Raw genomic sequence first — 138,733 nt, 5'->3', positions numbered from 1 at the left:
GTGAAGAGATTGTACTCAGTAAAGAGAGAGAACTTCGGTCTGCAATACTTAAAGATGGTCTCAGACCTCAACAAGGTTGTTTGCTTGCTCGCTACAATGATCCTGGCAGTACAAACAGCTTCATAATGGTATGTTGTCTCTTGTTATGCTCCATGCATATACTCCAAAGGAAATATCAAAAGGCACTAAGAACTGACTAATTTAGTGAACATATTTTTCCTATGTTGTGAGGTTCTTTTAAAAAAGATTATTCCAACCTTTTTAATGATAGTTGTCTTTTTTTACTCCACTTATTCTTCACTTTTTTTCATGTCTAGTGTGCTTCTTTACAGTCCTATGAGAACAATATTAGAACTACAGACCACAAGTTTGTTTCATTGTGCCGTCCATTCTGAAGTTTTGTCTTTGGTACCGTATTGATCATGTTTTATGATAAACAGTAAAAATAGCAAGACTGCTTTATTGTTGTATTTTTTTAGCTGCTCTGTCTTCTTACTGTTCCTGATGCTTGCTTTGTTTTACTGTCATGTCACTACAACATTGGATCAAAGCGAAATGAGGTGCTGATATGGCTTAATGACTTCACATTAGAATAACCTGCAAGCATGTTGCAGACAGTTCCGCCGGAGCAGGGATCAACTGTGTCATCTTTGTTAAGCTCATTCCTAAGTGCAACTTTTCGATCGTTCTTTCAATATACATTGTGTAGATCAATGATTTCTTTGATCTCCTGTAATAGCTGTGACGTTCTTACCTGTATATTTGCACTCAGTCTGTAAAAAAGATTGGTGGATACTGAAAATTGATACATTAAAATGCAAAGAATAGACACAAGAAATTTTCTCTGTTCTTTGTCAATGTCTATCACATAATTGCAAATCAGTTTCATCCTATTATTATGTTCTTGTTCTCAACCTTTATAAGTGAATGGTTATTTGACTGGAATCAAGAAAAGGATCAAGGAAGCCTTGTTTTTTTCACTAGAAAAAATGGGGATGTAACTTTTGATTACAAGCCCTCTCATCCTTAAGTTTATGCACTTGATTATATATTATCCTTTGTAATTAGTTATCTTTAGTATTTTAATTTTTATATTTTTAAAAATTATATTAAGATTTTTATATTTATAAAAATAAAATATTTCATTCCATTGTTTCAATAAAATCTTTCTCTTGATTTTTAATCTTATAAAATTATTTTTTTAATCTATATAGGGATCTAAATATTTTACTTTTAAAAATATAAGAATTGATATTCTAAAATAACTAATTACAAGAGATAACTTATAATATTACGAATTTGCATTCGGGCAATGCATGTTCGAGAAGATTCCGTTGTTTTCGGGGGTTTATATGCAAATAAACAAAGTCGAAAGGTTGCTTGTGTCGCAAGGGGCGGAGGCAACTCACGATAAAAGAGAGGCGCATGATCGGTAGATTCGTAACTTTGTTGTTGCTAAGGGCGAGGGAGGACGATGGCGACGGTGGCAGTGGAGAAGAAGCATCCGGCGGAGGCGGAGGGGGAGATGTGCGCTCCGGCGGCGAGGGTCAGGGGAGGCGGAGGCGAGGGGCTGCGGCAGTACTATCTGCAGCACATCCATGATCACCAGCTCCAGATCCGGCAGAAGTCCAACAACCTCCAGCGCCTCGAGGCCCAGCGGAACGACCTCAACTCGCGAGGTTCGGAAACCCTAATTCTAGCCCTTTGTTCTTGCACCGTTTCTTCTTGATGCGCTTTTAATACGGTGAACCCTAGTCTTGCCGTTGATCGTCAAGATAATCGAGAGGAGAGGATTCTCGATGTTTCTTTCTTGGCAAATTCTTTTGGTCGGAATAGTTCTTGCAGAAATGGTTGGATCTTGCTGCGTTTTGTGCTATTAGAGCGATCCCTTTTTAGTTTCCGATTCGATCTGATGCATGTGGTCTGTGGTTGCAGTAAGAATGCTCCGTGAGGAGTTGCAGCTACTTCAGGAGCCTGGTTCTTATGTGGGCGAGGTGGTGAAAGTGATGGGCAAATCGAAGGTCTTGGTCAAGGTAAATCTTGGTACTATTTTATGTTTGTCATGTATCAACTAACGGATTTGTTTTAGCACTTCTTATTTATTTTTGTCATATAAAATAGGGATTCTTGATTCTAGCAAATGTTTGCAGTTTTTTCCCTTAAATTTGTCTGGTGAAGGCATCTATTTGGAACATTTTATCATCTTATTGTATTACTACACTTTTGGAAACTGCTGTCATGATCATCGACCGTCGATGATGAGGTTCCCACCAATGCGGGCTATGTACATTGGTAGATCATCCACAGCCGATGATGAGCATGCATCTATTGCAACTAATGTGCATGGAACAACGAATTTACTAGGTTATTGGATTGATGATGGGCTGCACTTGTTGTCTCTTCCTAGAAACTTGAAAGCTTGACCTTCTTGTGTAAGTCTTCTCTATTTTGTGATGCACGTGACCTCTTGATCAAAGCCAGACGTGCATGAGGATGGCATCGTTAGGTATCATTAGGGCCATTGATCCAATTGTACTATCTGGGTTTTTTTCTCTTCCCATTAGCAGTTATGTGGGCCATTGATCCAAGTGAAAACTGCACAATTGTCTTTCCTGTGCAGTAAACAAAGGTTGTATTTTTTTTGTTTGGGACTATACATGCATTTATCTTGGTTTCCTAAGAGTAAATGTTATTGTGCTTTCGTTTAAAAGTGTTTATTCACATGTAAAGTCTAGTTATTTATACCCTTTTATACAGTGAACCCTTCTGTTAGGGGTTGTGGACCATATTCTTTTGTTTTGTCTACAAGATGTTTTTTATCCCTTTTTTCTTCAACAGATGTGTATGATTCATTGATCTTTCTTCAGCATTTGTGATTTTACTTCAACAATCTTTATCTTACCTTCCATGCTTGTCAAGATGTTCTTGATGATTTGGTTAGTGGTTACTTTTGATGGGATTGGTCGCAAATAGTGGAGAAACAATGGGCCAAGACTCCACCCCTGCTCTCTCTCTCTCTCTCTCTCTGTGTTATGAATCCTCTCTCCTCAAATCTCGAAAATAGCCTTCCTAAATATTGAGGGAATACTATATGCATTGATCCTTCCCAATTCCCACAAATCCTGCATTGATGGAAGTCACTTTTACTAGATTCACCCTTTTATTCTCTCTCCTCAAAGTCCCCATTTAAATAATTAATCCAACTGCTTAATTATTTAATTGTTCTTTGATGATGACCTAGCTTAAGGATGATTATTTTCTACTATATCTCTTCTTCTTGGGTCACCATGAACATTGCACTTAATCCTTATCCATGTCATTCAAGCTATATATAATCTTTATCCATCTTTATTACTGATTGCCGGTTAGATTGGCATTATAATGATGCATTACTCTCTACATCAAAAGTTGGCTGTATATTGTTTTTCTAAGGTTTTTGAAAATTTAGTGGTTACTATTCATTTGCTTGTTCTTTATCCTTTTCCAGGTTCATCCAGAAGGAAAATATGTTGTTGATCTTGATAAGAGCATAGATATAACAAAGTTAACACCATCAACCAGAGTTGCCCTTCGCAATGATAGTTATGTTCTTCACCTAATCCTGCCTAGCAAAGTAGATCCTCTGGTCAATCTTATGAAAGTTGAAAAGGTTCCAGATTCCACCTATGACATGATCGGTGGTCTTGATCAGCAAATCAAAGAAATAAAGGAGGTCAATGAATTGCCAACAGTCTTTTTCTATTTGATTATAGCTTTTCAACTTATGATACTTCCTTTGACTTGTTGAATTACATGAGATCCATGTAATAAATGTCAGACACTCAATTTTTCAGGTTATTGAGCTTCCAATTAAGCATCCTGAATTGTTTGAGAGCCTTGGAATAGCGCAACCAAAGGTATTGCCACCATAGACAGCATATTATTTATGCTTTCAGGTTGTCAAATGCTAATCTCTCCTAAAAAGAAACACACACGTTGCATATACAATTGGATTTTGGATTATTTGCAGGGTGTCTTGCTCTATGGGCCTCCTGGCACAGGGAAAACTCTTTTGGCAAGGGCAGTTGCTCATCATACTGATTGCACATTCATAAGGGTTTCTGGCTCTGAGTTGGTTCAGAAATACATAGGAGAGGGCTCTAGAATGGTTCGTGAACTATTTGTTATGGCCAGGTATATTAAGTTGCAATGTCAACACATTACCTCTGTAAGACCTTTTTTTGATAAATTCTTTTGGTTTTCTATATTATGTCCTTTGTCGTCTCCTTCATTGCATTACTCTTATCCATAGCCTAGGAGGTTGGCAATTTACACGTTCGTTTCGTTGACTCTATATTCCCCTTGCTGTTAGAAAAAAGTTTATAGCTTTGATCCCTCATATACATTAATGTGATTGGTGCAAATATTTTTCTTTGCAGGGAACATGCTCCATCAATAATATTCATGGATGAAATAGACAGTATTGGATCTGCTAGAATGGAGTCTGGCACTGGTAATGGTGACAGTGAAGTGCAACGAACGATGCTCGAGCTTCTTAACCAGCTTGATGGCTTTGAAGCATCAAACAAAATTAAAGTATGTCAATATCTTGCTTGTGAATGAATTTCATCAGAAGTATAAAATTTATTGTTGCATTCTTTAATAGTGTGCTAAAGTAAATTATGTTGTTTTATTCAGGTTCTGATGGCGACGAATCGGATAGATATTCTGGACCAAGCACTCCTCCGGCCTGGTCGGATTGACAGAAAAATTGAATTCCCTAATCCCAATGAAGAGGTAAACAATAGATGTTCAACGCATGATTAGTTTTTGTACCTTTTAATCTTTAGCAACTTAATTAACTTCACGAATATGATCTGATATAAACCTCCCATTGTATTTCAGTCTCGCTTTGATATCTTAAAGATTCACTCGAGGAAGATGAACTTGATGCGTGGCATAGATCTTAAAAAAATCGCAGAAAAGATGAATGGAGCATCTGGAGCAGAACTTAAGGTACTCGTTTCTCACTGTTCAAATGGCTTGTGTATTTTCTTCCCCACGTCTCTTTAATTCATGATTGTAGTTATTTTATCTTGTAAATCCTTTTTACAACAACAATAACTGCATGTGTATGCCATTACATATGGAATCACCTTATTTCAGTTTTAGGCAGGTAGTGGTATTGTCCCCCTTGAGATATTAGATGAGCATGTGTGTGTGTTTTTTTATAGATGAACATGTTGGACAGCCAAAAAAATGGCTACCATCAGTCCATATCTTTATCTTGGCTATCTTTTTCACAACAATAATTATATCATGTGTGTATTTAGATGAACACGTAATTGTACAGCCAATAAACGACTAATAATCTTCCGATTTATGCTCTTTTGATTCAAATATAAACTTCATTTTGACTACGGTTTGCTTAGGAGTGCATATCATGGATTGATGCCTTGTTTGCAGGCGGTGTGCACTGAAGCTGGGATGTTTGCTCTCAGGGAAAGAAGAGTCCATGTGACCCAAGAGGATTTCGAGATGGCGGTGGCCAAAGTCATGAAGAAAGAGACAGAGAAGAACATGTCCCTGCGCAAACTGTGGAAGTAGTAGTTCCATTGCTCGTCCAATTGCAGTGACAAACTACTGCTCGTGTGTTGTTTTGAAACTCCTCAACACAACAAGTAGCCAATTTATAGGTCGATCCGTTTAAACTACGCCAAGTGAAATTGCTTGATGGTTAAAGATCTGTATTCGTGATTAAAATATCTGTACTCAAAAGTCTTGAATGTTACCGTCTAATTATTTATTACTTTAATGTTATATGTATACTATATATAAATTTACACAAAGAAATTTTTGTGCATGATTTATGGTAACCACATGATTTATTAAGTCTTAATCGATTTATAACGTAAATGAAGGAAAAAAATTGTATGCACATAACCGTAATTAAAATTTATAATGTTTTTGCCTGCGCAATCTGCAAATTGAAGCTTATATTTCAGCGTGCCGTCACAAAAGAATCATCTATACATTACTTGCCTCGTGGAGTGGCTTCCGCATTGCTGTAGTTGATTCACCAAAGAGGATATGTAACATTGGAGTCATTTACATAAGAGGATATGTGACATTGGAGTCATTTACATAAGAGGATATGTAACATTTCTCGTAGGCAATTACTACTTCTCAATTGGGAACAAAATCACCACCTCTTCGATCACTAAAACATTATTGTGCCATCCTTTTACACATTATGTACATTTTACTCAACTCCTCAAACTGGGACTGCAACCTCATGCCACTTATCCATCAACCTCACTGGTTGAGACATCTACTAGCAACGAAATTTGACAAAGAGAGAGGGAGAAGAAAAATAAAAAAAAGAGGATGTACAAAGATTCCCGATGCATGCATACACATCCGGGGGGTGGATATGACACCGGCCGACAACAACGATCACAACCTTCTTGTTGTCATTTCTTTTGTGGAGATACATCTAAGACTAGAACAGCTACAATGACCTGTCAACAAAGAAACTTGATCAGACATTCAGATTGCAGTTTACTCTTCTTGAAATGACTAACCAACACAAACTCAAGAATTTTTATGCTTCTGGGTTTTCTGGTTGCTTAAAACAAGAAAATAAACGTCAACAAGATTGCGTGCCAACAAAAAGTACACATTTTGGTTTAATAATATGGAATTTTATTGAACTCGCAGTTAGTGATCTGTAGAATACCAAAGGCATTTCTTTCTAGAACACTCTGATAGAACGGATTGCAAAGACCAGCCAAAAAATTTCTCAAATAAAGCAATAATTTAAATGGGCAATTACCCAGCTAAGTATACTTCTAGACCATGACAACAACAGATTATTACAGGAGCCCATTACAGCATTTGACGAGGAGCATATACAAGCATGAAAACCCATGCATCCAATATGAGTTCCAACTGCCTTTCCACATATAAAGGCTGCATTTGCAATAACTAAAAGTAAACAGTGGGAAAACCTTCACTTTGTTTTGGATTAAAGAGATGTTTGTTGAAACATACCTTGAGATTGGATGCATATGCTCTCATATTCCATTAACAAAAGTGGGAGCCTGGATGAAAGAAGATCCTTAAGTTCTTGCTAGCAATTTACAAAAGGTCCCAATAGAAACTTTTGTATTTAAAGAAATAAATACAGATCTTTTGAATCACTAGCAATTTTCATATTTAATCTTGCTAATCAGACTTAACCAAGAGGATAATTTCTTATAAGGACAAGATATCAAGAACAATTTTCAGAGAATAGGACAAAATAGACAGTTTCTAGCAATGTTATATGCATTAATCATACCAGAAAAGACAGTTTCAGGATCAATATGCCAGATCTTTTGGTACCAATTTTTTTGAAAAAGATGACTTTTTTTACCTTTAAAATATAGAAAGCGAGAATTTCTTTTTCAAATGTTCTATCGCATAAAATATTCAAGAATTTCAAATCTGAAAATGTAGATGCAGCATTTCTCAAATGAAACAGAAACTTTGAAATTTAGATATGGGTAAAAGAAATATGTTAATACCTTTCTTAGTGACCTTCATCTTAAATGCTCCATCATTGACAAGCATAAGCAAGAACCCAGCTTCTGGTTAAATAGTACAAGCAAAGCATACAAGATGGTCTATATGATAGTATTCATTAGGTTCACATCTCATATCGGTCTGACGCCCCCTAACTCAATGGACATATAGGCTGGGAGATTTTAACAAGGATTAAAAGACATAAAATCCTTTAGAAAAGTTAAATAGTTAATTTCATGTTCATAACAATATCAAAGGGCTCTAGATAAATTATTTTGTCCGAATGTGAAACTCTTTTTGCACAAGTCCATCAATTCATAAAATTACCTACTTACAAATTAGCAAGGTTCTATAGGACTTTAAATAAAACATGATATTTTTCAAGCTTGATCCATTAATTTCATAGGCTATATATTTAATTCTTCGATGCTATTTTCACATCTTATGCCAATATTCAAGATATCACAGAGACAGATTTATCTGCTTTCAGCATTTGACACATTAAGTTAGTGTACAGACATTATTAAATCAAAGATAGGTAACCATAGAAAAAATCTCTACTAGAAACAACAGATTCAAAAAATAACAGCAGCCTAGAAGGACTTTCTTCTCACAAATAGTCATGTAACAGCTAAGAGATTCTTGATCTTTCATAATAATCATTTATTTCGTTTAACGAGAAGTTTTCTGTATCAAGTATCAACATTTTAGTTTAGCAGCAATTATGCGAAAGGATTACCAATTATATTTAACAATCTTGTACTCTAGTTCTCTCTTAAAAAGTGGAGGCAAAATTTTGGTTCTTAAGGATGCTTTAAAAACACAAATGAAAGGCATAAAATAAATTGTTTTATGCAAAATATATCATCTATAGAACTATGGAACAACTATGTTTATTCTATAGAGAAAAAGTCAATACAAAATATGAATAAACTACTTGGTTCATCTTCCATCAAGCAACCAATACAAGTGATGCAAGATTATCAAAATCATCAAGAAACGATACTGTGTCTATATCGATGGCATTTATGACAGCCAAAAAAAAACCACCATATGGATATCTTAACCAATCAGAGAGAAAAACATGTACCAATAAGACATAAGCGTTCATGCTAGAAACACTCGGAGAATCTAAAAAGCATTGCTACCAAAAACATTGGAACAAAAGTTCATGTGTAGCAATTACTTCTTCACCGAGAGATACTGCCAATATTTCTCCTCAATTCCTGACCCTGTTGTGACAGCAGATCTGAATCAGTTTTTTTCCCATCCACATGGTTTACTTCCTAAAAGTGGGTAAGCCTTGGTGTCATGTATAAGTTGTTCATTCGTAACAAGGGCGGCCAGAGTTCAAATCAAAATCTCTGCTTGCAGAAGCATGGTTGTGTATATTGATGATCCCGCATTGGTGGGAATTTAATGCACTGGGCTGCCATTTTGTATTGGTTTACTTCCTAAAGTAAGATTTCGATTTTATTGATCTTAGAATCTGATAGGCAATAATAACTACATTATTCATCCACATTAAGCAAAAACAAAAACTTAATGAGAAATATAAACACTCCATTCATTCTAAAAATATCATGCAAATCTCTGAATATTTCTACGTATTTCACGTTCTTCAAGTAGAAAATATCATGAAGGCATTTTGTGTTGCAGCCAACTACTCTGTCAAAGACTTTCAGCCATCTCATAGGTAGAGAGATGAAGCATTCGAATGATGTCCAATACACAGTAGAATATTTTGAGCATTAGGATCTTAAAAAGTTTCAAGCCAATAAGTTCCAACACTATGTACCTGACCCAGAGCAACAAGTGTTTGTTTGCCCATTCATTATGAGTAACAGTGAGTAAACAGATCATAGTAATGACCATCTTGTTTGAGCATAACGGTGGCTCTCGATCATCGGTAATGTACATACATATTACTAGTAGTTAGTGTTTCCAACATGAAATGTCCAAGACATTCAAAAGCAATGTTTCTGGTAAACTTCCATGCAAAAAGCCTCATATTTCGAAGCGAGTATGAAGTAGGAGCTAGTAAATATATATATACTAATCAACCAACTTTAGATCTGAATTAAAAGCTAACAGAATAAAAAATAACAATCAATCGATAATACAGAAGTTGTCATGAGAATTAGATGGAACTGTTGCCACACTGTTGATGGTGCAAAACACATGACAACTCCACCTTTTGTCACAGACCAATGGAAGCATACTTTTGGACCCTCCCAACTTTGGTCCTGGAAGAGGCATAAGAAGCAACCATTGTGTTAACAAAATGGTACAGTTAAAGAAAGACAAACAAAATAGATTTCTAATACATTACCAGGACAGCCAGCACATAAAAGTTTTATATGCTCAAGATATTCAGAAAAAAAAAAAAAAAAGAAAGGATGGGGCAGGTCACACTTTGAAGTTTCACGGTGCCCAATCAATAATATCTATGGTAAACAAGGAGCAGGCAGAATCTTCATGCATGAATTCTTCCATCATACAGACATGAAAAATTATCAATTGAAACATGTAAACTTATTGATATATATTGAAACCATAATATGCTTTTTATTGTAAATAAGCTAAAACATCCATAATATTTTTTAAAAAATTCTTTAAGGATCAATATATGAAAGTTAGAATGCTTTCAGAAAACTGATCTAAAACAAGCTATCCGCAAAATAAACCTGTCAATTTATCTTATTAATAAATTTTATAATCTCAAAAAGACTTACAATTAAGCTGGACTTATGTAAAATGATGTTGATTTTGGGGATATTACATTGACACTTTTAGTGATGCCGATTAAGCTGGACTTATGTAACAACACCGTTGATTGCCTGTCTTAAAGCTGCTTATGGAGTTTAAAGCAGGTGGTCAACACCACTACGTCTCTTTTAGAAAGCAGACTAAATGTAACACACACAACAAATTCTTCCAAAACATAACTTCCCATTAATTATTTGATCACCTTGAGAACAAAAGTATACCTGTATAGCTTACTCAACATCTTCCATCCACATTTACATGAGACACAACAGAAAAACTAAGGAATGATGCCAGGAAAATAAAAATAAAAACTAAACCCAAGAAAAGCCAACAATGGCTTCCAGAGAGAAAAAGCAATTACACTAAAAGGTTTATAATACATTTTGGAACAGTAAGAAACTGTCTCAAAACTTCAAAATATATCCTGAATATTCAATGAATAGCTACAATCTCAATTTCCCACCTTATGTAAAATTGAACAGTTCAATAAATATGCTGAGGTTAGCATTAACAATCCTGAAAAAGAAACTACACATGGTTTCCAGAGGTGGCAGCTACTTAGACATTAAATTTCTTAGCTCCGATAGATATTCATCATTGGATATGTTTAACATAAGGCGGAGGTTTGTCAACAATGATTCCTGCTCCCAGCTTATTGCGCCAGAAGCATAAAATGCTGTCATCATGGAACGGAATGCATGCAACTCAAGTTGATGAATTTCTGCTCCTAATTCTTCTTTGGAAGGAAGAGATAATTCTCTTCCCAGACCATAAAGCACTTCTTCATGACCAGGATGAGTATATGAGTCTTGGGAAGAAAAGGATACACAATGGTTTGGTGATCCATAAGCATTCTCACTGATACTACAACTACCAACAGAGGATGAAGTACTTTCTGCATCACTACAGTCTAGACTCATTATAGCATGGTTATCTAGATTTGGTATTCCCCTCTTCAACTCTGTGATAGAAGTTATTCTGTTGTTTAAGGAAGAACGCATGTATTTTTCATCCACCACTGTTCGTGCAGAGGCGACAACACCTACCTTTTCAAGCAAATGTGGCAAATTCCCAGCAACAATCTCTTGATGCCTCCCATCTTTCTCAATTTTCCCCATCTTTCTACTAGCATTCGTGCATGACTCTTCGGTAGGAAATGCCTCAAGTTTCCGTTTCTTCGTGGCTCTTGATGAAACTCGAATAAATTCCTCAAGCGCATCATGATTTTGAATGGAAAAATGGTTTCTCACAACAGAAATATCCGGTTGTATGCATGATTGTGTCAACCGAAAATCAGACTTTCCTCCTTTGGACAAACCTCTTTGGGGCCGAACACTTTGTTCTCCAGAATTCTGAAACAAATGGAAAAGATATTAGATATAATATATCAAAGTATCTGATATGATAGGAGCCATACATAAAAAACCAGTTGTTCAACAGGACTTAAGCAATGAAGGAGAAACAGCTTTAAAGAAACAGTTAGACAAAGTTAAACTAGATAAATCAAGAAATATAGGATGCTAATCAAGCGACTGTTATGCACATGAACTCGAAACCAAACGATTGGGAACACGATCAGATGATCCTACCTTCTGAACCACCACCCACTTGTTGTTTTGCCAAGACTGTCGCATCCTGATAAGAGACTTATCAGCTGTGAACCTCCTTGAGCAGCCGGAAAGCTTTACAGAATAATAATTTCCACCAGCTACACTTGATACTTGAGCAATCTTCCATGAGTTATTGTCGAAAACCTCAACAAAATCACCGGGCATCCAATCATTCGGGGCCTCCACTGGTGGAGGACAGGGTCTAATTGCCTTTCTTGGCACTCTTTCCACCCCCATGCTGCTGTCCGACGGACATCGAGCGTACCTAACAAAATAGTTATGCCCGTTACCCGAGATGATCTCGGCAATCCGCCAAGAGCCCGAGGGCACATCCTTCGTATTCGACACCTCCACCTTACTCCCCTTCGTAAGTCTCATGATGCCAGTGATTTATCTCTTTGATCCAACCCTAATTAAGATGCAAACACAGAAGAAAAGATCAACTACAGGCATAGGAATAAGATCACTCTTAAGGGGGCAAAAGGACAATAACAATACAAGGAAAATAAACTGCAAATGGAATTTCAACCAAGATAAATAGCACTTTGATACTCCGAGAATCCAACAAGAACTCGATGATTCGATTTACATCTTTTACGGCTGCGCTCCGAACAACAAATTTCCTCAGAATTCTATAGGCGATCGACTAAGAAGAACTCGAAAAACAAATCAACGAAATCACAAGAATCTCCGAGAATAGACAAAAATAACGCAGTAGAAATAGAAAAGAACCGACGATCGTCGAATGCACGAAGGATTAAAGAAACTCAACTAACTTTGTTCATTGAAAGCTAACGATCTACATATCTATTAGAATCGGAAAAACGACAAGGCAAGATGACCGCTAACCTTTCAATGAAAATCGCAGAAGAGATCGATCGATTCCTCCTACTTTTTCCCTGTGTTCGTCGCTGGCCGTCTCTTTTGCTGTGGCTTTCGGGGCAGAGGGAGAGAGGGAGAGAGAACAGTAGAAATTATTATATTGTGGATCTCGGAGGAAAAATAGGAAAGGTTTAATTAAATAGGGGGATCGAAATGGCGTCGTTCACCGCGACTCGACACAACCACGGCCGTTCGATGGAGCCACTGACGCTGATCTGCGGCTCGGATCGGCACGAGGCGGTCCGGTTCAGTGACCCGGGTGGCGCTCGAGGTGCAGCACCTGTCACCGCCGAGACACCGAACGTGAAACGGCACATTTTTCACTGGCTATAGGAGCGGGTCCCGCGGGACCGGGAGGTGTTGGCCAATCGGAGGCGCTCCCACGGAGACGATCTTTTCTTCGTTGTTCGTTAGAGCTTGCGGTCACATTGGACCTCGTCAACTGGATATTTAGGGTCAGCGACACGCTTCCCCTCGGATCGCAGAGTACAACCGTCTACAACTTGGCTTTAGTGGCAGTTTTGAGTATACGTATAGCTAATGCCACTTGGGGCTGAGAGTTTCTCTACACAACTCCTCGATCCAACTCTATTGTTTTGATTATTTTGTTGTCATCAGAATTTATTCTATCCAAATCCAATTCGAGTATCTGTTTTTAATTCGTATAGTATTCTTATCATATTTGATGATTTCGTATGTGGGTAGTACTATGAGACATTGCTGACATCAATTTTGCTCGCTATACCAAAATGTCCTGTGTGGCTTGATGTCTTGGAGAGTGGGTAGAGAGAATAACTTGGTTCATGTTGGCTTGGAGATGTTGGTCGTATAATGTTCTTTCCAGCTAGATAGGGAAGGTGAGAGCAGAACACAAACCTGTGGAGTGTATTTTACTCACCACAAGCAAGGCATGATTGAGGGCTCTTAAGAGGTGGTGGGATGATGGTTAGAGGATTACAGGAGTAGTTGAGGACAGATGCGTCTTTGGATCTCAAAGCTACGCATCGGTTCCATGTTTCCAAGCAAAGGCTTAAAATAAGTAATCTTAATCATACATGAGTTACTAATATCCAAAAATTTCACATACAAGCCTTTGTCTCTTAAATAAATATGAAACTGAAAACGAGAGCAGCACCAGAGAAGTCATGATGATTGCTGGGTTTTCCAGGTTAAGATCTCACACACAACAAGATCCCAAGCAAGGATAGGCAGAGCTTCTTAGTCTTACATATGGCATACCTTGAAAAATATCGTTCTGGAAGAATAACCCTGCAATGCACAAAAAAGGTTGATAACATTCACCTTCAACTGAATGGTGGGGTGTGAATAGTCTGAATAGAAACACAGATGAATGCATGAACATACAATAGAGATTATGGTAAATGGCTGCGTTCGTAAGCTCAAGCATGAAAACTGGCCAGAGCAAAAAAAGGAACACTTCCATGAGGATCTAAAAGCTTGGCAATTTGTTTTTAATGGATTTCCAATTCAAGATTCAAGGATGTGTTTCTTTGGGTCAAAAATAACATGCTTATGCTTGTCCTTGAAAAGATGAAATACCTGTGTTCCTATGGTTCCATGGACCATCATTCTATATAGAACTTTGAATTGACTGCTGGAAGTCGCTTCCCAGATGGCTGCTGCAATTCATAGGTTAAATCCACATTCATAAGCCGATGGTTCTCTTTGGAGCGGCACATCAAAAAGGAGATCAATAATTCATCGCCTTCATTAACTCTAAGAGCAGGATGTAGCAGGAATAGCTGCACAAGCATACAAAGAAAAAAATTGTGATTATGCAGCTAATATACAATGGCTACAAGTACACCAAAGAAATATCTTCAAAATGCTTTGTTAAAGTCATTCATTAAATATAAAAAAAGTTAAAAAGCATAATAATCTCATCAAAGACTGATTGCAATTTATAGAATAAGAACTGCAATTATTTGATCCAACTTGCTCGAAAAGCTGGCATGCATGTACCAAAGGATCCTGTTTGTGAATATTATTTTTACATGACCAGTATTCACATAGCAAAAAAGAAAAAAGATGGGATCCCACCACATAAGAAAGTTTTCTTAGTTCAATTGTCAGAAATTAAACCCGACAGTCAAATATTAGTTTGTGTCTCACACTAACGAATATATGGCCACTTTTAAACCATATTCTGTTATCTAAAGTTGCAATATCCGTATTTTGGCATAAAATGAACCAGATAATTAATACGACTTCAAACTTTGTTACTATCATGTTTTATTTTGAACAGTATGATCCTTGGCAGGTAACAACAGTTCATAAATATTCCTTCCTCTAAGCCATAGATGAAAAGATTTATCATAAAACAGAAATACTAACACTACAAACTCATGCAAAGGTGTGAAGGAATTACCTAGAAGTACATAATAATTAACATTCTGATGAAATATCTTCTTCTCAAAAGCCATGATTCTTTTTAAATCAGTATGGTTTGAAACATTGCATAAGTTGTAGCTATGGAAAATCTTTCTTGGTTTCAAACAGGATATGGATAACTTGTATCTTCTTTTTAAAGGGCCAATCAAGTCTGAGTAAAGCATCAGCTCAACTTGATGTACAAATCATTTAATTCAAACCAAGCCACCCAATTCCAAACCCATCAAAACCTCCAATCTAGAATCCAATCTAAAACTTTCAGATACTCTGTGTATCTGTGTACTCTGTGTATTCCACATACTCTATTTAAGCCCATAGCAAAGTTTCAGATAGCACAAACCAATGCACCGATAATCCCACATTCAGAATTCACATGTCTACATAACATAAAATTCAAGCTCAAATACTAAACATAATTGATAAATATAAGTTGAGTTCAACCTTTATCATGGATTTGTCCTCTCATATTTACAAAAAAAATTGTGTTATATATATATATATATATATATATATATATATATATATATATATATATATATATATATATATATTCCACCAAACTGAAGTCCTCAGTTAAGTGTATAATGTATGACCACAAAAACCTTCAATTACAATTTTCATCCATCATATCAGGAACTCTCATCCATGTTCCCAAAAGACTAAATATCCGCAACGTCAGAATACGACAACACCTCATTTGGACACTATTTAAGTCTATAAATACTCATCCATGCTCACTGGTCCAAAGTGGCTGAGAAAAACATGAAGTTCTCTTGTGCCAAGAGGAAAAGTTTAGTCAGACACCTCTCACCATGGATACAGATACATAGTAGCCATCTAACCTTATAGTAAATCATTCCAAAGCCAACAACAATCTGTAGGTCCTTTCAAAGTTTACCTCCACTAGAGCATTCAACACCACAATTTCTACCAGTCAGGGGGCCACCAATACACGCTGCAAATTTTTTTAAGCAAAATAATTGGCAAGTGCTGAATGCATAAGTGTCAATCGGCAATTGTCAACTAAGAAATATATCACCAAGCCTTAATTACCCATAGATTTTTTGGACAGATGATTATACAGGGATACGATAGACATGTGAATAACAGAACATTCTAACATGGATGTCAACATGAATAGAACATCAAAATCACAACCAAGACAATGAGCCCAGTTTGAACAGAAATGAAAAAACCTGTTGACCCCAATGGGTGGTGTTTTCGACACTGGGAGCAGTAGTCAACTCAATTTCACATGTTACCGGATTCTGCTTGCTACCCTGGAACAGTTTATTCAGCACAGAGATTTAGATATTCATTGCAATACAAGATAAAATGCCCAAAAAAGGTTAAGGCAGCATACTCGAAAATGCACATCGAACCACCCAGCTAATGCAGATAAACGTGTCCTGTCGATATTAATAGGTAATGAGAACGTTGAGTTAACTATACGGATTTCATCTACTGTAGCAGTCAAACAATCAATCTCCTTCATGACAATGGGAGCACCTACAACTTGATCAGGATGAAGATTGCTCCACAAGGATGTCTGGAAAGAAATTAGAAAGAAACTTGAACAAAATTAACATTTTAATCAAACAACATTAGTCATAGCTATAGTTCTAAATGAAGTTAAAGTTCTTAAACTGCTCTAAGAGGCAGCAAAGAATTAAAAGAACATATTCCTAAGTATAGCACCAATGGAGGCAATCTGACAATACACAGTCTAAAACCTTTTGGCAAAGTCTAAAAAAACCTCATAATTTCCAAATTTTCTTAAATAATATCATAATTTCCATCTTTAAGTGGTATCCATCTAGATACTAGAAGACTATAGATATGTACCTATTATTAGGTTACTATCATTGCTACATCTATCTTCATACATCCTTGCACTGGATATGACTTCCTAGTGAAAATAAGATAACATTCTAATTTTTCAACCAAAAGTTAGGATGCAGTAATTATGTTTGGCCATCTAAAAGCAAATATTTTAGCATTTAAATCTAGGTGGACATTTCACATAATCAGACCACCACATGATAAGAATTTGGTAGTGAATCCACCATTTTTAGAATATTAATATTGCACAAAAAAGTAGATAAACCAAAAATCACAAACAGAGGCCAAAATAAAACATTAATTATTTTCTACTTAAGTGCATAAAGCAAACTGAGAGGAATTAACATATGTACATAAAGCAATCTTGGTCTAAAACTTTATTGGTAAAATGTACCTTTAAATAATATTTTTCATGCTCTTCACGGAAAGGTTTTGTAAGAATATTCATGTTAACCCCATAATAATTTTCAGTCTCCTCAACAAAGCCATGCCAATCGCTCATTGCAGATTCAAGATCATTCATTTTTTGGTCCCCCAAACCAGATCTGATAGGTGCCATCCACATGCGAGCATGACTAGGATACCTGCAAAAATTAGATCTATTGAATCAAAACCAGCTTTTAACTTCAGTGATTTGACTGGCAATATATCAAATAAAAAAAGAAAAATGCACAAGCTAAGAACACAACATTTGAACCTAAATATAAGGGGCTAATTTTTTTGTGCAAGCATCATGAAGGATGTAAAAACATATTTGAGTTTGTTCAAATTAGTCTTCTACTTCATTTAAGTGATTTTGCAAGTAAAGGCAGTCATGAGGATGTCAATTCCATATCACAACTAAGAATCAAAATGTTGTACAACTTCTTTTTTTTATTTAACGAAGTCTTGTCACACCATCAGCTTTTAGTTGCACATGTGATGAATACACCTTGCTAGGGGTCATATAAGTGTAGAAAACTAACTGGGATACATTCTGGGTTCTACCTAAACCACTGCATGTATAATCCATCCAACAAAACTTTTAATGTCTAATGTCACTCCCAGCAAGAAGGGCAAGCCCATCAGCCACAATGAGGATTAGTTTGGGGGACATATATGACAACAGTTTCCACCGATGTTTTTCAGCTGGTAAAATTTAATTGTAATATTCATATCAATCAGGTCAGAATCTATAGGAATTAACTATATCGGAATGATACTCCGGTTTGCATGCTGAAATTCCATGATTCCAACCAAAAGTTAACAGACCTTTTTCCAGGCAAACCAAATTTTGCAGCAATTATTTTGAGAAAGCAGCATTTTTAGTTTCACAAGAAATGGCTTGAGGAAAACTGATTTAATATCTAAAAGAAGATATATCATGAAATCACAGGCTTGGCATTCATGTTCGTGCATAACATAAATGGTAAAATTCTTATTAAAGATTGGCATTTGAGGCCATATTATGCAATCACAAGCTTGGCATCATAATTTTGTTGAATCTTCCTCAAAGCCTTCCAATTATGTGATGTGCTTTTGCAGGCCCATGTTTATGGGAAAGGCATAAACGATGATGAAGTTGATGCTCCTAAGCTTTGTTTCATGAACTATGACTATCTTTTAGATTAAGGTACTTGCGGAATCTTGAGCTTTCTTCATTAACTAGCCCAATCAAATATTTTTCATATAGAGTAATTCATAGACCTCAATTTGTCAGACCTTGATAGTTCTCCACCAAATTTTGCAATGTCACTCACCCGAGCCATCAGTGAGATACCACTCTAGAAGAGCCAGAATTCTAACCTTGTGTCAAGATCTATGGGCCAAGGGACAATCTCAAGTAGACTTTCTATCGAGCGTAGGCCTCCCAAAAGGTAACGGAGGCGTGCAAAGGTTTCCTCGGGCCAGATGGAAATTGGCCCTCAAGTGCAAAGGCAAAAGGGAGCTTGACTGCAAGGTCCACCCGTCGAGCAAGGATAAAAGTCGCCCTTAGTGATTCAACAGAGCCGAGTAGAAGGGTCGTCACTCAACGGATAAAAGTTAATCTAGTGATAACAGGCTAATTTTCCCCAAGAGTTCACTATCGACGAGAAGGTTTGGCACCTCTAAGTCAGCTCTTCGCCACTTAGGGTTGTAGTATGTTCCAAGTGTTGGGCTGTTTGCCCACTAAAGTGGTACATAAGCATGCGATCTCACCTTGACAAGCATAAATAGAATAAAAGAAATATCGTATAAACTAGGTGCCCGGAATAAGCATCGTCAAGGGATAAACATGCCACTCCATGTAATCCTACTGCTTCATAGGACAATAACCAAGAGGGGCATTGAGTATGAAAGCAATACTGATGTCTAGCTACCTATAAATAGTAAGCATAACTACTGCTAGCTAAAAAAATGAGTTATAGGTATCCAGGCAGCTACATTGGGAACTGAAACTCAACATCAGATTTATACACTCTTTTTAATTTGGGAGAATCAAGTTTTGTCGCCTAATGGTGAAAGCCCTAGTGATAACTGATTTGGAAAGTTAACAACCAAGTCATCCTTCTTTTATATGTTTTTTTCCCTTTTGCTTCTACATGTGACACCCATTTCCTCGTCTCACAAGAAAATGCAGGTAAAAATATAACATACTTGAACTTTGAGTATGCCAATAATTCTTCGGAAAATGTAGATGGATCCTAAACATACTTATGAAGATTGCAAGAGCAACGAAAATAATAAATTAAAGAAGATTTCAAGCTTTACATTACTCCATCTGGTTTCAACCAACGGTCACGAGCGCATATCACAGAATCAAACATCGACTCCCGGAGAAGAAAATACCCCATCCACTCCGAGATGATAACATCCACTGTGAACATAACCAAAGAAATGTCAGTCACTAATCACACCATAAAGAACTTAATCACGCATGTTAAAACATTATATAGTGCCGAATCCTAATGCTCGGCTAAGACCAACCTTTCTCAGGCAAGGTAACCTCCTCCATCGACCCCTCGATCACTTCGACAATGTCTTCCACGTTATTCCCTTTAACAAGCAGACGCGCATGATCCGCCATCTTCGTAGCTTCAACCGCATACACCTTCCTTGCACCGGCTTGTGCACACCAAATAGCGAGGATGCCGCTTCCCGTGCCGACGTCCAACACGACCTTTTCCCACCACCAAATCACCAAATGAGACCAAACAACGACGTTTACACAAGAACTCAACAAAGAAGCAAATCTGCTACTGTTTCGGACGATGAGAACAGGGGAGAAAGAGGAGGAGGAGGAAGGCTTGGACCTTTCCCTGGAAATGGTGCTTGTTCTGGAAGACGGCATTGAAGTAGGCGTCCATGCGGACACGGTCGGCGAGCATCTCCTTCTGGTGGTACAGGTACGAGTACGTGCAGAAGTAGTTGGCGAAGTCGACGTCCTTGTCCACAACGGCGCCGGCACCGGCCCTGCTCGCCGATGGCTCGCAAGATCCGTTCGCCGTACTCCCCATCATGATTCCTCGGATGTAGAGGAGGCGACGACGGCGGCGGGCGCGAGAGCAAACGGAACGGGAGGGCTGCCTCCTTTTTGACTCTAGGGCTTGTTTTCGGGAGGCGGGGCGGGAACAAGACGCGTCTCACTAGTCGGTGGACGAGCACCGTGTGATATCCATCTCACGGTTGACAAGTCACTTTATATATCGTGTCCTAAAGAAAGTTACATTCAATAGTGTTTTTACATAATTATATTGTTAATAAATAATGTATTTGTCCCTAGAAATTTCAAATAATACGTATATCCAAATATTTGCTGCGCTGGAAATATTACTCGTGTTTATATCCGTTTAATAAACTCTCATTATAAATTACAATTATCAGTTGTTAAATTTATGTATAATAATACTTTTATTATCAACCAATTATTTAAGTTTTTATTTCATTTCCTTTTTGTTCACCCTATTCTTTTTATCTTGAAGATAATTAAATATTTTACAAATGCTATTGTATATTACATAAGAGTTCGAGTATAAAATTTAAAATAATCATCGAATCTAATAAACTTCCAAGTTAATTAAGGTTTTAATATTGTTATTGTTCATGATTAAATAGATGTTAAATATTATTTTTTATTCTATAAAAATACATTAATAATTGATAGAGATAATCCTGAGACTCTCCAAATCTCCTCGTCACGTAAGTAACATATAAGCAAAAACTCTGGAACCACCTATTCTCTATGGTCGTTGGCAGGAGGTCATGTCGTCTGCCCTGGCTTTCATGAATGGGCCCACACAATTCATTCCTAACTGATATATCAACAAAAATCATGCCTCCACGTTAAACCTTATATGTGATTATTGGGTCTTGATCAATGGACCACTCCCTACCTAACACAAAGCGGTAAGCAAGTCAGCCCAGAAACGTCCTCCCCCCACGATCTGCCCCAAGCACCAGAGGTCACACGCCAACAAGTTGCCCTCATTAATGTCTTTATCGTACAGGGTAAGGGGGGCATTGGCGAACACACGTCTAGGTCGTTCAACACCCAGGTATAAAAACCAAGCCCTGAACTAAGTTGGAGCAAGTGGGCAAGAGCTCTTTACTCTTTCACTTACATTGTTAAATTTCCTCTCCGTCTCTCTAACTTAAGCATCAGATAAATTGAGTCAGGATGCCCCTAGTGCCATCCGGAGACACAACTAGGAGGAGGCCCAGTAGTAAAGATGACCCGGCTCTCTACACTGATTCACCACACCAACTCTCTGCATTGAAAATGAGTCATCAGGAAGGACCTGCATCTTTTGTAGTGAATCAATCAGGCTGATTCATAAGTCAACGGTCTTTATGTGTTAATATTTTGACACTAAAAGGAGGGTCGAATGTCATAGAAATATCCTTCTACCAATCCTTTCAACAAGCGCTCCAAAGAGGGGGCATACTCATGGCCCCTAGCCCCTTTGAGTAAAGAAGGCACACGCCTCCTGTCAAACGGAATGACGTCTCTACCTCAACCCAAACACCAGGTCACTATTAGCGCTTGCTTAATGACCTAGGACTTTTCCCCAAGGCTGAGTATAGGCTCCTTGCTTGTCCCATCAAAGGCATTCCTATGCCTCACTTAACAGATCGAGGCCCTCACCGACATGATGTAAGCTATCGCCTCACTCCTCCCCCAATTGGCACAACTAACAACCCCGATGCAACAGCTCGCCCTTCAGCCACCAATCATGCATAGTCTCCTTGAAGCTCATCTAATAAGTCCTCACTCGACCCCCCAAGGATCATCTCGATCAAGGGTACTCTATCGAGCCGCACTCAAACCCTACCGAAATTCGAGGCCTAATCAGTTGACTCTTGGGAAGACTCGATGAAGGCACAACTCTAAGCCATGAATCGATGATTACACGAGGTTCAGTGGGAGTTCTAGCATTCCCACGGTGAACCTGATACACCCCACATTTTCCCCTTTATTTAAAACATCTAGGAGGAGCCCAACCCAGCCAACTTTCTCCTCCTTAATCTAGAAACCTTTAATGGCGGCTCTAACCCCACAGAGAACACTACCATGTTATGGGCTTAGATGTCTTTGTTTGGCACTTTAGAAACTCTACTGTGTCGAACGTTCCCAACGATGTTGAGAGGGTCAGCCAGGAATGGTATAGTCGCCTTAAGCTCATTTTAATTTATCTTTTGTTTCATAACTTACCAAAGAGTTAGAGCTCCACTTCCTCACTAACATGTGACCAAAGCCCTTGGTTGTTGTCTTGCTAGGGTTGAGACAAAGGGAAGACGAGCCCCTATCCAAGGGATTCAAGATGTCCATCCCTCACTAATAATCCTGGCCTTCACGATGGGCCTAAGACTTACCCGCTTTTTCTGGTTGTCAGTCGAAAGACCTCTAACGATCATCTTAGAGATCCTCCAAAGGGTTAATCAGTACACAGCAACCAAAGTCATGGTCTCAATACACATGGAAGAGGCTAGCAGGAGGGCGTACCATAAACCTCGGGTCCTAATCTCGGAGTCGCCCAGGAGAAGACATTCCCGAATAAATGATCAGTGGGAGAGAACAGGGCTACTCCCCCAAAATATCACTAGGACGAAAGAATATACATATAAAGCCAAAAAGAAAAAAAGCTAATAAATTTTATTACTACACAGAAATAAGCCAGCAATCTGAGCCAAAGGTTCATACAAAAAAGAAAACAAAAGCATCAACTCGAGGAGGAAGAAAAGCCAGAGTTGGAGCCATCGTTAAAGGAGATCCACCCCCAAGACCCTTCCATATCCTCAACCCACTATGCAAAGTGGTCCTCCTCTATAGCCAACCCAGTATACAAAGTCTGGAAGTTTTGAAGGGCTACAAGGTACCTATAATAGTTAAGAGTCCCTCTTCGCCTTTCGTAGCCCTCGACGAAATCCCTTCGACTCCTTGTACATGGCGATCGCCTCCTACTCCCGAGCGACACCACTTCTCCGCCAAAATATCCTTCGCCTCCCGAGCCCCCATTCTGAAGGCCATCAACTCATTAGAGCTAATTTGCACTGGCCCTCCAATCGGCGACCCCGCTCTAGGGCCTCCTCCATGTGATAATACGGGCATCCCAAGCATCGCTCAACCTTCATTAGGCACCACTTGGACTCTTCCAATTGTTGTTGGGCTTGTTCCAACAAGACGATTGTCTTCATGGCTTAAGCCTCAATAGTCGCAAGGCCCCTCTCTAACTCTACCACCCTCACCATGAGGCTTGCGTTTGCTTGGGATAACTGGCTCACCAACATCCTCGCATTGTGCGTATGGTTGACTAAGCCTATGACGTAGTAATGGTGCTACCTAGAAAAACAAAATCAATTTCGAGAAGACAAGAGTACCAGGAAACCTGGGCCCTTGCCAATACCTCGTTGTAGTAGCACTAATTGACCAAAGACATTGTGGAGGCCTGGTATATCAGCTTACCCAAAACTGAGATAAGCAACCCGTAGTAATACTTGCTCGCGGTTGCGTTGCTTTTCCATAGCCTCACGTCTTGCATCAACCCCTCCCACCTAGCTTGGAGGGGAGCCCCGAGGGTTGCTGGAGGACGGTTAGTCATCTCAAAGGCCATGTAATCCCTAGGGGGATAGAAACATGGTTGGTAGAGGGGCTCAAGTCCCAATCATCACAATGGGCCACGATGTGTTAGGAGTTCCTGGCCTACCTCCATCGGGAAGGTACAACTCTCCATGCCCTCCTCTAACAATGAAGGGCCCCTAGTCTCGGAACATTTTTCATAGCATACTTAGGCCTTTGATGGACCCATGATGAAATATCCCCACCTACAAAAAGAGTCGATCCCCGATAGCAGGGTTGGTCCGGTGAAAGATTCCACATATGGCTTTGGGTCAACCCTCACCAGGGTTCTCCGAACCACCTATCACGAGCTCAACACTTTCAAGAACGGAGGGACACCCTCCTACTGACTATAAGGATCTATATCAGCCAACAAAGAAGGTGTGGAGAGTTTTGACGGATAGCGACAAAGCAAAGCTCTGAAAGCTGATGATACCAAGATGAAATCCTACCATATAAAGACCTCAGAATAAGCTCGGCGGACGTCAAAAGTAGCTCATCTTCCATAAGGTAACGCTCATACAAATTCATCTAGGGACAATGTGAAATCTAGCACAAGAAATGCCCGCCATGAATGTCGCACCTTCAATCATTGCATGACAGTAGAGCCTCAAAAAGGGGCATGACTCCCTAAGTAGATTAAGCCTTAGAGTAGTAGAAGATCCCCTCCATAATTAAAAATCATAGGCGATACAAATCCCAAGGATGAGAAGGTGTGTCGCAACCTAACGTGCACAATGGGCAAAGCACCCCGACAGTAATAACACCACCCGTCATAGAATCAACTATAGCCACTAGCCAGGCACCATAGTGGGTCCATCCTCCCGCTTACGCGGTCGAGCCAAAACCCACCATAGTGGGTCTATCCTCCCACTCACGATGGTTGAATCAAAACTCACTATGGTGGAAGCCGCTATGAAGGACTGATACCGATACTCTTAGCCACGATGGTCAAATCATGACTCGCTATAGCGAACTGATACCGATACTCCTGCTCACGACGGTCGAATCAAGACCTACTACTGTCACGCCCCCCCTGAATTATCACATTCAGGAAGTGTGACCCTGTCTAAAAATCAATAATATTATAATTCATCAATCAATTCAATCCAGGATCCAATCTAACAATTTGAGGATACTAAGAATCATTCAAAAATCTCTATTCACAATTCATAAACCTGTACATTACATAATCATAATCCACTTCACTCAGAGATTTACAAAATCCAAAGACAACTCAACTAAACATCAACCACACCACAAATCCATAATCATAGAAGTATATACAATCACAAAAAGATAATTATTTACCATGAGTTCTTATCCTTACACATATTAAACTTATCATTCCATACACATGAGCGGTCCTTTGACATTTTACAACACATAAGTATCAATAGATCCTTAACATTACATCAGAAGTAAAGTTTACTATACAACAAAAACCATCATCCAACAAAGATTAGCTCAAAAATCTTCTAGCCTTTCATTGCTTTAACCCAATTTTAGCTTTTCAGTGCGTGACAAGCTACCCTGAAAAATTTATATAGCAACGGGGTGAGCATAAAGAGCTCAGCAAGCGTCTAACATATCCATGGCGATAGGAGAAGTTCAAGCAAGCTTAGTATCAAGATACAAAAGTAGAAATACAAGTCTTCATTTGAAGTCATCTCATTTGATATAAAATCGCAAAGGTTTACCTCGTTCAAAAACAGGCATTAGACATAACAATAGGAGAAAGGAAATTGGAGCATATCATTGGCATAAGGAGCATATCGATGACATATGGTAATTTCAAGGCATAACAAGGACGTAAAGAGCATTTTAGATATCAATGGCATATGAAAATATTCGGAACATATCAATGGTGAATGAAATGCTTCAGAACGTATCAATGGCATATGGAAATATTTCGGAAGCATAAGAAGCATTTTAGAATATATCAAAGAACAAATATGAAATAGAAGCTCAAACGTCGTACTCTAGCATACTGCATGTGAGGATTAACTCAGTGGTGGCTCCACGCCGTGATGAGTTCTCGACTCCATCCACGGGTAGCCCTTTCCTACTCGAGCCCTCTCACCCTGCCCAAGTGCTAGGTCGGCTCTGAATTTTATATCAAACAGGTAGAAGGTGAAGTGGGATCATAACATAATATGGTCCATCCATTTCTGGATGACCACGCATAAGTCTCCCACGTCTGGGAGCTCCATCCACCCACGTCTGAGTGAAGTCAATGGGGCCGGCAGAGCAATCGCGGGCTCTAAGCATAACTCCCTTTACCATTTCTGGCAAAGGTTCACAATATCCCACAAGACACCAGAGTACAAAAAGGTAGTACGAACAATAACATTGACACGTATCAGAAGCACATGCGGAACAACGAAATGTACATATGCCTTTCGAGTCAATACGATACAAACAGAATCTTTCACAAATGTATTCAGATTTAAAAGGAAACAAAAGCAGGAGTATACAAGGATTTCAAGAAATCACATATGGCTCAATTGAAATAAGAAAGTTAGATGAATTCAATATCCAAAGAAATGAAACTGGAAGAGGCACATATCGAAAGCAAATGCGGAACAATGGGATGCATGTGCCGAATCATTACACTGAAAACATGAACTTTAGATGATAGCTGCAGACAAATAAATAAAGGACAAAAGTATACAGGAATTTAAGGTAATAATGTAAAGCTTAACTGAAGAGTGTTTGCCGAAATCGATTTCCAAAGAGAAGAAACAAGGAGAGCCGAAATCGACCAAAGCTCGATTCTGGCAGAATTTGATAGGGACATTGTATGAACTATTTAGATAACCAATTATGCTCCAATTTATGAAAAATATATGTCATTAGAAAGCTTTATCAATCTAATTTTAGGAAAATTAAGTTTGACAAGAATTGGAATTTACAACAGGGAGTTACAGATAATTTCATAGCCAAAGGTCTGAAAATATTTGCTCTGTTTTACTAAATCCATTGGGTCGATGAAAGCAGATGTTTTAGTTAGCAATTATACTCCGAAAATTTCAATTCAGGTATATAAAGAAAGCATTTTGAGTCTAGCTTCGAATAAATCATACTTTGTATGAATCTGAGTTCACATCAGAAAGTTATAAGTAGTTAAGCAACAAGAGGTCAGAAATTTCAGTCTCTATTTTGTAGAATCTGTAGGGTTGATTGAAACAGAAGTCTTAGTAGGCATTTAAACTCCAAATCATTCAATCTTAGTGTCAAAATAAAGATATTTGAGTCTACTTTCAAATGGAATAGGTTTTACCTAAATCAGAGTTTAGTGCTAAAAGTTAGATCGAAAACAATGTACAGAAGTCAGATTACCGAAAAATTTCAGATTCATGGCTTTGTATCAAAAGGAAAGAACGGTTTGGTACTAAGCTGAAATCTTTTGCATTATGAAGAATTAAAAGGAAAACAAAGATTAGGAATTCTGTAGGAAGAGGTTAGAACACTTGCCTTAAACAAATTTGATTCCCAAATGGGGGGAGTTGATGCAAAACCTCAATCAAATCTTCTTCTTCAATTCCTCTTCTTCTTCTTCTTCCCTTCTCTTCTCTTCTTAAACTCACGTTGGATGCAGCATCTGAAAGTTACATTTAGTTTCTCCTTTAATCTCTTACTTAATTACTTTTTGTTAACACAAGAGTTGCAAAGTTTCAAGGTGGCAAGCATGCATGAAAAGTGCTAGGTGTCATCCTTAGAGCAAACTTAGGTGGCACCATTAGGCTAGCTAGTGACACATGTCCACTAATTTTTATTTTATTTACTCAATTCTGAATATTCTATAAATCATATCAAAATTTTAATATTTACTCTTAGGTCCTTAGCCATAAACTTTAATATAATATTATTTAATATAAAATAATTATTAAATAATCCTTATTTTTACAAACAAATATTTTACTAAATTTTCAAAAATGGGGGATGTTACAACTACGGTAGACTATTACCAATACTGTTGCCCACAGCAGTCGAATTAAGACCCACTACGATGGATTGATATCAATACTCCCGCATACGATAATCGAATCAAGACCCATTATGGTGAAAACTGCTACGGTGGTATGATACTGATCCTCCCACTCACGTGGTCGAGCGAACACCTGCTATTGCGGACCTACACTCTCGCCTAGGTGGTTGAGTACCTGTCCCTAGAAGTGGAAGAAGGAGTAGGCCTAAAAGATGACTCAATCTCTCGTGTGGAATGGAGAGACAAAAAACGGAGAAGGAAACCTCCCAAAGCATAACGGGGAACTCAAAAAATATGAGAGAATGAACTCCCGTGCGGAAGGGAGAGAATGAAGATAAAGAGAGGAAAAAAGAGAGAGGTATCTTAGATTGCCCCACCAAGAAAGTACAACCCACCCCAAATGAGCCTCGCACTAACCACAATGGTGCCAACAACGAACCCAAAGCTATATAATGATGACATCACCATGCAAGAATGTAGAAAAAATGACGTCTTTTGAGACCTTCATTCGAAACTCCAAAGAATACCTTTCCAGAGGGATGAATTATAGGGATAATCCTAGCACTCCCCGGCACCTCTCACCACGTAAGCAACACTTAAGCAAAAGTCCAAGAACCACCTACTCCATGCGTCTACCAGCTAAAAGTCACGTCGCCACCTTGACTTCCATAAATTGGCCCACATGACCCACTCTTGACTTTATATCGACAGAAGTCATGCATATGCATTAATGACTAACTGTATGATTCGGCTTCACTAGTCTTTGGGACCATTCCCTGCCTAACCCAACGCGACAAGGAAATCAACCTAGAAGCGTCCCCCCAAGTACTATAGGACACATGCTAGCAAATCACTCTCATTAATGCCTCTGTCGTACAAGGTAAGGGGGGCCTTGGCGAATGCATGTTGAGGCCTCTTAGTGCCCAATTATAAAAGTTAAGCCATGGAGTAAGCTGGGGCAAGCAAACAAGAGCACTTTACTCTCTCACTTACATTGTTAACCTTTCTCTCCGTCTCTCTAACTTAATGATAAGAGGAGCCTAACCGAGACACCCCCAATGCAGACCTATAGTGCAGGCCCCTGGCACCATCTAGAGACACAATTAGAAAGTGACCCAACAACAAAGATGATCTAGCTCTCCACATTGACTCACCATGCCAGCTCTCTACATCAGCAAAGAGGAGTCATCAGGAAGGACCTACATATTCGACAGTAAACTAACCAAGTTGACTCACGAGTCGACGATTTCTATATGTTAATAATAATAATAGTGTTACAATTTATCACCAATTCATAGTACGAAGTTGAGCTCATTTAAATTTCACTTATGAATGTTATTATTCTTAAATAAGTGGATCTTCGAGTATTACATGGAAAACTATAATCAAATCCCTATTTTAGGTATATTATTTTATTTCTTGCTAATAAAATTTTAAAAATAATTATTCAACACAATAGTGGTGTTATTTTTGTTAGTAAATAAAATAAAAAATATTAAAACTATTTTTAATTGTTTTTTATATTGAGGTCTCACATCCTCCTATTTAAGGGAGAGATTCATCTCAATCTTTTATCACAAAACCAAGTTTAGCAACAATAATAACGAAAAATGAGCATCATAAGGCAGGTTCTTACCCTTTTTTTTAATATTTCTTTAAATATCTATAAATTTTCATTTATATTTAAATATGTTATAATTATTCATATTATATGTAATTTTTAAAATCTTTTAAATTCTTTAAATGTCTAAGATTTTATTTTTGGATTAAAATTTGTTACAATTATTCATGTTATATGCAGTTTCTAAATGTTGTTAAAATTAAAATTATATTTTTAGGATTAAAAAATATTATAAGTATTCATGCTATATGTAGATTTTAAAACTTTTATCTTTTATGCATGGTGCTAGTTATAATATATGATTTTCATTATATTTATATAATAGTTGATTAAAAATATTATTTTCTCTCTTATGTAATTTTATCATTTTAGTCTGTTATTATTTATTATGTTTTAATAGTATATTATTAATGATTAAATGCTTGATTATAATTTCATGATGAGATAATTCATAATTAAAGGAATTGGTTAAGATTTGGATTGATATCAACCAACAAGTTAGGCCCAGCCCCATTGCGCAGGCCATAGCCGACAAACTAGGCTCGTACAACAAGCATAGGCCCAACTAGTAGGCCAGAACTAACTCATAAGTCAAGCTCCAACTTGCATGCTAGCTCGACCCAACCCAACATAGGTAGTTGTGTAATGCACGTAACTAGTCCATGGGTTATGCACTGGCCCAGCCTGGTATAGTACATGTATAATCAAGTGGAGTGCACGTGAAATCAATCTCTATCTAAGGTCCTATTTTATCAATAGCATCGTGGAGGAGCCAATTTTGCAATGATTCAGGGTGAAGATGTTAAAATTATTTGAATGGAGCTTCAATCCCACCGAGCACATAGTTGCTTTTGCCTCATATATGATACTGTTCGAGACCACAAACCCCCTCGTGTACATTTTGAGCAACTCTTAAAGGGGTGACAAGGGAATTGTTTGTCAAACTCCCCCTTTACTCAATCGCCTCTTTTAGATAATTAGCTAAAGAATTTGAACTCAGCTTTATAAATTATAAATTTTCGAAAATACTGACCATCTCTTTATTAACTATAAGGTAGATGAACAAGTAGTCCCTAGCTTGCTACACCAAGCATTTTAATGATAAGGTCAGTCATGGATTAAAGTTCATCCATCTTGATCAATGCTTATATTAATGGCCTTCAGCCATTAAAGTTTTTTTATTCGATCATCACATGACCTCCTGTCACTTTTCTTGAGTTGCTGCAAGAGACCAATCGACATATAGTGGTAGAGCCAATTGACATATAGTGGCAAAGTCGATAGTTACTTGGAAGAAAATTATTAAGCCCAGAAAAGAGACTAAGGAGGAAATAAACTCGTAATTGGGTAACTCAAAGTGACCCCACAATGACATGTCTCGTGGTGGCTGAGCTCCCCTCCCCGCATGAGTTCACCCCTTTGAACACTTCCCATATTGAGGTATTTACGTAAATTATGAAGAAAGACTTACTTCGCACACCTCATCCTCTTCAAAGTCCTCTCACCAGATGGAATTGTGTAAAGTTCTATCACTTCCATTAAGACCACGAGCATAACACAAAGGATTGCCACAACTTAAAGCTATAAATATAAGAGCTCATTCAAAGAGGACATCTTAATCGCTAAGGTTCATGAGACATCTTCAAGATCGTGTGAGTCCATGAAGCACCAATTGGATATAATTGTCTGTAGGCTTGCATCGGGAGGTTGCAATTCGTCCTCCTACAAAAGCTATACACAAGAACTTTATGTTAAGAGGTTTCGACTGGTGCGGGACCCCTCAATCGTATTTAAAGAAGAGGAAGTCAAGCAATTATATTTGGACCATGATGATACTCTCATCGTGTCACTTAAAATTATCAATGCACTAGTAAAGAGAATCTTGATCGATACAAGGAGCTCTACTAACATCGTAGCCCAAACTAACGTCTCATAGGATTTATTGTGTGTTGTTTCCCGACTGGATATCCCTGTAACCTATAACCAATAATTCATATGAATGATTATTATCGACATGCTTTAGGAGCCGATGGCTCTGTGACTTAACTACACCGAAATGAGAAAGAATATGATAAGAAAAAATGACATGACAAACACATAAGTTAAAACATGATAATATATGATCAGCGATTCGATCATTTAACTAAACAGATGGTTGATATGTGATATTCAACTTTTATTTTTTTTATTTGCTCCCCCATCTCTAGCTCATTATTACCATTTTTTTCACTTGATTTTTTCTTTCATATCAAGCATTTTGATGTTAACAAATAATTAAAAAAATGTAAAATCATGTTGTGAAAAATGTATGGACTATATTGAAAATAAAAAGAGATTATATTATAAATTATTATATTAAGACAACAAGAAGTCATTATGTAATATAAATTATTATATTAAATTTGATGCTGGTATACATTATCTTAATAAGATCTGATATAGTTTTTATCTTAATAATATAAATTATTATATTAAATTAGATGCTGGTATACATTATCTTTACATTATCTTAATAATTTCTATCAAGAAGTTACATTCGGATCAATTAAGAGAATCACAACTTTGCAATAACGATATAAATGGACCAAATAAAATTATCCATATATATATATATTTTATGCTTAAGAAGGGCCAAACTTAATTTATTATTATTAATATAGATTTTGATAGTACCCTCCATACAACGAAACTAACATGACCGAAATAAGTGCCGCACGTGACTAAAGCAGGCGAGACTCTCCAGTGAATAAATCACCCCACAAAGGAGCATTATGGTATTTTGCTCTTGGTTTAAGAAATAAGCAATGTTTACGTGTTTACATATGATCGATTAGGTTCGATCTAATCCGATCGAGTCCGACTCAAGTCAAGCTCGGATCGAGATCAATTTCGAGGCAAATAGTAAGGCGCGGTCCCTTCCCTATCATGACAGGAAGGACTGTGATGCGCACGTGAGCTGAGTGGGCAAGACCACGGGCGGGTGCGACCTTTTTGTAAATAAATCATCAAAGTCGGGGTGTTATAGTAATCTGGAATTTGTTGAAGAAATAAAGCGGATGTCGTCTCGCGAAGCCTTTTAGGTTACGGTCGCCTCTCATCAGTCCTGGCGGTGCTGCACCGGCTGCTCTCAGATTCCCTCTGCTTCACGCCACAGGTAAGAAATTTGGGTTTCAGGTCGTCAAATCGGTATCATCTCTTTCTTATTGTTTGAATATGGTACCAGTCGTTTCTCGTTTGCGTCTTAGTCTTTCCCTTTTGGTGGGTCGCCGTCTTGTTGCCGTGTTCTTTATCCTTTTCTTTTAGGTTGGAATGGGTATCTGTTTTAGTTTGCATGTCATGCTGATTTTTTTATTCTCTGTGGGATTTCTTTCTAAAATTGCGTTGCTTTTTGTTTTCGCGCTAGGGTTTTTTTGCAGCTCAGATAGGGTTTAGGGTTTCAAGGGCGCCTCATGATTTTGTTGGAGGTCTTAGATTCGCGCATTATATGTTGCGTCTCTATCTGTCTGAATTGGTTGTTTTCCTTTTGCATCTTGGCCTTTACATTTCTTGGAGTTGATTTGTGGATTTGTTGCCTGGCTTCGCGTCATGTTTTTCTCTCGTCTATATTTGATTGGACTACATATCGATGTTGATAAGATCCTGTTGTGGCTCTGTGGAAGCGTTTGTCATCGTTGTTCTATCTGATGATCCATTGATACTGTGGCATCGGACTTTTGTACTATGGATGTCTGCTAGGCTAGACCAGAAGTTGTACTGTTCCCGTAGCTTATAATTATATCTCAATTCTTTCCGTTCAGATTTTTTGGTTAAATCATTTTCCTTCTGTTTACATGTTAGTAGAAGAAATTCTAATTTGCCTTCTGAAATGATGCAGGCGAAGTTTCTCTTCTGTTGGGTCCTTGAATAGTCCAGCTGGAAAAAATGGCAAAAAAGAATAATCCTATTGTCTTCCTTGATGTAGCAATTGATGGGAAAGCTGCAGGACGGATGGTGTTCGAGGTATTCGATCTAATTATACAGTTACTACATGACATTTTGTTGAGCTTCACATTCCTTCATACAACTCATCTGCCTTTTTCATCATTTTGGCATATATTGTTAAAGTGCTGAAAAATTACATTTTTGCAGCTTTTTGCTGATATTGTTCCCAAGACTGTTGAAAATTTTCGAGCACTCTGCACAGGTAACTAGATCCTCTAAGATCTTGTAACTTAATCCATCTTGCTTTTTGTAATGGTTGCTCATGTATTCGCTCTTCTTTGTTTTTGGATTAGATAAGACACTATGTAATTCTTTTGTTCCTTCTTTATAAGGACTCTGGGTGTCATTTTAGTGACGGACCTTTCATGTATAAAGGGCTATTGCTCTTGAAAGCTCTTCTATCCTCGGTGCACTTGGGTTTTGTTTAGTTGACGTTTGGACCTTACCTATGATGCTTGATATTCTATTGCATCACTTTTTATCTTCCTTCACTGCATCCTCCGTTTTGTTCTATTCATCCTCATTTCAAAGCTCACTTGACATTGGAGATCCTTTTGTTTGATGCTAAGTACTTATGGGCTTGTTGGTATGGTTGTGCAATGTGTCATGCTTCTCATGATTTGATTTCCTCTCCGAATCATGTCACTATCTTTATGCTTTACACTTTGACACATAACATTCGGGCATACACATAGCAAATCTTGAGTTGTCTTGAAGTGGATAAGAGTTCAAAAATGTGAAACCAATGGTCTTTTAACATGCATGCACCACTGCGAAATGCGTATGATGTGATGTGTGGTTTAAGCTTATGGGATTTGCCAAAACCCCATTTTTTATTCCGAAACCCTTGATTTATTTTTTTTGTGATTATCACTTATACTGGAAATCAATATATTTAGCAGATGTTAAGTTGATATGGCTAATTCTTGATTGAGGTTCCTATTTGGTGATGTTTTTAACCTGTCAATTACTTATGATCTAGCCTAGTTTCTCGCTAGGCCTACTTTGGTCTACCTTGTGCATTCTGGTTGATGTTGGTCAATGTCACATGGTCTACAGCTCATTCAAAAAATATGGTCCCCACAATCTGATCCTGCTCAATTAAAGATCCTAATCCTAAACTGTACAACTGCTTTGGAACTTGATCACTATCTTAAAAACCTTGTTCCTTTAAAATGGGGTTTACTAAAAAATGGTAGAGCTTTGGCATCTGTGGTAGGCAAGATAAGAATCTTTAGATGCAGGTTTTTTGTTGTGTGTTAAATCTTGACATAAATTCTGTAGGAAATTCTTAATTACCTTCATAAAAGATACTAACTAATGAAACAGCATGCATCTTTTGCTTGGCATCTATGATGGATCCGGATTTGTCGGAACTCATGAACATTTGTACCTCAAAGTGGGTTTTATTTGTGCACATTAGGAAGGAGACGTGAAGACATTGTTTTTTTGTTATCTACAAGGCCTTTATCTTATAAGAAATACATGCTTGCTATTACAAAAACCACCTAATGGAGTGGCTTGCCAGCATCTCAAACTTAATATCAAAATGTCACTTTTTCTCAATATAATTTTGCAAATGTGTGTGGAAGGTGACATTATAGTGAAAGAAGTAGATATCATCTCTTGTTTTTTTTTTTTGTTTTTCTTTCTGTATACAAAAATTATCAGACTAATGCACTGAAGCCAATTTCCATCTTATCCATCATCCAGAGGCCAATGATGGAAAAAAAAAATGGTATTAAGAGTTCAAGGACACCAGGTACTCTTTTAAATGATTGTTTTGAGAATTCAGGTAGTACTAGGCATATATTTACAAGATGTAGATTGAATACCAGAATTGCCAAAAATTAGATAGGTTTCACAAGAAGCATTATTTTACCATATAACATTTGTTTAAGGCCATCTATATTGGCTTCACAAATCAGACTAATTGCAGCATGCATGCAGTTCTGTTGGGGGGCACTAATTATCTGGACTTAATATTCTATATTATAGTATGTAGTGCAAGTCGAAGTGAGCATTATTTTTGTAGTAGTCTTTTCTTGTTGTTGTAGAGAATCCATATGATATTTTTAAAAAGGATTGCCTGACATTGTGATGTATAGAAGTTCTCATGGGTTTTACTAATTAAAGATTTCTATTGGGGCTCTTGGAGTTGAGAATTTCAAAATTGGTCATCAATATTAGGGTGGGTGGAGAATTCAGGAGTTTTAACAAATGGGTGTTAGCTGGATCAGATTTGCTGTCTCAGAATTAAATAGATGGATTAAAATTTCAGTTTCGGCAGTTAGCCCGAAGCATTTAAAATATATGAATTTTTTTGGGAATAATTTAATATTATAATATTATACATTGTTTTGTGTGCATGATATCTATGTGATTTGCTCTTGTGTATTGATGTCAGGGCATCAAAATTTTGGTCAACTAAGTGGAGCTCCTAATGTGTGTGACCAATTTGTGGAAGATATATTGCTAACTTTGGATGAGGACCCTTGTAAACTGAGCATTTTTTTATTTTTGACCAATCCTAATTTGTATCAGCTTCCTTGATTGGATTAGACCTTTTCTTTCTATGAAAAAATCTTTTTCTCAATGTATTTATCAAATCAGGTGGACTCAATAAAAGACTTGCCAAAACTTATCAGAATCAGCTGATTCTGACAACAAAGCAAATTCTGGCTGGTTAATCTTTTGAATCTATTTCCATCATGGTATGGCCGTAAGAAAAAAAAATGATAAAAGATAAGGAAGGAAAGAAGAAGAGAAACAATCAGAGGAGATGGACTGACGGAGTAGGGGAGGAGTGGATGAAGGGAGAAAGGGATGAAAGCATTCTGTTCAACTGCCAATTCCTCCTAGCTTAACTGTTCAATAGCGTCTTACCAATTGCACCTCAGTCTGCTTGGCTGCCTGGTGCTGCTCTTGGGCTTTGAATATGAAGCTCTCATAATTGGGCTGTCAAGATTTGTATTATCTCATACAATAAACTTACATTATGTATATTATTAATATAATATGATATATCAATGTATGTTCCCTGTTAAACAAAGATACCAGTTACAACATCTGGCCCCACAATGGATACGCCAGCGTCCAAGCTGGTGAGGCATAATAAACCATGGATGCTCCCATTGCCTGCCAATGTATGGATGCCACAAGTTTCTATCTCATCGATAAGGAATAAAGCTGTGGTGGTTTACAATAAACTAATTTGAATATAGTTATTTACATATATGTATACATTTATAGAGTTATATATATACACATAAAATATGTAATTTAAACTATAAGAACATAACAATGTCAGAAAATATTAAAATATGATAAAAAATATTTATTTTTATTTTTATGATTGTTGTTCCTTTTGTGAAGTATAATATCTCATTGATTCCATACTGGTTGATAACAATTATATTATCTTCGGTGGATCTGGATCTTGATTTTGTTTATATGACCAATGTAATGATGACTTGAAATCTGCAGAAGAAAAACTCAAGGGGAAGGGTTTCTCATTTATGGAGGACACAAAGGTTATAGAGCCCATTATTGATAAGCCATACCTGTATGGCATTGAACCTTTTTGACATGCCACCTTTGAATTTCACTGTTGCAACTTCCATGATGTGCAACACCAGCAAATCTTTCAAAGTTTTTTTCCTGCTGGTTCGTCAACATGGATGGATAACAGTTTCTTGCTTTTTGGAGTCATGATGTGTTGTTCAATTATGACTGTATATGTGTGTGTGTACACTACAAAAACAGAACCAAGAAAGTAACATGATGCTCTATTTGATGTCAATGTTTCTGTCCTTTTTTTCCTTTTTTCTGCATGTCTACATGTCCATGGTAGTTAAGCTGCATTGATACTTTTTATTAGGTTCTTCTATTGAAGTTTGAGGCTGTGTATCCATGGATATTTAAATGGGAAAAGTTTTCTGCCACTGTTTTCAACAGTCCCTTTTTTTCATCTATTTGATATTTTCGCTCTGTTGGGAAGGGAGCTACTGACATTATTTTGTGCTGAGGTGGGTATGCCTTCACACCATGTGATAATATATTTGGTCAAGAGACCCTTGATTAATCAGCTGTCATAGTAGTTGTTAGTAGTGGAAGAAGTCATATACTTTCACATTGGCTGGTTAAGACAGTTGTTTCTTGTAATTACCTTGTCATTGGTGGCATATGCATAGATTATTTGTAGAAAAAGGTCTTTCCTTGTTTTTTTCTAATGGGAGTCATTTCTTCTTGTTATTACATGATTGGTGATTGTTAGCTAAACATGATTATTTCTTAATTCGAAAGATGGTTGAACTTGAACCAACTCCATTAATTATGGACCGCTGATGAGTTCAGCTTTACAGGTGAAATGGGAATTGGACCTACAACTAAGAAGCCCCTGCATTACAAGGGTTCGGTCTTTCATCGAATTATTAAGGGCTTTATGGCACAGGTATGTTCTTTATTTACATTGCAGTCCTCCATTATCGTGAGACTGTATGCCTTGCTTTTCTTGTTTTTTAAATTAGATGTGATAGCTTTTGCCCTTTGTCGTTTGTGCTTGTTTAAGCTGTAGGATACAGGGCAGATGGTCACGACTGCTTTTCTTGTCATATAGTTTATAAGGTTGTATTTTGTTGTGTCCTAAAAACATTTTTTTTTATATCTTAGCCTGTTGAGCCCAACCTTTTGTGATTTGTGTTATATGCTAAAATGGTGCTTGATGTAATTGTTATTTTGGCAGGGTGGTGACTTTTCAAGACGTGATGGTATGCTTTCTACATCTCCATTATCCTGTTTTTACTATATTATTTTGTGATTTTTTGTTGCAAGTGTAGTATATTGTTGTTATACAGCATATACACTTGCCTAAGTTGATTACCTCATATACACTTGCCTCAGTTTAATTACCAGATATATGAAAGGTCTTTGAAGTTTGAGAGTCTGGCAATGTGTGTATTAATTCCTTACATAAGCTCCAGATGTTCTATTGATTTGCACACGTGTAGAAATGCATGTTGCATATGTACAAACACTAGCAATAATCTTTGTTCTTTTTCTTGCCAATTTGCTAACTTGTGCACATCATGGAAATTTTATTTGATCATCTATGGAGTATTATGTCATGTGGTGGCAATTGCTATGTTAAGACATCATCATACCTATTTAGTATTAGCATATGATGCTGAAGGTCACGATATCATAGTAGTTTCACAATACAAGCAAATGGTGAAATGTTTGACTCATTATTAATTTAGAATGTACAGATAGAAAGTCTTGGTACAGCATTTCCTTTTGAACATATGCCAATTGAGAATCTTGTGAGTTGAACCTACATTCCTAACTTATACTCTGCCAGTTTGCCCCTGCTTATTTCTCATGCATGCTTCTTTATTTTACTCTTGACATTGGATATATAACTGAAAACTGGAAGTTTCTTTAGTATCTTTAACTTGCTGTTTCATTTAATTTCTTGCTCATTGATAAATCCTCCCTTTTTCAGGGACCGGTGGTGAAAGCATATATGGTGGGAAATTTTCAGGTAAATTTAGAATTAAGTAGGATTGCTATAAATGCCTTAGGTAAATAAGCTTCAGTATCATGACGAGACATTTCTTTATAATTGTGTGCAACCTACATATGCTGCCCTAGGAAAAAAACTATTTGTTTCATTATAAATCTTGCTAGTGTTGTGTGATTAAAGGTCACAACGTAATTCCCTAGTATTTTCTTTTATAGAACTTTGGCTTAATTGGTAAATTAACTAGCAATTAAAATCTATTGTCCAATATGTGCAGATAAACTAGGAATAAAATAAAATTCAATTAATTAATAATTTAAAAAAATAAAAGAATTTTGTCTTTGAAGGGAATCAATATCTTGGAGAAGTATTTACCAAGGTTCGTCTTACCGGTCTGTTCGATGTACTGATTAGCTATCGGTATGGTACGTATCGAGCATATCGACACATGATACATGGAGGTATATTGATATCCTGTCCATATCGGTCTCTTGTCGAACTGGTATGTACCACCCATACCGAACGGTACGGTACGGTATGGTGAACCTTTGTATTTACTCTTAGTTATCTAATTATTAGGATGAGAATTTGACATACATTTAATTTAGTCAATATGATTGAGGTGGTAATGTGGTCATCTGGTTTATCGAATATTTGGTGCCTACCTCTTTTTTGATTAAAAATCTGGCTATGTGCATGTATATTGGTGTTAGTGTTTTTCCTTTATCCAAACCATCTATCATATTGCTCTGTACATCATGTGCATGTAATTTATTCCAGATGAAAATTTTGTGCTAAACCATGATGGTCGTGGTCTTCTGTCAATGGCAAATGCTGGCCGCGATGCTAATGGCTCTCAGTTTTTCATCACTTTCAACTCCGCTCCTCATCTCAACGGGTTAGTTCCAAGTTTGTCTATTGAGGTTTCTTATTTGACTGTTTTTGATACTTCAATCATACAGATGAGGAAATTTTCAGATCTTGCAATTCTCATGCATCACACTCTGATGTCCCAAGCGGCATGATGCTCTTGTTATAAAATTTGCTTCATACTGTGTATTTGTGGAAAAGCATATGGACATTTGCATCTTGTAATTCAACTGAGCTTGTGATTCATGGAACATAACAAAGTGAATCACCAACAGATGTTAAACAGATCACTGGGTGTTCACAATTGTTTCCTCTTCTGCATGCATTTGATTTGCTTGTATATGTATAGCAAACTGCATTGTTTATTTAGATATTATTCTAGGCACATGTTCCTCTCAACATATGCCATCCCATTTTGTTATGCTGGCAGTATTTGCCAGCTCATGTCATAGCATGTGATTCAGTTCTAATATGTAGGTCATTGTCCCTTCTGTCAGGAAGCATGTTATTTTTGGGAAGCTCATTCTAGGACATGAAACCTTGAGGAACATAGAGAATGTTGATGTGGATGGTGACAGACCTGTTGCTCTAGTGAAGATTGTTAACTGTGGAGAGCTTTGCGAAAATGTAGCAGTGGTACATGAAAATGGTACTACGTGTCATAAAGAAAATAAATTTGTTTTTCTAATAGGCTTCTACTTACTTTGAGATTAAAAAGTTCACCCTTTTCTGCCTTCTGGCTGCTAATCAGGTTGCTGTAGATACCTTTTTTTCTTTAGTTGTCCAACTGACAATGTGGTTTTCATATATTCAGACAAGAAGAAAGATTCCAAATCAAAGCAAGTTAAGGATGCTTCTGATGATAGTCGACGGCGGGGACGACATAAAAAGTCTTCTAAAGGAAGAAGGAAGTGGAAAAGAAAAAGATATTATTCATCAGAATCGGATAGCTCGTCAGATGCAGAAACAGAAACTTCAGATACTGACAGTGATTCTGACTCGGACACATCATCTATGTCTGATGTAAGCAGCTCAAGTGATGACCGGCGACACAAGAGGAGGAAGTATTCTAAGCGAGACAAGTACAAGCATGGCAAAAGGAAAAGGGATAGAGGGCAGGAGAAAAGGCGCAGAAAGCGTGAAAGGAAATTAAGGCACAAACTCAGAAGGTTTTTATCTAACCCGTTCCACAAGTTGATATATGTTTCATGCACATTTGGGCTGACTTTTCAAAGTGCATTTCAAAATTTTTGTTTGTCTCTTAATTCATCAAATGAATAAATACTTTTATACTCTGCTACAAGGATAATGGAGAGTGAATCTGAAACAGAGAGTACCGATGGTAGCAGTTCTCATGATGATGGATATCACAAACGACGAGTACGAAAGTCTAAGGTCTCATCTCATGTTTCTGGTATGTCTAATTTCTTCTTCTTCAGAATTTTGGCAGTGCTTCTAATTAATCTTTTTGTAAAATATTGCTAATGCCATTAATAATGAAGAAAATAACTTGAGAATGTAATGCATCACAACGTTAATATTTTTTATTCTAGGGACTTTCTGCCTTGGAAGATGTTACCTTTCTCCCAGTTCCTAGAAATAATTCTGAGTCACTACTTTGATATAGTTTGAACTTTCTTTATTACATAATGAGATTCTTCCCTGCTAACCGTATTATTATTTTTTCAGATGAAAAACAGTCACTGCTGCCTGTGGAGAGAGAAATCATTACCGATTTACCTGATGAGGGAACTATACCTGAGAAGCCTGTTGGTGAAGAGGCCAAGTCCCAAAGAGAAAATGGAGAGCTCCAGAGCAATGGCATTACCGAACCAACGTCTTGCAGGGATATGGATCAGCTACCAGGTTCAGAAGGCCATAAATCAAGGTCTTTTGTTTTTCCTTGCACATGAATCAACCTTTCTTCTTCCCCCTTCCTGGTGAACTTAGACTTCATTCGACATTCGTAAACAGGAGCCAAAGCATGAGCCCGAACCAGTCCATGAGTAAGAGTATGAGTATCAGTCCAAGGAGGAGTCCTAATGGCAGCCAAAGTCCCAGAAGGTCAGCGAGCAGGAGCCCCGGTACAAGAGATCTTGATGGAAGCCCTGACCATGTATCCCGAAAGAGCAGCATGAGTAGAAGCCCACCTCGGAGAAGTACCAGCAGGAGCCCATTTAGAAGAACTATTAGTAGAAGTCCTATAAGAATAGTCATAAACAAAAATCCAGTTGGCCTGACTGGGAAGAGCAAGAGCAGAAGTCCAGTTAAAGTTCATAGCAGAAGTGCAAGCAAAAGCCCAGCAAAGTCCCTGCAGCAGAGAAATCTTAGTGGAAGCCAAGACAAGACTCCTATTAGAAGAAGCTTGAATAGAAGTCCGGTCAATGAAAAACGGAGGAGCATTAGCCGAAGCTCAGGAAGGTCTCTGCAGCAGAGAAGCCCTAGCAGAAGCCCAGTGAAGGCTAGGAGAAGTGTAAGCCGAAGCCCTGAAAGGTCTAGAAGCAGAAGTAAAAGCCATAGCCCTGTACAGGCTCGGTCACGACCAAGCATCAGCAGGAACCAGGGGAGTCCTGTTCACAGGGCCGCATCACCTCCATCCAATCGTCGAAGGAGCTTATCAAGAAGTGTTTCTCCGGATGGATCTCCTAAGCGTATAAGGAGGGGTAGAGGCTTCAGTCAGCAATACTCCTTTGCTAGAAGATACCGAACTCCATCCCCTGATCGTTCTCCTGTTAGATTGCATCGTTATGGTGGAAGAAATGATCGTGATAGGTAGTGTGGCTTTATGTTGAATGATTGTGAATGGTACTCTAATGCGTGATGTTCTTTATAGTTATGAATTTCCTTGTTATGTATGACCCTGTTTATTGCTTTTTTAGGTACTCAAGCTATAGAAGCTACCACAATCGCTCTCCTCCTAGACGATATAGGAGCCCTCCAAGAGGAAGAACCCCACCAAGGTAATCTTTCCTTCCTGGAATGTTTACTATGCTGCAAAGTATACAATTTTAAATCATGGATTCGAGTGAAACATTATGCTATATTACTATGCAAAGTAATGACTATTTGCTTTCAAGCTATTAGTCTTGAGGTAGCTTTTTAATCGGGCAGTTCTCAGTTAGGTTTAGCTTGATTTCAGCAAAATGAATAACTGGTCTTGCAATATTGGATCTTAAATGGAACCGACATAAAAGGTGATGTGAACTAAACTAAACTGAATCTTTCAACTTGGAGAGGTCTGGTCCAATGTCTTGGGTTTCCTCCTGAGTTTTTTCAACTATTTTTAAGTGTTTTATTCAGTTTGTTTTGGTCTTTTATAGCCTGAATATCATAAAAAACTTGCAATGCTTTATTCTCTCATATATGTCTTGGTTTTGCAATGCTGATCTCTACCTTCAACGTCTATTGCCTTGTTGTTTTATTTGTGTCATTCCTTAATCATGTATGTAGGTACCGAAGTCGGAGGAGCCCTACTCGAAGCGTATCTCGCAGCCCTGTTGGCTATCGTGGCCGGGCAAGAGGTGGCTACAGCATCAGCCCAGCTCGCAGTCCTTCGCAAGCTTCAGAAAAACCAAGGTCACGCGGTGCAAGAGATAGCATTCGCCCTGAAAAGCGTGTGTCAGTTTCTAAAAGCAGAAGCCCATCTGGATCCAGATCCAGATCCAGGTCGAGGTCCAGTTCCAGGTCTGGTTCTAGTTCGAGGTCCAAATCCAGGTCTCGTTCTTCCCAGGATACTCCCTCTCCAAAACGTGCTAGCAAGGAGCAGTCGAGGTCTCCCTCCAGCAGTTCTCATGGAAAGAAAGGGTTGGTTTCGTATGGAGATGGCTCCCCTGATTCCGGTGGGAGATAGAAAATAATATTATATTAACTCTTAAGGCTCTTTATCTGTGAGCAGCTGAGCGTCAAGAGAGATTGTCTTCAGAGACCACCGGATGCCTGTACGGGGAATAACTGGATTGTACTTTAAAAGTATCATATGCGATATAAACACGTGCTCTATGTTCTAATTTTTGGAATTTGGACTTTGGAGCGATTGTTCTTGAATTTATATGTTTAATTTGGATGCTAGTTGAACATGGCATGATTTTGATGGTAGTGCTATCTTTCTGGTGTCTGCCGAGTCCTATAAGGGCTGCTTCTATGGTTTCCGGATGTTGTGTAATAACTGCCAGCTTTTTTTCTCGTTTGGCTGTGGAGAAAGCAGATGACAAATGCTATGCGATTAATTCTTGAACGTACTTTGGATCCACCAAGAAAGGGATTTGTGGAGGGTAGTGAGTTTGCTGCAGCGTTGATTTCAGGTTTGGGAATGCTTAAATCTTGATAGTTGCTCGTGGCGTCGAGTCTCTCTCGAAAACCGCGTTGGTGAAAACCAAGGACCATAATCTTCTCCTCTTATAATCACAATCGCTATAATTTCTATTATAACGTTGTCATTATCATTAATAGTATCATTGTTGTCGTCATTATTACAACTATTTTTATAATAACACTAAAATTAATACTACCAAGGCCAACTGGGCCAAAGGGAAACACGATATGAGCCCAAAACCCACTTCCCCTTTGCGGTGTCAACTAGCCGTGACAAGGGTGTATATTATTCTTTTATTAACACCGAAAGGGAAACGAGTGAGGAAAGGGGCGGCCGTCGACCTGAGAACACACTGGCCGAACAGGGAGGGAGAGAGAGTGAGAGAGACGATGTGGAGAAGGGTTTGCGTCGCCCCTCGGCGATCCGCTCTCGCGAAACCTCATCCTTCGGCCGCCGACCTTCGTGGCCGCGCCCTCTCCCCCTTCCCGCCCTCCCCGAAGCCGGCAGTGTTCTTCTCCTCCGTTTCAGGTAGGACCTTTCTTCTCCTTAGGGGTTCTCTTCGTTTGTTTCCGAGATCTTGGATCGGGAGTTCGTAGAAGCTGATCCGGATTTGGTCGATCTCTTCCTCCTCTCCTTCTTTCTTCAGGTGATGGATCGTTGAAGAAGAGGGTGGAGGACGTGATGCCGATTGCCACCGGGCTCGAGCGCGAGGAGATCCAGGCAGAACTGGAGGTTTCTTTTTTTCCTTTTCCGATCTCAAAATCGTATGCTTTGAGTTGTCAGGAAACTGACCGTATTTTGATGTTTCCTTATTCCGGTATTTAGGGAAAGAAGCGGTTCGATATGGATGCCCCCGTAGGCCCCTTCGGCACCAAGGTAGGGGTTCTTGTTCCTTCTCTTTTCTCATAGGGATTCTAATTCTTGATACCCTAGGCGCAGTATTTGGTTTGTCTTCCTCTTTAATATGGTTGTGGATATATTCCCCGTGTTACCGAAATAGATTCGGATGTGTGACCGAGAGGACCACTATATATGGATATGCATCTTTCACACTTCTTTTTGTTCTTTTGGACTGTTTTGAGGCCCTTCGGGAGCCTTAAATTTACAGTTACCTGTCTAACTTATTTTTACATCTAATTGATCTCAGAAACCAGGATTAATTTGATTCGACTTCTTTACATGGGTTTCATTAATAACATCTGACGCAAAAACTTAAGCTGTATCTTTGAAAGTATCATGTGAATTTTAAGCCAAATCACATTGTTTCATATAGAGCACAAATGCAACTGTGTTGAGGTATAAAAATTGGATCCCTAGTTAATTATTTCTTCCTTTGTTAGTAGAGACATAGCTCTAAAGCAATAAGCATCTATATATATGTCAACAAATGTATTTAGAGTTCTTTCTGATGGAAGTCTATGTTCTCATGGATAACTCTTTATAGGTATAATTCATATTTTATTAATATACAAGTTTGTCATTGGTTTACAGGAATGTTACTGGTTAACTTATGTTTACCTGCACAGAATATTAGATTTATGTAAATAATTTTCAGAAACTTGATCATGGTTTCCTGTACAGTAACCATATTTAAGTTTTCGCAGAAACTTGTCATTGGTTTACAAAAATATTACTGGTTAAATGATGTTTAGCTGCACGGAATATTAGATTTATGTAAATGATTTGCAGAAACTTAATCATGGTTTCCATCCTTGCATTTTGATGACCAGATTTGATGGAGCTGTAGAAACTAGTGCTTGTAAATACATAATATTCTTTTCTCTTTGAAGTGAAAAATGAATTCTTGAGATGTCAATACTTTGGGGCAATGCTAGAATGATTGGATTAGTTGAAACTAAAAGAGGGAAGTGTTTTTCATTGAGTATCCAGGTAGAAATCATGATGTGTATCTAGGCATGACAGTAAATTGATAAATGGTAATAATATGTTGATATTATAAAAAATTAGCTACTACCTTGTAAATTTAGGCAAGCCCTTGTTTCCTTTTTTTTGTTATTTTTAATCCTAAAAGCTGCCTCTCTGGTGATCCCCCACATGTGCCTCTCAAAGCTTGATGACACCCACTGTTGCAAGCCACATGCTGCCTTCCAGCCCTCTCCTCCTCATTGTCATCCCCTCCACCACCCCACCCCCACACCCCCCCCCCCCCCCCGTCTCTGTCTTTTTCCCCTAAAACATTTTGGTTGTGGAGGATCTTTTAATATTCATTTCATACAACTCAGAAGTTGACTTTGTCGGCCTCCTTTGCAAATCAAAATTGGCTCTCTCTTTGGGACTCATCTTACTAGTTCTACAGCAGAAATGGTCACTTCTGTAAGAACTTTACTTTTTGTGGTCCACTTCCTTGCAACCACTGATGCTCTTAACACAATGAAGCTTGAGATATGGTGAAGATGAAGATTTAAAAAGATCTCAAATGCGTAGATGAGCTTTGTTCTATTTTTTTTTTTTAAAGAAGGATCCATCAATAAGAGTTGTCATTGTTTGGCAATAAACACCTCCCTGATAAAAAAAAATCTAGAGAAAATCTCACCAGTCTTCTACCGCAGTCACCTCCTTTAAGAATGAGCTTGCCCCAGAACAAGTATATAGATTCCATGGTAAATTCATGTCAATTTTGTCCATCACCACAGGAAAATTTGATGTTAAAAGTATTTTTTTGCATTGAAAAACAACCTTAATTGAACTGTAGTGATGTTAATTTGGAGCATATAAAATCCCTGCGATGAAAGAATCACTATCTATCTAATCCAAAGCGATAATGAAAATCAACTTAGGAGCATCCCCCGATGATTTGCCCTAGGCATCAGGGGATACACACCAGGAAGCCATCTTCATTAATGCCATCATTGTACATGATAAGGGAGGTCTCGGCGAACGCACGTCCTGATCGCTCAACGTCCAAGTATAAAAATCAAGACTCGAACCAAGTTGGGGCAAGTAGGAAAAAGATTCTCTGCTCTCTTAATTATATTGCTAATACTATTATCGATCTCCCTTTTTGTTTTCTTGACTTAAGCATTAGATAGATCGAGTCGGGATACCTCATATACATGCATATTGTGTAGGGTCATCAGTGTTGCTCGGAGGCGCAATTAGGAGGGGATTGCCTAGCTCTCAAACCTAGCTTCATTGCTCGAAGACTAAGTAGCTCTTGACAAACTACTACCTTTCCATACATATTCTTTCATCCTACCCACAACAATTGCTCTCCATATTAGTTGGGATGAGTCATCATAAAAGACCTATATTTTTAACAGAGAACCAATCGAACCGACTCACTAATCGACAATTTCTATGTGTTAACATTCTCCAATTCTTGTGATCCAATCCATATCTAATATCTCATTCATCCAAATGGATGGATATGTTCTTAGCACTTGTCATTGAATAATTGACACATTGTATATTTCCCCGTAAACTCAAAATATTTTTGGTTGCTTACGAAGAGATTGTGATTTTAATTAATTTTATTTTTTAAATTTTAAGTCTTGAAATGTAATATTATATATTCGAAGAGGATACTCCACAAAAGAATTAATAGAAGGCTCTAAAAAACTGTTAATTATCATTTAAATCCTTTTTATCTATTTGATCGCCTAAATTAGTCTGACTCCCACTCGTTCACTAATTCAATTGATGGGTTGGGGATAAAACGGCAAGCCGTTTATATGTTTTTTATACAACCAATCCTAATTAATAATAGTTATATCTTTTCATTTTCAATTTACATGATCTTATACATCAAATTACTAAGATCAAAATTATTCAAAAATATCATATCCAATTAAGTATGTGATATTTGTAATGATCGGATCAACTTAATTTAGTTCAAGCCCGTGTACGTAAGAAGTGTTCAAAGGTGATCAAGGGGGTCTCAAACACATGATATAAAGCTTACATGTAAGAAGATCAAGGTTGAGTATTTTCTTGACGCGATCACTCCAACACTCAAATTAGCGATAAAAGGGAGCGGAGGCGAGTAAAACAGTAACAATCCTGTTAAACATAAAATAATATTTTATAAAATATTATTTTAATATTTTTATATTGGATTGATGTTCATGTGACAGATCAAGATCTTGACCATCTTGGTCTAGTCCTAATTGGATGAATATTTTTCGTATTAGTATATAATTTGGTATAATACTTTGGATGTATATAAAAGGAAAAATGAATTATCTTGATATTATATATTTGGTGAAAATTCTAGCTGAATGACAGGTATATATCATCATTATTCTAAAATAGAGTTATGTGATCTAAGAGACTCAGAAAACCCACATGCTCTATGAGTAAGGAACAAAGACTTACAGCAACGCAGCCATGTTTGTAGAAGACGATCAAAACTTTGCTACAACTATCCCAAACGAAGTGGCCATAAAGAGGCTGAGAAGCTCCACTAGCGGCAGAGAGAAAGCAAAGCAGCGTCAAATGTCACTGTGACGCGCTCATGCTGATCCGAAGATGGAGTTCAACGAATGGCGAGCGGTCGGCCAAAAGGATGTGACGTTAGTGCTCGAAGTCTCTCCAGCTGCTAATCCGCGGTTCCATTTTGAGCTGCGAGTGACCCCTCCATCAAAGGCATAATCCTCATCTATAGCTAATGAGATAAATATTTATTCTGATGACATATGACAGCACCATCAATAAGAAAAGGATCGATCTCCTTAGCTAATCATCCCCATGTCGACCTCATTTGTATATACCGTAGATAAAGCCTCGGTTCCGTAAAGGAACGATGTATCCCATAGGGAATGGAAATGACGGAAAGCTTGGGTAAGCCAGCCACCAACACGATTTCCACTATTGAATCTTATCGTGTGCAGCAGTGGATGAGGAAGAACAGATGGTAGTATTAGTTTTAGCAATGGAGGTGCCGCCCACTCCCAAGTATAAATTTAGCCTGCAAGCGACTCAGCTGAAGGCAAAACGTGCTCGGTGATGGAGAGAGAGCGGTGGATGGCAGTGGCGATGCTCTTCGGTTTGATCTGCGACGTTTATCTCGTCACAGTTTCAGCAGATGTAGGCACAGCTACGTCATACGATCCTCCATATCTTCGTAAGACCTTCTTCTTCTTCTTCTTCGTCTTCACTGTTCATCTCACATGGCTTGGTTTACACTGGTGCAGCGACGAAATGCCCGGGCTACACCGAGGATCAACTGCCGGAGAATGGGCTTTTCGTGGCAGCAGGCAATGGCATGTGGGACAACGGCGCTGCCTGCGGCAGAAAGTACCAGCTCCGGTGCCTCAGCGGCCTCAGGCGGCCATGCAAGGACGGCTCCATCGTCGTCCAAGTGGTGGATTTCTGCAGAGTCAGCCCGTGTCCTTCGACCCTCGTCTTGTCGAACAGAGCCTTCGACGCTGTTTCCAAGATTCCAAACACAAAAATCAATGTCGAATACGCACAGTACGAATCCTCTCTTCCTCTCTCCTTTCTGCCAAATGGTGAGATGAAATCACGTCTCATTGTCACCGACTGCCGTGCGTCTGTTCTTTTCTTTGCAGAATATGATCTGGTGGTCAACGTAAGCAGTTCGGCGAAGCAGCAGCAGAATGCATGGCAGAAACGTAGAAGGAAGCATTGTCGAACACAGCTCTATCTAAACTTAACGAAAGTACCATAAGATTATTTTGACATTAATGATAACGAATATAAATAATCTAAGATGGTTGCAGCAATAATTATATACAACACTGTGCAAAATGATCCATCAGAGCAGATCAATTGTTAATCGAACGGCGGATGTTGCATCCGGATACGTAGCGTTCCCGTTCCCGTTCCCGCCCATCTCACGAAAAGTTCCTCCGTCGTTTGGACGGCTAAGATGAGCCGACTTACGCGCCTCCTGATGGCCGTTGAGTTCGGCCGCTTCCTGCGATGAATCGGACGTCTTCCTCTCGCTGCTTCGAACGCGAACCCTAATATGTCGATCCAAGGTAGGAGCAGATAGGTTCTTCCTCGAGGCGACAACTCGAAATCGATTTCCGTTCGCGTTTTGAGGTGGAAATCGATGTGGCGTGATATTTGGAGGAATCGGAAAGGAATGATCGCATTTCTTTCCCTCTCTTTGCAGAGGAATTAGGGTTCCAACTGAAATGCTGGTTGGTCACCAGTCATGGATGGGAACACGGACGCGGCTTTGAAGTGTCTTAGGATGGGAATGGAAGCCCTAGGTACAGGGGACCGGTCGCGTGCCCTCAAACTCCTCTCCGAGGCCTGCCGTCTCGACCCCTCTTTCCCACTCGATGATCTCCTTTCCGCTACCGGTGGAATAGAATCTTCAAGATCCTACACAGAGGAGCAGGTGGCAATCGTTCATCAGATTAGGGAACAGAGAGATTACCACGAGATCCTGGGTTTCGAGCACGATTGGGGATGTTCGCAGAGCATACCGGAAACTGTCGTTGAAGGTAAGGAGGCCTTCAAAGGTACGATCTTTGTGGATCTGAAGAGCCTGCTCTTGGTACGGCCTCATCACGGCATGGCTTTGATGATGATGATGATGATGATGATGATGATTTCGACGCCGGTGAGATGCTTAGGAGCTGAACCATTCTTTCTCGTTCGCATCCTTACGAGCACAAAGTGGTGACTCGCAAACAAAGTGATGACATGCTTCGCAAGTACGAAGAAAGAGTTGGCTGATATTATCTGACAGAGGTTCGTTTTCCTTTGTGCATTTTAAGGTTGATTTGTATTCTCAGTCAGTAATGTAGTCTCTTTTTGTCTGTTTGGCCTGCAAACAAAATGCAAGTTGGTTCAGTGAGATATATCAAGAAGTGATCCAACTGTGATTGTTAATAATTTGCCTTACATTAAAGTATAGTTTGGAAGACAGCACAATAATTTCTTGTTTAAGACAGGAGAGTTCATAGTGATTGCTTCACAGTTATAATACAATGCAACTGAAAGGGTTGATACTGAAATAGGTTGGTTAACTGTCTCTAGCAATTTGCAAGCATGAGATACCTCAAGTATAAATATGCCATGGGGCATATGTTGAAATGTCTCTCAATGATCAAACAAATAGCACATAAATTAGACATTGAATGAATCTCTGCAGAACGAAGCCGCCGAATTATGCTGATACATTAGGGCGTATAGTGACTTCTGAACACCAGATTTGATGTACTCGATATCGGCATTGATGGATAGTTCATGCCCACATGCAGATTGTAATCCACCAAGGCCAGGGAGTTTGAGATTAGCTGCTTTACATACTAACTCTATCACCAACGAGAAGCAAAACAAGTCATTATTTGCATAGATTCCTACCCTTTCCAGGTTATGACCTTCCGGGCAAGTAACAGATCTCCTGCACCTATTCACTGCTTTTGAGTTGACGAGGCTCAAGACAGCTCAAAGCATCATAGCTCAAGAAATTTACAACTCATATGATCAAATGCAATGCTTCTTCTCAAAACCATCTGCTGAAAGCAGACCCGTTATTAGGGCTTTGACCCTCTGGGAACCTGCCCCAGGCCTCAGCTCAGTGACATTCCTCACTGCAAATGGTAGATTATTGCCAGTATCCATCTTCAGATTGTCACACCATGCACTAGGCACAAAACCATCAGGATCACGGCCCAAGAGCTCCTTGTCGATCTTGTCGAGTACTGGATCATCTCTGCCAAACTTCCTTGCGAATGGAGCATTACTGCTGACCATCCTTGAGAAGTCATTTAGTGTGAGAAGGTGAGGATGCTGCTTCGGAGGGTTATCCCAAGATATGAAGTGAAGGTCATGGTTGACTGTGGTGTTGCGGAAATCACGCGCATTGCAGATTACAGTGTGGAAATACCCCTCAGGAGATGACAGAAAGTTTGCATAATACATCAGAACTGTTCTTGGGAGGTTGTCCCACCCCCATAACAAGAACTCGATGAACTGATGAGAAAGCATCATCCAAGCAGAGCCTGCCAAGAAATCAATCATTAATGATCCAATTATTACTTTATAATTATGTTAACAATAGAACTACACCATCAACAACATGTTCTCTGCTATTTGAACATTTATCTTGTACAATAATAAAAAATAAGCATTCATTACATACTGCTAAAACCCACACAAGTCACCAAACATTTCTATGTGATAATAAAAGAATCAACATATCAAGATAAAGAATGAATTCTGTGCTATATTCAGATCCTCACCACTGCATAACAGGTATAACTAGCACAATAATCCCATAATATAATTTCACAACGAGTTATATGAATATAAAAACCATTCAATGTGTTAAATGGCATGTTCAACTTCTTTAGGCCATCAAATAAGTAGCAATTGTATATTGGCAAAATCTACTTATTTTTTTACAATGAGAGGAGCTGGATTTTGAGCATCACGGAATAGCTAAGTTAATAGATTAACAAAAGATTGCAATGTACCAAAGCAAGTAGAAGTGAAAAGAAGGGAGAAAGGAAGATAACCAGAATTCAATAAATTGCAAATATCTTAGAGATCATGGTTCCATTTAAATCATATTTTGTAAACATATGAGAAACATTTCTCCTTTTGTGTATATCATCCATCTTTGATATAAAATTTCTATGCACCCAGAACATGATATTCAATATTGCTGATGACCTACAAGACATGGGATAATTAGTGTGATAATTATGATAACAAAGGCGAGATGAGAATAGGCTAGCCACATGTATGATGAACATGTAGATAGATTTAGCATCGTTTGATGCTAAAATATGAGGTTTCAACATTTGGGTTAAACTGGAGGTTTAATTTGCTCCGTAATTTTTCACACTTTCTGTAGCATGTACAAATGAAAAATATTGCTCACAGCTATGAGAATTTGTGAAACCCCTATGCAAATTCTGATTATGAGACTTGTCACACAATATATTATGATGTGGGGAAATCTTGGAGAATCAAATCATTCTCCTGCTAATGGAAGCATGTGCAGCACCACATGTAAATGGCAAAAGCAAAAAATAATTTCTAATGACAAGCAGCATGATATCTACATAGTTAGGTTCAAACAAAGAATTATAAAGAGAGCAGACACAAGAGTCCACTGTTATCCAAGTTATTACTGTAACAAGTTGGTACATAATTTGTCCTGGAGAAATAAATAAACTAAAAACGATCTGTTCTATGCATCATTTGAGAAAGCAGCCAAATGATAGCCTATTGAAGAAAATTATAGAAAATTACACTCAGAAATCATGGCCCAAAGGGGAAATTGTGAAGCCAAACACAAGGTGAATGTAAATCAAAGGCTTTGACATGCACCTATATCACCCTTCTCTCTTCATCTCTTGTTCTTCTCTCCCTCCTCTCTCATATTCAGAGCATCATGAACAAGGGCAGATCCCGTGAACCACCCCCATTTTCTCCAAAGATGATAAAATATCCATAATTAGTAATGAGTGTAGCTTAGTACACTTCTGTCCTGCAGTAAGCTCTTCTTCAACCTTGACCAGTTTTCTAATTTTTACCACATATTTACCTTGATGAGATTAAAGGCAAATAATTTAGCTTTTCACTGCATCATAAGGTAATTTTATGAACTAATAGGTCAGATAATCAGAGAAATTGAACCCAGATGGTTTCCAAATACCTCTTTCAGCAACCTCTGTATTGTTTGCAGTGGCTGCGTACACATTTGAGCCCCAGGATTTCTTTAATAAAGCACCTAGGTCCTACCCTTGTTTTAAAGGATTCACCAATCTTAATCCAGATCCGCTGGATCAATTTAGAATTCCCAAAAAAAAAGAAATCATTCAGCTGGAGCCAAACAATCCAAAAGTAGTTCAGAAGTCCCTACCAATTCCAGACTAACCTTGAGTAATGTCAGGTCAGGTCGCTTCCTTCCATTCCAACCCAAGTCATTGCAACCCAATCTAGGTAGTTGTAGACGGTTCTATCATAACCCATGCTAATTCCTCTTGACCTAGAAAACCATACTGTAGCCCATTTAAATTATGATCCTAGACTCTAGTATCAATCCTGATTCTAATCCTTGAAACTTTCCCTCACCTTTGGTAAACCTAAGGAGAAAAAGAATATACAAACACTTTAAAAACTAGCAAATAACTTCTCTTGCTTTAGATCAAATACTTGGTAAAATTTTTAAATCCGGATTATTGGGATACTGAAATGCAACTCATATGTATATCCATGCAATATGTATGGAACTCATATGCATTTAACCATATCATATGCATATCTGTATGCTGACAAATCTTGTAATTGTATTATTCAAACCAAAAGCCAGACCTGTCACACAACTTCTGCACAAAAAGTTGTTAATCATATTAGGTGCCATTTGTGTACAAATATTGATTCACACAGATATGAATAGACCAACAAATATTATGTGCACTGTTCAATCATCTGTAGCATAAAGTAGATGGTAACAAATTGCCAATCTCTATATCATGGCAGCAGAAGGATCAATCTACCACAACTTTCTAGCTGCAACAGCCCATGACAGTAAATGGCCAATTAAATAACTGTCATAATTCCAAGTTTAAGCGGACAGTTGACAGTTGCCCACCATACAGGATTGTTTAAACAATCTCCAACATACATGCAACCTACTGCGAAATGCAGGATTTGCACAAGCGTATGCAAGATAGATATTACTATGAGTAATCTTATACACATGAACTATTGGGTTAGAATTAGATTTTGTACCTGTGAAGAGCTTGAATGCAGTGGGTACACTCCTTTTCTCAGAAACCCAAAACACATCTGTTTTTTGCGAGCTATAAAGCCCAGGGTCTATAATAACAGGCTTAGCCCTGTGATACCTGCACCACAGACCATACAATGACTTCTCAAGAGTGAATTACTGAAACCAACTTTTTTTCAGAAAAGAACATCTAAATAGAAGTACCACACAAAGATCCCAATCTAAGAATTAACATGTCTTACGTACTCCTTCCATCCAATGTCGCTAGTGTGCTCTATAAAGTTCAAGTCCCTCGGAAAACTTGATAGTGTGTACAATAGATCTGCCAAACAAAAGAACTGTTACTTCATGCTATCAGAATTGAATGGTACAAAAAATTAATAGTTACAAAGATAACTTCCATGAACTAAAAGTGTTTCCTAATTTATGAAGAACTACATTAGAAGCAAAGAAAGCTTATCTATCTAGAGCCAAACGTAGCACTTGATTTATATATTCTATAAATAATTAGAAGCATATGGAACAGGGGCGAGCTTGGTTCTCACAAGGATCTGCATACAAAATCCAGGCAAGGCTTATGTAACAAAATGAGAGCCATCCAGAGATCTAATTGTAAATACAACTTGTGTAAACATGCAGATGAGTGCTACACCGAGGTAGCATCTCTCAGAGGAATGTGGAGAAACAAATACACCAAGTAAATGTCTTGAGCAACGCCTAACCAACACACGATGATGCACGAATTTGGAGAAAATACCCATTTAGAATTCCAATTAAAGCCCGGAAAGCAAGCAGAACAAGATCAAATTTCAGGAACAAATGTGTAGCGCCAAATTAGGAGACACCTATCGCTAATGCCCACACCAAATAATTGGGCAACGAATCATACCGTCTTGGGTGACAAGAGGGTAATCGGAGGCGCTGAGGTTGATAAACCAGTCCCAGTCGCCGGCCTCTTTGAGGAGGATGGCGGCGGCGTGGAGAGTGTTGGAGACCATGGTCGGACCACGGTAGGTGACCAGGTTGGCGCGGGAGACGACCCTAACGTTGCGGAAGCGGGTATAGACCGGGTCTTCCCGGACGATGGCGGTTAGCTCGAGGCGCTCCGCCGCGGAGGCCTCGAGATCGAGGTGGAGCACGTACTGGTTGGCCGGGTGGTAGAGCGCGCGAAGGGTCCGCCGGAGGCTGGCGCCGTCACCGGCCGAGCCGGAGATTAGATAAGCGAGACGGGGGACCGGCCGAGCAGGGGCAGCGGCGGACAGCGGCCGGCTGCGGAGCTTGGACTCCACGAAAAGGGGATCGTCGCCGATAGGGATCGGGATCTGGGAGAACGAGAGGAGGAGGAGGGCCTGGCGGGACAAGGAGGCGGCAGCGGAGGAGGAGAAGGACGAGGACGAGGAGAAGATGGAGGCGGAGATGAAGAGGGACGAGAGAAAGAAAGATGCGAGCAGGGGCACCACCCACTTTCCCCGTCGCTGTAGCTGCGGTGGTGGAAGCGGAGGAGGTGGCGGCTTCGTCTCCATGGCCCGGCGGCAGGGGGAGGGTGGCGAGGGGGTTGAATCGGAGCCGAAGTGGTCCCTCGGTCCTCCACTGCCTCCTTCCTCACCGCTGAACGGAGACCCGAATCCGTTACATTGGCGAGAAGGAGAGGGCGGAGGAGCCGGCAACGGTGTTGGGATTACGTGTGGAGTTGGGCGAGCGGGGGTGATTCGACTAATAGATGTCACTTGTCTTTGGGGTTGGTGAAACGAGAACTGGTCGTATGTGGGGACGTGACAGACGGCGTGGGACGCGAGCCATGGATGTGACCGATGTCAAGCAGGACCGGGTGGTACGGCTACCGACATGCGCCAGCTCATTCTCTCGTCAGTTAAGTCACGAGTAATCAAGGCACGACGAGAAGGTGCGCTTACCGTCCCAGCGGTCGTTCAGGAATTGGGAGGTGTCCACAACAAGAAGGTGAGAGAAAATACCGGAGGCGGCCATAAAGATCACCGTCACTTTTCCACCCATCGACCGCTACACGATATCATACCCTCCTTGTCATTAAAGAAAACGACGGAACCCAACATAACCAGTTATGTGGGGCCCATGTTTTATCCGCATCCAATCACGTGCACGCGATCATAGACGGGGCCCCACCCGAGATTGTTTCGGGGTGTGACGTGCCATATATATATATATATATATATATATATATATATATATATATATATGAACGTGCATGCATGACATTGGAGTGAATAATTCAAATCTATTATCAAAAAATGGTACAATATATTTCCCAGTCTTAACACGCGTAAGTATATAGCTACTCTATGAATCTGCAGATGCAATATCAGGAATCATTTAGAACCTCATTGTAACAGCGAGGAGGGAATCGGCGGCCTAGTCGAGATGCTTCAATTTCCGATATGCCACCTTTTTGTTCGATTTCAGGGGATCGTAGAGTTTGGCCACCAGATATGAACATATGGCCGTGACAGCAACTATGATGACGATGATAGCCGCGTATGCCTCTGGCTGAATCATCTGTAGGATTAGGAGGAGACTAAGATTAGCTCGATGTCTCACCTTATCTGCTAATTTTGATTGGCAAGTAAGTGTTTGGTACCCGTGAATACAAGGAGTCGACGTAGATTAGAAGTTGCATTAGGCCGGTAAAGTTCAGCATCAGCCCCAACAGAGCAGCCTTCCTAACTGGCATGTTGTAGTAGACGGCGGGCGCCATGGCCGCGAAGAACTTGATCACGTACCCCGCCAACATGAACAGCTGTAGGCCCAGGAACACCTTGGGGTGTTCGACTGTGGAGAAGTCTGTCAGCATCCCTGCATTCAAGAACGCCAGCGGCAGCATCAGCCCCGTGGCGATCACTTCCACCTTCTCGGCGATGGCCACCGCGAGCGGGGACGCAGTGGGCACGAGGAGCCCCATGATGATCGGCCCGTCCGTGACCCTCGCTCCGAAGGTCTCACTGACGGCACCCATGGCCATTACAACCAGCAGGACCATCAGGACTTGCCCCTCCGCGATGCGGCCGTCCTTCGGGGTCCGCCGCACGATCCATCGCACCCACGGCCGGAACACAAATAGGAGGAAGACGATCATGGCGACGATGCCCAGCGCCGAGTACACCAATGGCGCCGCCTGGTCGTACATGGTTCGCATCACCACGTTGGCGATCGTGATGGTCAAAGACCACCCGTAATCGATGATCATGGACACCGACAAAGCGAGGCGGCCGAGTTCGGTGTTGAGCAGCCGGAGCTCCGCGAGGATCTCCGCGACCACGGGGAACATGGTGTCGCTCACCAACGAAGCGATGGTGACGAGGGCGTTCGGGTCCCCGACGCCTGCCACAGCGGCGACGGTTCGGCCGCCGTCGTCAGGAACGTATCGGACCTCGAAGAACCAGGAAAGCAAGTTGAGGACGGCGAAGGGCATGACCATGCACGAGACGCCGATGGCGAAGGCCTTCTTCCCGCACCGCCAAATGTTGCTGGGGTCTGTCTTGACGGAGATCAAGAAGAGCTGAAGCATGAATCCGTAGGAGGCCACAGAACGCATCAAGGATACATTGTCCGTCCGAAACATAGCGTCCATGTACCGCTGTTTTATGTGGCTGTAATCCGGCGCCCCTTCCACGTCGAACACATGGTGGAAGAAGCTAAGAAGCCGAGAAAGGAGGCTCGGCAGGGTCGGTCCCAAAAGGACGCCGCCCTACGTAACAACGACATAAGTCAAATACGCACGAACAAACAGACAGAAAAGAATTAGAGAATAGCATTACGATGATGTCGCAGACGAGACGAGGCTGCTTGAGAGGGCGGAGAAGGAAGTAGACGGCACGAGAGGTGAAGACGATGACGACGATGTGCAACATGAAGAGGGGCATGACGTGTCCGAAGGGGTCATCACCGTAGAAGACACCGCCATCGGAGAACAGGTTATCGTTGGCCGGCGCGTTACAGACTGCAGCGTGGAAGGCGCCATTGCCGGCCATGGAAACGCTGCTTATTCCTGCGCCCTCGTCCCGTACCTTCTCCGTCGCCTCCTCCACCCCCGAAGAGAGGCTGACCTTATATAACCAGCAGAACTGAGGAGGCAAAGAGCCAGCAGAGGAGACAGGCAAGGATGCTCAACGAGGCCATGGGTGATGGGGAACAACAGTTTGTGTGGCTCACATCCACGTACCATAACGAGACTGACAGGAATAAGGCATCTATCTGGGTGATGGGCAAGTGACGGATGGTCTTCTCCGAGGAAGAACTTTTCTTATTGCCTTGCTTGTGGCACACACGCAAGCTAAGCTCCCACAATGGATGGTAGAGAGGAACTTAATTAGCTGTTAATCTAATAATATTTCTTCCATATGTTATCAGATATTTACTTCTCCCTCAGATTTCCAATATACTAAATTATGTATTCGACAACTCTCGTCGGCGTCCACCGTGGAAATATCCTCTCAATAGAGAATGGGAAACAGGGAAGAAAACGCTATTGCTTTTGGGAAATCATTTTTTGTGGACTCTCGTAAAAAGCTGGCCGAGTTCTGTTTCAAGAAACAGTTTTTTTAAAAAACATAAAACTGTTTCTTGAAACACAACTCGGCCAGCCTTTTAAAGGCGGTCGCCCCGTACCCCGGCCCGGCTTCAAATCAGGAGAAGCCACTAACGGCTTCCTCTGCCTCCTGCTCCCCCCCCCCCCCCCCCCTCTTTTCTTGTTACTAGAGGAAGGAAGCGGTGGTCTCTCCGCACGAGATCCCGTCGACCATCGAGGCGGCTCTCCCCGGCCCCTTTTTCTTGTTACAGGTCATGCACTCCATGGGCTCATCCATCCCGGCCGTCGGGTCCCTGAGTTTCGAATCGCTCCCTTCGACCGCCTCGCCCTTCAAGAATCAAAGAAGAGTTTCCTCCTGTTCCTCCTCCTCCTCCTCCTGCCCCTCTTACTTGTGGGGGTTTCCTAAGGAACCCGAGAAGAAGGAATAGGTGGTGTCTCCGCACGAGCTCGCATCGCTGATCGAGGCGGCTCTCCCCGGCCCCTCAACTTCCACCTCGACCCAGCGGATCGAGCTCATGCACGCCATGCGTGTCGAGTCCATGGGTTTCAAATCGCCCCCTTCGACCGCCTCGCTCCCAAGAAGTGTTTCCTCCTACTCCTCTTCCTGCCCCTCTTTCTTGTGAGGATTTTCGACGACGGAACCCCAGAAGAAGGAAGCGATGGTCTCGCCTTACGAGCTCCTGTCGACGATCGAGGTGGCTCTCCCCGGCTCCTCTTCTTCCACCTCCCCCCAGCGGATCGAGCTCGTCCTCGCCATGGGCTCCTCCATCCCGGCCGTTTGCTCGACGACACCGATGTGCGGATCGTGAGTCATCGATTCCATGTCCGTCAATTTTGCCTCTTGTTTGTTCGGAGTCGTTTGTGATTTTATCTCATCTGCGGTCATCATCTTTCTGTCCTCCTATTTTGTTTGCATCACTATTTGTTTGTTTGTAGCTACATCAACTGCCTTTTTCCATTTTTAATATAAAAGTTGGTCAGACATTTCTCATTTATTCTGTCAAAAGTACACCGTGCAAAATATTAGTTTGAGGTATTTTGTTTAATCATCCTTCCGTGAGAAACGTAATTGCCCAACTATATATGGTTTCATGCTTGGATACGATTTTGATTTAACCGGTCGATGCCATTTGATATCATTTCATAATTAAAATATTATCATTAAATAATCGAATTACATTCTTTTAAGCATCAAGAAAGTCTTAACCCAAATCTGATAAGGAAAATAACACATCAAAATTAGAAACAACGCAATTCCAAATGCGATAAATTTAGTAATAAACTTAATGTATAAATTATTATTAAAAAGAATTAACTATTATAGTATTATTAACAAGAATTGACATAGTTCTAAAAGGGATGAGGCTGAGAATAAGTGAAGAGTCGGATAGGAGCTTATGACGGTTGAGAGAGATCGCTATCGGGATAGCTCATCCCGACACTAGGATCGGGTCAATGAGTTGGATTATAAGATCGAAGTAGAGAGAGACTCGATCTCGATGCTTCGAGCTTAAGAGGTCGATCGAGGAAGCGATGATCGAAAGATGAGAAATGTGTCAAGTCCATGAAATGTTTGACCCACCACCCAAATCTGATTAGACTTCCTTTAAGCCCCAATATGGTCCTTTTTCAATTTGGCACTAACTTAATTTGGAGTGAGCCGAATCATATATAATTTCATACTCTAATTTGGAAACAATTCATCTCATACCTACGCTTATCTGGCATTCAGAATTTATTGATTCTCATTAGGTTTTATGTAACTCATAAAAATGTATTCATTGATAAATTTTCACCCTTTTTTTTTCCCAAGAACGAATTTTTAACTTTTTAAAAGTTAACAAAGACTTGACTCTATGTCTATTAATGTCTGAACAGAAGGGACCATCCAAGAATAGATACGCTACCAGGATCAGAGCTCATAAAACAATTAACTCGAGAGAGCAAACCTGGGTTAGAAGGGATGAAAGATGGAAGATAACCGAACCCACCAGCCAGCCATGGATTTTGCATCCATCACAGAATAAATACCGCAAGGAACTTATGTAAATATCAATAGTCTCTACTCCGCATCAAGACACAGTTGCCTTGAGCATGGAGATCATTGTCTGCAACATAAATAGGGAACAAAACATGCTGACCGAGTTTTTTCCCCCAATGAACCAGCTGAGCAGAAGGGGTTATTATACAGCTTATCTTCACCCCATCTAGGAGGAATAAATGAGACTAATTATGTCTTCTGAATACTGGAATGACTTCCTAGTCTCCTCTAAGCAACGATCCTTCTCTTCTCTAGACCAGCTCTGCAAAACACATATAAACAAACATCTCAACCCCATGTGAACGTTCTTATACCAACTAGGAAAGGAAGCAATCAACGGACAGACGTCCAAGATACATATATGCATGTCTCATCGTCTTACGCAAGTAACTCTGTTCAGCTTATCTCGCACATTCTGCAACACTTGGGAGAGATCACCATCCCACTTGTAGAATTCCAGTTCTTTGTTGTCTAAGATTTTCTCAGCTACCTAGGAGAGGAACAGACATGTAAACCATTTCTTGAAACATAATTTAAAAAAAAAAAAAGAAAGATAGGAACTTGTAACTGAACAGATATTGTAATAGTACAATATCTGAGCAATAATAATGCGCAAAATAAAGCTTCTGTAGAAATGCATCTATTTTGTCAGCTCTATAAAGAATTCAACTTAAAGAACAAGAAACAGTAAAATAAACAAATAGGACAAATTGAATAACCCAATGTAGCCAAGGAAAAAAAAAAATCAAAACAGGGAACATAGTTCCTGGAAGGAAAAGAAGAGTATTGTAGAACCGAAGTACCCTAGTCCACCAACAAAAACTCAAAACCAATGACCATATATAATTTCCAAAACTATTTAAGTTCATCCATGACCCAATAAAGAAAAAAAAAAAAAGTTACTGTAGCATACTATTATTCATGATAAAGTGCCACTAATAGTAAGTTCCTCGTAACCAAATGGATAAAGCAATAAAATCTAGTTTTCCAAGATTCTCTTAAGTAACTAAACTCGGTCTCTACAATAAAGTCATCCCAGATGTCTTGTCCAACCAAGAGAGCAAATTAAGTGTTAAATATATTTAATTACATTCAAATTATACAACTAAAAAACCAGGAGGTATTAATAGTCTTACATAAACCCTAGCATGCTGAACCTTGATTTAAGCTCTAACATCACAACTATGTGGGACAGAAAAGCCAGATGACTCATATGGGCGCAAAAAAAGGCTTTGTGTCTCACGTAAGGTTTTAATGAATTCTACTAATTATCCTGCCATAAGTTTGCTCTACGTAAAAGGTAAACTGATTTAGTTTGGCATTTGTATCTGCTCTGACCATTTTAGAAATAATGCAAAATCTATAATAAATCCCACTAAGCATATAATTTAGATCTAAACAGTGTTTTTAAAACCGTTAGGCGCCAAGGTCCTAAAACGCCCGAGGCGCTGGGCACTCGATCGAGCGAAATGAGATGCTCTAGAATATTAAAATATAAAAAATATATAATGCAATTGATAAATATGATTAACAGTGCTATATAAGGATTGGTAGTTCTAAATAAGAATTAGTTCTAAATAGGAAGCTGCGGACAATAATGTCGAGGGCAACAGAAGCTTTTGATGTGTCTATTGATGGCGGAGGAAGCTGCGGTCTTGTCCCTCGACGGCTAAAAGAGTTGCATACGAAGGTAGTGGCGGCAGAGGGAACTGCACATGAAAGCTGCAGCAACAGGAGCTTCGGACCTATCTGTCAGCGACAGAGGAAGCGTTCGACCTTTCCGTCGGTGACAGAGGGAGCTGCGCATGGAAGCGACGACTAGAGGTGGATCGAGGCAATGAGAGTAATTAGGATTTACCATTAGTCGATCGAGGGGCGGTGGTTTCTTTTAGTGTTTACTATGGTTAGTTGATTCGATCGAACCAAGTTACTGTTCAATCGAACCAAAGTTGACAATCTAGTTCGATTGATTGCTTTCAATCGAGCGCTCGCTCTAGGTGCCCAACGCTTGGGCTCAGACGTGCGCCCAGGCGATGCTTCATTGAAGCACATCACCCGACCACTGTGCGAGGTGCTCGGGCCTCGCCTCGCCCGAGCGCCTTTTCAAAACACTGATCTAAACATGCATCTAGTTTCCCAATTTATATATAGTGACTTTTATCCGATCTCTAGCACAAGGTTCTTGCATTCTCACTACCCTATAGAATGTTCCAATCCCCGCACAAGGAAAAGAAAAAAGCTACTTTAGTCACTCAAGTTAATACGTCTGTAACATAAGTTTAATATACTTCACTGCTAATCTGTTTTCAAAGTAGACAGTTTGTTACAAACTAAAATGATTCATAATATCATCATGCTGAAATAGCTTAAGCATTTGATGTCCACAAGATAAATAGACAATATATTCAGCTTAATAACAATGTGATATTGTGAGCAAAAACAAATGCAGTTCTCTCCCATAAGAATCATCTTAAAAAACAGGTACAATTCCAAAATAAAATTAGTCTTAGTCCAACAATGCTAATAAAAGAGACATCTAGACTGAAAAATATTCTTGTACTAGAAAGGACAGTAGTTTCGAATAGATATTAAAAGGAATAACAAAAGTTCATTAATGGAAAATTATATATATTGCTTTGACACTGTACCTTGCTACCAATCATTCGACCACCAGCAGTATGGCCAAAATATATATTGTAGAAGTGGCAGATGAAAGCTTGAGGATCTTTTTTTGAGAGCTCTTCCAGATAACTAGAATAAGAAACACCAGGAGAAGAGGGTTCAGGAATGGTATGCCCCTGATCCCTGAACCATTCTAAATCTTTTGCTAACTTCTCAGACCTTTCCAAGCCAGTATTCCTTAACTCAGCATCTGCAACAAATGACTAAATATAATGGCAGACTAAATTCCAATTGCATTATCAGCTCAATTTCAATCACTCGCCGACTAGTATAATCTTAACCAAGCACCCAAGTCATTCCATTACAATGATTCAAAAAGCAGTTGTCTCTATGTAAGACTATATGGCCTCGAGCAAGCATTAAACTAGAAAACAAACGAAACAGGTCTAATGGTTACGTTACCAGTTCCTCCCAACAGAAAGGGTAATCCCAGAGAGGCGTCAATGTTGACATGCAGTTTGATATTGTTTTCACAGCATTATAATATACTCACACATTTAGTTCCATATAGATTTGCTCATGCTTCACCACAGTAACTCAAATCTCCGATTCCATTTAACCTCTACTTATGCAATCCAAATAATTGGTACTCAAGTGACACAATAATTTACTTCAGTTGACAGCAGATGCATAGCTTGCCAACACATACCCTGCATATTCAACAGAAAGTACTTGCTATTTACTACTTACTCCAATAAATTACCATTTCTCTCATCAATGTTTACCACATCAAGCACATTTCGTGATTATCAGTGTTCAAGTATTTAGTGAAGTGCATTCATCTGTTCTTTTTCTTTCCAAAAGCAACTCTGAGGAACAAAAGATGTATCTTTAATTTAACTTGTTATTTGATATAATATTAAAACCATTTGGAATATTGATATAAAAAATAAATTGATATCTGTGAATCATTAAATGGTATGACTTCTCATCATTCTAAGCCAACAAAAAAGGCAAGTTGCCCTGATATGACAAAGAAGAACATATATTTCTTTTTTTAGAACATATATTTCTTAAACAATCAATATGATGTTAGAAAGAATCTTTTAACCTTTTGAGAAAGTCATTTTTGCCTATTTATCATCTTGCTGATTCAAAGTAACACATAAACCAGGATACAACAAAATTTTCCGGCCTCATTGCCACAACTGGGAAAGAGAAAAAAAATGATAACATACTAATCTAATGGAAACAAAAAAATCTACTGCAAACCAGTCCTAGATACACAATTTAGTATAAGCTAGCAATTCTTTTAAATGATCTGATTTTCAAAGGAGTCATTATTAGAAAATGTTGGACTTGGTAGCACATCATAATTAGAACGATGAAACAAAGACAGGGGCTAGCAGCTAATGGATAAACCTTGAAAATCATTATATACGAAAACTGTGTTTCAACCAAGGTTCGTCGTACCGTACTGACACGGACTTAGCTGGTTTTGCCTAAGTCGTGCGGCACCCTTGCGTGTCCGTCCGCAAAGGTCAGCCTCCCCGAAGCCTCCCATTGTCCCTTAGGACCAACAAAAGAGAGAACGGGTTAAAGAGAACGCCTCAATCGGGATCCACAAGCAAACATGTCCGAAAAACACTTCATAGACAAAGCAAATTACAAACAGACTTTACAAGCTATGAACAGTGGCACAACAAAGGGTAAAATGGTCCATTACAGACCGAAAATCTCTCTCACGTGTCCACATGACACAACCTTTATTTACAAGCCTAAAGAGGCCACCAACCCAACTAAAATAGGACTATTAAGCCTTTGGCCGCCCCTCTACATGCTGTACAAGGCATGAACATGCCAAAAGACACGGACATACATAAGCATTACATCAAACACCCTGTTTAGAAGTTTGTCCGTGACATTCTCCCCCACTTATCCCTTCGACGTCCTCGTCGAAGCCTTTATGAACACTGCAACTCTTCGCCTTTGCTGAGTCTTCAATCTTCTGCTCCAGCTGCAATGCGCCTCCTGGCTCCCAGCTGCTCTCCGCTGCTGTTTTTGAGTAGTCGAACCTTTGATCCGCCATGCTGCTTCAACTCGCCAATGACTCTGACTCTGGTGTGGGGTTGGCTGAGTTGTGTTGATCCTCGTTGATTCCTGCGGATCCACCAAAATGAAGGAAAAGACCATCCTTACTGCGCCAGTCTCTCAAAAATTCCACATGCTGCTTGAACTGGGTGGATGCTTGTTGGAGCTTTAACGAGCATCGCCTCGCAAACTTCTGAAGTTTTGGGTCCTTCCTCCACAACGTCTGCTCATTGACTCTTCTTTCAGTTAGTTGTCACATCCAAGTAGGTTCGCATCACTTCCGCTTTCGATTGACAATTCGTTGGGAAATGAAGCGGACAATCTACTCTCAGTAGCACTGATCACCATTGGTGAGGATTTGACAACTGTTGTCTTCCATTCTCTTCGAAGGGTCTTTGAACTTGTGCAGAGCTCCTCTGCTGGATAGATAAGAGAATTGGGGTACTCGGTTTCGCCCATTCTCCTAAGAGTTGAGAAGGCAAAGGTTACTTGACTTCGCCCGCCTCCTCGAGGTTGTACTTCATGCATCGAGCTGGTTACTGGCCTTCGCCTGCTCTTTGCTCACACTTCTGAAGCACTTGAAGTGTTTGCACTCCTTGCGTTGAGTTAGCTACTGTGATTCACCTTCTCAATGCCATTGAACTTCTGGAATGCAGGAAGTTTTCCCCCAACTTGGAGTAATTCTCTGATAGATGAGGTCGCCTCTGGGATTGTACCGTCTTCTCCATCAACCCTGCCGCCTACTCCACTGAGTAGCAAAGGTACAGCACCGCGTACTGCCTGCTTCGTTCCTTGGTCGTGCACTCTTGCATGACCCGAAGTCCTTCACTTACGGTTATCTTGATGAGAAACTTGTTGACACCGGTCTTACGAAGTTTCTTGGCCTCTGCCCTTCAGCCTTGTCTCGGTACTTGGATATTGCCTCTGCATTCTCCACCTCCTCGGCCCCTTTCACGACCAAGCGCTCTCCCTCCATGAGAGCAAGGGATCAATGACTTGACAGAAGTCCCACCTCTGCGGTACCATGGCGCTGCCATGCCCATGGCCCTACTATCCGTCGCCTCGCATCTGCATCCCTTTTCTTCACGATCAGTAGATATGTCTCTGTGGCACTCCTTTGAGTCCACCTCCATTCTAACTGATGCTTGATTTTGGGTAGCTAAGTCCCTCTGGACTCGTCGTCGCTTCCTCGCCCCTTTCGACCCCCTGCTTCAACACCTCTGTGTTCTCCAAGCAGACTGTTTGGTCGATGGAAAGACAGATTGCAACTCTCATGCATGGCCTCTGCCATCACGTTGTAGGGTTTGCACCGATTCTGTTCTCCTTAGCTTCCTTGGTGGCAACGTTCGCTTACTCGGCCTTGTCCTCTGACTTGCTGGGCTCCCTTAAGCGAATATGAACTCTGGAGCAGTCCAACTCTCCAGCTGCTTCGATCATACCTCTGCATGATCAAGTCCCTCCCATGGAACTCACTGGTACTTGCATTCGAACTTTTCCCTTAGTGGAACACAACCCCCATATGCTGGTGACCAAGGTTTTCATCCGATGCAAAATTCGATGCACGCCCGGAAGACCCGCCTCTGCGGTACCATGGCCTTCACTCCCTGAATCCATAGCCCTTCTTGCCGTCGTGTTGTTCACCGAAGTGGAGCTTCCAGTAACTCCCGATCATACCTCCATATGATCTAGTCCCTCCCGGGACTATGTCGTGTGTGTCGCATTGCCACGAACTGTTCCACCACGATCCGCTGCACCATGTCGCCTCCTGGTGACATCTCCATTGCATTCTGAACCTTGTGGAATAAACTCGAATTGTGAACCCTCCATGTGTGGCCTCTGCCAATACATCGCAGGGTCTCCTCCACCTTCGATTTTGTTCGCTCCTTTGGCAATCGACCTTCATCCACCCACTCTTGGGTCACACCTAGATGAAGCACCGCTCTAGGACAGTCCGTCGCCTAGTAGCTCCCGAAGTCCATCGACTTCGCTGTAATTTGTGCACCATTGCCTGGATCCTGGGCCTCTGCCCCTACCAGCACAATCTCCGCTGCGCACTGCTTCCTTCATGGCAACTTGAATGGCAACACTGTGGCATATTCTTCAAGAGTACCCGCCTCTGCATCCTCTTGCCCCGTGCTAAGGCCTTCTGAACCCAACTTCGCCTCCGCAAATTGAGTCGCCTTAGTTCCTCCATCAAATGCTCCTCCGAGATAAGGTGCATGTGCCCAAAAGCTCCCTTCGTCTTTGGCACCATGCAAGATGAGTCCACTCCGTCAGAATGGAGGACCCATGGAACAACATGATCCTGCTCTTGCCTCTACAAGAGTTCATGTCCTTGACCTCTGTCTAAGGAAAGCACTGTGCCTCTGCTCCATGTTCCAACTTCTCTGCTGGCTCCCTTCATGCGGCTTGGGTACTTCGCCAAGTTACACCCAAGTTGCTCCGCTCCTCGTTTTTGCATTGAGTCGATGGTGGCCCTCGCGCCCACCATTCCACGGGTCAGCCCTCCCTTGAGTCCGATCTCCATATCGACTCTAAGTGTGCCTTCATTTAAGTTGCTTCAGGTCGCTCCCCCACTTGATCTCGCAATGCATCCACCCATGCATTCTCTCGAGCGAGATCATGTGACAACTCCTCGCTGCTTGCTCGGTCCATTGAGCTTCGTGGAGTTGTTGTTTGTGAGGTACTCCTCCTCAACATGTGAAGTATGTCTCACATGATTCTCCCTCTGGAGAGCCGAGACTTATCCCTCCTAGATAACTGTCCCGTTGGAGCAACATCTCTCTTCGTTTCAGAGACCACCATCCCCTTGGACTACTCCGATCTGCTGAACAAACTGTGCATTGTTCTGCCTCTTGCAAACGCACTTGCTAGATTGCGCCTTCACGTCAATACAGCCACCGCTGCACCCCTCAAGGCTTAGCAACATGCTGAACTCGTTGCACACTTCAGCCTCCTCCGGACGTATCCTTCGCATGCCGAAGAGAAAGTTTCAATGCTCTATGGCGCCGAGTCTCGACCGCCTTGGGATGGCCACGAACAATCCATCGTCCGCATACAAGCCCATGCATGAGTACCGAATTCTTCGAGTTAGCAATTCCCCTCACCTCTGTGAGCTTTGCACAACTCTTTCGTTCGCTGAGCAACTCATTCCACTTTGCATGGTCTCGTCCTTTTGCCAAGCGCCTCGCTTGCCTTGAGCACCATCAAGTAAAGTTGTCAACGTTGAGCCGAAGCTCAAACTCAGCCATCCCAACCTTTGTGCACTCCACATTCTTCCAAGCTTGCCTGTTCTCGTGGTGCCTCTTGCGCGAAGGGTTGGCCATTCCTCTGAATGTGAATGTTAGATGCCCGCTCCTCTGAGCGACTCTTTTCCCTACATCTCCATGTCCGTTTTCCCTCAAACGGTCGCGCGTTGCTGACTGCCCTCAACGCAGCCCCGCTAGGTCCCCCACGTTTGCATGTCAAGTGTTTCTATGAGTGCTTGTCCCGCTCTGATACCATATGACACGGACTTAGCTGGTTTTGCCTAAGTCGTGCGGCACCCTTGCGTGTCCGTCCGCAAAGGTCAGCCTCCCCGAAGCCTCCCATTGTCCCTTAGGACCAACAAAAGAGAGAACGGGTTAAAGAGAACGCCTCAATCGGGATCCACAAGCAAACATGTCCGAAAAACACTTCATAGACAAAGCAAATTACAAACAGACTTTACAAGCTATGAACAGTGACACAACAAAGGGTAAAATGGTCCATTACAGACCGAAAATCTCTCTCACGTGTCCACATGACACAACCTTTATTTACAAGCCTAAAGAGGCCACCAACCCAACTAAAATGGGACTATTAAGCCTTTGGCCGCCCCTCTACATGCTGTACAAGGCATGAACATGCCAAAAGACACGGACATACATAAGCATTACATCAAACACCATGTTTAGAAGTTTGTCCGTGACAGTACCGTACCGGCGTTTTCGACCCGGGCTCGGTACCGATACGGTACGGTATACCGCTCGGTACACCCAGGTGTACCGAGCGGTACACTCAGGTGCACCGAGCACTGTAGCAGTGCTACAGTGCTACAGTGCACTGCTACAGTGCTCGGTACGGGCGGACCGGTACAGGGCGGTCCGCGTACCGTTAGCCTGTCGGACCGGTACGTACCGGGAGGTACAGTCCGGTACGGCAAACCTTGGTTTCAACAACCCCTTTGCATCCATGTTTTTAATATTCGGTATCCTAAAGCAAATCTTGTAACTTTAGACTGTCTCCAGTATTATACCCATATCTAACAAACAGGTTCCTCCTTGGCAGAAATAACCAATCTTACTGGAGAGAAGAAAGTATATATTCCTACTATGAACTAAACTACCAAGTTTAAAGACAAGTCATCTTTCCTTATTTTTGGATCCAATAAGAACATAATATAACTTCAATGCTAAAGCTGTATTAACAAAATACTATTAAATGTCAACATCAAACATTAGTAAACAAATTTGAATCCAAAATTAGTAAGCAAGAAGAGTCACTGAAATTCTGTATATGAGCCATTTGCCATATTCATTGAATTCAAATTTCATGCATGAGTATACCTTCCTACACACATTACTTGATGAGATGATGTCGATTATTTTTCCAAAAGATAACATGGGAGCTTCAAATTATTTCTTGATTACAATCTTTTCAAAAGTCGACTGGGAACTCTGAACTTTTCTTACTCAACTCTGTATATTCTACAAGCATTATCCAAATACCCAATTTTCACTACATAGATCAATGATCCTTTGGGCTTTGTGGAGAGAACACTGCCTGCAATCATAGTATGGAGTGGTACAGCTTTTGGATCAGTTACATAGATACTTTATCATCTTTTTTGTTTAAGACAATATCACTAGTCAAATAAAGAGCAAACAAATGCTTTATTATAGTTTCTAATAAAGTTTTCTTAGGTCTAACCCAAATCTGGGTTAATTACAGATTACCCCCTGTAGTTAGACATTTTTAGCATCCCGGTCCCTAGACTCAAAAACCTTACATTAGAATCCCTAAAGTTATGAAAGTGAAATATATATCTTCATTCACTCTAATATCGTTGATTTTACCGATGGAAGCATGAAACAATAGACAAAAAGATTATTTCAACGTCTTAGTTATGTTTTTGGTGGTGGCGAATAGTAGCACCGCTGGAAGCCATGGATGGTTGTTGTGGATGAGGGAGAGCAGCGTCGCTCGACAACTACGTCAGTATCGATGCAAATGCCAAGCGACGCTTTGCATCTGCATCTGTGTCGACACCAATGCAGTTGCCGAGCCGCTCTTTCGTCGCTCTGCATCTGCATCGACGTAGTTGTCGAGCGACGTCACCACCCGTCACTCTCCACATCCACAATAGTTACGCGCGGCCGCCAATGGTGTCGTCGTCTATCACCATCGAAAACATGACTAAGATATTGAAATTATCTCTTTGTCCATCATTTTTGTGCTTCCGTCGGTAAAACCAATGGCATTAAGATAAATAGAGTTAGATGTTTCACTTTCATGATTATAGGATTCAAATATAAATTTTTTATGTCTAGGGAGCGGGATTTTAAAAAGGTTTAACTACAAGGGGTAAGGGGTAATATGTAATTAGCCTCCCAAATCTACTCATAAAAAAATCATTAATCTTTATTGAATCTCCACATCTGACCAAATCATGCATAGGTCTCCCTAGGCGCATCCCAAAGTCCAAACATACAAGAAATCACTAAGTCCGCAAAGTGTTCAAACATTTTGACAGAATAGTCCATACAATATTGAATTATTTTATGATGAATGAATTCCACATAGTGTTTATTTAATTAATATTCAAGTGGAGTCTCCCTTTCTTATTCAGAACCACGGATCAACAACGACGGACACTTGATAAGCCTGTGAATCTCTATTGGCCAGCTGCATTGAACAACCAACACGTACTTGGGTGAATAACAATGTTCAAAGATTCTTCTCCCCATTTCTCTTACAAGAAGAATTACTAATCATAAACTACTCGATCATTCCAAAAAACCAAGAAAAGAACGACAACCTATGTTATCTGACAGGTTCATCGAATATTGGAAGGGGACTTACAGCAAGGGTAGGCGGCCTCCTGCACGATGGTCTCGAGGGTATCATAGACGAGCTTGCTGTCTACCAAGAACCGGAGATAGCGCTCGACGGAGGGTTCCCACTTGGCGACAGGCGGCGCGTTGGCCTCCTTCTCCCCCTCCTTGGCCTGATCCCTAGTGTGCAGACTCATCGCGACGGCCCTCATTTCGTCCACGAACCCTCGGTCCCGTGCCCCAGGCGCCTGCCGCTTCTTGTGAACATCGGTGGTGGTGGCGTAGACGACCACACGCCGGAGAGGCAGACCAATGCGGGAACACCCCCGGGTACCGAGGCGGAGGCAGTGAAGTTGGCCGCCGAGGGAGGAGGCGTAGACGACGGGAAGGGAAGGACGAGAGGCAGCGCGATGACGGGCTGAAACGAAGGATCGCGGTGATTGAGAGATGGGCAGCGCAGACGACGCCATCTTCTTCTACCGCTGCTTCTCGAAGACGGAACGGTTTCTCGAGTGGCAAAGAAAGCGATGGAGGGAGGGAGACGGGCGGTGGGAAGAAGAATTTATGAGCAAACGAGTCGGGGCGACACAACTCTCCGTCTAACCGCCTTCGTGTTTCACACTTGTCTTAATTAATTACTTTATATATATATATATATATATATATATATATATACTTTATTTGGAACGTGGCAATCGAGACCGGTCGAGAGGGATCGCTCGTATCACGGGACCAATAGTTTCTTTACTCGCACGCGTGGGCTCCACCGGTCCAGTCAATCAGAAAGCGGGTGGCTTACCACGTGTAACTTTATTTTTCTGTTGGAGAACACGGGAGGCTCTGGGGGTACCCGGATTTCCTACCTGGTTGGGAATGGCGAGTCAACATTGGGTCCACTTTAATGTCATTGCAATCACAACGGAGTGAGTGGCTGAGTAGGGGAACGGTAGGAACCCACGTTTTGATTTGATGGAAGGGACGGGTTAACACCATCGGGGAATGGAATCTCGTTGTCCCCCTTATCAACAAGGAGAAAATATTGACCCAATAGTTTACCTGAATATACGCCTGACGTTTTATTGGACGAGGACGTTTAATATGTGGGCCCATTTGGAGAATCACAGCATCGCCCTTACGCTTGCTGGTTAAACTGTACCCACACAGGTACCAGACCTTTTATTGCATGAATGACGAACGAGCGGTGGGCCCCTTTACCTTCAGAATGCCAACCAAAGGAGAAACCCTTCTTCACTTCACCTTTTTGTTTTCAAGAACTATTTATGTTGACCATTAAAGGATGATAAAAGTGATACGATGATGACATTGATTTGACATATAATTATCCACCTCATTCATAAGTATCACTGAACCGAACCCCCCCCCCCCCAAAAAACATAAATAGTTATTGGATAACTACCAAATAAAACCCTTAGAATATTAGAGCTGTATGTCGCTCCAGTATTTTAATCCTTCTGCAACTTCAGATCGTCTCTAAGAAAATGTTTAAGTAGCTGTTCGAATTCCTTGTGAGCTGTCGGCTCCATTATTTTAATCCTTCTGCAACGTCAGATTGTCTCTAAGAAAATGTTATACTATTTATAAAGTGATCTTGATGTCAGGATCCACTGATCCTGATGTCAGGATCCACTGATCTATCGTCCAGATTTGTCAACTAATAATAATAATGGTTCGATTCAATATGATTGAACTTTAAGAAAGATAAATAAACTATTCATGGACCATACCCTTCTGTCAGTAGGTCCTGTTCATGCTGGCAACTCGAAAGGTTTTAAGCAAATGAGTCGGGCATGGATTTATGGCTCAAAAAAAGGTTGAAACAGCATTTCATGGTTATGGAAAGACATACAGAGCAGAGATCATAAACTTATAACATCGTAACCAGTCAAGCTGAATTCCTCTGATTCAACCTCTGCATGTTCAAATTTACACATAATACCGTTATTGCATGTATGGATTCTAAAAACTAATGTAGGTAAGCTTATAAGATACAAAAAAGGGGGAGGGGGAGGGGGAGGGGGAGGGGGAGGGAGGACTTGAGAATGGAGATGGATAACCTTCTCAAAGCAAACTCAAAGATTCACTTTCTTTTATGATCACTTGGCTGCTTGTTCTAATACAGGAACATTGTTCCACCTTTCTTCCAATCCATTGCTCTTCAAGGGAGGCAATGAGAAAAAGCTCACGGTGGAACTTCCACCCCTGATCTCTTTCATGGCCCGCAAGGCCGCAATGGTACTCTTCATGTACGAGCTCTCCATGTATTCAATCTCCTCCGACTCTGGAACTCCTCCAACCAATGAGGATCTCGGTTTTGCCGGCTTCTGCTCCCTGTTCTGCCCGTCACAGTCTTCCACGGATGTCGATGTTTCGATCTTGGGGAAGAGTCGGTCTAGCATGGCCTCACACTCCTTCACAAGTTTGTATAACACATCAGTGGTGAAGAAGGGCTGCTGCAGCACCTTTTGGATAAATGGCTGACGAATAAGTGCTCCTGTTCTCTTGTCATACTTCTTCAGTATTTTCGCTAGCCCTGCATGTACAACACAAAGAAACACAATTAGCCCTTTTGCAGAATTGGGGTTTGTTAACATAACTTTTTTATTCTTTGTAATATTTCATACTATTTCTTTAAATTTATCATCCTATTTTGGACAGGTCACCGGCAATGACCTATAGCGGTTCTACAGAAGTTTAGCTGTTCCTACAGAATGACATCCTACACAAAGTTGTAACTCTAGATTCCTGCTGTGGTGCTTCAAAATTTTTTGCATCATTGATATATCTATGGTGCAAACAGCAAGCAATTGAGCAGTATAACTCCGGAAAATATTTGTGTTTGATATTAAATATAAAATTTTCAGCATGAGTAAATAAATAATAACGTAGCTTCACAGGGATACGTGAAAATGATAAAACCTCACATACATAAAAAAAGTGCCTAAGAATATAGATACAAAACTACCAAATTGGAAGTGCAATCCTTGTGTTTAGGAAAGTATGTTATGGAAACATAATGAGACCATATCAATTTATGTCAAATATTCATGCATCCAAACTCAAGTGCAAATGCAAGTCATATACCAAGTCGTACGAGACAACTTAAAATTCAACATGAATTAATGTTTTCTTTTTCCATGTATATATTACGAATAGGATATTTCTTGCATACTACTTATGTGTTCAATTTTGCATGCAATTCCAGAGGATACATATATAAGAACCTAATATCTAAATTCTAAAATGCTATTATGCATTCTCAAAGAGGCTTACATGTAGCATATATCGAGTTCTGCCAGAATATATAGACAAAAACCTTTCAGCAAGTTACAATAATGGGGTGATGTGTTACATTTCAAAGGGCGTAAAATATTGGGATACACAACTTTTACCTATTTAATTTCTGCACCTCGTATGGTATAACCAGTTAAAATTCGGCAAAAGATATTACAAGACAAATTTGAACTATAAAAGTCCATGGCCTATACTGAGATACACAACTTTTACACATGGAACTCTCTGCAGTTGACTTCGTTTAACCAATTGAACAAAGCAAAAAACTTGTACAGCATAATTCTTAACTCGGAAACTCCTGCAATTTTTTGCAGCACAAGTTACCCAGCTAGTTTCTACAATATCCATGGCAAATTACAAGGAAAACCAAAGCTATCTTCTGTTAGGAATCTATCAAAATTCAGTTTTAAAGCATGAAATGGTTAGTTGGATATCTGAAAAGTAAAGTTGGTCTCCTGAGTTTGGCAATCCAGAGATAGTCATTCTAAAGTTTAAGATTCAACATGAAATAGATATGACATATTTTGACTCACCCAGCTGATGGGAACAATATTTACCGTTTCTTTAGCTTTAATGGATTTCGCCACATTGGGTTAACAAGAGTAATCCAATGACTAAATGTGTTGGGTTATTGTGTTAACAATGTGGTGTTGGGGCTTGAGTGTTTTATTCTAGAATATGGACGTCCATCCAACACAAATTAATGCCACTGTTACAATGTAACATGAGTCGAATTATTTAAATAAATATTCAATTAATTTACTATCACCTATTAGTATATCTGAAATGTAGTATAGGTTGTTTACTTGCAAGTGAAAAAATATATATATAATTCATACTGGACTAATTACAATAAGTGGCACTAAGCAGATTGTTTCCACACAACAGAGATGGAAGTTGTTCTATCCATGTCCAGTGACAAAGTTTAATGGAAAAAAAACAAAACAAAAATGATCCAAAGTTTTGCGAGGATTTCGAATAAAAACTATCAAATTGAGTCTAAAAAGAGTTGCTTTAGTGTTGAAGAGAGTAAAATTATAGCAAGCTAAATGACAAATACTTTGACATGGATGGGATTTGGGCAATGTACCAGTATAGTTGAGGGCACTGTAGTTCTCGAGGAGGACAATCTCTCCATGGAGGTCTACAATTTCCTTTCTCACTTTCATCAACTCCTCCTTGGAATCCTTCGAGATGGCTTCCACAACTCGATCCTGTAGGTCCTGCAAACCGACATTGATGAAGATAGGATTTAACAAGCTGCACCGCAATTCCCAGCAGCGACTTCTAATGAAATACTCTTAATTTATTATGATAAACAGCAAGTTAAGTAGGCTTTCTCATTCGATAAATAAAATTACTTTTCCTTCGAAGAAAGCTTGCATTGCAATAATTGTTTGTTCATCAAATTTTTTTAGGAATTCATGGAATTCTTTTTCTATTTGAATCGGTTGATCGATCGACAGAAAGATTCCCTTTGAGCTCTGTTTGATGGAATTATGAGAACAAGCAAATAGAACCATCGATCTGATCACCCACACCAACTTTGAGACGAGATCGAGTTTTCCCACCTCTATCGTGACAAAAGATGCGTTTCCCATGCTTGAAACCAGGGAAAAAGGCAAAACATGTAGAAAGGGAAGAGAGAGGAGACCTTCTGGCGTATGATGTACTCTTCCTCCTTCTCAACGAAGAAGGTATTGAACTTGTCGAGCTCGGCCTCAAGGAGCCTCATGAAATCCTCCTCCTCCTCGACCACCGGCATCGCCGCGCTTTCCGGCGCCGAGGAAGGATCGCGATCCCCAGGCCCCACATCGTCGGCCACCTTGGGCCGTTTGGCTAGCCTCTCTCCGCCGCCACCGGAGATGAGCTTGAGGCGCTTCTTGAGGTCCTTGTATGATAGGAACTTGTCCCGCCACTCCGGCAGCGCGTCCTCGATCTGGTTACCAAGACTCTTCCCGAATTTCATCTCCAAGTACCAAACTTTTCTGCGATCGAAATCCAATGTAGGAAACAAACAGGCAGTAATGTAAGAAGAGGAGGAGGGGCGAAGGGATGATATAGCGGAGGAAGGAGCGAAGGGGAAGGGGGGAATCGGAATATGCCGGGGACGGAGAGAGGGAATATTCGAGGGAGGAACAGCATATCTCGGGTTTTATTCCCTCGACTTCGATGCCTTCTTTTCGTGTTGCTTTCAATAATATATCGGGATTGGGGAGGACGCCACGACGGCTGTGGCAGGCTGGACCGAAACCGTTATAATGTTCCGTTACGATATTTTGATATGAAATCGTCATCTTTAGCGAGGAGAGTAATATGAATTCCAAATATTAGTGTACATTGTCATGTTTTATTACTATTATAAATTAGTTAAATAAAACTTGATTTGCTTGGTGATACGGGAAATGTCCATGATATCATGATTAGTCTAACTTGGATGTGCAAGGAGGTTTAGTGGAGTCAAGAAAATCTCTAACGCTCGATTGAATATTAATCTATATAAAATCAAAGTCTAATAGGTTTTTGACATATGCTCAAATCGATAATAAAATGAAGTGAAAGATTTTAATAATGCTTTATTATATCATCCGAAAAGAAATGAAAAATCATGTGGTACTAATGTGTTAAAGAAATTGTCATCAACGTCTAATTCACATGATCCATATCCGAATGCGCATGAGTGTATGAGATAATTCTAATGTGACTTTGGAGTGACTCGAAAATGATTTTGAGATGGAGTGTCTTACTTCCAAAATGTTAGTATTAAGATTGATGTCGGGAGAAATTCCTCGATTCATTGTTATCGACGGTCAAGTTAATCCAAGATTCCTTTTAGGTATAGATTTTTCTCGAAAGAAGCATCCCCTGTTATACCAGTGGGGCATAACTTGTAACTATCCAAATATCTTCTTTTGATGTTTTGTCCGCATGAGCGATATGAGAGAGACAAGCTCGAACCGATTTCCCTTAGACTATTATCCATTCAGACAGATAAACGAATAATGACTTAGGCCACTTCCGCCCATGCTAACCTCGATATGATGATTATATATTCTCTACGTGCTGATTAGCTATCGAATTCCTTATATGTGTCGAATATTTTTTGACATTTTACATTGGGCATAAATCATGCAGCTCAATCATTGATCGAGTCTTTTACGGCACGATTGGAATCAATTGTATTCATATTAGCAAAGGAAATTATATATAAATAATTCAATATCTTTTTCAGTAAATAAAATATCATGAGGCATGGGCCTGATTAGAAGCCTTGTGAACTAAATCAAGCAGGGCCCTATATGGTTGAGCCATATAGATGGGCCTTCACTTGTAAATAATATAAATATAAAAGAAAAATAAGATATACTAAGTGCATTTACCATATGTTATACTTTACATATGATCACAAACTTTATTCCTTTTTGTTTTCTGTTAATTAAAAATCTGTTTGTTTCTGGTTTTTACAGTAGTATTTGGGTGAAGCTTTTTAAAGAGAAGGCTAATAATGTTGCAGATTTAGTATTAACTGCAGCTATTTGTTCTTTCTAACATAATAATAATAATAATAATAATAATAATAATAATAATAAAACACTTCTCTTTGCTTTAGATGGTCACAAGGCAAGAATTCCAATGAAAACACTTTCTCATGAGAGTCAAAGCTTCACAGCACAAGTAGATATTCGCTTTAGATTTCAAAGCTACAATTAGGATCTACACAATACTTTGCCTCGTGTTTAAACGACATGGTAAGTTTCTACTACAACTCCATCTCTCCATCTTGAGAGCTGTGAGTTCTTTGTTGGTACTGTTGTGTTCTTCATGCATGTTCTATTGGTCAATCATTCTCACCCTTTTCTTACCAAGTAGAGCGATCAGTGATCTTCCAATGCTTACCTAATTTACAGGCTGGTGCAGAGAGACATCAAGAGCATTGCAAGAACAACAGTGCCAACACCCAAAGCTACAATAGCTGCTTTTGAATCCTGTAATGTACATCATTCCATTCCACATGTTGAATTTTAGGTCGTAAAAGTACTTGTTTTCACCAAAAAGCAAAAGACCCATTATTGCACAAAATATGCGGTAGAAGCATTGATTGCGAGGACGAGAGGCCTCAGTTCCTTCTTGCCTACTCTTCTTAACCTAAACTTACAGCTAAACAGCTGCAAGTAACTCCATTCACTCACAACAAAAGCCTCAAAGCATCCGACCTGACTTTATTCCTTTTCCCTTATTCCTCAATAGTGTGGCGCATTCATTGAGCCCATCTGCCCGTGGAGTCCTTCTCGTCGTCACTCATCTGCCCTAGCTTTTATTGATGTACCCGGAGTTGGGGACCTTGCACCACAACCTTCCTTCTCTCTGACCCTCGCGTGAATCAAATGGCTGATCCTTTACGGTGCTTTCCTTGCGCTACCTTCCCATGTTGGGATCTGTTGATAATTCATGGTGCTTCACTTAAGGTTTCATTGGCTCGTTCATGCCCAAAGAAAAATCACAAGCAACAGCTGTAGCTTCCTGTAGTTTTCGGCGTCTTATGATCGATGTATTCGGAGAGATAAAAGGCGTCAAATGTGTTTGCTAGCCATTGATTGTGCATTGATGGTGGTCCTCGTTGGAGTGTTGGTTGTTCATATAATTTCCTAAGATTGTTTCTGCTGTCATGATCGATTTTGATGGTAGAATACACTGCAGCTGCTCATGTATAATGGCGAGAATTATACTGTCACAAGTCTGGTGCACCGTGACGATGTAAAAGATTTCCAACCCCACGTCTCCTGGGTTTTGTTTCTTCTTCTTCTTCTCTCCGATGCATTAAGTAGTCGAGTAGTAGTATCGGAGAGAGGCTTGAGCGAGCATGCATGTGGTTTGGAAGTGACATTTGATGTGTAAGTTTCTGCCTCAGTCAGCACCCATCCTTCCGACTAATCTGAATCCCATTCCTCCGATTCTTTCAGTCTTTTCGTATGAGTTTAGTAATTTGGAATGATCTAACTTTGAATTCTCTCCACATCATTGGCGAGATCAAGAAGCTTTTCCTTGTGACAAGGACTCGATACGCTTGCATGCAGCAGAGGCCCAATCTTCAACATCAGACTACTTTATCCTTATTCTTATGCTATTTCCGATCTCTTCTTCGCACAACACAAGTACACAAAACTTGCAAGGGTATCTCTTCCATTCTTGGGACTGTGATGCATGATTGCCAGTTCTTGATTCTATTCTTAGATAAAACAAAACAAGAATGAAGGAAGCTGTGGTTAAATATCTCTTTCTCTTTTTTCGTGATCTTCTCCACTGTTCAGCCATTATTGTAGATAGATGCAGCCGTTGGAAAAGGATATGTGTATGTTGCAGAAAAGGATCTCATTCCACCACAGAACAAGAGGTCAAGCATCTGAGCTTTATCATATCTATTAACGGTAAGTTGGAGTAGACTATAGCTTTCTTGTTTCATCTGCATCACTCTCATGTAACATGACATAATTATATGCTTTCAGATGAGGAAACAGAGACACATATAGGTCCGATGGGTGCTTGCAGTGGTTGACGTGTTGAGGGAGACTGATTAAGGGGCTAATGGCGGGGTGGATCTACTGATCCATATATGGTTGTATTCACAAACAAAGCATCCAACCAAACTGAGTCGGCTTCAGCTGCCATGGCCACTAGAGGAAAAAGCTGTCTTCACCTTCTATCCCTGCATGGGAGGGAGAGGTTGGGCGGTTCCTGCCGAGGAGCTCTTCTATCATCTGCAACGCCAGCCTCTCCTCCTCGTCCATCCCTCCGACCGCCTCCTGGGACGACACCCCCTCCACAGCGAGGGACGACGTCGGCGCCATCATCGCCTCGCCGGCGTCTTCTCGGCCGTGGCTCGCGTTGCCGAGCTCCACGGTCATGACCCAGCTGGAGCCGTCGCGGGTGCCGGGGCGCTTCTGCCAGACCCCGATGTGAGACTTCTCGGTGTCGAGCCGGAGGCAGGTGAGGGAGGAGGAGGGGGTGGTCTTGCAGCACTTGCGGAGCTTGGCGCTGAGGACCTCCGACAGGGCCTTGGAGGAGGCGTCGGCGGCGGCGGCGGCGTCGCCCTCCGGGGTGCGGGGCACCGGGAAGTTGGTCTTCGCGTTGCGTCCGCTCATGAGCACCGCGGCCTCGTCGTAGGCTCGGGCGGCCTCCTCTGCCGTCTCGAAGGTGCCAAGCCACACCCTTCGCTTCCTGCGCGCAACACCACGGCAAGAAAGATGGAAAATGATGCTTCCATTGTCTTCATTACGCTTCAAGACTTACGCTACTATTCACACATAGCTGGAGAGGAAAAGAATAGCATGCGTACAATGTGCAGAGAGCAGTGTAGTACTTACAGGAGAGGATGTCTTATCTCAGAGACCCAGGAGCCCCAGTGGCGCTGCCGGACTCCTCGGAACTTCTTCGACTGTACCATGTTGTTGTTAAGAAACCACCGGTAATCTGACACAGAATGCCGGAAGAAGAAGGGAGAGAGAGCGAGAGAGAGGATCAAGCCAGTGGAGTAAAGATGAGCCTGCTTTCACTGACGACAAAGTACAAAAGCTGCCGGCTTTGAACCGGAAATAGATAGAGAGGGAGCAGCTACTGTCATGGTTAACTTGACGGGGGCGGAGTGGGAGGGCGAGATTATAAATTGGAGAAGAACGTGCAAGGGAGGCACAGAAGGTGGCAGAGGAGCTGTCGGTGAAGCGTGGCCATCGACCCGTAACCACCCACAGTACACTGGTAATAAACTCCTGCACCAACGGCCATGAATATAACTCATTTAATTCTTCTTGCATGCTTGTCTGTGCCTGCGTGGTCTGTGTTCTTCTTGTGCTCATGAGGCTGTGCACTCTACCCAGTAAAAAGGGTTGATCTCTAAAGACGACCTTCTTGGCGAGTAGATAGATAAGAATAAAACCGCTACTTCATTACTTGTTAGTGCGGAGACGACGACAAATCGATCATCGTCGAGCATGCTAAGAATAGTTCTTGCTATTAAGAAACAAGAGATCCACTGAGATTAAAGTAGTCATTTGCGATGGAGTTTTCTGTTGGCTAATGGAGGTGGGTGGCCATCGACACGAAGCAAGCAATCATCTGGTGATCATGATCTTCCTAACATAGGCCAAGAGAAATGATATGAGCTTACGCATGACGATCTACCGATAGCGGGTTTGAGTTTCTTTGGCAAGATAAACTTTCCGCCCACGAACTAATTATCGTTAACCCTCGAAACGTTCCGCCTTGGTTCGGTCAGATCGATCGACGAAGGACCGATATTTATGTTACTGTTCTTGTACCCACCCAAGAACAGGATCGACGAAAGACCCACCCAAGAACATCAACCCATGCCTTCACAGATCGATCCCATTTATCCTATCCCCAGTAGTTTTAGCTGCACTATAAGCCAGCGAAATCAAGGAGACAGGAGACAAATCCCCAGCAGACGGTGCTTCGCTGCAGTGATGATCAATGCGTGCATGGCCGATGCATGCATATAAGGATGGAGACTATCTACCCTCTCCCGTCTGCATAACTTTGGGGATGAACGAGAATGGAGTTAGAAAGGTCCGGCAGCTTTTCCTTCACCACCTCACCATGGAAGTCCGATGCATGCATGAAATGTTGATGGACGGCAGTCAAATCACAGTAGCAGTGGATCCCAATTAATGTCAGGCGAGGAGAAGATGGCACATGAGCACATTTACTACGTTATCTCACCTCACTGTGCGTGCCAAAAGGCGACGCCTTGGTTGAACCGTTGAGGTAGTTCGTTAGCTTTAAATAAATGGTCACCGGGGTAACATAGTTTGTCCCAAGAAATATGTGCATGTAACGTATGACAACTACTGTGCCCAAAGTGAATTGTCGCGTAGCCATTGGCCACCCATGTCAAGAATTGGATACATTAAAAGGTGCTCTTAATCGAGACTGCTGCTTTGGTGTAATTTTGTTGGGTACAATTATTCAGTAATTAATATGGTATATATTTTTAATTGTTTTTTCTGTTTTATTATAACTAAAATTGATTTGCAATTCTAAATGCATGAGTCATAGAGTTGTGAAATTGGGCTCAATGTCCCCTAGCCTGAGTCCGACCCGAATCCGATTGAATCTTGTCTTAGGCTTAGCTCGGATGAGCCCCTAAAAGCACCCAACAACGGCCCATCAGGTGCGCGTCTCCAGAAACTTCCACGGGAGACCAGTGACGAGCCCCATCTCGGCCTTCAAATACCGGTCGCCAAACGCAAATCTGGTCTCTGTCCCGCCCTTTCCCGCTTCTCTTTTACGCCATTTGGAAGTCTCCTCCTCCTCCTCCCTATTACGCAACCGGAGACGCGATGCTCCGATCGAGGCCTGAGAAGGAAAGGCGGTGGTTCAGATGGAAGTGCATAGGGTCATCGTCGCCGATTCTCTACATGCTTCTCGTGGATGACACTCTGGTATTCACTACCTTGCTTGCTCTCTTTGAATTGATCCATTATTGAGACGGTTATTAGGAACGCATGTAAGGATGCAACGTTTCTGGCATGGAAAGACACAGGGAATGCATTCAAGTAGTTTGTGCTCGGGTAGCATTAAGAAAGGACGAAGGTAACCAAAGGTTTTTAGGTCAAAATGTGCCATGTTCGTATTAGAGCAGATTAGGGTGCTATCTGGGATTCACTAGCACACATGCCTGTGAGCAGAGGAGAAGTGCTAGCATAGATGATAGATCGTTACCAGGAACACGAAAACCTTAAGAGAACAAGGCCGATATCAGATAAAAAGCAAATCATATAGGAAAAAAACACTAAAAAACGTTGAAGAAGAGAAATAGAAGGGGGAGAACGACACATCAGTGGCTACGAAGAAATTGGCTATTTATCAAGCAATTGTCTTACAGAGTTCATCTTTTCCTACTAGCATAGAAGATAAATTGGAGCATTCACCACCAGAACCACAAATAACAAGAAATTACTGCATTCTGTAATGTGATTTGCGATCAAGATGCTTCATCATTGACTTGAAGCTATTTTCTAACAGAAGTCTAAATGGAAATTTCATAGTCTTGATCTGCTTGTTATTGCTTTCACTATTTTAGTTCCAGACTGTAACCCTCTTCGGTAGTTTACTTGCATTTGCATATAATAGCTAATTTGATCACATGCAATTTTATTATTTAGTCCTTCTAAAACCTGCTCAACTTGATTGGCCTTCCAAAACCTGGCGGATTGTTCCTTTCATCTCAATCTCAATCTCTCATATGTCATGCCAAGCAATTAGGAACATTATGCAACACCATACATGTACCTTAAAGTAGTTAGGCATTTAGTCTAATAGCTGCTTCTACCTCTTCTTTTTCCCATGTCTCAAGATGACAAGATTTATGAGAAGTCATTAACTGAATCCTTGAGCTGATGCATGTGAACTGAGCCTCCTGTGAGAATTCTTCAGCTCTGAAGAAGATGATACAGACGATGACTCAGCTATTGCCTAGCTGGTTTGATCCTAGAAGTATTTTATTAGGTAAAATCTTGTGAGTGATGATGTGTTGACCCCTTCATATTCCCTTTGGATAGTCCAAAACATCATCAATTTGGTAGCATGAGTGGGCAAGTTGTTCATGATCTCTAGGCCGACAATGGATTAATAGTTAGATTAATGTTATATTTCACTGCTCTAAAAACCTACCCGAGCAGTAGTTGTCAACTTACATTTTATTTGTTGTGGTTTCATGTCATTTGTTATCCTCACATGAAAAAGACCAAAACTATAGTTGAAAAAGACCAAATACAACGTATGATGATATTGATATAACAATAGATGATTCTCCTCAAGGCATCATCATGGCTGTGAACTAGGAGTCAAAATAAACAGTGGATGATTTAAAAAGACCCTTACTCTATGTCATGGACCCGGCATCTTTAGGACTCGGGGACGACGACTGGAGGAGAGAGAAATATATTTTACACAATGTGATTATTATCGATCAACCACATGACCTTCGCAATGTTGCATCCTCATTTCCGCTGTATTTTATACTGGTCAGAGTATGGTCTTTTTCTAGTGTCTAAAATTTAGATGGTATTTTTATATTGATCCTATCCAGAGCTACTATTAACAATAGATAAAGAAATGTGATGTCCTTCTCCAGTTGCTTAACACACTTGTTTTCTTTTTATCTTTTTTTTTTTGGGTTCTTTTCATTGCCTGTATCAGAAAGAATTTGCTATACCTTCAGAAATATAATAATAACGTATATTCCACTAAAGAACATCAGCTGGACAATTGTATTTGTTTGCCCTTTAGTTATATATGGTGGAATTTGTTACTCTGTTTTCTCAAAATTGAAAAGACTTGTAAAAGGAAAGCTTATAAAAGGTTTAGAAAACACATAAAGATGCCATAACTTTTTGTAGTCCTTTGTCTTTATAATGACTTGATGAAGGAAAGTTGATGTTGAAGTCAACTCATCGTAGTTCGAGGTGACTGGCTTGATTTGGGAAGGGTTGATCTTGGAAGAATTTGGATTTGGAATATTGAGATTGATAAAAGTTAGTTAAGTTGACGTGTATTTGACCTGTCAAAGTCTAATTATTTTAAGGAATCTTACATATATATCATTGTAAAATTTTAAATAGCATATACTATTACAAATTTTAATGTAGCTTATATCTTCCTCCACAGCTATTACCATCCATCCAAAAAAGAGTTAATTTTATTTGAGTTTATAAAATACATAAAATATTTTCTATTTATATTAATGAGTTTTCACAGAATATTTGGTATAAATAAGAATATTTGGGGATTATTTATATATATATATATAGGCGTTAGGTGATATTTTAAAGTCTTGAGGGACCAATATGAAATTTTGATAAGAGCAGAGTGATGTATACAAAATCTACCTTTTTGTTATTTCTTTTATTTGTTAATATCACATTGTCATCCTTCCCACTTTCCATAGGCTCTTCTCAATTCCCGCTACTCGTCCCTCTTGATGTATTCACTACGCTTTTTCTATATATATGAGACCTAAACTAGCATTGAGAGGCAGTGAACTCTCTTCCTCCATTTCTCCCTCCATCTCCTTACCCTTCGCCTCCGATTTATCACTTGCTCCGCCGATCCAGGTGATGTTCCCTCGTCAGGTGAGTATAATGGAGGAATCCCCCTTTGCTCGATCGTGGTTGTGCTACTTCTTGTTTGAAGCCTGATGAATCCAGCTTCGATTGTTTCACGTGAAGCTACCTCGGATCCATCTCGTTCGATGACTTCTTTTTCGTTTTTCATTTTCGATTGTTCTTGAGCTAAATTGGATCCTTGATGTAGAACCATGACGCTCTTGCACTTGATTTCCTACTTGTATGGTTCGACTTTGACTCGGCCATCAAATTGGTTGATTGTGTAGGTTTCAACGGTGTGCCGTGGGAGGCAGATCCGATCGTTCGGTGACTCCGTTATTGAAGGTGACATCTTTTTTCCTTCATTTCTGCTATTTGCATCAGCTCGGTAGGACTTCAAATCTGTTTCCTCTGATGTTATTCTATTTATGTGTGTACACAGTCTGGAACTGGGTAACAAGGTAACGGATGGCTCCGAGTTTTCTACACGGAATGCTCCATGCTACAATTTTTGAAGCAGACTCGCCGAAGAATCCGGGCAGAGCTTCAGGTGGTGTTCGGAAGTTCCTCCGCAAGGTACAAACTTTGATTGTGATGAATACCAGCTGAACTCAGGTCTTGCCACTTCTGATCTTTATTTATTATTATTCTTTGTGCTTTTATTGTCGACCTTTTTTAGCGTGACTTCCGCATATCTTCCGGTCTCCCTAAAAACGCACAGTAAACACATAATGATACGTGTGCTTTCTGGAATAAATGAATTTGACACTACTTGTCTCTAGATTTCAATAAACTAGTTTTAGTGTTGCACTCTGCATAGAAATCCAGTTTAGGAAACATGATATGCTTTACAAAGTCAGAAGCTTTCTTGTAAATCCTTTTCATTGAATTAGTTGAAGAACAGACATGATCAGTTTCTGGAGCCTTGAATACACTCAAGACTTTTCAGATACATTGTTCATTCAAGTCTTTTCAGCTTTCAGTATTTAACTTATCTTGTAACACCCAACACAAAGGTTTTAATACTGTCTTAATATTGGTTTACACAATTTCTTGTATTGGAAATAAACAAGAATGCCGAGCATTATACCGAACTACACCTCTCAGTTTTAGTGGAAAAATAATAAAAGGAAATGCTACAGGATAAAAAGTTGTATGGTCCGTTACCACCAGACCAGTAGAACATTATATTCTCTTTTGATTGATGAAAATTATTTTATAGACTGGTTATTTTGATTAGCCAAGAATAGACAGTCATTGTAGCATAAAATTATGGATTTCTTGTGTCACATTGTTTTGTTATCTTCTTTTTTTTTTTTAAATCTTCTAATGCTTGTCTGCACCTTGAAACTCTTCTAACAGCTTGTTGGAGACCTAAAAACTACTGTCGGTCATGGCGAGAGCTATACTCAACTTTATGCTACTATTGGTTTGGAGGAGGCTCGAAGTGGTCGGACCAGAATGATTCCAGATGAACCTGCTAATCGACGCTGGTATGAGACTTTTCGCATATACTGTGCCCATATGGCAGAAAATGTCATCTTCACTATTGAAGTTGGCAATGCTGTTGGAACATCGCTGACTGGAAGGGGCTTATTTGCCTGTCACTGAGATCCTCGTTGGTGAGGAGGTCGACAGAGGGCTTGAGATATGCGACGAAGACTGGAACCCTGTTGGAGATGCTAAGATCCATGTGAAAGTGCAATATTTTGATGCTTCAAGAGACCGTAACTGGGCAAGAAGTGTACGAAGTGCTGGGAGGACATTTTTTTATGCAATTAGTAATATTTCTGATGCTTCAAAATATTGATGGGAGAGGTGTACACAGAAATCTTGATGCTTCAAAATCTTGCTGATGGGAGAAACTACGAGCCTCGTAGGTGCTGGGAGGACATTTTTGATGCAATTAGTAATGCACATCATCTGATATACATGGCCGGTTGGTCTGTGCACACAGAAATCACACTGATAAGAGACTCCAAGAGGCCAAAACTTGGTGGAGGTATCACACTTGGTGAGCTCCTTAAGATGAAGGCAAATGAAGGTGTTCGAGTTCTTATGCTTCTCTGGGACGACAGAACCTCAGTAGGATCGCTGAAGAAAGATGGTCACATGGCAACCCATAATGAGGAAACTGCAAACTATTTGCGCAACACAACCATGTACTGTGCTTTTTGCCCTCGATATCCTGATGATGGTGGACGCTGTGCTAAATGTATGCGAATTGCCGCCATGTTCAGCCATCATCAGAAAATTGTTATTGTTGACCACGAGATGCCTAACAGAAGTTCGAGGCAGCGGAGGATTGTGAGATTTGTCGGGGGCATAGACCTTTGTGAAGGGAGGTATGACACACAATTCCATTCTCTGTTCAGGACGTTGGACACAGCTCATCATGAGGACTTCCATCAGCCAAATTTTCGAGAGGCTTCTATGAAAAAGGGTGGACGGAGAGAGCCTTGGCATGATATCCATTCATGGCTGGAAGGGCCCTTTGCTTGGGATGTTTTATTCAATTTTGAGCAGTGTTGGAGAAAGCGAGGAAAAGATGTTCTTGTGCAGCTACAATATCTCTCTCATGTTATCATTCCGCCTTCCCCTGTCATGTTCCCAGAGGACAGAGAGACTTGGAACGTGCAGCTTTTCAGATACATTGACGGAGGTGCTGCTTTTGGCTTTCCTGACACTCACAGAGGATGCCACTAGAGCTGGGCTTGTTAGTGAAAAGGATAATACCATTGACAGAAGCATTCAAGATGCCTACATAAATGCCATCCGTAGGGCGAAGAACTTTATCTTTATTGAAAACCAGTACTTCTTTGGTAGCTCTTATGCATGGAAAGCTGATGATATCAAGCCTGAGGAAATCGACGCGTTGCATCTGATCCCTAAGGAGCTATCTCTGAAGATTGTTAGTAAGTTTGTATACTGACATCACGCAATCTCTCCGGGCAAAAGGAATGGAAGCTAATCCAAAGGACTATCTGACCTTCTTAGGGAATCGGGAGGTAAAGAAGAGTGGTGAATTCGAACCTGAGGAGCACCCACAGCCACATACGGACTACAGCAGGGCTCAGGAGGCCAGGCGGTTCCTGATCTATGTTCATACGAAGATGATGATTGGTATTCTTCTTAACACTCATATTTACTAGCTCTATGCATTTAACGGTTTTCTTTGCGAAGAACACTAGGTGCTTTTCGTCCACAATTCTTGTTGTAGACCGTAATATAATCATCACCTGATTCAAATCAAGCATAATCAGATATAGTTTTATCCTGCAACAATTAGCACTTCATGTTTTGGTAATGCAAACTCTTTTTTGTTTAGTCACATCACTAGTTCATACTATAGAATCTTTCTTTGCATCCTTTATGGATGCAAATTGTTTTATTCTTAATCGAGCATTTCCAGGTACCAAAGCCCATCAACATCTGGTCTATTTCATGCTAATCTAAATCAGATCTTACGGAGGCTTGGGGTGCTTATTGAACTCTGTCTCCATTCAAGTGTTAATGAAATCTTAATTACCCCAAACTTTTGGTGTCTGTTGATGACGAGTATATTATAAATATGGGTCTGCCAACATCAATCAGAGGTCAATGGATGGAAACAGGGATTCTGAGCTTGCAATGGGAGCATACCAACCATTTCGTCTGTCAACTAGAGAGCCGGCAAGGGACAGATCCATGGTTTCCGGATGGCTCTTTGGTATGAGCACCTTGGATTGCTTGATGATGTCTTCCTCCACCCAGAGAGCTTGGAGTGTGTGCAGAAGGTTGACAGGATCGCAGACAAGTACTGGGATCTGTATTCCAGTAATAATGTTGGAGACCATGACCTTCCAGGACATCTTCTAAGCTATCCTACAGAGTTACGTATGAAGGGGTGGTGACACAGTTGCCCGGGATGGAATTCATCCCCGACACCAAGGCTCGTATCCTCGGCGCCAAGTCCGACCGTCTACCACCCATCATCACCACATAACTACACCATATTCTTGCTTTCGTGTATTTGCTTAGAGATTATGGCATTTGCTTGAATAAGAGAATAATAAAACATGTCAGATTTGGGGTTTTGCTTGTTTTATCTATTTGACCTTGTGTCTCTCTGGCTTGTTGTTCCTGTAATATAATGTTGCGGTGGATTCAGCATGGTTGCTTCAGGTTAGCTCAGCACTTCCTGTAATCCTTACATTGTGATATCAACGTTAGTATTTCTTGCTTTTTGACCTTTTTCTTGACTTCTGTGCTGATAGAATAAACTGCGAGGTTGCAATCACCAGTGTCCTTCGACTTCATCCCTTTGCCTGTTCTACATCGGCACCTACAGGAAACCTGAACTCCTTGGGACTGAGACGGGAGAAGCACATATCAATAATCAAGTTTGAGTTCAGGTAAGATGAATTCATAATTTATGTTCTTATTATTAAATGATAATGATAGAATGTCAGGTCTTTCACGTACTTGCATTTGTTTAGCCTGCTTTAATCAAATTTATTGCTTTAATCAAGTACATTGCTACATGTAGATGTTAAAAGCTTCTTTTAGAATCCGCTAACCTAAATGGGAAATAACCAAATCAAACAACAAGATACTGAGGAGCTGGTAAAATAGTAAAAACTTGGGGTTCAGAAAATTCTGAATCCTCGTACGATTCCTTCTGCTTGTATTCGAAGAATCAAGCCTTGATATAAATGGGACATGTGTTTCATGTGGAACCCAACCGACCAACTTGCTCAACTTGATTGGCATCCTAAAACTGTCCCATTTGTCATGCCAAGCGAATAGGAGAATTATGCAATACGTGTCTCTTAAAGTTGCTGTGCGTTTAGTCTAGTGGTAGCGTCTACCTCTTCCTTTTCCCATGTATCAAGATGTCAAAAGTAGTGAACTTTATGCCGAGATATCAGGCATTTAGGGGAAGTTTTCTGCTGAATCCTTGAGCTAATGGATTTGAACTGAGCCTCGCAGATCTCTGCACCAGCTCTGAAGAAAATGGTATATGAATTGACGATTCAGCTGTCAATTAGCTGGTGCGATTCCGATAATATTTTATTAGGTAAAAATCATGCGAGAGATGATATGGTGACATCTCTAAGCCTTGTGATATGCTCGATTCAACACTAAATGATTCCAGAAGCCGACAATGGACTAATAGTTCTGTTTACGCTACAATTTCAGTGCCTTTAAAGCCCAATCAAGTAGTAGTTGTTGTAAGCTTACATTTTGTTTGTTGTCACTTTTTATCTTTTTGCACACGGTGGTGAATATAGGTTTTCATCCTATGATCAGGAATAATTTGTTTGTCTTTATTAGTTAAATTAGTTTGTATCTTTAAAAAAAATTAAGATAAAGATTTAAATCCTTAACCTAAAATAAGTGGGTTAAATATTTTGGTGTAATATTAGATTAATGGATCGAATAATCATTTTAGACCTATATTTAAGATATAAAAATTCATCTTAAACTGTGCTTTGGCATTCCTCCAGTTCTGATTTATATCAAAGGCATATCTTTCATTATTGCCCACCAATAATGGCAGCTGGTGTGTCTACATCTTTGAGTGGTCGATTGCACGCGGATGCAGATAATGCAATTAGTTTGTACATCTGCTATCAGATGACTGTTCACACCTTTTTGCGTTTGTCGCCCGCCTCAAAAAGCTGCATCCCTTTGTCTCACCCTTCTGTAGAGGGGACGCCTGATGGGTGGGATGACTGATTTCAACTAGGAAGGTGACCACGAATCTTATCCTACTTATTTCTGAATCTGTTTAATTGTTCAATTACATGAATACATCATCTATTAGCATCTAATCTAGATTTAATTATTAATGTCATAATCTGATTTAAAGCTTGATTTAAAAGTTCTGTTAACACAAGTGACGGATCTTCTCTTTCCGTTTCCATCTCATATCAAAATGTTAGACTTTGAAATTGTATTGCAATATTTATAATTTTGTAGAATTTCATGTCAAACTGTTAAGACTTTGAAATAGTATTACAATATTTATATTTTTGTAGAATTTCATATCAAACTGTTAAAGACTTTGAAATGGTATTGCAATATTTATATTTTTGTAGAATTTGTATTCCAAAGATGCCAATCAAATCTTTTAGCGTAGAAGACATGATAGCTGTGAACTAGGGGTCAAAATGGACAGCGGAGGTTCCTAGCTGGGTTCTACTCTGTTGAATTGACCCGGCATCCTGTGGACTTCAGGAATTAGGACACGTATCGGAGGAGAGAGAAAATATATTTTACATCTTGATCATTGTCGGTTGGCAATCGTCATCTCAAACTGTGGTTTTTTTTGGATATTCCTACTTGTTGGATCAAACGAAGATCTCAAATCGAAGAAGTTCTTATTATTGATCTTATCCGGAGCTATTAATTATTGATAACTAAAGATTTATAGTTCTTTATCGTTATAAAGACTAGTGGAACAAGGTGACTGGTAAGGCCGATTCATCATGTTTGGACTTCTGACGATTATGTTCTAGAAAGTTTGGATTTGGGCGTTAGTTGATCAAAATTGGATTTACAAATATCTTTGACTCGTCAACGTCTAATTATATTTTATTAACAGTATCTTTCTTTACATATGTATTCTTGTAAATTTTGAAAATAACTAGTTTGCCATTACAAACTTCGACATATTGACATGGCCATATATTCTTCGTATATAGCACAGTTGTTTCTCTCTAAATGAATCTAATTAATTAGTTTACCTGAATTAAAATAGCTCATAAAAATATAAAAAAAATATTTTTTTTTTTAAACTAAGAGCACTTAGTTTTATCGAGCTAATTAAGTAGTACTCCATATCTCTATATAATTAGTTACCTTTAATATTTTGATTCTTATATTTTAATAATTACATTGATATCTTTATAATTATAAAAATAAAATAGTTAGATTTTATTTTAATATTATTAATTTTATTAATAGAAATACTAAATCAAAGGATAAAAAGGTAATTTTAATATTTCAGTTTGTGATTATTGTAGCTTCATTGAAGGTCACAAGTGGTTATTGTGGATAAGAAGAATGATATCGTTTGATAATTATATTGACATTGATACAGATATAACTAATGTTATCGTTTATTACCATTGATATAGTTTATTATCATCAATTAAAATATTAAAATTAGTTTTTATTTTATATTTTTTTGATAAAATTGATGATGTTATGATAAATAAATCCAAGTGTTTTATTTTTATAATTATAAAAATAATATATATTTTTAAAATAGAAGAAAAAAAATACTAAAGATAACTAATTAAATTAACTAATATAATATGTAATTAGCACCTCCCTATCCGTTGTTATTTTTCTTTTTTTCCTGTCAAAATGCTCGTTCGCACTTCCTACGGGGCTCGCGTGAGCTCCGCCCACCTCTACTCCTCCCGGATCGACTAACTCGCTCTTTCTATCTATAAAGCCAAGTTTCAACGCCTGGTCGGCAGAGGCTGCGATCTCTCTTCCTCCATCTCCCTTCCCCGTCACACCGGATCTATCATTCGCTTCCCCCGATCCCAGCGCCGATCCCTACTCGGGTGAGTACACTGGAGATATCCCTCTTTCCTGGATCATGATTGCCCCAAACATCGTTCATTCTCTTTTCTATTCTGGGTTGTTTGTAATCTGATAAATCTAACTTTGATTGTCGAAGTGCGAATTTACATGGCTTCCAAGCTCGGATCCGTCTTGTTCGATGGCTACTCTTCTTTTTGTTTTCGACTTTTCTTGAGCTAAATTAGATCCCTAAAGTAGCTTGATGGGGTACTTGTGTTCTTTGACTTTGAATGGGCTACCCGATTTGGTTTTGCTTACATCAAGTAGGTTAATTGTGTACGTGTCAACAGTGCCGCGGGACTTGAGGCCTTTGTTTGAGGCAGATCTGTTCGCTGGTGCTTCCATTCTTGAAGGCTTACCTTTTCCGTCAGCTCGATTGGAGTTTAGACATATATCCTCTGACGTTTTTTATCTTTTTCTATTGTGTGCGTGCGTGGAAATTAGGTAAGAAGGTAACAGATGGCGCAGATTTTGTTACACGGAACACTCCATGCTACAATTTTTGAGGCAGAGTCCCTGACGAATCCACACAGAGCTTCAGGTGGTGCTCCGAAGTTCCTCCGCAAGGTAAATCCTTTCGTCATGATGATACTAGCCAACTGAGGTCTAGTCACTTTTAATCTTTTATGTGTCATCTTTCTCTGTGCTTATATCGTTGACTTGACATGCTCTGCTTGTTGATCTCTGCATGGTTATATGAGATCTCTTTTCAAAATTTTCATTTCAACTTGTAGATGTGATCTTGCATCTGTTTTTATATGATTATAAATTGCTTCAGAAAGTACATTTTACCGGTAGATTTTTTCTTTGAACTGGCTTGAGGAGATTGTGTTTATTGGGTTATATGTTCATCCAAACATGAAACACTAATTTACATAAAAAACCAGCACTTCAGAACCTTTCTAAAGCCAAGAAGCAAATATCCTTGGTTTGGTTTTAGAAGCTTTTTTAGATTCTTTTTGAAGTTTACTTTGGAAGTGCTGTTTATGTTTATATATAGCATTTGAGACTATTTGGGACTTTCTTTTGCTAAGAAATATGAGTGCAGGAATCTTACATGGTCATGTTTAATCACTCCTTTTAGGGTATTGTACAACTGAGAAAGGAAAACTGGGAGAAAAATAGTCAATGGAACTAACGAAGCAAAAGCTTTTGCACAATTACTGCTTGCTGCACATTTTTTGACACATTTAGGAGTCTATATACTGTACACAAATTGATGATTTTCTTTGCACATTAAGGTAGACAAGAACTATTAGTTTATATCTTAGTCTTTCCAAGTATATGTTCTGATCTCCTTAATAAAGTATTTCTCCTAGTCATATTGCTCCTAGTGTAACATATAAAGGAACTCCTCTCCAGTAAACACATGATGATACATTTTGTTTCCTTTACCATTAGACCCAGTAAATACTGTTATTTTAAACCATGCCTAAGACAACTTATCCTCTTTCCCTCTTGTTCCTGTTCCTCTTTATCACTGAGAATTATTTTATTGGTTGATTATTTTCTAGCCAAAAACAGGTTATCATTGTCAGATACAATTATAGATTTTTTTTTGTCTTGTAATGTTTGATATATATGTTAAACTCATTGTTTTCTTATTGTCTTTCTTTCATTTTTATCTTCTAATTCTTGTGTACACCATGAAATGCTTCTAATAGCTTGTTGAAGGTATCGAAGACACTGTTGGTATCGGCAAGGGGTCTTCCAAACTTTATGCTACTATTGATTTGGAGAAAGCCCGAGTTGGTCGGACCAGAATGATCACAAATGAACCAGTTAGTCCACGTTGGTATGAGTCTTTTCACATATACTGTGCCCACATGGCAGCAAATGTCATCTTCACTGTTAAGTTTGACAATCCTATTGGGGCATCACTGATTGGAAGAGCTTATTTGCCTGTCATGGAGATCCTTGATGGTGAGGAGGTGGACAGATGGCTTGAGATATGTGATGCAGACCGGAACCCTGTTGGAGATGCTAAGATCCATGTGAAAGTGCAATATTTTGATATTTCAAAAGACCGCAACTGGGCGAGAGGTGTACGAAGTGCAAAGTATCCTGGAGTCCCTTACACATTTTTCTCTCAGAGACAGGGTTGCAAAGTAACGCTTTACCAAGATGCGCATGTCCCTGACGACTTCATTCCACAAATTCCTCTTGCTGATGGACGATACTATGAGCCCCATAGGTGTTGGGAGGACATTTTTGATGCAATTAGTAATGCACGACATCTGATATACATCACAGGTTGGTCTGTGTACACAGAAATTAGATTGATAAGAGACTCCAAGAGGCCAAAACCTGGTGGAGATGTTACACTTGGCGAGCTCCTTAAGAGGAGGGCTAGTGAAGGTGTTCGAGTTCTTATGCTCGTTTGGGATGACAGAACCTCAGTAGGATTGCTGAAGAAAGATGGTCTTATGGCAACCCATGATGAGGAAACTGCAAACTATTTCCGTGACACAGACGTGCACTGTGTTTTGTGCCCTCGAAATCCTGATGATGGTGGAAGCTTTGTTAAAGATCTGCAAATTGCCACCATGTTCACACATCATCAGAAAATTGTTATCGTTGACCACGAGATGCCTAACAAAAGTTTGCAGCAGCGGAGGATCGTGAGCTTTGTTGGGGGCTTAGACCTTTGTGATGGAAGATATGACACACCATTCCATTCTCTGTTCAGGACATTGGACACAGCTCATCATGATGACTTTCATCAGCCAAATTTTGGAGAGGCTTCCATACAAAAAGGCGGACCAAGAGAGCCTTGGCATGATATTCATTCACGGCTGGAAGGTCCCATTGCTTGGGATGTTTTATTCAATTTTGAGCAGAGATGGAGAAGGCAAGGAGGAAAAGATGTTCTTGTGCAGCTGCAGGATCTCTCTGACATTATCATTCCGCCTTCCCCTGTCATGTTCCCAGAGGACAGAGAGATTTGGAACGTGCAGCTTTTCAGATCCATTGATGGAGGTGCTGCTTTTGGCTTTCCTGACACTCCAGAGGATGCCGCTAGAGCTGGGCTTGTCAGTGGAAAGGATAATATCATTGACAGAAGCATTCAAGATGCATACATAAATGCCATCCGTAGGGCAAAGAACTTTATCTATATTGAAAACCAGTACTTTCTTGGTAGCTCTTATGCATGGAAAGCTGATGGCATCAAGCCTGAGGAAATTGATGCATTGCATCTGATCCCTAAGGAGTTATCTCTGAAGATTATTAGTAAGATTGAAGCTGGGGAGCGCTTCACCGTCTATATTGTGGTTCCAATGTGGCCAGAGGGTATGCCAGAAAGTGCATCTGTTCAAGCAATCTTAGATTGGCAGCGGAGGACAATGGAGATGATGTATACTGACATTGTACAAGCTCTCCAGGCAAAAGGAATTGAAGCTAATCCGAAGGACTATCTGACCTTCTTCTGCTTGGGAAATCGAGAGGTAAAGAAGAGTGGAGAATATGAACCCTTGGAGCACCCACAACCGGACACTGACTACAGCAGAGCTCAGGAGGCCAGACGGTTCATGATCTATGTTCATACAAAGATGATGATTGGTATCCTTCTCGACACTCATATTTACTAACTGTATGCATTTAAATGTTCTCTTTTGCAAAATATATACCTGGTTCTTGACATCCACAGTTGATACAATTCTGAAAATTCTTGACGTGGATCATTATATAATTATCACCTGATTTTAAACAACCTGAGGCAAATCTGAACAATTCTTGTTCTAGTTTTGTTAGATCTTTATGTCTTTTTTTGGTCCTGGTAGCTGAACCAAGAACCTGATACAATCTAGGCTGCATTAAGGTCATTTTTTCTTCAAGTATCCGAATATTGGTTAGTTCTCAGACTGACTCTTGGTTGCGAGATGAAAATAATATAGGCTAAAGGGGAGGAAATTCTGTGATCTTAGAATGTGTCACCAATAAAATAAAGGTTTTATGAAAATAGCACAATTTCTGAATTTGTCATCACCATTAAGTTGTAAAAAGGATTTCATAGTAATCGAAAATTGTCTAGTTTTTTATGATGTTTTTGAAAAATTAAGTTGCTTAGAAAATAGGTTGCTTGGTGCCTACTCATAACTGGAGTTCAATGCACCTGGGGATTTAAATACAAGTCAGATATTTGTAACCCATGGCCTACCAATACCATAAGGTATCATAAAAAAAAGTAATAGCAAAATAAGAAAAAGGGAAAGCATTGAGGTGTATGTTTCGGTACCGGAACTTGGTCGGACCAGTAAATATTGGTAGCTATATATTAATCTTGATGCTGGTTGAACTCTCATTGCACTCGTTAAGTGTTAAAGAAAACTTAATTACTCCAAACTTTTGGTTTCAGTTGATGACGAGTATATCATAATTGGTTCGGCCAACATCAATCAGCGGTCAATGGATGGAAGCAGAGACTCTGAGATTGCTATGGGAGCATACCAACCATATCATCTGTCAACTAGGGAGCCGGCAAGGGGACAGATCCATGGTTTCCGGCTGGCTCTTTGGTACGAGCACCTCGGAATGCTTGACGATGTTTTCCTCCACCCAGAGAGCTTGCAGTGTGTGCAGAAGGTTAACAGAATCGCTGACAAGTACTGGGATCTCTATTCCAGTGAGACTTTAGACCGTGACCTCCCAGGACATCTTCTAACCTACCCCATCGGAGTCACCAGCGATGGGATGGTGACGGAGTTACCTGGCATGGAGTTCTTCCCTGACACCAGGGCCCGTGTCCTCGGCGCCAAGTCCGACTACTTACCACCCATCCTCACCACTTAATTGTTGATGTTATCACCTCTTGCTTCCATGTATCTGGTTCTTCTCAATTATAGCAGTTGTAGTGAGGGAGGGAAAGACGCCATTTGCTTGGAGACTGTTTGTGGAATCCACTTGCTTGGAGACACTTAGTTTCCAGTTAACCTTGTGTCAGATTTGGGCTTTTGCTATAATATGTTCTATTACGACATACAATATGCTCATCAATCGAACTTGTGTGTCTCTCTAGCTTTCTGTTCCTGTAATCTAATGTTGTGCTGGATTCAACATTACCAAGCCCTTCTTTTCTTGACCTTTTTCTCATATTATACATTGCGCTGTCGCTCAGTGGTATTCTTGTACTTCCATCTCTTTGCCTGTTCTCGTTGCCCTGTGCATGTTGTCACTGTCATCACAGAATAATCCCGTGTTTGCATATCAATTGTCTTAAATCCTGACTCTCTTCTACTGTCTCCCATTTCATTCGAGATTTCCACCGCTCTTTTGGTCTCTGTCAACAAAAGCACGAGCCACTCGAGCCTTCTTGCCACTTTCTCACGCAAAAGAAAGTAGCTGAAGAGAGCGCATTAGGTAAGGCAGCAGCTGCAGGAGGAGGAAGAAGGCAACCTCTAATGGAGCATCCAAGCAACAACGACGTGTCCCCTAAGCTTAATCGCTGTTGGTGCATCTCTTTTAACATCATAAAGAGAGGATAAGATTCAGAGTCTCGTGCCTAATAAGAATGATCACACTCACTCCTCTTTGGCCTTTAATGACGCCCTTCGTCCAAGTTCTATGTGAAGATTCCCGGAACGTTCCCCCTCCCGGTTTATGGTGTTCACATTACCCATCACCGAACTCGGATGTCCGTCAAGTAGTTGAATCGAAGTCTCAAACTACTCCCAAGTGGATAACTCCACTCCTCACCATTGTGTCACGATGCATTGCTGAAAGAGAAGATGACGGAGGACATTTTGGCAGCAACTCATCTTTTCTAGAAGACGACTCCGTCAAAACCCGCCTACCGAACGTATTGTGTGATTACACTCTCTCAGTGTCTTCTTGCTTGGACTATATAGCATTGCTGCTTCACATGTCACGGCCCTCACACGGACACCGTTCTTCCTCCTTATGTCTTCTTCCTCCTCTCTCATCACCTCGCATGGGGTGGCTCTGGCCACCGCTGTGGCTGTCTCCGGTGCCGTGATCATCCTCGCCATCTGCCGCCAGAAGCCCTTCTCCGCAGCCGTCAACCGCAGCTCCACCCCCCCCTGGTGTCACCCTCGCTCCTGCGTGTCCTCCTCCGGTACGCCCTCCGACCTTTCTCCGTGTCGGTCTGCTTCTTTGATTTCAATAGACGAGCTGACACCGTTGTTGCGCAGAGGGGAGGAAGAGGGAGAGGGCGAACGGGAAGCAGCAGCGGAAGAAGAGGGTCCAGTTCGCGGCGGAAGTGGAGGAGCTCGGCGGGAGTTCCCGCAATGAGACGGCGGCGGAAGTCCCACGGCCACCACGAGGAGAAAGGCGGGAGGCGCGAGGGATGCCGGCGAACAGGGTGGCCCTGTACAACGGAATTCTCAGGGATCGGGTGATGCAGCGGACGGCCTGCAGCTACTGATCGCTCCAAATCTACTGTGTAATGCCTCCCTCTAACCTTGTAATCGTCCGAGGAAGGGAAGAATGAACTCAGGCGTACGACGCTTGGAGATTCGTGCAATCAACTGTTTCTTTGCTTGTGCATAAATTACGGGCCATCCGATCATAATCAGAGGGTCGAAAGAGGAGGAGGTTGAACGGGTCTCTCCCTCTTTCCTTCTCGTCAGGATGACGCCACAGGCAACTTGCTCTTGTTTTGTTGTCCTGCTCGGTGGAGCAGACACCGCTGGCCACTCCGTGTTGGCGTCAGCGTGAGAGCAAGAGGGTCGCTGTGGAGGGGGAGTCGGCTCCGCCGTCGACGTCCCTCCCGCCACCCTTAGCCATTTGTTTATGGCAGCAGCAGCAGCAGCAGCAGCGTCGTTGCTGCTACGATCACCACCTCCTGACGCAAACGGTGCACCATTCTGCGTCGGACAGCTCGTGAGGCCATCGATGGCGTCGATGCCCGCCACGTCCACAGGGAGGAGGTGGGTCCCAAATCCAAAATGGCGTGAGCCCCATCCACATCTGATAGCCTGCAAGTGTCTCTCCCTCGGCGTCCTCCGGCAGATGGCATATTGCAGCATTCAATTCAATCTCTGGACCATCAGAAGAGCTACTTTGGCAGGATCGTGAGAAGACGACAGTGCCAGTGAGGACAAATAGAGAGGCAGAGAGGCTGCAGAGAAAGAGCAAGTGGGAGCGCATAGACTCCCTTCAGCGGAGCTGCACGACAGCAACTGATATCAGAGACGTCCGTCACCGCAAGCCTAAATCTCGTAGAGAGTATAAATCAAATTATGCTTCGTATGGCGAAAATTGAGGATCAATCAATACCATAAACAGTCGATCATGACTGATGATAATGCAGATGCTAATGAATTTTATGATATGCATACATCCTCGTCATTAATCTCTATTAGTTGACATTAAAACGCCATCAAATTGAATTTTATGATGACAAAGACATTTTAGGAGTACTTTAGATATGGTATAATCTTTATATATTTTTCTAACAAAAAATATTTCATTTTAGCTATACCTATTTTTTAGATGGACATTTCATTTGTAGGATTTGCATGTCATTAAAATATGTTGATAGGAAGTATTTTGATAATCAATTCTCATCCGTCAACTAATCATCTCATTATCTCGGAGGTGCTAACGTGGAAAGAAAAGATCGAATCATTCTCCGATGAGCAATTATGTAGGAGGGTTACAGTATGTTGTTGTCCACGGGAGGTCGTTTAGACTGATCCTATCGACCCCATGGACAGCAATCCATAAGAGGTCGTTCAGACTTGTTTCACCTTTCTCGTGGATAATAATCCATAGGAAGCTATTCAGACTTCTTGCCCCCATGGACAAAACACTAAAAGGAAGGCGTTGAGGCTATTACAAAGAATTCCCTTAACTGGTTAGGTATGAAAGTTGACTCCAATGTTGACCCAAGGTCGGACCTAGGAACCCACTAAGGAGACCAGACTCCACCACCTTAAGACCACCTTGAGTAGACCGAGACCACGTGAAGACCACCTTAGAGTCACCTCACCCATGTCAAAGCTGCTGTGAAGGTTCCTCGAACACCCCCGTGCCTTCGGGTCTAGATCGAGCTAAACTTACTAAGTGTACATAAATCCCCTTAACATATGCTAAACAAGATCTAACCAGTATTACGGTTGATCACTAACTTATCATATAATTTTTCTTAATTTTCTTCTTTGATTGTTTATGATCGGGATAAGATGAATATGTATACGAAAATTAAACATAAAAATATGCCATTATATTTCTCACGTTTCGTGATGGATTTTTGGATATAGGTTTATGATGGGCCAAATTGGGCTGTTTTTGGGTCGGTGGATCGATGCCGTGCCGATAGTTGATTGGGCCAAGGCCTATTGTAAAGCAAAAGTGGCCACGTCACCAAGGGTGAATATTATATTTCTTATTCCTCATTCATTCACCTTATTTTAAAGGTGTATAATAATAATAATATTATTATTATTGCAGCGTGGATCGCCGCGGACACGACGACGGCGTGCAGGTGCGGCTTCCCTTGCCCTGTGAGGCGGACCACCGCGAACCTTCTTCCTCCGGCGTGTGGAAGCAAAACGTGCGTCGCCCACCGAACGCGGTGCGGGCGCCGTGTCGAGGGGAGGACGGATGCAGTGCGCGCCAAGGGCAAGAAGGGGATTCCGCCTCAGTCCATCCCCCCTCTCCCTCCCCCGTCGCTTTCACGTCACCTCTCCCTTTCCTACGCCTCTCTTGCCCCCTTCTTCTATCTTCGACCCCAGTACCCATTCCACCAGCAGCGGGATCCTCCTCCTCCTCCCCCCCTCTCTGCATGTGTGGAGTGCTACTTGTGATGCTCCCGACGGTGCCTGCGAATTCCACAATTAGCGCTCTGTTGTTGTTGGTGGTGGTGGTGGTGGTGGTGGTGTTTCTGGTGGTCGAATTGGGCTACTCGGGGTTGCGCCTGTCGTCATGGCGGCTCTCGTCAACTACGGAGGTAACGCCTCTTTGCTCCTTGCTGATGCGTTGATTTCTGTTGCTCTTTCGTCGACGAAGAGTTTCCTTTCTAGCAGCGGTTTTTGGGGATCGGACGGTTCCTTTTGCTCTTGATCTTGTCTGAGGCTGGGAACCTTGCCGATCTACATCGATGCCGTAGATTTCCCTTTGTTTCTGAGATCTGCAAAATCATCATCCTTTTGTTGCTCGAACGTGTGATTCGACTGCATCTTGGGAACTCTTTGGGGTTCCCCTTGTGGTTTGAGGGTGGAGCAGATCTCTATGTTTCGCTCTACTATCTTGTCTGGTTTTGGAAGGTTTAATGCATGACAATTGGATTCTGAGTTGTAGCTTAGAACAACGCTGATATCGAGGTTTCACCGCGGGATCGTGTGCTTTGAAGCTACTTTGATTCTTTCAAGTGTTTTCATGGGATCATGTTTCTGCGTTGTTGACTCGATTCGATCGACGATCGCCGTTCTTGCAGGTGGCGATGATCTCTGCCCTCTTTTCCCGGGTTCCAGCCGGTTCCTGTCTCCCGGTCGGAACGTCGATGTCTACTGCCCCCCTCGCAAGAGGGCTCGGGTCATTGCTCCTCTCGGCTTCAGCTTCAGCTTCAGAGGGAGAGAAGAGGTGGCAGCAGAAAAGCAGCAGCCACGGTCGATCGACACCCTTCCTGATGAGTGCCTCTTCGAGATCCTCAGGCGTTTGCCGGGAGAGAAGGAGAGAAGCAGCTGTGCATGTGTGTCGAAGCGGTGGCTTATGCTTCTGATCAGCATTCGTTCTTCGCAACTTGCCGCCCGGATGAAGACCACTGATGAATCAGTGAAGACACGGACGCCGGATCTTAACAAAGGTGTTTGTGCAGAGGAGAAGGAATGTGAGAACAACGGGTATCTCACCAGGCGCTTGGATGCAGAGGAAGCTACCGATATTAGACTTGCTTCCATCGCCTTCGGAAGCTGCAGCCGTGGTGGGCTGGGCAGGCTTTTCATCCGAGGAAGTAATTCGACTCGGGTCACCGATGTTGGACTCTCTGCGATTGCCCATGGCTGTCCTTCGCTTCGGGTTCTATCTTTGTGGAAGGTGCCCTTAATCACTGATGCTGGCCTTTCAGAGATTGCTGATGGATGCCCCCTGTTGGAAAAGATTGACCTCTGCCAGTGCCCACAAATCTCGGACAAAGGCTTGATAGCTGTTGCACAGAAGTGCCCCAACTTGACATCTTTGACAATCGAGTCTTGCTCGAGCATCCGTAATGAAGGTCTGCAGGCTATTGGTCGTTGCTGTCCGAACTTGAAGTCTGTCACTGTCAAGGACTGCATGCGTGTTGGCGATCAGGGAATTGCAAGCTTGGTTTCTTCGGCCTCGTCATCCTTGCAACGAATAAAACTTCAGACTTTGAACATCAGTGATATCGTGCTTGCTGTCATCGGTCACTACGGGAAGAATGTAATCGACTTAGCCCTTATTGACCTACAGAAGGTGAATGAGAAGGGATTCTGGGTTATGGGAAAGACTCTTGGCTTGCAGAGGTTGAGGTCCATTTCTATCACCTCTTGCAGTGGGCTTACGGATATGGGATTGGAAGCTATTGCAAAGGGTTCCCCCTCTCTGAAGCAGCTCTTCATTTGCAAATCTGACTACCTGTCTGATGCTGGTTTGAGAGCTTTTGCAGAAACTGCAAGAGCAGTTGAGAATTTGCACCTTGAGGATTGTAACCAGGTCACTCTTGTCGGTGTCAGTTCTCTGTTGAAATGCAATCCTGAGTTGAAGTCACTGGCTCTGGTGAGATGCTTGGGCATCAAAGACATCACTTTATGCCCTACCCAAATACCATCATGCGTGTCTCTTAGGTCCCTGACAATTCATGATTGTCCCGGTGTTACTGATGCTAGCTTGCAAGCAGTGGGAAAGATCTGCCCCCAGCTACAGAATGTAGACTTGAGTGGACAAATTGGAGTGACTGATGCTTCGCTCATCCCACTGATTGGGAATTCTAAGGCGGGCTTCGTGGAGGTCAATCTTAGCAGTTGTGTTAATGTGACCGATGCGTTGGTCGCTATGCTGGTCAAGTCACATGGAGGCACTCTGAAGGTGTTTAATCTTGATGGTTGTAAGCAGATCACTGACAGAAGCCTACTGGCGATTGCAGATGGTTGCTCTGAGCTCGATAACCTTGATTTGTCGAGTTGCTCCATAAGTGATTACGGTGTGGCAGTCCTGGCATCAGCAAGGCAGCTTAACCTGCGCATCCTCTCTCTCTCAAGTTGCTCAAAGGTCACACAGAAGAGTCTGCCATTCTTGGGTAACATGGGGAGCTCTATGGTGGGTCTGAATCTTCAGCACTGCCGTTTGATCAGCACCTATGGGATTGGGTTGCTAGAGGAGAAGCTGTGGTGGTGCGATATCCTTTCCTAGCGCAGGGGATCTTTAGAGTCTGACCATTGAGCTTACTTTTCATAAGCTTCAGCACCAGAAACAGATCATGAACTGCAACAATATCTTTCAGCTTGTTTTTTGGCTCATGGCATTTGGTGGTGGGTTCTCAACTTCATCACAGATCTGGTAATCTTCCGTGGACTGTTGGCCAATCTCAAGTTTTTGCAGATGTTCTTCCGCAAGGGAACTCTGTTTTAGGGCGGCTGGCTATCCTCTATTTTGATCTCGGTGCGGAAATCACCTCACTTTACGAGTCTCGTTATTGCACATGATAGATGTTTTTCGTATGATCCCGGTTGTGTTACCAGGGAAGCATCATAAATTGCTCCTCTGGTGTTTTAGGGAATGCTTGTGGGTCAAAACTTTGAAGCTTGAAGTCAGTCAGTCTTTAGAGTTGTTCCGGTCTTGGCTTCGCGTCGGCTGAGTCAATTGTGTCCGTCATTGTCTTCATTGTGGGTCTTTGCTTGGTTGCTTTTGCACGGTTCGGTTCTGATGCCTGAGATGTGTAGGATTTGGGTATGGCAGCGAGCACTACTTTGGAGCATGCCATGACAACCTCCTTGTGGTTGTTTTTTCCCCCACCAAATCCTTCTTTTGCAGGCTAATGGCGGACTGTAATCTATGCAGCTATAATAATAGACATGTTTTATGGATACATCTTGTGATTTCCATAGTTCTTCATGATTTGTCATGAAGAAATAATGATCTTTCTTTGTGACCAATGTGTGTGTGCCTGCGATCATAGAGTGTATGATTATTCATCTTGGCTGTAGTGTTTTGTTGCTTCCCAATTTGAGCTGCTTATATGTCACAGCTTTCTTGATGATACTGCTCTGTTAATTGATAATTAGACCTCCAAAAGTTGTGTTCAGTTCATAGTTGGGGGGGAAAGGCTTCCATCATCTGCTACTGGATTAATCCGAGAAGTAATAGAAATGATCGACCCCATTCTTATCTCCAGAGATGGGATAAGCTTCGTCTTATTAATCAAGATGAGAGTTTATAACAGATCATTAATATATATATATATATATATATATATATATATATATATATATATATATATATATATATATATATATATATATATATATATATATATATAAAGTCAAAGAGTCCTCATATAAAACATTAGGTGGTGAATCACCTTTCCAAAAAATCGGTATAGTTTTATCTACCAAAATTTGTAATATTATGAGCCAAAGTATTTGCATTCCTATTGATATAGGATTATTGGGTGAGATCGGGTAAAGGAGACATGAAATGCTTGAGGGGTTCATAAGCATAATAAGGAAAACTAAACCAAGGTTCATCGTATCGTAGACAATACATATCCATTCGATAGAAGATCGATATGGATGGTATATCGATACACTCAATACGATTTGATATGACTTGATATATACCGTATCGATAGCTGATGAATTGGTACGAACAAGTAAGACAAACTATGATATGAACATTAGTTGAAAAATCTAAGAGATAGAGTCTCACTCAAGTCATGATTTAGAACACAACATTTTCCACTTTTGGTTGGAAATGTTTTGAGAAATTTAAACATTAGTTGCAAACCAAACTATATATACTCAATTATTCCTGCTTAAGCAGGCTGTAACAATAAGAAATGATGATCAAATCGATTTCTTAATTTGCCATTCTATAATTACAAGAAGAGAAGGGAGAAAAACTAAATCATTTTAAGTATAACAAGAATCTAGTCAGACAATCCTCCATGAAGCACCAGAGTTTATGAGCCTGATGTATGCATTCCTAAAATCATTGAAAAACTTGGCTTGATCACTAGCATAGAGATCAAATCTACTTCTTAATTTGCCATTCTATAATTACACGAAGAGAAGAGAGAAAAACTATATCTTTTTAAGTATAACAAGAATCTAGTCAGACAATTCTCCATGAAGCACCAGAGTTTACGAGCTTGATGTATGCATTCCTAAAATCATCAAAAAACTTGGTTTGATCACCAGCATAGATCTTAATCCACCTGCAGATCGAGCAACAGGTCTTTAGATCATTAGCCGTAGAAGAAGAATACCTTCCCCACCATGTCATAAGATGGTACAAAGTAAATGTGGTGAAGAAAGACCTTAAGCACTCCTCGTCCTCGGCTAGTGCTCGATCTGATGGAAGCCCTATCATGCTTGACATGCCACCTTTATGACAAGAGTAGAGTAGCAAGAAGAAATTCTCTCAGGAAAGGATACAGAAAACAGTAAATGAAGATGTTGAATATAGCAGAGCCTGGCCAATTTTGTGCAAATATATCAAAAGCAAAACATCTTAAAAACAGATAGAAGAAACCATGACTTTAAAACAACAGATGATTCCTCTGCATATTTATATTATGATCTGTTCCTTGTTGCGCATCTGATAAGAGCATTAGTGGCTAAAGCTTGAACAAAGTGGCCTTTAGGTTATCAGATAACCAGGACAAACAGCTATCACATCTCTGAACATGACATAACTATGGTTTAAGAAGATATATTAAGACTGCAGCTCGTAAATGTCATCTTCCGTTATCTGCGCCGTGGGGTTATACAATTTTATGTACAGAGTAGATATCTAGTTCATGAAATATACAAAACATCAGGAACTTGAAGTTGAACCATTCACCTGAAGATGTCCATGTTTTTTCGAGTAGTATATTGAAGTAAGCATTGTCAAAAACAACAGGACTTCCAAAACCTTTGTTTCCAATTGTATGTGCTCCAGATAATGCAACAAGTTCCTGTGTCCTGTCAACATAATTCCACTTTAATGTTCTCAGTCACAAGATACGTGATCTCAGCCATCAAAATTATAAATGCTTTAAGAAAAAAAAAAAAGTGATATCATACTCTTCATTGTATCATCTAACTCAATGACTAAAACCTGATTTTTTTACATCTAAGTTTCATAAATAATCATTTAAAAAATCTCTCTCTTGAATTGGTATTTTGCATTACAATGGCAAACGAAAGACTCAAGTAACCGTATCTAGATTCTTGTGTTTAGACTCTAGAATTAAACAGTTGCACACATTTGGGATTAAGAGAGGTGAACTTGCTCGGTATCTGCTGTCACAGAACTTAGTAACAGATTGTACTACTTCATTGTTCAGTGTTTGTACTTAAAGGTCATAATTGTTCGGTAGCCAATCTGCCATAGCAACTAAGTAACTGAATTAACAAACTGAAACCAAACTCCACTTTAGAGAGCGATAAGCTATCCTGAAAAATTTATATAGTAATGGGATGAACATATAAAGCTCAGCAAGTGACTAACATATCCATAGCAAAGAGGACAATTTTCAAACAAATAAGGTATCAAAATACAAAGCAGAGATACAAGATGAAACAAAAGCATGTTTTGTTTGAATGCAGAATTACAATATCGTATCGTTCGAAACATGTTCTGTTCATACAATTGAGGAAAGGTAATTGAAGCATATCATTGGCATAAGGAGCATATCCATGGCATATAGTATTTTAAATCTAGTTTCCAATAAATCATACTTTGCATGAATCTGAGTTCCCAGCAGAAAGTTATAAGCAGTTAAGCAATAAGAGATCAGAAATTACAGTCCCAGTTTTGCAGAATCTGTAGGGTTAATTGAAACAGAAGTCTTAGTAGGCATTTAAACTCCAAATCATTCAATCTAGGTATCAAAATAAAAGTCTTTCAGTCTACTTTCAAATGGATTAGGCTTTGCCTAAATCAGAGTTTAGTATTAAAAGTTAAGTCCGAAACAATGCATAGAGGTCAGATTACCGAAAAATTACAGATTCATGGCTTTGTATCAAAATAAAAGAAAGGTCTGGTGCTAAGCTAAAATCTTTCGAATTATGTAGAATTAAAATGAAAACAAAGATTAGGATTTCTGTAGGATAGGGTTAGAACACTTGCCTTAGAAAAGTTTGATTCCCAAATGTGGAGAGTTGATGCAAAACCTCATTGGAGACTAGGAGTCCAGATTCCATAACACAGTATATCAGTTATCATAAAAGTTTTCAACAGTAAGCATTGGGGGGACAAACAAGAGAGGCACTGTATCAAGAATCAACACTCGTCATACTTTTATTGGTATTAAGATATTTTTTCATAATTTAAGTTAATAACCAGACCTAGTAAATGACTAACAGATGTATATATTTCATGACACAAAAATTTTAGAAAGCTCAAGTTTTATGAGAATAGATGCATTTATGTTATTATAACAAAAGGATTCAAATATGTACTTGTTCAGATAAAGAAAAGGTCCTTTACTAGCAAAGTGAGATCACAGAGGTCTCTTCCAAGTGAACTGCCAACTAAACCTGTCAAGAAAATGCAGAACTCACGAAAAGCCTTTCTTCAAAAAGCATTTCTTTAGACCAGAGGCATCAAGAGTTTCTTGAGGAAGCTTCCCTTGAGGATCTGGTGTCCTAAAGAGCAGCGCACATACTCAGAATATTGAAAAGGAATTATTTGAAAACAAAATTTTCATATCCTGCCAAATGAACTTCGGATAAGTTTTTAATACAAACAAGATCAAGAAAACCAAAAGGTACGAAATATAGAAGAACTCTGAAATTACTTGTGCGACTGAACAACCGCATTGTTGACATGACATTAGCATATCAAGTATATGTTCTGCACTTGGTATTTAAAAGTAGACTGATTAAGATAGGATTTTGCACCTTGCATCCAGCCGACCTAATTGAACAGGAATAACAGGCCCTCCACAGAATGAAACAGCCTCAGCACCAGCCACAGCAATCAGGTCCGCCCAAGATACTAGATGTTAAAGAGCCACTTAAAGAGAGGAGTTCCATCAAAAGCAGTGGAAATTGCATGCTGTAGATCATGTACCTTGCTGATTTTTTTCAATTTCCATCTTGGCTTTCTCTAATACCTAAAGGATGGACCCAATAAATTGAAGAAATTTGAGGATTTGATATTTATCCATCAGCAAGTAGTTTCAAGCATTCTCACAATTTTATAGTAAATCATTCATGTAAGCTATCTGTCCATACATGTGCAACTATGTATATTTATTGAGGTGCATTATGCATATAAGCTTTTAACTTGTTATCCATCCATATATATATGTAGAACATATGTGTTGAGAAGTGAAAATATACAAAATTATATGTGTTTTGTGTTCATAAATCCATCTAGACATGCATGCATAATGAGGTATATTCTTGTATCGTATGTCTCTTGATAGGAAAACATACCTTCAGAGATTTGTTAAGGCCAGCATTTTCAGGTCTGTCGAGTTCATAAACTATGGAACCATTCATACCACCTGCAGCAGATGGTACAAAGAAAAACTTACCACTGTGGTTTAATAAGAATCTAGTCCAAATAGTCATAAACCCTGGACAGGAGCTGATATCTTGTTTATTTATTCATCATCTAAGCTTCCCCTGAACTAAAGGCATTCATATACCAAGTCATTAAAGCATTGATTTGTGGAGCAAGGACCTGATTTGTCATCCAAATCAAACGTTCCTGCATCATGGAAAGCCAAACGGAGCAAACCAGCAGCTTTTGCCTTGGACATAAAATTCCTCACCCCATTTTGAAGAATTGATGCTTCTCCTACATCGACCCTGAAGAAACAAAAACATCGCTTTCAAATTGATTATGATCTTCCCATTTTGAGTGCCATATGTAAAAAATGTCCACGCATTCTTTAAGGTTAACTTCAATTAGAAGGAAAACATTGACTGTGCTGTGAACCTGAGTTAATTCAAATGTTTTATGTATTGAACTTGCAACTATTAAAGAATGCTTTGTTGTCATTTCTTTCTCAGAGCTGTATTTGATAAGTTAGAACAGCTCACAATGGATGAAGAATCCATCATGTTACATCAGGCTGTTCATTTCAACAAAGTACCCATGTACACTTCAGTACATTTAAGGCACACATGCAGTACGGTGAATATACTTGTATCGACAAGGTCATATGCCAACTTTCATGGAAGGCATGCATGCAGCAACCATAATCCTAATACTATTGTGCTTCTAGAATACAAAAATCTGCAATTGTGCATATCTTTATAACCAATCAATCAACCATCAAATTGATTTTGATGCTATTGCTTCTAAAGAACAAGCTTCTAAGAATGACAAGATTAAAGAATGTTTCGCCATCATGAAAAGAGATAGACAGAAATAACTGTACGAACAAAAGTTTGTGAAATAAAACTTACGCTTTTGCTATATGATGTTGAGGAAACATAATAGGAATTAGCACTGTTAAGATAAGCCTTCTCCTCCCAGATGATGCTACGATTTTTCCCATATCTGAACCCAAAGCGTAAAACAGATTATGAATATTGCTGAATCCCTAAAAGATTATCAACAGAATTCTGCTTTACCAAATTGTTAGATAGCAATTTATTAATGATTTTCTTCTTCTCTCAATAGTATGTGAAACAAAGAAAACTATGCAAGGAAAATGACTTACGAGGAAGAGGGTCTCTCCCATTACCGCGAGGATCCACCTGCTCCACTTCTATTATTCGGCATCTAAAAGCGGGAAAGAGCTTCGTATTCGTCCTCCTTCGGCTGCTACTGCTTGTACGCCTCGGACGAACGGAGAGCAGTGCGCTGAGGTGGAGCGGCTGCTGCAGCATCGCCATCGTCGATGTCCTGCAGCACCTAACCCTACTGCCGTCCGCGTATCCGCGGTCGCAGGAAGAGCGAGGCTTTTTCGCGCTTGCTGCCGTTCGCCATCTCGCCAACCGCACAATCAATTTTTATCCACTTTGCAAGAAACTCTTTTCTTTTTTTTTAGTTTTTTGACATGCTGAGAAAATATCCTCAATCCAGCACGTGCGCCTTTGAGGCGAGCGACAGTAAAACCACTGCAGATTTGTAATCAAAACTGCCTCTCACGAACCTCGACTTGGCGATGGGGTACCCAATCACGCTTGATGTGTGTAAATCTTATTACTTTAAGAAGAGACTTATTTTCTACAATTCGAATTTTGATCACCTTAATTAACGCACAGAACACAGTTTTACTGGTGCTTTTATCCCATCCGGGCTTTGATCGCCCGTCTTTGTTGGGCTTCGTCAAAATCAAATACAATACCATAGTGAACGTTTAGTCTGTTATGACAGTGCTGGAGACATGATTCATTCCAGTTTTACATTGATCTTTTCATATGATGACGTGCATCGCCATAAAGAACACCAACGTCAAAGTGGGTCGACGTTCAAGCAGCTACAGACGACAATCACGTTACAGCATAACAACATGATAAAAAAGGGGGGGGGGGGGGGGGGGGGGGGGGCGGGCTCTACTAGCTAGCTAACGATGATTTCCACAACTGGAGACTCAGGAGAACTAAGGAAACAGAGCAGGCGAAGCTTATTTCTGTCCTCCAGCTTCGAGTGGTTGAACAACTTCAGCTTCAATAGGTTCTGTGGCCAGAGGGCTCGCAGGATGGGAAGGAATGGCTGTCCATTTGCCAACAAGTGCACTGCCCATCATCTCATATATCTTGCCACTTAATTCTGAGGGGTTCTCCGGCTGCAAGATTACAAGACAGACAAGTTTATCCATTTATGTATATTCCAATAGAGATCCTAGTTTATCTATTTAGTAGTATCCAAAATGATTGGGAGAAGTACTCACTGTGAAACCACTGGAAATTAGAGCTGTGTTATACAAAAGATCTACAGCCTTCTGAGCCTCAGGATCATCAGGGTGACTCCTGCATGCAACCTGCATTACCACAAAATAGAGCATTAACCCATGAAAGCAAATATTAGTGCCAGCCATATTAGGATGATGCAAGAAAAGACGGTGAAATATCTTGGGTGTAGAAGACCGTCATTTGCCAACAGGAGTAATGCAAATGCATGAGCGATGAGTTCCTCATGTCAACAGACATGAATGCAATCTTTTAGGGACCAAGAAGCACAAAGGATAACGGAGTGCAAGTTCACCCTACTGTTTTTCCTTTCACTTGACAATCAAATCTGATACAACTTGGACAAGAGACACTTACGTTCAAATCCTTGATGATGGGATGCTCTGGATTAATTTCGAAAACTCTCCTCCCTCTCATAAATTCCAAACTAGATGAATCTCCAAGTGTTTGTGCCTTCATCAACCTACAGTAGACCAAAATCATCGTCCATGTAATCACACACACACACACATCTTATGTGAATTGCCTGCACATGCATTTGCATACCTCTCCATGTTGGCAGACCAGCCAAACCTTCCCGATACAAGGACACATGGTGAAGTACTAAGACGACCGGATATCTGGACACTAGCAACCTTGTCTCCCAACCTCTTCTTGATCCAGTCACACATGTGGCCATATTCCTGTTTAATTTCCTTCTCCTTTTCCTCATTTTTATCACCTGCCCAGGATCAATTTCAAAATGTGACCAAAAAAGAAAATAACAAATAATAAAGGCACTCTAATATAGACAGCTATGGCATAATGATTAACAAGGCCTTCAGTTACAATACAAGAAATCTCATTTGGATACAACAACAGTGAACGACCAGAGCAGTCTGTAATAAGACATATGGATACTGGTTCCTGAAGCATAGCAATCAATATTAGGTATTAAAAGAGTAAGAAAAGATGATAAATGTTAAACCAGATTTCAATTATTGATGTTAACCCAGTTGCTTTCACTTGGGATTAAATCATAATATCTGAAAGTTATATTAGATTTTACATCTTTATTGTACTATTGCTAAATTTTCACCAAAACATTTATTTGTTGAACAAAGCCAAGAGCATTATGCCCCAAATCCCTCTCAGGTCAGAAATAAAAGTAAAGATAAACGGGCTTACTTGAGATACAGTTCTGATCTCCTTATTTATCTGTTATCTTTGCAAGTTCTACCTTATTTCTATTTATCTAATCTCCTACACCCTTCCTCTTTTCTTTGTGATTAAAGAACAAAGCAGCAACCTTTTTTACGCTTTCTAGCTTGGATAAGATAAATCAATTCCCATTATACTAGTTCTGGTAATTTTTGGCCATCACAATATCAAACATCATATTTTTAGTACGAAAGGTCGAATCAGCATACAAAATGAAGCTTCTGAATTGAAATCCAGGCCACATCAGTTGGATTTGGTTCTTGCAACCTACATATGACCAAGAATTTTTGCTCATAAAATATTATAACACAAGGAAAATTGGTTACCTAGATCTAGGTCCTCCTTGCTGATGTCAACAAAATTCTTCTCCTTATAAGACTTGAGATGCTGGATAGCAATCTCATCCATGGGATCAACTAAAAATAGCACCTGAAAGATGAGAGATCCATAATTTAGTTCAAAAGTAACTAACACAAGAACAATGGTTTATGTGTTTTAGGTAAACTATAATACAAAAATATACCTCAAAATCCTTCTCATGAAGTCGTTCTAGGAAAGGTGCATTCCTTGCACTTGTCAAGCTGTCTGCAGCTATGTAATAGATATCCTTTTGTTCTGGCTTCATATTTTCAACATACTCATCCAAGCCAATAAGTTCATCATCACCATGAGAAGAAAAGAACCTCAGAAGTGGAGCAATGCGCTTATGATTCCCATGATCTTCGATACAGCCCAACTTTAAGTTTTTGCCAAAATTCTCCCAGAACTTGTCATAATCCTGACATTTCATACAAGTGTCCGCAGATTCTCATAACCGATATTAAAAATTATACAAAAACAACCTTGAACAAAAGTGATTTCTAGATATAATACATAAGGGAATGAAGCACTTACATCTTTGTTTTCACTGAGAGAGATGCCCAATATCATGTCAAAGGCTTTGCGAACTAACCTTTTTCTCATTATACGGACCTAGAAGATTAAGGAGCCTCAAAGTTAGCCGCATGAATTGTTGAGGAAAAATAGGAGTGAAGAGACGGCAACTTCTCTATAGAAAAGAAGGGACATTTGGCATGTTCAGAAAGTTGACTTACAATTCGGCTTTCTTGAAGGATCTCTCGTGACACATTTAGTGGAAGGTCATTCGAGTCCACAACACCCTTTACAAAGCTCAAATATCTTGGGAACTAATAACCCATTATGCATCAGGTGTCAGTATAATTTCTAAAAAATAGATGACATCAATTGGTTTAGGTAGACGATCCATACCAATTCCCCGTCAAAATCATCAGATATGAAGACACGCTTGACATACAACCTTATATTCTTAGTCTTTATGTCAACAATTTCATCCTTTTTGACAGCCGGAACAAAAAGAATGGACCTGAATTCCACCTCGCCCTGCAGCAAGAAAATATCATATGGCCAACTAGATATTTAAGCAAAGCATACTTAGAACTATAGGCAGGAAAATGAAAATAATTTGGCGTTTAAAAAACATGTGGTTTCTTCAAATGCAAATAAGAGCGATATCCATTTGTAATATTCAACTTTCATTTCAAGGTAGAAGACTGCACATACATTGAGAAATAAATTAATATGGTGTGTTCCACATTCAGATAACTGAGCATCTTAGCGAAAAAGTACCGGTCAAACTTGTAGAACTTTTAGATAGTCACAATGCAAAAAAGGCATAATATGACATACGGCAGATAAGTATACATGAACATACAAGATTTGTATTACAGGCAGCAGAATCTTAAAACAAGACACTCCAATTACTAGATATGGTCTTAGAATGACCCAAAGCATAAAAAATCTAAATATTTGATGATAACTCAATTGACCAGCTCAAAAAAAAAAAATCATTTTTTCCGATTGAGCAAGGTTTTATGATAAGCACAAACTCCACTTGCCATATATATTTTAGAATGACCAGAAATATCAAAAATCTTAAATTTTGTGACTTTCGTTAGTAATTCAATTAAGCAATTAAAAACACAAACGAACAAGGAAAAACTCAAATGACCAACTTTCTGTAAATATTTTTTTTGGTTTATGTGAAGCCGACACTGTCAAATCTGATCAAGTATTTTGACAAGCAACCAAATTATAATTCTATCTTTACTACTATAGCACAACCACAAATGGAGTCTGATAAATAACAAAGTACCTCGGTTGTGAAATGTGAAGAAGCCAAAGGATCCAGGTATTCGTTAAAAGTCTTCCTGAAAAATTCATTATACTCCTCAGTAGTCACATCCTTTGGATTGCGCAGCTGCAGTAACATGTACATGTTACAAAACAAAGAAACAGATCTGAACTGAGATGATGCCAAAAAATATTTTTGGGCATATTGCTCACCCATATAGGCTGTGTTTCGTTGGAGAGCTCCCAATCCCAGTATCTCTCCACAACTTTCTTAGTTTTCTTCTTCTTCTATATGAAAACATAAAAAAGCACAATTACAGACCCAAACATCAACTAGAGGTAGTATAACAACTAGAATTATGCAACATCAAAATGAACATTGGAGAACACATACTTCCACGGTAGGATCCTCATCACCCTCCTTTTTAGCTTCACTTGGATCCTCATCTACCTCCACCTAATAAACGTAAATGAGATTATCAGGATGGAACTAACTTGAAGGCAGTTCATGTTTGATTGCCAGGAGTCACTGGAAACAGGTTCTAGATCTGTATGTTCCTTCCTACTTGCCACACTAATCCCTTACCTCTTTAGTAAAACCTTTCTCTTGCCATGTGTAGATTGGGAATGAGACAAACTGTGAATAGTTCTTCACAAGATTCTGGATCCTCTCCGGATGAGCAAAACCTTTGTCATCTCGCTGAGCATAACTTACAATGGTGAGAAACAAATTATGAAAATCATCCGGAATGTTTGCTACACTACAGAAGGCAAACTTACAGACCTTGAGGTACAATGTTAGGCGAGTTCCTCTTGGAACGAGCTTTTCCGGGTCTGTTTCCTCCCGAATAGTGTAAGAGTTAGCATTAGCCTCTCCCTCCCACACATATTGCTTGTCAGATGTTGGACTTTTTGTTGAAACAACTACCTATTTATAACAAAAAAAAAAGCATTTTAGAAACTGTTGGTATAGCTAAAAACTCATATGGTGGCAACCAATTTTTTTAAAAAATCACGCTTAAGATTTACCTTGTCAGATACAAGGAATGCAGAATAAAAACCTACACCAAACTGACCGATTAAATTGCTGTCGACACCAGCATCCTTGCTATCCTGTATATAGAATACAAGACCTCAGATCCACAAGGATAAAATATAGTGATGCCAATAACTGAAAAAAAGATGGGTCGCTCAAGCAACTGCCTGTACCTTCAATGCCTTCAAAAATTTGGCTGTTCCACTCTGTGCAATGGTTCCAAGGCAGTCAACAAGTTCTTGTCTAGTCATACCAATTCCAGTATCACTGAAAAAAAGAAAACCATTATAATTTGGCTAAAGCTTCTTTCTCATCATCAAACATATATGTAGGCACTCTTGGTTCTACATTAGTAATACTTACGTAATTGTGATAATCCCATTGTCTTTGTCGGTCTGAATACGAATATCGAGGTCAACAGCATCCTTCAAAAGCTCAGGCTTCGTGACACTTAGGAAGCGCAGCTTATCAAGTGCATCACTTGCATTGCTGCAATTATTCATAGAAAAAGTTAAAAATGCTTTCCTCCAAAATGCCATATTAGAATAGCAAGACCCCAAAACAAGAATTATTTTAGAAAAATATCACAAAAAGCTAAAAGGCAGGAACTTTTGCAGGCAAACTACATGGTATCTAGGCTGCATGCAACATGAAATCACACTTTTTCAGGAAACCCAATAATGTTTTATGCACCAAATGGCATTCAGCTGTGCTAATTATTTCCCCAAAATACCAATAGTGTCAACAAGATAGGTGGATAATATTTGATCTAACTGAAGAATATCAGTTTCTAGAACACAGACACAAAAATAACACGGTAAAGCAACAAAATAAACACAAACCTAACAAGTTCCCGCAAAAAGACCTCCTTGTTGCTATACAGGCTGTGCACTATAAGGTCCATTAGCCGACTAACCTGTTATGTTAATTAGAAGAGAGTATGAGATGTGTTATTTTGATAGATGAAACTGCACAATAGGACTTCCATCTGGCATACCTCAGCCTGGTACTCATACTTCTCACTCGGCGGCTCAGATGAATCAGTTGCAGCTACAGTTGATTCAAGACGGCTGCAGGCAAGCATACTGTGTCTCGAGTTCAAATGCATCCCAAATTTGGATCCATTGTTTTTTGGTGCAGAAAATGTAGAAAAATATCTGTATGGTGAGTCTGGGAGTTTGTAATCAGTCTCAGTTGCCTGAAAAGGAAAAAAAAGAAGGCATCAATTAAGTACATTTGGTTGCAACTATGGCTTATTCCTGTTGTTCTTTTGAATGTTTCTTTTAAAAAAAAAACTGAACACATGTAAAAATTACATTTCAGAAAATTTCATGTGCTTGGGATAAAAAAGTATGACGGCTAGCTAAAAGCTTTAACACTTGACAACCTGTAAATCATATGGTGTATCCTGATTTCAGTTCAATTGATTCTAACTTGAATCCTTAGATGGTTCAATTGTCTTGATTAGGGTCTTCTACTTTAAGTATTTCATAGTGTACTATCACAATTTTTATTTTCCATTTGATCATAGAAAATGCTCAAGGTCTTCCTTTACTTAGACTGGGAAACAATTGATGAGTACTTGACTATGCTCAAGCAAACAAGATTAAATAGGAGCCAATTGATAACATCTCAACTATGTTTAAAAGCAGAGGAATGACTAACCAAAATTTAATAATCTTCCCCTATAAAAGGCTTGACCAATTGATTCAATAACTTGAATATAAGTTGACTAGAACCCAATAGCTAAAAATGCTTCCAGAAGTAAGGAATTTATCTAGTCTTATATACCATCACAACCCACCTTTCATCTCCAACATGGTACTAACTGAAACATCATAAATTCCCAGACAACTAATTAGATAATCTAGAAGATTAATTGCCGTTTAAAAACCTAACAAAGATTATAGTAAAGTTTCTCAGACATCCAAAGGTATTTTCATTTATCAGTCATCCCATGATGTTTCAGAGGAAAATTTAAGAGAAACTTGCAGAATTGGACATAGATCATAGAACATCTTGAGCTATTTGAGTAGATAGAAATCGTGATTGATGGTGGAAAATATCTACTACAGAAGATTGAAAGGACTGGAGTCGAGATTAACAATATGGATGCGGTCATTCAGATCACCATTCCTGGGCAACTCCGCAGCATACCGAGGGGTTTATGCACGGAACAAATGACCAAATAACACGTCGGCACGGCTGAGGTACTCAACATCAAGAGGCAAATCCACCACCATAACCTAGTAAACGAACAAAGAGAAGGAAAGACGGCGCAACATCATGCAACAATTCTCACCGAAGGAGCGGAGGCGGAGACGAAGGGCACCACCACGCGGCAGCGAGCGCCGGCAGATCGCACTGCGGAAGCGACCGATCGCCTCGAAGCGCCAAGCATCTTCTCTTCCCCCGCTGTGACCTTCTCGAGCGACCCCCGAGGGTTTTAGAGATGGTAGAAGAAAGACAGGGAGACACGAGGAAATGAGGGGAGGAGACAAAGCGAGGCGCACTCGTCTCCGTTTTATAGATGGAGGCGGAGAGGGGTAGGGTTTTGGTAGGGTTTGCGAGGCCGTCGAAGCTTCTGGAGATGGGTTTGAGCGGAGTCTTCAGGCGCTGGCTGCAGAACCTTCAGGAGATGGCTGCTATGTAGCACGACCGATCGAATCACGCAACGATCAGTGACTGACGTGGCACGATCACAGGCACTAACTTCTTTTTCTATTTTTCTTATGTCTATAATGACCAAAATAACTCGAAAGATATTTGAAGCAATCACAATTCGTTTTTTTTTTATGATAAAAATAATATAAAAATAATAATATATTTAAATTTATACAAAACTAATTTAAAATATTACAAAATATTATTTGTGTTGTCGTGATGATCAAATCATTTCATTTTGTGTTTTCTCTCGTATTGGCATCTAATTTCAAGTTTGATTTGGAGTGAATAGTAACCCTACAGTGAATGTCAAATTTTCTAAAAAATCATGATTTAAATCTATTAACTTCTTACATTTTTTGTGTGTAATAAATTAAAATTTGTCAACGATCACTTAAATGTTTGTTAAAGAGGCATTGTGCCATATATATTTAAATAACATATTATTTCTATATTTTTTACTTTTCTTTGCATGTTTTGGAATAATATAAATGGTGTTTTATTTCACAATCTTTCTCCTGGCATCATCTTAGTGTAAAATTCAAATATTTATTTGTATAGGTATTAACACACCCAAGTCTTTATTTATACAGTGATAAGGTTATTTAGTCTCGTATTGATTGAGGGGTATAAAAATCAAGAGTTCATAAATCCGTTGAATCTCTTTTACTATTAGAGATGTCTTTTGGAACTCACATGCTCCAAAAAAGATAAAACTGTGCGGGTAGACCCATCGTCCAAAACAGATAATTCTTCGTAAGATTATGGGTCACACCAATAGTTAATCCATAATATGGTATGATCTCAATATAGCGAAGCTCCTTAAAAAAATATATATATATATAAAATAAAAGTTTACGATTCATATCTTATTCAATTATTTGGTTCCTAAAAGTATATTTTTAGAAATCTCTACAATGATATCCTTGATATGGCTTTTATCATAAAAATTGTCATATGACTTTTTATTCTTATAATAACCAATTTCAATGCTATAAGCTTACCAACACAGAACTAATTGCTCTCGTAGATTTTGGGATGCAAACTTCTTTTTTGTTTATTAACATATCTTACTGCAAAATAATGACATAATTTTTTTTTTTCAAAATATATATATTTTATATTTTTTGAATAAGATTGTATTATTTGAACTAAAATAATTTCATTAAAGAATATCTCACTCATTTGTCTCGATTTTTATTACTTAAAGTGTTAGTAGTGAAAAAGAATTTCTATCTTTAAAATTCCCAAGGCACTTCAAGTGTTTACTATAGAAATAAAGATGATAACGCATTAATTATAAATTATCCTCAGCAATTAATTATATTTAGTGTATCGATCTTTATATTTTTAAAAATTATATTGAGATTCTCATATTTACGAAAGTAAAATATTGAGATTCCTGGATAAAAAAATAATTTTATAATATTCAAAATCAAGAAAAAAAGATTTTGTAAGAATAACAGGATTAAAATTTTTTATTTTTATAAATATAAAAGTTTTAATATAATTTTTAAAAATATATAAATACTGATATATAAAGATAACTAATCATAGGTGTAACACGAACACAACATTTCCATTTAGGTCTTACTTTTTAAGTGATGCAGAATTCACCCTTAGCTTGTCTTCACATATAATGATTTTGCTTGAAAAGATGCATTACGATTGGTTTTACCGCGCAAATTTCGTAAAATAGAGGGCTGGCCTCCGTTTGTGGATCACAAATCGCTCGGCTCGATCGATCGCGTAGGCGGAGAGTAGGGTTTGCATAGTGGGGGCGAGAGGGAAGCGGAGGGCGTCGTCGGGTGCTATCTTGGACGCGATGGACAGGAGCAAAGGAGAGGAGGAGGAGTTAGGCAGCGGCAGAGTTGGTGGGAATCAGCGCCTGCGTCAAGCAAGACTACCCTCCACCCTCCGAATCCCTCCCCGGTATGATTCATTTCTTTCCTAGGGTTATTGGTCGCATCGCATGCCCCTGCGCGATGCCTGGACATTTGACATCGTCTTCGTACAAACCAGGTTCTGGGTATTTCCTTTTTGTATCGGCATCCTGTCTTATAGATTCTTACTGAAGATAGACCCACACCATTATTACAAATCAGCTCTATCTTGGGAAAGGCTTCACAAAGACCTACGAAATCAGGCCACTTAATCCATGTCTGGAGGAAGAACGAAGTAGAGTTTTCATTTTCTCACGGATTTTGTCATCTCGGCATCGAGAACACAGTCGTTGCAATTGAATCTATTTGAGGTTCCTACATTGAGCATTGAGGTAAAACTTTTTGTATTCCAGGTTTATGTACTTTGTCTTCTAAGCTTATCATGCTTCCTCTTTTGCTTAAAAATCTGACAGATGTTTAGATGATTCATTTCCTTCAATATGTGCATTTATTAAGTCCCTGAAAAGTGCAATGGATCAACTCCTGCCGCAGGTTTTAGCACCTCAAATCTTGTTTGTTTATAATTAATGTCATCAGCAACTTCAAATGCTTTGGAAAATTTGTCATCCAGCTCGAGAGTGATTTTTGAGAAAGAATAATTAGACCTTTGCATAGGGCATGTGAGACCTAACCCATGGCGGCTCTATGTCATGATGTGTACTTTGGCGCTGTCCATCCGAGCCCTTTACCATGTACAATACTAGGTTGGTTTGGTATCATTTGTCACGATTGAGCCCAATAGGATAATTGGTCCATTAGCTTTATATGAATCACTAACTCAAAAATGTTTAATCCTCAAAATACCTAATCCAGTTTAGCCATAGTAAACTCATCACTCTTATCAACTAATTCATGTCTCAACCTACTTTTGATGCGGGACTAGGATTTGGGGTGTTACATCAAAAGGTTGACCAAGTTATGATTTGTCTCTCCAGAGATTGGGTCTGCTGGGCATGCTTGCCTCAAGCAAGGTGCTCTTTTTCATTTTTCTCATGCATTGATGAATCCCCAATCTCCAAGATATGGTAGGTGTAAGCACCTTCATTTGAATAGACAGGGACTTGACTGCCTCACCCAAGACGTGCAACTCAATTACATCCGGTAGCTGCATCTGCAGAATGTGGCTACTTATGCTGGTTGCACATATGTGGCCCACGTATGGTTCCAATTGATATGAATTATGACTCATTCTCTTTATCATCACCATGATTGTTCTTTAGCTAAATTGCAATGTTTTGTTGCTAATACTGTTATCACTCCACTATACATGGGATCTGGTGGTCTTGTACTGAATGCTTGATGCTTGCAGCCAAATGATCTCTTAATAATTGCATAATCTCGTACTTGAACAATATATTTGTAGTCATTGTTATACATTCTTCAGAAGGACAATATATTTTTCCTTTTCAAATGATTTAGTGTGAACCACACATATGGCTGGTTAAGTTTACATTGTATTATGTTGAATCCTGAGAACGAAATGCTTTTTCCTTTGTACAACTTCGCTTCAAGAATTTCTCTCCAGGCTTTTCTGTGACACCAAATTTCATCTGAGAAAGCCTTCGAGTTCCTAAGTTCTTATCTTATTTCAATTTTTGTGCTTACAAAAAACTGGGGATCTCACTTTTTCACAGGTCCTGTTGTTCATGTATAGAAATGAAAACTTTACTCTTTATCCTTTTCCGTTAAGACAGGTGTAGCACATATCAATTTTTTGTATGCCCAATGTTCAGCCTATCCTTGATGCAGTTTGCGAGAAGCATTCATTTGTGTTAACTATTACTGAATCGGATATTTATTTCTTTTTTCCTGTAGTATTTTTGTAGCTCAAGTTATTATGTTCTTGTGAAGAGTTGGAAGTAGCTGATTTAAATACTAGTATGTCAGAAAGGCTGAGCTTCTTTGTTTCTAAGCATATCCTTAATCTATCAATTTCACCTTGTAAGGTAGTACTGCCATGATATTCTACCATTCATGACTCCACAGAGCAGGAAATCCGAGCATATTAGGTTAAGTCAAAACTACTGCGCCTCATATATCCAAGTGCTTGCCTCATTCTTCTGTGTATACTCAAGATGTGAGTTCCCACAAAGCTTCCAGTTCCAGCACCACTGAATAAACTTCTAATGAAGTCTTTGCCTTCACTTTTCCTGTTCCCACACCTTTAATTGCTTCTTCTGAACCACCACTTACGCCTACAATGACTCAATCACCATCAGTTTGCAGAATGCTTACTGGCACTGAAGATATCATTCTGTGGTTTAGCTTAAACCCACCCAGAGCTGACGGTGGCATTGTTTTGTCCTTTGTATTCATGTCCAAGTTTCACCTTGATTGACATTACAGCCCTGCAACTCAAGTTTGGATCTGGAAACCAGCATACTTGTGTTGGAAATGAAGATTTTTGTTGTGCCACTTGCATGCAAAACTGAAGCAACTTATTTTTTGCATAGTAATTATGTATTAGGAATATAAAGTTATGATCAGGTGTAATTTGTATCCTATTTGTTATTTGTTATGCTGGATTAGGACAAATCTAATTTGATTCTTTTCGTATAATGGACAGATGATCATTTTTATTTCTCTAAAGCATTTCTTCCTCTCTTTTGGCATCTGTTTGAACCCAGGTTGATTTTGACATCAGTCATGATCTGAAGAGATTCGGAGTTCTTTTTTCAACTTTGGTCGACTACCAGATCATTGTTGATGCGTGAATTCTGCTTTACTTCTCCTTTGGCGTCTGAGGTATGACGTGGTTGTCGCTTTTCCTCATCGCTTATTCACCATGAAATGACTTCAAATGCTAATTTCTAATTTATTTCCAACTCTTTTTATGTTTTTTTTTTTGAGAATTCATGCATATTTTTAGAAAGTAGATAATTTGTGTTATAGTTAGTGCCAATGAGATGATCTCTATTTGTTATTATATTAGAAACCACAGTAGGTCTGTAAACAATAGTTCATAAATTAGATATTGTATTAAGTGCTTTGATTATAGTGAGCGTATGATGAAGCTAATAAGTTGAACTATGAAACAGTTGGACACCCTTTGCTCTGGAGTTTATCTTATCCTTGCCGGAGGGGAAGGAATGTATCAGAATCGGAGCTTTTCTATTGGCTGTGCATGGCCGGAGCGGATCCAGTGGATTCCTAATCCGCCCTCGACCAATCACGCCCTCACCCCACCACCACAGCTCGTCCCTTGGCGTTGCGGTCGGCGTTTTGTTAACCGTGTGGCTCCCGCCACGTTGGAGCGGTGGATCTCTGCGGGGTGATACCGTCTCGTACGGGCGAGGTTGTTGCGTCCGAAACAACGGCCGGCTAAAGGATTGTTGAACGACTTGGTCGTGGCTGGTAGGCGAGAATTGAATGCGGTTCGGAACGGGTAAAGGGTAACGCACGGCACGCCGTTCTGCATTCCTCTTGCGAGCTCCTTTTGAACCGTTAGACCCCCGTTACGATCTTCGCTCCCCTTCCACTTGCTCGCCCACTGGTCGCCTGTTTACTAACCCGACCCCACTCCTCGCTTTCCCTTTGGTTTCTTTATTATCCGCGACCGATCCAAAGCTCGCACGCATGCCCTACCAATCCACCACGCTCCCCACATGCTTGCCGTCCCCCAGCCTTGAGAGATCCGACCCTCTTCGTGCCACATCCTTATAAATCTGACAGCAGCGGCGGATCGCGACCGCCATGTCCAACCATGACGGCCGAGAACGGCGGGAGCACCACCCATCTCTGTGTGCAGAGGAAGGCCGCGGAAGGAACTAGGGTGACTCTGGGCATCGCCAACCATGACCACGGCAGCGAAATCGACCCTCGGCGGCCACCACCACTACCTTCATCTCCCGGCGTGAAGGACGGCAACAGAATGGGGACGCCTTCGCCGCCTCCGGTGCCGCTGCTGCCACCCCAGGGGCCGTCCTTCGCCGGATGGTCGATCGACGGCCTGGCAGGGGTGGCCAGGCGCCACCCCCTGCTTTGCGCCTTCGCGTTCTCGCTCTTGTTCTTCATGGGCGTCGAGTACACCATCCCGATGGTTCCCTCGACTTCCCCGCCTCTGGATTTGGGGTTCATCGCCACCAAGCCTCTCAACCGCGCGCTGGCCACCGCGCCCGCCCTCAACACCCTGCTCGCTGCCCTCAACACTGTGAGTCTGATAACGTGTCCCCTTCTTTCATGTATCTTTTCTTCTCTTCTGCTCCCAATTTTTTGCACACTAAATCCATATTCTGGAAATCGCTTGCAAACTCCACACGGTATCCATCTCTACTCTACAATTTCACCCAATCTTAATCTGCCATGTTGGTTCTTCCCATGCTTTTTCATGGAATTAGATCTAGAATCAGATGAACGGTCAATTGGCCTCATTATACATTACTAAGTTTAGATTTGGTCCAGATGAAACGTATGAAATACGTGGCTTCTGTAGCATCTTGGTAATTGCTCGTATCATATCGTCAATGGCTAATTGGTTTCAACATCATATGATCACCAGTTGTGGTAGATGTATCGTATCAACGATTCGATCGTGTTCGTTTCATCATGGAAAATTCAATCGAGCTTAACATGTCAATATCTGACATTAGTGGATTTAGTTTCCTCCTTACTTATTAATTAAATAGATTAGGCCGTCATGTCAGGGGCGGAGTAGGAGAGGTATGCCTTCTTGGATTTGTAGTGGTTGATGGTTTCATGGAGATTGGCCGTATATTTTTCTCAGGTCTTCGTGGGTATGCAGACCGTGTATATAGTGTGGACCTTCCTGGTGGAGGGGAGGCCACGTCCGACCATCGCGGCTCTCTTCATGTTCACTTGCAGGGGGATTCTCGGCTGCTCCACCCAGCTCCCGTTGCCTCAGGTACGCTTCTTCTTCTTCTTCTTCTTGGTCGCTTCCCCCTCGGCTTTCTCGGTCTCTGCTGGTCCAGCTTATGCGGGGTCTCGATCCCTGGTGCAGGGTTTTCAGGGTTCAGGAGTGGATTTCCCCGTGGGCAACGTGTCCTTCTTCCTCTTCTTCTCCGGCCATGTCGCAGGGGCCGTGATCGCATCCTTGGACATGAGAAGGACGAGGAGGTGGGGCATGGCCCGGGTCTTCGATTCCCTCAACCTGCTGCAGAGCGTGAGGCTGCTCGCCTCGAGAGGCCACTACACCATCGACTTGGCCGTCGGCGTCGGTGCCGGCTACGTGTTCGACGATTTGGCGGGCAAGTACGAGGCGAGCAAGTTGAAGCGTGGGGGCGAGCACCGGCGACCGTGCTTCAGCTGCGAATGCAGCTGTGAAGGACGTTGACCATTCCATGCAACATACTGATCCCCTCCTCTCGTATGCTTCTTCCTCCATTGTTCTCTGCCTTCGATTTTATTCTCTCCGTTGTTCCAAGTACTTTTGACGTCTGCTGATCTCAAACAAAATTGCTAGCTCAGCTTATGTTCCTCGAGTCTTCATGTAGACCAAATTATCGAGGGATAATTTAAATATTTTTTAAATTAGAAGTACTTAAAATGAGAATACTGATTGGAAAATTATGAGTATTTTGCATTAAAATCGTTTTTTCTTTCAGTGAAAATTTCTTTGAATCTATAAAAAATGTTCTCTGTCCAATATATTTACTCATATCAAGTTTTATGTTGAGTCATATTTTCATCTGAATTCATATATAAAGTATTCAATTCAATTTGCAATTTCTAAACAACTAAATTATATATCATTGTTGCAATCTTTTATCTGGTGTCGTGTGAAATCTTCTAGTCCTCATTAGGAGGGATGATTAATTCTGATACATCAATATAATATATCTCGAGGATAAATAATTGTTAGATCAGTGCCACCATGTTGATAGGTAAATGACTACGAGCTAGCAGACGTTTGAGATCAAAGGCTAAAGGTGAAGGCGTGATTTTAACCACCTTAATCCTAAATTACTTGTCTAACTGTTTTAAGGTAATAATTAGCAGCCACCAATTTTTTATTACGGGCTTAACAGATAGAAAAGTCTCTTCGATATTATTATATTCTGAATCCCAATTTTCAAGTTTATTCGATGATGATGATGACGATGGTCACAAAAGATTTTGGTTATTTAACGTGTTAGGATTTGATTTTTGTTTTCGAAAAGTAAACTTCTTCATACAATATTGTGTTATGGGTATAAATAAAAAAAAATATTTCTAATACTCAAAATAGATTCAGAGGATTGAGAACTAAGTTTTTTATAATGATTTTTTGTAATTGATTAAAGTAAATAGTTATTTTAATTTATATTACATTAATCTTATGAAATATTCAATTAAGTGTTGAGATAAATTCTTACCTCAACAGAGTAAGCGTGAACCTTTTGGTGAACTAATTGAATAACTTGTAAGAGAAATTTCTCGAATTGATTTGCCATTTTCATAAATGATATAATTGATAACTCTAAGTTAGACATTATCTTTTTCCACTTTTTCTTGGTAGGTGTGATCCGTTCAACATAGATCCAAATTTTTCATTTTTTTTATTCCTAAGAATTTTTTCTTGTTTCCAATGGTATCAAAATGCCGTTATCTTATATACCTCTCTCTAGAAAATAAATATCTCCGAAAAATATTTTTAGTTTTTTTTTCTTTCTACTCGGACTAATCCGTAAGTGAATTGTGCATCTACTCCGATGATACTATTATTTCGGACCATTATCAACGAAGATCCATGTAAGATATGCACTTCTTCGAGACCGAAAAAAAACCAATCTACTTTCATTTGGTATTTCGGACAAAATTCTTTTGATCCTCAATACTCAATCAAATCATCTTTTTTTATGATTGAATTGACCTCTACAGTCCCATATTTAGTAATTCTTGAATTGTTTCTTCTATATCGTGGATCATCAAAATAAGCAAGAATATTATTTCTACATTAAATACCTTGTTTTGGTATTTCGATCGAAATACTAAAATAAGGTATTAGTTCTTTCTCTCATCATATTGTAATGGGGTGATGAATCTATTTCTTTACTTTTTTGTCAAGAAATAAAAATTTCCTTGGATAATAGAAGGATATATGAAATTCCAGTAACCATTAGATATCGTTTGATCATGTCTTATTGAATAGTCAATAATTTTCTTATTTTTTTACTATAATTATCCAACAATGGACATTAGTTATTTCTTCGATAGAAAAAGAATAAACATTCATTTGATCTTGATCCTTATGGAGCGAAAAAGATACTTTACTGGATCTGCACGGATCTCTCGTTAATATCCATAAATGACATTTTTTTATAATAGATGAATACTATCATATTTTTTATAATAGATGAATTCTCCCTTTGATTCAGAATAAATATATTTTCGTACATTCTCTTTAAAATGGAAAGTGGACGTTCAAACATGAATCTTAGCAATCACTTGTTCTGATTCTATATATTGATTATTTTGAACTAAAATCAAACTTTTTAGTGAAATATATATGTTATGTAGAATATTTCGACTCTCAATAATTACATACAAGTCTAAAGAATATAGAAAATCAATATTTTTAATAAAATATTTATTTTATGTAAAATATTTCGACTCTCAATGATTACATACAAGTTTAAATAATATAGAAAAATAGAATAACCACGACGGATACATGTGGGATGAACCAAATCTTCGTTGAATTTTATTGTTTTATTAGAAGGAGCTCATTCATGCTCGACGATACCGCATATGATCGTTCGAATTTTTCTTATCATAATCATCATCGTCAATGTTCTAAGCATGCATAAGGAATTTGTGAGGAAAAAAAAAAAAAAGGCAGTGGTAATGTTCTAAACCCGAATATGATTTTCTCCCACAAGCACAAGTGGGTGAAAAGTGAGAACAAATTGAATTCTTCCAACATCTTATTAGTCATTATTCTTAATAAAGATTCAAACATCCGGTCCTGTTGTTGAAGATAAGAACACTAGTCAACAGGGATTTCTTTTTCTTCTTCTTTACGGCTGTCAGTATCTTCTTCTCTCTCTCTCTCTTCGTGAATTCAAATAGTCTTCAGGAATGAGAGAAAACAACAAATGCCGGCCTTTGTCGTAGTACAAGTGTCCCTATTGGCATGACCCAACACACGGTGTTCTCTGACCAATTCTTAGCTACAACCCATCTTGTCCTCATCAGTCTATTTTCTATGTAGAAATGGTGAAGCAAAGACTTGGTTTCCAACCTTATGGTCTTTTTCTTCTTTCATGTCACCCCCGTTGGAATCTTATTTTAAGGGGGCAAAGTCGATGTTGTAACAACATTATTTCTCTGCGATCACAATTGAAGTCGTGAAAATACTATTCTTATCGAATAGAGATGAATCAGACAAATAACAAAAATTCAATCTTTGTATTGTTTTATGAGATTATTATTATTAGTAGTTGGAATCTTACAGTTATTTTTAATGTAAAGGTAGTTGGAATCCTGCCGAGAGTAAGTCATCTTTATTATTATTGCCTTTGTATCACAACCCTGTGCTTTTTTATGTGCTACGATGTCTCTCTCGTTTATTCCTCTCCTCCTTACCTTAGCTATACAACCGGTTGATACTCCCAGGGGAAGCACAACTGGTGCAGTCTCTCTCTCTCTCTCTCTCTCTCTCTCTCTCTCTCTCTCTATCTATCTATCTATCTATCTATCTATCTATCTCTGAGAGACTCCTTCCCCATTGCTGCATCATTCTTCCCCCTGTGGTGGTCTCTCTCTCTCTCTCTCTCTCTCTCTCTATCTATCTATCTATCTATCTATCTCTGAGAGACTCCTTCCCCACTGCTGCATCAGTCTTCCCCCTGTGGTGGTGAAGCTGAGGGGAGAGATGGCGGACCACTTGCTGGGTCTCCTGAGGGTTCGAGTGCAGCGAGGGGTTAACCTCGCCGTCCGTGACTTCACAAGCAGCGACCCCTATGTCATCCTCAGAATGGGCAACCAGGTTCGTTCCTCCTCCTCCTCCAGCTTAGCTTCACCATTTCTATCAGCCTCCTTGGATGCCTAAGCTTGGATCGTCGAGTGATAGACATAACATCTTTCACTTCTTCCGAGTATTAAAGGTTCAGTCATGTTGTATAGGTTTTTTCTTCTTCTTCTTCTCTCTCTCTCTCTCTCTCTCTCTCTCTACCTTAAGGTCTGCAGATAGATAAAAACAAAATGAGACGACTCTCTCTCGATCGATTCAAACATTTATCTCCTCCGAAGCGCATGGAAAAAGGCCAGTCCATGCGATCCACACAAACTCCATGGGGGGGGTGTCATCCAATCGATTCTGTGCACCCAAATACCACCGTCGTCCTCTTGCATTGCTTTCGATCCTCGACGTCGATTGCATCCGTTCGTCGAGGGAGTGGAAATTGCTGGTCAATCACGATGTTGGCTAATATTTTGATTCATACCCATAACATCTCGATTTTGTTTAATATTAAAAATGATTTTAAACGATAAGTGTATTAACGTTAATTTGGATTTAGATTTTACACAAATTATTCAGTCAATTATTATTATTATTATATATATATCAAACTTATTGTAGATTAATATTGCGATATTAAGAACTCATATTGTTTCCATTTGAACTTCTCTTCCTATCTAATACGAAATCCATAGAAATAATAGAATACTCGATCGTATAAATAATTCAAGATTTTTTTTGGGGGATAAATTGGAAGTCTCACATCAAGTTTACGTTCATACAATAAAATAAAATAAAAATAAGCGTGAAAATAGAAAATAACTCAAAGGTCATCTAAACACGAAAATGTTATATAGTATAATAATAATAATAATAATAATAATAATAATAATAATAATAATAATAATAATAATAATAATAATAGAGAAAGTTGGTACGGCCGAGCCAAGGTCGGCGGTGGGGCAGTCCGCGCCGGCTCTTTTACTCCGTGAATGCCGTTTCGTCGCATTCTGCTGCGCGGGAGGAGAGCGGACGACGGTGGGGGGCGGGAGAGGTTGAGGGATCGGCGGTGGAGAGCACATGCTGGGGCTGCTCAAGGTGCGGGTGCTGCGGGGTGTGAACCTCGCCGTACGGGACTTGCGGAGCAGCGACCCCTATGTCATCCTCAAGATGGGCAAACAGGTTCGCCCTACACCCACCTCTCCTTCTTGTAGCAGCGAGGCGTGCGACTTCGCGTCGATCGTCCCGAGGCTTGTTTCTTGATCGAGCCTTTGGATGGTCGGCGCGGGGAAGGTTCCTACCGAGATGGCGGGGATCTTCGGATCGAACTGGGATGGGGAGTGTCATGTGTCTGAAGATCATGTCAAGAGTCAAGAAACGGTCAGGAGTTGCGATGATCCGAGAAAGATAGAAAAGAGAAGGACGGATCCGGAAAGAAGAGACGAAGGATGGAAAATAAATTACAAGAAGATTTAGGATTTAGGATTTAGGAAATGAGGTGTGTAGGTGCACCCTCGAGGGCCGCGAAAGCGCAGAGCTGAATTAGTTGCTTCTTGATTGCTTTGCTTGGCCATTGCTACGAAGAAACTAGTTGATTCTTGATCGTCTCTTTTCCACTCGGACATCTGTAGGTAGGTAGGAGCATAATCTAATTCTTGATTGCTACGAAGAAACATAAATTGAACTTAGTTGATTATTTTCATTTTCTTTTTCTTTTGTGACTCGGACATTGCTACAAAGAAAGATTTCATCTCCGTAAAAGTTCCTTCCGAACTAATAGTTCTTGCATCCGACAAAAAAAGAAGAAAAAATAAAAGAAATCCTTGTTCTGTTCACCGGTAAACTAATTGAATCTGAGACTCGATCTGAAGCTGCTCCATGACAACTTAATTTTCTGTTGTGCCTCAGCTCTCTATAGCCCTGTGCTTTACACACACATCACACGTATTTGTGGGTCGAGTAGATTTATTTCATTTTGTTGACTGACACATTTTTAATGAGAAAGAAACATTCAAAATTGTTAAATGCCTGTTTTTAGACCTTTTCAACATTTTGTTTGTTGTTGTTCTTACCCTTTCCTCTTTTTTTTTGGGGTGACTATGTACATGTTTTATTAGTTTTTGTTTACTTTTTCCCTACGAAGAAGTCATCAACATATAGAACAACAGAATATTAGAAAGATTGTCTTGCTGCTTCAGATTGCTTACCTTGCCTGTTAGGTTTTGGCAAGAGGAACCGCTTGGTGATTATGGGTCTTTTTAGTTAGGAGATGTGAAAGTTGCTACACATGGCTTGGAATTTTGCATATGCAGATGAATGAACATTTGGTTTATATGGTGTATTCTTAATGATGAAAGTCTGGCATCCTAGATCGTGGGCCGTTAGTGTTTCTTTGAAGTCAGTTTGGAGTAGCATCAGATCAAGATTTAGTCAACATCAGAATTTGGTATGGGGGACTTTACATCACAAACTGAACCAAATCAATTGTCTTTCCTTTTAGTTTACACATAGGTCAAATCCTCAAAAAGGAGCACTCAAAAGGTATTTTTGGACAGGTAGTGAGTCGTACGCTACTCAAGCTATAATCCACACCAGATGTGGGACTATATTTGGTTATCACAGTTTTGGCTATCAGGCCAATAATCACACTCTCCGGTACTGAGCTGTGAGATGGATGCCCATGTGAAGAGACCAGGATAAGCCATGACATAATTGACATTAGTCGTAGTATCTCTTGGAATTTTGGTATGTAAGCTCCAGCATGAACAGCTGCCTGTGATTTGAATTGTACTTTCAAATAGATTGCAAATTGGTTAAGGGGATCTTTTGTTATGCTTGGCATCATTTTGACTATTTTTGTTTTGAATTTATTTTGGGCTTTTAAGAAATCATTTCTGTTGTTTTCTCTGCTTCTCTCAGAAATTATATGATTTTAGATTAATTTTGGTAGATACATGTTGATAATTCCGCAAAAAACCTTTATTGCAGCATTGAAAAATGGATCTTGGTGAAGCACCATTAGCTCTAGTAAGCCTAGAGAAAAAGTGATGTTTAACTAAATAGTCACATTCTTTTGTGATTCCAGTATTGATATTGTGTATTAGGATAATCATCTGGTATTAGTGTCTTATATATTAAAGGCTTGTATTCTGTACATACAAAGCGTGTTGTATTTTTGTAATCTGCAGTCTTCTGGAGGATAGATTGAGATCACATATGCATACAAGTTGTATGTTTCTTTTACTTTCGGTCTTACACTTGAATCTCATGCTGTTTTTGCAGTACTGTATGGAATACACCTACATTGTAAAAGATTTTCTGTTATATGTAGTTTCTTTTCTGTTTGATGTTAGCTCTTTTCGCCTAAGATTCTTCAAGTTATACTGAATCTTCTCACATGATTGCCATTGTATAATGCACTTTTTCATTACATTTTGATTTCTTATAATTACTTGATCCTATGTATTAGCTCTGGGACTAATATCTATAGTTTTTATCCTAGTATATCCTGTTGTGAATTCTATGCAAGAGAACTTTCTGATATAATCAATTGTCTTTGATGTCTTCTATTTGATTCTCTATCTGGATCCTTGATAGTAATATTTGCCTAGAATTTCTATCTGATGCTTCATTGGTTATGTGTCATGATGATAAATCGTCCTAGTATGTCTTACGTGATGTATAATTGCTTACATATGCCATGTCTAGTTTATGTGTCTAGTCCATCAACTGCTATGTTGCTCATATTTATATTATTGTCTGTTCGTCCATCTTCGTGCAGAAACTGAAGACTCGGGTGATAAAGCGTAATACTAATCCCATTTGGAATGAGGAGCTGACACTTTCTGTTGAAGATCCTGCCCTTCCAGTGAGACTTGTATGTTTCTCTGTCACTTTGCTACTTGTCACTATCCAGTGACAGCAGGAGATTTTTTTTCCCCTATTATTTGGACACAATATACTGAAATCTTTTTATCTTCATGCAGTTGCTTCAAATTTTTGTAAGCAACTACGTGCAGAAGTGGTTATTTTCCTTCTAAATAAGATAATTGAATATTTATGAATGAGTCACTATTTCATATAATCGATAGTCAAGGAGAGTTAATTGCATGAGTACACCTTGGATTGGTCAGGAAACCTAAATCTTAGAATTAACCCATTTACAACTGGGTTGAGCAGGAATCATCTACCGCAAATAAATTTGTTTGATGGATCTATATCCAACCTCCACCTTGACCACTCTTTGTGAGTACATTTAGGTTTATTGGTAAATAAACTGTTCATCTATTAAGTAGCAGCTGTACTTTAACATTAGCTGATTTGGTATGGTGCCGTTTGTGTCAAATGCACTAGCATTATCACCAGTAATTACTAGCGAGTCCTATCATGTTTGAAGTTTGAACATCCATATTTTCCCATTGAAGGTTCCCAAACCGGCAAACGTGTCTGGGAATTCCAGAAGCCACAATGTCTTGTTATGCATTTCAAAGCTTTCTTTTGGACTTAACACGAGATACATGCAGAAGCAACGATAAAAATTTAAGGTGTTTTCCCAGAACGACACCGCCACAATCTTACTCAATTTTTCATTGACGAAAGTTTACTCAATTTTACTCAAATCTTACTCAACCTAATATTGAAGAAAGTTTACTGAATTCTCTTGCTAAATTTTATCAGCTTATGCATTTTGGATGATGAAATTGTTGTTGGGATAATAGACTCTTGCTCTCTGGTATCATATGTTTGAACAGAACTTTTTATTAATAATGATGCCATCCAGTTTGAAACACTGCAGTTTATTTTCGGATAATACTGCTTGGTTGCAACCCCATCTTTTTTCTAACAAAAGATGCAAAAAATAAAGTCTTTGCTGGTTGGGCTTGTATATCGGGGTCGAGCATTCTCAACTCGTGTTTACCTGGAGAAGCTGAAGTTGGATATCAATTGGTATTGTTTCCAATGGTTATCATCAATCATCTTGACACTGATGATGGTTATTATGCAGGAGGTGTATGACAAGGACACATTCAGCCTGGACGATCCTATGGGCAATGCTGAGTTTGACATACGTCCATTTGTGGAAGCTGTGAGGATGAACTTGCAAGGCGTTCCAAATGGCACCATGATAACAAAGGTGGCGCCGAGCAGGCAAAACTGCTTGGCCGACGAGAGTGCCATATACTGGTCAGATGGCAAGGTGCTTCAGGACCTCGTCCTTCGCCTTAAAGATGTCGAACGCGGTGAAGTGGAACTGCAGCTGCAATGGGTCAGCATTCCAGGCGCCAGCGGCCTCTAACTATTTGGAGCATCGTCGATCTTGTGCACCTGCCTTGACATATCCTGTTTGTTTATAAGTCTTAAGAGGAAACTTGTATCATGTATGTGAGTCGTCTATACGTGTATAACTAGAATCAGATGCTGCGGCATCTACCACTACCACCAGAACAGGCAGCTGAGTCGAAGTTCAGCTTATTTTGCACCGCACCTTGTCGTTTTAACTCTTGCTATCAATTAAAATGGATCTATTATTGTGTTTTAGGATTTGGCTTGTGGATCCCTTCTGCCCGCTTATTATGACGCAGTAAGGATTTATCCTGAATAGATGAGAGAATCATACTACAGAGGGAGATCTCATGCCAATCAAAACAAAAGATAGATAGATGAATTCCCGGGGTGCAGCAGTCACTTCACCTTTTGTCGACAGCATTAGCTCTCCCCTACCCAAGTTTGCAGGTGCAAACCCAGCAACAGTTTGTGCACAGCATCTGCAGACAGCACCTTACAATCATACAGACAATGGTATGTATGATTCTATAGAAGCCGAAGCGAAGATCGCATTTTGAAGAGATAACGCAAATTAGTTTAGATGTGTAGTGATTTAACAAGTAGCGATCAGAGCCCAGAATTTTCATGGTAAGCATCGTTTCTTGATCCACGGCACAAGAACTGTTGATGTGGTCTGTCGCCTGTTTCTTCTGTAACTCGGTTCTAGGATTCAACCTTGGAAACATGGATAATGATTGGAGAGAGAGAGAGAGAGAGAAGAAAAGGAAGATCCAGTACATCGAATGTATACTCCAAAGCTCTCCATGCTGGGAGTGGAGCGAAGGGAACTCATATCTTGTACTGGAAGATCAACAATACCATCTTGCTCAGCAGAATTATGGCCAACCTACTCGCCGATCCACCTTCGGCAGCTGCTCTGTTTGTTGTTCCTGAGAAAGCCAAAACAGAGATGTCACGTTGAAATATTTATCTTAAATATGACAAGGAAGTATGCGTCGTAGCATTAGCAATGGCCGATGGCCTTTTATCATCTCCTCTTCCGTGCAAAGAGACCGCTGAAGGCTTATTGTGTGTTTACCTTCCGCGGGAGCCGCAGCCGCTATCGTTGTCATGCCCCGAGGCGACAATGCTGTTGCTCGCTCTGTAGCTGCACGCTCACAGAGCACAAATGGATACTGAGTTTCGCAAGATCAGGTAAATGGAGAAGTTGGAGGGCAGAGAGGGGAGAGGGGAGAGGGGAGAGGGCAGACGCTCACCATTAACGTACCCGTCGCAGTAATGGTGGTCGACCTTGATGCGGCATTTCACCCTCATGTCCACGGCCTTCTCGCGTGTAACGTTGATGAAGGCCAGAACACGGTCGTCGAAGAACATGGAGCAGACGCACCGGTGGTCGCGCTTTATCAAGTCCTTCATAGGATCACAGCACGCCGGCGTCAGCGTTGCCAAGTCCATCTCCGTCTGGCACGGTGCCAGGCTCTCCATGCAGGGGAGCAAGTAGGTGACGTCCCCGTCGACCACCACCCCGTCACCCAGGCCGCGCGCCAGGGTGGCACACCACGCCAGGATGATGGCGCCGCCCAGGAGGACGAGGTTAGCGGCAGCCATGGCGCGCAGCTTGGGACGACAAGGGGGGGCGTCACGTCGACGACGAAGGCAGGCCGCCGCCTTTTATGGACCAAGGGCAGCGGCGTGCGTGGAACGAGGTTGGTTTCGGAACGTCGAGTTCAGGCTGTCTTGCGATTCGCTGTGAGAGCTATCCTGGGCTGCCGCACGTCCCCTTCGCCATTGACGCGGACCAGGGTGTCCCTCGTTGAGTTTATTCTGCGGCCAACAAGAAGGTTTTAGCCAGAGAAGGACATATATATGTATACATATATATATATATAAATATATATATAATCGAAGATCAGAAAATGTTTTTTTTTTTGTTTTTTTTTAAATAGTACACTATTTTTATATATATTTCGTGTCCTCATCGACAGAAAAATTATCTATGCCTTCATCATTCCACAAAACAGAAGAAGGGGGAGGGA

General features: G+C 40.1%; 19 protein-coding genes and 1 pseudogene across 21 annotated transcripts in view; 11 read left to right on the top strand and 9 right to left on the bottom strand.

The window, feature by feature from the left end:
• Positions 1–845, top strand: part of LOC135651016 (uncharacterized) — a 2,787-nt gene extending 1,942 nt beyond the window's left edge. The window contains exons 7-8 of the mRNA XM_065170783.1: positions 1–128; positions 552–845. The exon at positions 1–128 is cut by the window's left edge and continues 86 nt beyond it. Of these exons, the coding sequence (XP_065026855.1) occupies positions 1–128; positions 552–596 (173 nt within the window). The 3' untranslated portion in view covers positions 597–845. The remainder of the gene's footprint in view (positions 129–551) is intronic.
• A 552-nt stretch (positions 846–1,397) lies between these two features.
• LOC135651015 (26S proteasome regulatory subunit 8 homolog A) lies at positions 1,398–5,842 on the top strand. Its single transcript, XM_065170782.1, has 9 exons — positions 1,398–1,679; positions 1,936–2,033; positions 3,488–3,712; positions 3,834–3,896; positions 4,010–4,173; positions 4,419–4,575; positions 4,678–4,776; positions 4,885–4,995; positions 5,446–5,842. Exons 1-9 carry the CDS (start codon positions 1,475–1,477, stop codon positions 5,584–5,586), a joined length of 1,263 nt encoding a protein of 420 aa, XP_065026854.1. The 5' UTR covers positions 1,398–1,474; the 3' UTR covers positions 5,587–5,842.
• A 3,754-nt stretch (positions 5,843–9,596) lies between these two features.
• On the bottom strand, positions 9,597–12,930 carry LOC135651746 (uncharacterized). Its single transcript, XM_065172146.1, has 3 exons — positions 12,774–12,930; positions 11,904–12,333; positions 9,597–11,666 (listed from the first exon to the last, which is right to left on the bottom strand). The coding sequence occupies exons 2-3, from the start codon at positions 12,300–12,302 to the stop codon at positions 10,869–10,871; spliced, it is 1,197 nt and encodes a 398-aa protein (XP_065028218.1). The 5' UTR covers positions 12,303–12,333; positions 12,774–12,930; the 3' UTR covers positions 9,597–10,868.
• Positions 12,931–13,836: 906 nt separating this feature from the next.
• LOC135650673 (protein arginine N-methyltransferase PRMT10-like) lies at positions 13,837–20,660 on the bottom strand. Its single transcript, XM_065170191.1, has 8 exons — positions 20,333–20,660; positions 20,007–20,199; positions 19,791–19,896; positions 17,455–17,644; positions 16,582–16,767; positions 16,415–16,498; positions 14,367–14,569; positions 13,837–14,075 (listed from the first exon to the last, which is right to left on the bottom strand). The coding sequence occupies exons 1-7, from the start codon at positions 20,537–20,539 to the stop codon at positions 14,393–14,395; spliced, it is 1,143 nt and encodes a 380-aa protein (XP_065026263.1). The 5' UTR covers positions 20,540–20,660; the 3' UTR covers positions 13,837–14,075; positions 14,367–14,392.
• Positions 20,661–32,789: 12,129 nt separating this feature from the next.
• Positions 32,790–44,126, top strand: LOC103969352 (peptidyl-prolyl cis-trans isomerase CYP95). The gene is made up of 14 exons (XM_009382852.3): positions 32,790–32,901; positions 33,622–33,746; positions 33,876–33,930; positions 38,093–38,181; positions 38,473–38,497; positions 39,232–39,270; positions 40,030–40,147; positions 40,617–40,768; positions 40,934–41,288; positions 41,424–41,533; positions 41,809–42,007; positions 42,094–42,891; positions 42,999–43,079; positions 43,570–44,126. Exons 2-14 carry the CDS (start codon positions 33,669–33,671, stop codon positions 43,967–43,969), a joined length of 2,499 nt encoding a protein of 832 aa, XP_009381127.2. The 5' UTR covers positions 32,790–32,901; positions 33,622–33,668; the 3' UTR covers positions 43,970–44,126.
• Positions 44,127–44,729: 603 nt separating this feature from the next.
• On the top strand, positions 44,730–45,405 carry LOC135651119 (cytochrome c oxidase subunit 5b-2, mitochondrial-like). The gene is made up of 3 exons (XM_065170939.1): positions 44,730–44,959; positions 45,078–45,163; positions 45,257–45,405. The coding sequence occupies exons 1-3, from the start codon at positions 44,821–44,823 to the stop codon at positions 45,338–45,340; spliced, it is 309 nt and encodes a 102-aa protein (XP_065027011.1). The 5' UTR covers positions 44,730–44,820; the 3' UTR covers positions 45,341–45,405.
• Positions 45,406–49,373: 3,968 nt separating this feature from the next.
• Positions 49,374–51,217, top strand: LOC135651621 (EG45-like domain containing protein). Its single transcript, XM_065171837.1, has 3 exons — positions 49,374–49,514; positions 49,585–49,864; positions 49,963–51,217. Exons 1-3 carry the CDS (start codon positions 49,397–49,399, stop codon positions 49,967–49,969), a joined length of 405 nt encoding a protein of 134 aa, XP_065027909.1. The 5' UTR covers positions 49,374–49,396; the 3' UTR covers positions 49,970–51,217.
• A 256-nt stretch (positions 51,218–51,473) lies between these two features.
• LOC135651620 (beta-glucuronosyltransferase GlcAT14B-like) lies at positions 51,474–56,836 on the bottom strand. Its single transcript, XM_065171836.1, has 4 exons — positions 56,005–56,836; positions 55,362–55,437; positions 55,118–55,233; positions 51,474–52,374 (listed from the first exon to the last, which is right to left on the bottom strand). Exons 1-4 carry the CDS (start codon positions 56,636–56,638, stop codon positions 51,857–51,859), a joined length of 1,344 nt encoding a protein of 447 aa, XP_065027908.1. The 5' UTR covers positions 56,639–56,836; the 3' UTR covers positions 51,474–51,856.
• A 667-nt stretch (positions 56,837–57,503) lies between these two features.
• Positions 57,504–59,119, bottom strand: LOC135651472 (cation/H(+) antiporter 15-like). The gene is made up of 3 exons (XM_065171542.1): positions 58,907–59,119; positions 57,730–58,836; positions 57,504–57,647 (listed from the first exon to the last, which is right to left on the bottom strand). The coding sequence occupies exons 1-3, from the start codon at positions 59,117–59,119 to the stop codon at positions 57,504–57,506; spliced, it is 1,464 nt and encodes a 487-aa protein (XP_065027614.1).
• Positions 59,120–61,647: 2,528 nt separating this feature from the next.
• LOC135650943 (heme oxygenase 1, chloroplastic-like) lies at positions 61,648–73,102 on the bottom strand. Its single transcript, XM_065170667.1, has 4 exons — positions 72,533–73,102; positions 64,366–64,589; positions 62,100–62,207; positions 61,648–61,979 (listed from the first exon to the last, which is right to left on the bottom strand). The coding sequence occupies exons 1-4, from the start codon at positions 72,972–72,974 to the stop codon at positions 61,884–61,886; spliced, it is 870 nt and encodes a 289-aa protein (XP_065026739.1). The 5' UTR covers positions 72,975–73,102; the 3' UTR covers positions 61,648–61,883.
• A 1,298-nt stretch (positions 73,103–74,400) lies between these two features.
• Positions 74,401–77,962, bottom strand: LOC135650786 (SPX domain-containing protein 1-like). Its single transcript, XM_065170380.1, has 3 exons — positions 77,471–77,962; positions 76,907–77,039; positions 74,401–75,055 (listed from the first exon to the last, which is right to left on the bottom strand). Exons 1-3 carry the CDS (start codon positions 77,783–77,785, stop codon positions 74,619–74,621), a joined length of 885 nt encoding a protein of 294 aa, XP_065026452.1. The 5' UTR covers positions 77,786–77,962; the 3' UTR covers positions 74,401–74,618.
• Positions 77,963–81,298: 3,336 nt separating this feature from the next.
• LOC135650820 (ethylene-responsive transcription factor WIN1-like) lies at positions 81,299–82,447 on the bottom strand. The gene is made up of 2 exons (XM_065170428.1): positions 82,179–82,447; positions 81,299–82,032 (listed from the first exon to the last, which is right to left on the bottom strand). The coding sequence occupies exons 1-2, from the start codon at positions 82,256–82,258 to the stop codon at positions 81,489–81,491; spliced, it is 624 nt and encodes a 207-aa protein (XP_065026500.1). The 5' UTR covers positions 82,259–82,447; the 3' UTR covers positions 81,299–81,488.
• A 1,841-nt stretch (positions 82,448–84,288) lies between these two features.
• On the top strand, positions 84,289–91,027 carry LOC135651033 (phospholipase D alpha 1-like; annotated as a pseudogene).
• A 3,259-nt stretch (positions 91,028–94,286) lies between these two features.
• Positions 94,287–99,533, top strand: LOC135650913 (phospholipase D alpha 1). Of its 2 annotated transcripts, none has more exons than XM_065170599.1 (4): positions 94,287–94,498; positions 94,808–95,084; positions 96,182–98,078; positions 98,875–99,533. In XM_065170599.1, the coding sequence occupies exons 2-4, from the start codon at positions 94,977–94,979 to the stop codon at positions 99,306–99,308; spliced, it is 2,439 nt and encodes an 812-aa protein (XP_065026671.1). In that variant the 5' UTR covers positions 94,287–94,498; positions 94,808–94,976; the 3' UTR covers positions 99,309–99,533. The 2 variants fall into 2 exon arrangements, with proteins under 2 accessions (XP_065026671.1, XP_065026670.1); XM_065170598.1 differs by having other exon boundaries at positions 94,288–94,498; positions 94,962–95,084.
• An 882-nt stretch (positions 99,534–100,415) lies between these two features.
• Positions 100,416–100,899, top strand: LOC135651471 (uncharacterized). Its single transcript, XM_065171540.1, has 2 exons — positions 100,416–100,590; positions 100,667–100,899. The coding sequence occupies exons 1-2, from the start codon at positions 100,416–100,418 to the stop codon at positions 100,897–100,899; spliced, it is 408 nt and encodes a 135-aa protein (XP_065027612.1).
• Positions 100,900–102,947: 2,048 nt separating this feature from the next.
• LOC135650915 (EIN3-binding F-box protein 1-like) lies at positions 102,948–106,524 on the top strand. The gene is made up of 2 exons (XM_065170600.1): positions 102,948–103,428; positions 103,915–106,524. The coding sequence occupies exons 1-2, from the start codon at positions 103,404–103,406 to the stop codon at positions 105,846–105,848; spliced, it is 1,959 nt and encodes a 652-aa protein (XP_065026672.1). The 5' UTR covers positions 102,948–103,403; the 3' UTR covers positions 105,849–106,524.
• Positions 106,525–107,648: 1,124 nt separating this feature from the next.
• Positions 107,649–112,621, bottom strand: LOC135650516 (putative L-ascorbate peroxidase 6). The gene is made up of 10 exons (XM_065169925.1): positions 112,324–112,621; positions 112,067–112,160; positions 111,336–111,463; positions 111,086–111,156; positions 110,718–110,760; positions 110,546–110,642; positions 110,207–110,290; positions 108,501–108,622; positions 107,974–108,040; positions 107,649–107,871 (listed from the first exon to the last, which is right to left on the bottom strand). Exons 1-10 carry the CDS (start codon positions 112,496–112,498, stop codon positions 107,769–107,771), a joined length of 984 nt encoding a protein of 327 aa, XP_065025997.1. The 5' UTR covers positions 112,499–112,621; the 3' UTR covers positions 107,649–107,768.
• Positions 112,622–112,955: 334 nt separating this feature from the next.
• On the bottom strand, positions 112,956–120,532 carry LOC135650515 (heat shock protein 90-6, mitochondrial-like). Its single transcript, XM_065169923.1, has 20 exons — positions 120,208–120,532; positions 118,903–119,103; positions 118,748–118,821; positions 118,269–118,394; positions 118,079–118,172; positions 117,899–117,982; positions 117,654–117,797; positions 117,456–117,569; positions 117,264–117,326; positions 117,083–117,157; positions 116,892–116,996; positions 115,988–116,119; positions 115,813–115,905; positions 115,613–115,690; positions 115,242–115,496; positions 115,045–115,147; positions 114,065–114,239; positions 113,876–113,981; positions 113,500–113,589; positions 112,956–113,394 (listed from the first exon to the last, which is right to left on the bottom strand). Exons 1-20 carry the CDS (start codon positions 120,304–120,306, stop codon positions 113,233–113,235), a joined length of 2,373 nt encoding a protein of 790 aa, XP_065025995.1. The 5' UTR covers positions 120,307–120,532; the 3' UTR covers positions 112,956–113,232.
• A 5,257-nt stretch (positions 120,533–125,789) lies between these two features.
• LOC135651754 (phosphatidylcholine:diacylglycerol cholinephosphotransferase 1-like) lies at positions 125,790–128,008 on the top strand. The gene is made up of 3 exons (XM_065172160.1): positions 125,790–126,662; positions 127,236–127,373; positions 127,470–128,008. Exons 1-3 carry the CDS (start codon positions 126,216–126,218, stop codon positions 127,800–127,802), a joined length of 918 nt encoding a protein of 305 aa, XP_065028232.1. The 5' UTR covers positions 125,790–126,215; the 3' UTR covers positions 127,803–128,008.
• Positions 128,009–131,264: 3,256 nt separating this feature from the next.
• On the top strand, positions 131,265–136,949 carry LOC135651755 (GTPase activating protein 1-like). Of its 2 annotated transcripts, none has more exons than XM_065172162.1 (3): positions 131,265–131,438; positions 135,193–135,288; positions 136,417–136,949. In XM_065172162.1, the coding sequence occupies exons 1-3, from the start codon at positions 131,325–131,327 to the stop codon at positions 136,705–136,707; spliced, it is 501 nt and encodes a 166-aa protein (XP_065028234.1). In that variant the 5' UTR covers positions 131,265–131,324; the 3' UTR covers positions 136,708–136,949. The 2 variants fall into 2 exon arrangements, with proteins under 2 accessions (XP_065028234.1, XP_065028233.1); XM_065172161.1 differs by lacking the exon at positions 131,265–131,438 and adding an exon at positions 132,410–132,593.
• Positions 136,950–138,733: the final 1,784 nt, after the last annotated feature.

Source organism: Musa acuminata, chromosome BXJ3-10 (genome assembly GCF_036884655.1).
Source record: "Musa acuminata AAA Group cultivar baxijiao chromosome BXJ3-10, Cavendish_Baxijiao_AAA, whole genome shotgun sequence".
Classification (NCBI taxonomy): domain Eukaryota; kingdom Viridiplantae; phylum Streptophyta; class Magnoliopsida; order Zingiberales; family Musaceae; genus Musa; species Musa acuminata.
The sequence above is the reverse complement of the archived record's forward strand: the minus strand, read 5'-3'. Positions and strand labels throughout refer to the sequence as shown.

Excerpts from the sequence above, each read along its gene's own strand:
- LOC135651754 (XM_065172160.1), top strand. The coding sequence starts at position 126,216 with ATGACGGCCGAGAACGGCGGGAGCACCACCCATCTCTGTGTGCAGAGG. Across the intron at positions 126,663-127,235 it reads TGCTCGCTGCCCTCAACACT|GTCTTCGTGGGTATGCAGAC; the intron begins GTGAGTCTGATA and ends TATTTTTCTCAG. Across the intron at positions 127,374-127,469 it reads CCCAGCTCCCGTTGCCTCAG|GGTTTTCAGGGTTCAGGAGT; the intron begins GTACGCTTCTTC and ends TCCCTGGTGCAG.
- LOC103969352 (XM_009382852.3), top strand. The coding sequence starts at position 33,669 with ATGGCAAAAAAGAATAATCCTATTGTCTTCCTTGATGTAGCAATTGAT. Across the intron at positions 40,148-40,616 it reads TCCGCTCCTCATCTCAACGG|GAAGCATGTTATTTTTGGGA; the intron begins GTTAGTTCCAAG and ends CCCTTCTGTCAG. Across the intron at positions 41,534-41,808 it reads GGTCTCATCTCATGTTTCTG|ATGAAAAACAGTCACTGCTG; the intron begins GTATGTCTAATT and ends TTATTTTTTCAG.
- LOC135651119 (XM_065170939.1), top strand. The coding sequence starts at position 44,821 with ATGTGGAGAAGGGTTTGCGTCGCCCCTCGGCGATCCGCTCTCGCGAAA. Across the intron at positions 44,960-45,077 it reads GTTCTTCTCCTCCGTTTCAG|GTGATGGATCGTTGAAGAAG; the intron begins GTAGGACCTTTC and ends TTCTTTCTTCAG. Across the intron at positions 45,164-45,256 it reads AGATCCAGGCAGAACTGGAG|GGAAAGAAGCGGTTCGATAT; the intron begins GTTTCTTTTTTT and ends TCCGGTATTTAG.
- LOC135650786 (XM_065170380.1), bottom strand. The coding sequence starts at position 77,785 with ATGAAATTCGGGAAGAGTCTTGGTAACCAGATCGAGGACGCGCTGCCG. Across the intron at positions 77,040-77,470 it reads AGTACATCATACGCCAGAAG|GACCTACAGGATCGAGTTGT; the intron begins GTCTCCTCTCTC and ends GTCGGTTTGCAG. Across the intron at positions 75,056-76,906 it reads CAGTGCCCTCAACTATACTG|GGCTAGCGAAAATACTGAAG; the intron begins GTACATTGCCCA and ends TTGTACATGCAG.
- LOC135651472 (XM_065171542.1), bottom strand. The coding sequence starts at position 59,119 with ATGGCCGGCAATGGCGCCTTCCACGCTGCAGTCTGTAACGCGCCGGCC. Across the intron at positions 58,837-58,906 it reads GTCTCGTCTGCGACATCATC|GGCGGCGTCCTTTTGGGACC; the intron begins GTAATGCTATTC and ends GTTGTTACGTAG. Across the intron at positions 57,648-57,729 it reads TCGACTCCTTGTATTCACGG|ATGATTCAGCCAGAGGCATA; the intron begins GTACCAAACACT and ends CTAATCCTACAG.
- LOC135650943 (XM_065170667.1), bottom strand. The coding sequence starts at position 72,974 with ATGGCGTCGTCTGCGCTGCCCATCTCTCAATCACCGCGATCCTTCGTT. Across the intron at positions 62,208-64,365 it reads GTCGAATGATTGGTAGCAAG|GTAGCTGAGAAAATCTTAGA; the intron begins GTACAGTGTCAA and ends TTCCTCTCCTAG. Across the intron at positions 61,980-62,099 it reads AGCTGAACAGAGTTACTTGC|AGCTGGTCTAGAGAAGAGAA; the intron begins GTAAGACGATGA and ends TGTGTTTTGCAG.
- LOC135650915 (XM_065170600.1), top strand. The coding sequence starts at position 103,404 with ATGGCGGCTCTCGTCAACTACGGAG. Across the intron at positions 103,429-103,914 it reads GGCTCTCGTCAACTACGGAG|GTGGCGATGATCTCTGCCCT; the intron begins GTAACGCCTCTT and ends CCGTTCTTGCAG.
- LOC135650673 (XM_065170191.1), bottom strand. The coding sequence starts at position 20,539 with ATGATGGGGAGTACGGCGAACGGATCTTGCGAGCCATCGGCGAGCAGG. Across the intron at positions 16,768-17,454 it reads ATGAAAAATATTATTTAAAG|ACATCCTTGTGGAGCAATCT; the intron begins GTACATTTTACC and ends ATTTCTTTCCAG. Across the intron at positions 14,570-16,414 it reads CCACCCATTGGGGTCAACAG|CTATTCCTGCTACATCCTGC; the intron begins GTTTTTTCATTT and ends ATGCTTGTGCAG.
- LOC135651015 (XM_065170782.1), top strand. The coding sequence starts at position 1,475 with ATGGCGACGGTGGCAGTGGAGAAGAAGCATCCGGCGGAGGCGGAGGGG. Across the intron at positions 4,174-4,418 it reads GAACTATTTGTTATGGCCAG|GGAACATGCTCCATCAATAA; the intron begins GTATATTAAGTT and ends TTTTCTTTGCAG. Across the intron at positions 4,576-4,677 it reads AAGCATCAAACAAAATTAAA|GTTCTGATGGCGACGAATCG; the intron begins GTATGTCAATAT and ends TGTTTTATTCAG.
- LOC135650516 (XM_065169925.1), bottom strand. The coding sequence starts at position 112,498 with ATGGCGATGCTGCAGCAGCCGCTCCACCTCAGCGCACTGCTCTCCGTT. Across the intron at positions 111,157-111,335 it reads TGATTTGGATGACAAATCAG|GTGGTATGAATGGTTCCATA; the intron begins GTCCTTGCTCCA and ends CATCTGCTGCAG. Across the intron at positions 110,291-110,545 it reads TTAGGTCGGCTGGATGCAAG|GACACCAGATCCTCAAGGGA; the intron begins GTGCAAAATCCT and ends GCTGCTCTTTAG.
- LOC135651755 (XM_065172162.1), top strand. The coding sequence starts at position 131,325 with ATGGCGGACCACTTGCTGGGTCTCCTGAGGGTTCGAGTGCAGCGAGGG. Across the intron at positions 131,439-135,192 it reads TCCTCAGAATGGGCAACCAG|AAACTGAAGACTCGGGTGAT; the intron begins GTTCGTTCCTCC and ends ATCTTCGTGCAG. Across the intron at positions 135,289-136,416 it reads CTGCCCTTCCAGTGAGACTT|GAGGTGTATGACAAGGACAC; the intron begins GTATGTTTCTCT and ends GTTATTATGCAG.
- LOC135651746 (XM_065172146.1), bottom strand. The coding sequence starts at position 12,302 with ATGAGACTTACGAAGGGGAGTAAGGTGGAGGTGTCGAATACGAAGGAT. Across the intron at positions 11,667-11,903 it reads AGTGGGTGGTGGTTCAGAAG|AATTCTGGAGAACAAAGTGT; the intron begins GTAGGATCATCT and ends CATTTGTTTCAG.
- LOC135650913 (XM_065170599.1), top strand. The coding sequence starts at position 94,977 with ATGGCGCAGATTTTGTTACACGGAACACTCCATGCTACAATTTTTGAG. Across the intron at positions 95,085-96,181 it reads CTCCGAAGTTCCTCCGCAAG|CTTGTTGAAGGTATCGAAGA; the intron begins GTAAATCCTTTC and ends TGCTTCTAATAG. Across the intron at positions 98,079-98,874 it reads TCATACAAAGATGATGATTG|TTGATGACGAGTATATCATA; the intron begins GTATCCTTCTCG and ends TTTTGGTTTCAG.
- LOC135650820 (XM_065170428.1), bottom strand. The coding sequence starts at position 82,258 with ATGGTACAGTCGAAGAAGTTCCGAGGAGTCCGGCAGCGCCACTGGGGC. Across the intron at positions 82,033-82,178 it reads GAGATAAGACATCCTCTCCT|GAAGCGAAGGGTGTGGCTTG; the intron begins GTAAGTACTACA and ends TGTTGCGCGCAG.
- LOC135651621 (XM_065171837.1), top strand. The coding sequence starts at position 49,397 with ATGGAGAGAGAGCGGTGGATGGCAGTGGCGATGCTCTTCGGTTTGATC. Across the intron at positions 49,515-49,584 it reads ATACGATCCTCCATATCTTC|CGACGAAATGCCCGGGCTAC; the intron begins GTAAGACCTTCT and ends ACACTGGTGCAG.
- LOC135651471 (XM_065171540.1), top strand. The coding sequence starts at position 100,416 with ATGTCTTCTTCCTCCTCTCTCATCACCTCGCATGGGGTGGCTCTGGCC. Across the intron at positions 100,591-100,666 it reads CTCCTGCGTGTCCTCCTCCG|AGGGGAGGAAGAGGGAGAGG; the intron begins GTACGCCCTCCG and ends GTTGTTGCGCAG.
- LOC135650515 (XM_065169923.1), bottom strand. The coding sequence starts at position 120,306 with ATGCTTGGCGCTTCGAGGCGATCGGTCGCTTCCGCAGTGCGATCTGCC. Across the intron at positions 115,906-115,987 it reads ATGATTTTGACGGGGAATTG|TTCCCAAGATATTTGAGCTT; the intron begins GTATGGATCGTC and ends ATGGGTTATTAG. Across the intron at positions 113,982-114,064 it reads TGGTCTGCCAACATGGAGAG|GTTGATGAAGGCACAAACAC; the intron begins GTATGCAAATGC and ends GGTCTACTGTAG.
- LOC135651620 (XM_065171836.1), bottom strand. The coding sequence starts at position 56,638 with ATGGAGACGAAGCCGCCACCTCCTCCGCTTCCACCACCGCAGCTACAG. Across the intron at positions 55,438-56,004 it reads CCCTCTTGTCACCCAAGACG|ATCTATTGTACACACTATCA; the intron begins GTATGATTCGTT and ends TTTGTTTGGCAG. Across the intron at positions 55,234-55,361 it reads AGCGACATTGGATGGAAGGA|GTATCACAGGGCTAAGCCTG; the intron begins GTACGTAAGACA and ends TCTGTGGTGCAG.